Genomic DNA, 121,896 nt, shown 5'->3' with positions numbered 1-121,896 from the left:
TGTAAGTTATCATCAGCACAAAGAGCTGTAAGTTATCATCAGTACAAAAACCTCTAAGTTATCTTCAGTAGTTATTCACATCATGACGAAACACAGCCACAAAAAGGCCACGGAGCTGAACCAACACCTTTTACAGTGTCCAAAAATCCCCACATGATCAAAATGCTGTAGTAACCTTCTCTGCACCTCGTTGCATTTGTACCGTTGCTGTCCAGCAGATGGAGCTCTAACATCAACTACTGATGTCTGTTTAATGGCTTCACCACGTGTTGTCAACTCATTTTCTGTTTTCCGAGTACTTGTACTTTTAATACTTTGAGTATGTATAGCTGATAATACTGATGTACGTCTACAAGTGAAAGGCAGGACTTTTACCTGTAAGTGAATATATTTAATCAGATCTTATTGATCTCTGAGTGGAAATTCACATCACAGCAGAGACATGTAAGGTAAGAAAAACATGACAAAGTATTTGAATGACAATAATTATAAATAAAAGATATAAGAGATGTATCATTACCTGAGAATATTAGTGAATAGTGCATGTCAGGATTGTTTTGTTTGATAAAGTAAAAACTTGCACACACTCTGAATATTCCACTACTTTTTTGCAGCTTAACCGAAGTAGTAAGTAGCAAAACAGAAACCCTAATTGACATTAGAGATTTTTTAAAAAGCATAACTTGAGTCTATTATGAATGTGCTGACTTGTGAGTTTCACAAAACATTTGTGAAAAGTCTTTACACAGCCGACTGAATCTAAATAGCTTTTTCTTATGCACTTATATCTCTGATTTCTCCTGTGAAGAATTTAAGTCTTATTTATGTTTCCCCTCCATCATTTAAAACATCTGAACTTATGAAGTGTGATGTGGATGTGATGAGACACTCCCTCTCCTCCTCCTCTTTCTTCTTTTGTGAACCGTTACTTTCACTCATCGTCTCAGACGGTAACGCAGTTACAGCTTCAACTGGTGAGTAAACTCAACTGAATCAAAATATAAAAAGTGGATTTATGTATTATTGGTGTTCTGTATAGAAACAAAGATGTTTAGGTAATATAACTGTTTGAGGCTGAAAATTCTCATCTGTAAAGTGATTATTGATCATTAGATGTGTTTTCTGTTCGGATCTGATGAGCAGCTCTGACAGGTTGTGTCTCAGTAACCTGACTGACTGAGCCAATCACATGTTAAACTGACAGATACACTGTCAGGACCATAAAAGCAGAAATTATTATAAGATTTTTCTGTAATGATAGAACAACATTGGTCCACAGGGGGAGCCACAGTGATCGGTTGCATTTTAGCCATTTTGAAGCATTTTTCTGTTGTTATAGCGCCACCCAGTTGCCAATTAGAGTTAAATTTCTCCAGTCACCTTGAGGCGTCCTGTTCTACATATCTACCAAGTTTAGTAAAAATCCATATGGCGGTTAGGCCTAGATAAGAAATGAGCTCTCTAGCGCCCCCATTTTGTTTGATGGGGTCAATAATGGAGGGGTCCCCTCAGATTATGTGTGGTCATATGCCTACAAAGTTGCGTGGTGATGGGTGAAACCCTTGAGATGTTATACACCTTTATGTGATGAGCCACGCCCTCCGCAATATTCATTGCCTTATAGAAGCTCAGTTTTAGTAAGTTTTCCAACTTTTGCCAAGAGGGAACTTTAGATATTGGTCCCTAGATTATGTTCACCCAGTTTCATGCAGATCGCTCAAACTTCCTAGGAAGAGATCCATTTGAAGTGTTTTTCAAAAAATTCAAAATGGCAGAAAATCTGTATAAGCGGAAGTTATGGGTTCTTGAGGCAAATGTGTTTCTCATGAGGAGAGGCATCTCTGTGCAAAGTTTCATGTCTGTACGACATACGGGGCATGAGATATGCCCATTCAAAGTCTGACATTTCAATCGGTTGCTATAGCGCCCCCCTTTGGCCAATTGATGTAATATTGCTTCATTGGCATCCTCCCATGACCCTCTACTATGGAGTTAGATTTGTGTCATTAATACCTGTAAATGCACAGAGGGTGATCTCCAAATATTTCTTGATCTGCACACGTTTCATAATTATGTGTGAACAGATCAACAATTTGTGTGTAAATGTGTAATCTGTAAATATAAAACACATTCCACAAATACAAAAAATATCTGTGAATACATTAAATTAATTTGCAAATAAATGAAAAGCATTTGTGAATATCTACAAATCTTTTTTTGTATTTGCGAAATGTGTTTTATATTTACAGATTACACATTTACACACAGATTGTCGATCTGTTCACACACATAATTATGAAACAAATCTATCTCCATAGATTTAAAACTACATACAAATATTGTCTGCACACAACACTTGAATCACGACAGCTTGTTTTACAGCTGACCAGTTTATGTAAAAACTCATATTTGGCCTTTTTAAAATATATATGTGGAAACTCTTGAAACATATTCCTCTGTCTGACAATGATGATATAACAAAATGTAGTTTCTCTGTAACATGTTAACATCATGACAACAGATTATCATCCAAGAGATTAACTGGCACCAATAACTGAATGTTGATGGATCAGTGCTCATCGTCAGTTGACTCTGTTCAGATCAGATTTACAGCTTGTTGTTTTCACCTTAATTTTAAGTGAGCTCAGATTATGTCCTATTCACATGCAAGTATCCCCCCCCCCCCCCACCCCCCATGTATAATTAATTTCTCACACACACACCCCTCCCCCACCCCCACTGTGCTATTCACAACCCTCTTAAGTGGAGATATTTGGAAATTTTCTGAGAGCTAATGGGGTTGTGTACATGATTTTCCATTTCGTAAACAATGTTCTCTATTACTTTGATCTTCCACATGAATCTGAAGTGATTCAGTCGAATAATGCCTACTATTATATCTTAGTTCTGTGGCTCTAACATTAGTTAGATTTATTATACTGAACCTAAAATGATTTGACTCGGCCTGTGAAACACCCAGCGTGTGATAGTGTGCAACTTCCTCCGAAATGGCTGCAGCACCTGCATATTTGCAGGAAACATAAAGTGGGTGCAACCACAAAACTCTGTTTACAGGTCTCTGTGTGGTTGAAACGTGTGTTTCTTGACAACATGTTTCTCACTAACCCAGAGTTCCTGTTTCTACGGTGAGACTGAGACACACTGAAGCTGAAAGCAGAAACAATGTTATATTAAAATGAAGCCCACACACTTTTACTGTAAAGGAGCCAGTTATTATTTTAGTGGCCAAACTTTAAATGACATGTTAACCAGGTGTAACATCACATTTTAAAGGAACAAATGTCTGTTTTTCCACATAACAGGGTTTGTATATTATTATTATTATTATTGTTATTATATCAGAGAACACAAGCATGCTCGTACATGCACACACACTTTGCATATTGTTGACCTGCAACATGTTTTAAAGCAGAACTTTATAATGAAAATGATCTATACATCCTACTACAATTCCTACACAGTAAATTTATGGTCCTACCCAAGTTGCCAAATTTAATCTTGTTAATATCAGGCCCACATTATTAAGATTTTTGCCCTTTGTTAATTTAAATATTTATTGTGGTTGTTTTACCAAAAACTGTTGGAGAGCTGTAACCCAAACCTATCTGAACTAAAACTGTATTCCAGTGTGTTTATTATTTTTTCAGATGATGACTGTGATTTTGACCTGTTACAAAATATGTGGCGACACAGTGCTCTTTGACTTCAGCAGAACTCTTCACAGATCAGAGGACACAGCACAGAAACATTGACACAAGTGAGTACTCACTGTTTGTCCGAGGGTTCTAAAAAACTGATGTTATTTCATAGTCTTTAAAGGTTCAATATATGATCCAATGTAATGTTTATTTATGTGTTTTGATGTTGTTGATGTTTTTTACGACAGTATGTGATTATTAATTCATCATTTGATCTATAAATCAAACTCCTAAATCATATTCATATTAATATACTTTAAGAATTACTGAACCATCAGTGTCGTTGATGTTTTTAATCTGTGCTAACTGATGGCCACTACAGAGCAACATGACAGGGTGAAAGACAGAGCCCTGATATATCGTCACCTTGAAGAGGAGTTGTTTCTAAACTGTTATCAAACAGTTTCTTAATCACACATGGAGCAATGACAACATGATGATTAGGAGTCTTTGTGTCACCTGATGACTGTCAGTCACATAATGTATGCATGACTGAATAGGTGAGCATATCTGTATCTATCTTCACAGTGACGGATGATGTTCCGCCTCTGGGGCGCAGCAACAGCTTCGGATATCTGCCACCTCACAGTGAGTTCAACTGAACTGAGTCAGAACTGATCTGTGATTTCATCTAATCTAAATTTAAAGTGACTCATAGCACAAACTGTGGGATTTAACAAAATGATGAAACATTTAAATTAAAGTTGTAATGCTTAAGATTTTGGGAGACCTGTGGTTACCATGGTAACAGCAAATGCAGTGCAATACGAGTGCTAGAATTCTGGGGACACCAAACAGTGGTTGAGGAGCTACTTTGTACAGTAGAAATACAGCAGAAAGCAGATAGATAAAGATGTCACTGAAAAATCTGCCTTTTTCCATCATGTTACGAGCAACCACCTTCTGGTTTTATGCTTCACATGATCGTCCCGTTTTTCCTGACAATTGTAGGACAAAGTAAGAGTAGCTGGAAGTGGTTATAATGATTTCCAACTCCTTTGAAACATAATTACCTCCAACTTCTCTTGTGATGTTGCAGAGGAGTTGGAGGTGTGCAGCCTGTTGCCTACAGCTCTTCCTCCAGCAGCTCAAAGTGACTTTTTCTCTGTGGCACCTCCACAATAAAAGGCATCCTGTGGCTCATCAGTTGAACACTTTTAATGGAAAGCAACAGCAGTACAATCTTCTGTTTGCATTAGCTGTAACTTGATTGCATGTTCATGTCTTTTTGACATGTTCACAATAAATAAAATCAAATATCATTGTTTCCTTTCACAGTGTCTGAGCTGAGGGTTGTTCTGCTGGGGAACAGCTGGTCTCAGAGGAGTTCAGTGGGGAACGTCATACTGGGAGAGACTAAGTTCAACACTGTGGAAGAACCAGACTGCTGTCTGACAGAAAGAGGACAGATAAAGGACAAAGAAATAGTTCTGATCAACACTCCAGATCTGCTGCATCTCAACATCTCTGAAGACAAACTGTCAGAACATGTAGAAAACTGTGTGAGACTCTCTGATCCTGGACCTCATGTGTTCCTGCTGGTTCTACAGCCTGAAGACTTCACTGAGAAACACAAACTGAGACTCTGCAGAGTCCTGAAACTCTTCAGTGATCAATCATTTGATCATTCATTGATACTGATTTCAACACCCAGAGAGGAGAGTTCAGGTTTCAAAGATGAACCAGACCAGCCCTTAAAAGACATGATCAGAATGTGTAGATACAGATACCTGAAGCAGAAGAACCTTGAACGTCCAGAGCTGTTAACACGATTGGGTCAAACTGCAAAGGAGGAAAATAGAGAGCATGTGAGGAAAGAAACAGGTGGAGAAAGTCAGAGCAGAGAGCCTCTCAGGATGGTGCTGGTTGGGAAGACTGGCAGCGGGAAGAGTTCCAGTGGAAACACCATCTTAGGCAGAGAGGTCTTTGAATCTAAAGCCAGTCAGAAGTCTGTGACCAAGACATGCAAGAAAGCAATAGGAAAGGTTGATGAACGGCCTGTCATTGTGGTCGACACTCTTGGCTTGTTTGACACCAATGAAATGTCCAAAACTGAAGAAAAACAGAAGCGTAATGAAGCTGAAATTCAGGAGGAGCTTTTGGAGTGCATCACCATGTTGACTCCTGGACCTCATGCCATCTTACTGGTGCTGCAGATCGGTCGTCGCTTCACACAAGAGGAAAAAGACTCTGTGAATACCATCCAGAAGATTTTTGGTGAAAATTCAGAAGATTTCATCATGGTTCTGTTCACCAGAGGAGACGATCTGAACAATCAGTCAGTTGAAAGTTACATAGATGACGACTGTGATGACTCTGTCAAAAACCTGATTAAAGAGTGTGGAGGGAGATACCATGTCTTCAATAATAAAGATCAGACAAACAGAGCACAAGTCAGAGAGCTGATGACAAAGATTGACTCCATGGTGAGAGAAAATGGTGGGAACTGCTACATGACAGGGCTAAAGGTTGAGAAAGAGGTTAAGAACCTTTCGAGAGAGATGAAAGAGATGAAAGATGATTTGCAAAGAGAGAGGGCCTTAGCAGAAAAACAGGAGAAAGAAGTGGAAGCACTGAAAAACAAAATAGAAGCACAGGCAGCTATGGGGGAAGAAGTGAAAAACCTCAAGGAGGCAATGGAGAGCTTGAAGAAAGAAAAAAAAGGGGGGAAAAAATGCACCCCCCAGTGACACTGCTGCCATCCTGCCAATCTCTCAATACTTTTTTGTTATATTATTGTAGTATTATACAATTCTGTAACATGATTAGATATCAATATTTATGCTTTGTTTCCCAAACGATAAGAAAAAAAGATCATGTTGACATATTTGATTAGTTGCAGTGATAAAGCTGATGATATGACGTCATCACTGTATAAATTACACGTGTTGCTAACATGCAGCAGGTAAACAAACAAACCCAAAGTGAGAGACGTTTGACAAGCAGAGTACTTTGGGCCGACCAGGGCAGAGGGCACCTTTACACCGTTTTAACATTTCCTTTGAAAACGATTAAGGGGCAAAGTTTCAACCCAAGACTGTTACTAAAGTCTCTCTATCAGAATGTCGTGGGATGAATTTCACAGTGTTTGAATGGTTCCTGCAGAGAGAGTGGCTCCAGTGGAATCTACCCCTGCAGACATTTAATGTTTTGTGTGTTTAAATATCTGTATGAGATTTCTGTGCCTATTCCAATACAAATAAGGTGAATATAATTTCTAGAGACTTTACATCTAGAAAGTCAACAGCAGCATCTCTTAGACACATCATTTTCATTAAGATGATTTCTGTGGTGGAAAATATAGCTGTTCACATTGTTTGTAGTACATAAAAACATGACTGTTATTTGAGGAAGTCGAACTTAAAACACACAGATTGTTTTTATGAATGTGACCAGGGCCTTGATTCCCAAATGCATCTTAATACTGAAATGATCATACAATCCATCCTACAAACCATCTTAAACTCATTAAGTGTTTCCCAAAAGCTGAAGATGTTCTCTGAAATGATGGTTAATAAACAGGAGCTACTGGAACAAACAAAATGAAGAAAGAACCAGCAGTGCTGCAGGTTTTAAATCAGAACCTTTCAGCAGCTTATGGTCAACACTGCAACTCATTAAAATAAAGATAATGTTGCATCAGTGTGTCAGCTGAGCTGTTCCCTCAGTATGTTGCTGTAAACAGTAGGTCATCAGTCTGTGTAGGAATGTTATGACTGATACTGTATTTTCTACTAAAAACAATGAATTCTTAAAAAAAATGTGTTTCATCTGAACTGTACATGTAAAATGTACTGTACATGAACTGTACATGTAATTTAAACATGTCCATAGCAACACCATTATTATTTCTCATCAGAACCTTTTGTATTTTTTTTTTTTTTAGTGTTTATTATTTATTATTTTATTATTTACCTACTATTATTTCAACTAAAGTGTGATGCCTTTAAAACACAGACAGACCTCAGGTGGTTCTAAAGCAACTGCCTTTTTGCCCTCCGTCTAAATATGCGCCATTTTTGCAATACATGTTTTTTTTCTATTTCCTTTAATAATTTTACATTTTAGTTTGTAAGTTTTGCCCATGGTATCAGCTCTCAATTAAAAGTGTGTTGTATGTCCAACAATGGCATTGGAATCGAGCACCTGCCCCTCCGTCTTCAACTTTACTCATGGTAGCTGCACACAAGTCGAGCAGCATCACGTCACCCTCGAGTGCCGTCATGGATAGCCAGATAATGATAGTGTTTGACCTGAGCCTCAGCTTTGTTTGTCTCTGTTGTGAAACTGAATAACTCCTAAAACTCTCAACACAGCCAGGCTAATTTAGGTAACAACCCATCATTAAAGGGACAGTGTGTAGAAATTTCTCCCATCTAACGTTGAAATCGTATATTGCATTCAAACGGATAGCGCACTCTAGCGCCTCACTGTTTTGCATCTACAGTAGCCGCTGTGTTTGTGTGTGTGTGTGTGTGTGTGTGTGTGTATTCATTTATATTTTGATCTTCATCTGGTGATTCAACGCCTGCAGCAGTAGGGAGAGGGAGAGAGAGAAGACAGAGAGGCAGAGGATCGGTATGAGCTAGGCGTGCAGGAGGAGGAGCGCTACATCAGCATCCCTTTTAAAACCTTTCTCCTTCAGCAGCTCTCTCCACCTGGGAAAGCCTACCCCGATATTGACCCTTGTTTTTTTAATTCGCCGCTCACGTTGCCTTTTTGATTCCCTTTTGCGCTTTCTTGGCGATGAGGATTCCATCTCCCATGATGCTGCATTATGCTCAAAGAGTGGGACTGTGTTATGCTGCAGTAGTGCTGGGGTCGTAGCGAAGTGCCTCTTGCTCCTCTCCTTCGGCTTCTCAGTCACGCAGCACTGGCCTGGCTCTCAACATAAACGCCATCCCTCGCTGATGGAGGTGTTTTGAAGATGGCGAAACATTATGGAACCCCCCAGACGGCGTACCCGCACAATGTATGAACAAATCCGAAATTCTCCTTTTAAGAGAATAAGGCAGATTATTGGTGGAGGTAATGATACACCAGTGATGACATGTTTATGAATGCAGACATCGATTTTTGCCAATAAACAACTGAAAATGTTACACAATGTCCCTTTAACAACCAGTAACACAGTGTGGTGTAAAACCACTCCATCTCCCTCCAACTCTCTGTCAGATTCAGGTTCACCAGCTGCCCGGTGTGAGCTAACACACACTGAGAGGCTCTCTGCTAACAACACTGACAGATGCTAAATTGCTTTTCCACTTCAATGTGTCTTTTTAAACCACCACCCACAACCCTGTACAGGCGTCCTTGCTCTTCATAGTACAGTAGTTGCCAGCAGCATTGTGTCATACTGCTACTAAGAGTATCTCATTGTCTGTTGCCAGCGGCCAGATTTGACAGTTAAGTTTGTAGTGGCGGCATGAGAAGTAGCTGCTGCCCAATTCATCACATCACTGTAAAATGTGCCTCAGTACGCTGGTATCTGATGCCAAAATCACTGATAAAGCAGCATTATTTGATGAGTTGGGAGTCAGAACTGGCCAAATAGTTCAGGTAGTGACAGCTCGTAAAAAACAGTTTTTTATTAGCTGTCAGTTCTGACACAGGCTGAAATATTTCTTCAAAACTCGACAGAGCATTTTGTTGTTGTTGTTGTACCAAAACCAGAGTTCCCCAACTGTGACTGAGACACAGTGAAGCTGAAAGCAGGATGTTATATTGAAAGACATTCACACATCTGCTCAACCTACACACTGCACACCTGAGTTAGATAACACATGCTCTTTATTTTATGTATTTATTTTAACAGCTATATTTTCCTTCTTCAGTTTTTCAACAAATACATCACTACACACAGTCACAGTCTCTCCAGAGCTGATGACATAAAATATGCTTTACATCACCTGTTAAATGTGACTACAAACTTATGTAACATTGTTCGGGTATTGAAAAGCAGTCCTACGTTTTGTTGCTTGCTTTTTCTTTATCTGAATTTAGACTTTACATGTACTATTAAAAATTGTGAAGCCATTTATGAATTGTGATTTTTGGTACCTATAAATGTAACTGACTTGAATTTACACTCAGTCTTTGATTTACACCAGTTATGTTTAAATATCATAAAGCAAACGTTTACATAATCAAGTTAAGTGGCCCCTGATTTTAATTGCTAGTCAAAGATATTGTGTTTGTTATTGAAACACCATGAAATAATTGAAATAAAACAGGATTTAACATGATTTAGAGTTGCTTTTTCGAAATAATCTAATCATGTGTTATAGCCTACAATATTTGCTGTCAGTAAATGAATTTCAGTCATAAAACATATTTTAAACTATTGAATTCACTTATTCACTCATCGGTCACGCCTCCTCTTCCTGTTCTTTTGTCAGCTGGTACTTTCACTTTATTCATCTTTACTTCTGGCTGGTGGCTCATCAATGAGCTCAGCTGATGAATAAATCCCGACAAAACTGAACAGAGACACAGCCAGTGGGTCAGAGGAGCTACATTTTCACGTCATTCTGGAAATCGATCGCTGATCATCAGGTGAGTGTCTGTTCAGATCACATCCACAGCTTGTTGTAGCCACAGTAACTTAAGTAACTGAGCTGGAAACTCCTCTGTCCGCTCACACGGTGCGCACCATGGTGAGTCCGCATTCAGTTTGATCACAGCCGGCAGATGCGCCAGATCCATCGCCACATGTGAGCGGCGAGAGTGGCGTATAAGTCAACACGACCACATGGCTCCAACAAACACAAACAAGTCAAGGAAGATGGATAAAACAGCGAACTGATGACTGACATTCAGGCTTACACCACAACTCCTAAAGTCACCATTGTTTTTGTCCTGTAGTCCGACATTTTCGTTTGTCTTGTCAGCAGACAGGTGGTCACTGCAGCTGGCTGACAGACTGCACTTCATTTCGACAGCTTTCCAGGCTCTCGCCGTTACGTGTTAAGTAGTGCACTGGCGTACTGAAATGGAGCGGACGAACACGTCAAACATGCAGAAATACACCAGACACACCGACCTCTCGGACAGCTACTGTCACGTGCAAATCGTTAAGTTATAATTTAATGAAAATAAAAATTAACAGTAATAAAAATATCAGACTGAAAGAAAAAACGATGGGTTTGTTTCCCCAGTTCACAGAGGGGGCTGTAACCACGTGTTTAGGCTATATTACTGCGGAAATAGGAAATGACCTTAGTTTTGTCTTCCTTATATTTGTTAGGACTGTTTGGCTTTCTGTTGTTTTATAGCCCTCTGTCACATTTCTGCTTTTGCTTTGTCTGTCAAAGCACTTTGGAAACTCTGTTTTTAAAGGTGCAGTAGGCCCATGGGTGCAGATCCCGGGGGGTAATTCAGTAATTTTGATTGAAACTTCCTCAAGAAAAGGAAAGTGTGCCCATAAAAGATTTAAAAACGTAATCGGATTCTGTTTGTAAGTATTTATTGTGCTCTTGTACTAACACTAGCATTTCTGGCTCTGTAAAAAAACATGATCAGTTAGTTTAACCAAGCTCAGTTTGGGGCTCATGTTCTGATAATCATCCATATCCACTGATGTATACAGTAGTCCCATATACTGGGAGAAAGGAAGGATGATGAGGAGAACTGGGAATCTGTGAGAGGGGAGAGATGAGAACGTGAGTGGACGTAACATGCCTGAGACCCTGAAACTAGAAGTAGCATTAACTAACAGTGAAGCAGTGAAAAGGAGGGTGATGGCTGGCTCCATGTACTGTTGGCTGTTTAAGAGAAATAAACAGTAAAGGTAAACATATGATTCTCTGTGTAGTGCTTTTTGAATGACTTGGTGATGGTGATGACCCTCTATGAAATCGTGAAATATGCTGGCAGTCTCAAGCGCTCTGTGGGCATGATTTGCACGCGTGCAATAAAAAAAAAAACTGATTGTGCCCCCTAAACTTGACATCAGATCTGCACCCATGAATAAAATCATAATAACAATTACAATAATAACAATAGTAAGAATTGTTATTATTAGTAGTAGTAGTATCAGTATTATTGGTTCAGTTGACTGTTAAACTTGGAAAATGCTGACCTAGAATTCCGTTTCAAGTTTAAACCCATGTGACTGAGACACACTGAAGCTGAAAGCAGGACTGTTTTGTTTTTTTTTAATTACACATCATTCAAACCAGAGTTAAATTAATAATTACTACTATTATTAAGATATTTCTCATTTATTTGTAATATATTCTTTATGGTTCTTACTCTAGATGTTAGTCAAATATAGATACAAATGCTGTAAAGTAAGAATGATCTCAAAAATATAAAGTTTAGTTTTTTTTGTTTTTTTTATCGACTCACAAAATGCAAATTGAGCAAACAGAAGAAAAACCTAAATTGCATCAGTATCTGGTGTGACGACCCTTTGCCTTCAAAATGGCATCAGTTCTTCTAGGAACACTTACACACAGTTTTGTGAAGGAACTTGGCAGGTAGGCTGTTCCAAACATCTTGGAGAACTAACCACAGATCTTCTGTGGATGTAGGCTGCCTCAAATAATTCTGTCCCCTCATGTTATCCTAGGCAGACTTCATGATGTTGAGATCAGGGCTTTCTGGGGGCCATACTATCACTTCCAGGACTTCTTGTTTCTCTTTATGCTGAGGATATTTCCTGAAGACATTGACTGTATGTTTGGGGTCATTGTCCTCTTACAGAATAAATTTGGAGCCAGTCAGGTGCCTCCCTGATGGTACTGCATGATGGATAAGTATGTGCCTGTATTTCTCAGCCCCGAGGACACCATTAATCCTGACCAAACCCCCAACACCATTTGCAGTAATGCAGCCCCAGACTTGCATGGAACCTCCAGCATGCTTCACTGTTGCCTCCAGACTGACATTATTATGACGCTCTCCAGACTTTCAGTGCACAAACTGCCTTCTGCTACAGCCAAATGTTTCACTGCACCTCTGCTCCTGGGTGTTTGTGCATAGTTGAGTCGCTTGGCATTGTATCCACATCGGAAGTTTTGCTTTTTGGTCACAGTTCTTCCATGAAGACCACTGGCACTGCTGGACATCCTCCAACTTCGAAAGGAAGTAAGCATAGTGTGTCTTTCATCTACTGCACAAAGTTTCCTCGGCTGACCGCTGCGTCACTGCTCCTCAACATTGTCTGTTTCTTTGTGCTTTTTCAAAAGAGCTTGAACAGCACATGTTGAAACCCCAGTCTGCTTTGAAATCTTTGCCTGGGAGAGACCTTGCTGATGCAGTATAACTACGTTGTGTCTTGTTACTGTGCTCAGTTTTGTCATGGTGTATGACCTGTGACAAATGCAAAAATTGCTGGAACCTTATTATTTCTGTTTGTCCAGATATTTTCCAGTGAGTTTTTCCTCAGTGCTCACCCTGCAAATCAAGTCGTTTTTTTTTAACTCTTGGGTCATCACTATGTGCATCAGCTGTAACGCTGCTGCCTCATATTTTGGCAGTCAGAGGTTAAACTACAGTTAAAATACAGCTGCATCACTAAACTACAATAGTCAGGCAGAACTCATAAAAATCACATTAAACTAGTCCATAGCCATTGGTAGCTTTGTCACCTTCTACCTATGCCAGTCCTCAATGCCTATGTGCAGTTTCACATAGATTGACCACGTCAGTGAGTAGAAAAACGTGGGACAGACAGAATGACTGACTGACAGAATGACACACTGACAGTTTCCGTGATTATGTACAGCATACCATACCATGACTTAGTCATAGCAAACATTAGAAACAACACCAACATTGGTCCACAGGGGGAGCCACAGCGATCGGTCGCATTTTAGCCATTTTGAAGCATTTTTCTGTTGTTATAGCGCCACCCAGTTGCCAATTAGAGTTCAATTTCTCCAGTCACCTTGAGGCGTCCTGTTCTACATATCTACCAAGTTTAGTAAAAATCCATATGGTGGTTAGGCCTAGATAAGAAATGAGCTCTCTAGCGCCCCCATTTTGTTTGATGGGGTCAATAATGGAGGGGTCCCCTCAGATTATGTGTGGTCATATGCCTACAAAGTTGCGTGGTGATGGGTGAAACCCTTGAGATGTTATACACCTTTATGTGATGAGCCACGCCCTCCGCAATATTCATTGCCTTATAGAAGCTCAGTTTTAGTAAGTTTTCCAACTTTTGCCAAGAGGGAACTTTAGATATTGGTCCCTAGATTATGTTCACCCAGTTTCATGCAGATCGCTCAAACTTCCTAGTGTGGCAAGTGGAGGGTGGAAAAGATTTGTTGCCAGACAACGCCACCTGGGGAATTGAACCCCCGGAAATAGTTAATTTTAACAATGTTAAAGGTCACACAAGGTCCGAAATTACCACAGGGCAAGAGACGGTTTATAGAAAATATACCACAAATTTTATTTCAACAACAATCAATGAAATCTATAGGTTAACATCAGCTGTTGCACGCAATAACTGCACAAAAAGCAAACAAATAATTACCTGTCCAACAGAAAGACAGCAACCTCTGCATCACTTTTCAGGCCCTTCAGCTCCCTCAGTTGTCTCCACCGTTCAAAAGCTGCACCGATGTTGATGTCTGGTTTGTCCTCTCGCTTTATCTAAAGCCTTTTTCGTCACAGCCTTTTCTGCCTCTGACTTTCTCTTCTCAGCCTGTTTAGTGGGGCGAGCTGTTACAAGTAACACTGGAAGTGGTGCTTTTGGCTGCATTTTCTCTGCCATTGTGCAGCAAACTCCTGCTAACTCTGTATTTCTGCTGAGGAGTGTGCTGAATAATTCCGGCAACGGTGACACGTGATGAGTGCACGCAGGGAGGAGGGAGGGAGGGACGGAGGGGGGCTTGGGCAGGACCAGAGCGATATATAAGGATGAGACATGAAGGCATCTGATTGGTTCTTTCCACTCGCACCGAGAGGCAGGGATTGGTCAGAGTTTTTACAGGCCTGCAGCTGCCACACAGGTCGGATTTTTTTCGTTCCTTTTTCTGAACACATAATGTATTGACTACTCTCAGGATGGAAGGACCATTTCACCCAGTATAACAAGAAGTGTTTCTGAACAGGATTACCAACTATAGCTTTAATGAGACTGTGTATTTCATTTGATAATAATGTTTGAAATCTAGAAAGTGATTTCAATCATCTTTTTTTCAATAAATGTTGATTTGCTTAACTTTGCAATGCTCTGCAGTTTATTGGGTCACACTAACTTGGAAAACAGAAAACAATCGTGTACTGACCTGGGACAGTTCCAAAATGGCAATGCTGGATAGGCGATATGTTTTAATGATTGTTTCCTCATTCATTCCAAAAATGTTCACACGAGGGTGAAAAATGTGTTCTCTGTGTCTTCTTTCATCGTTTCGATGTCTCCTTCTTGTAACAATAACCGCAGCCATGTGTGCGCACTGTTAGTAAATCAGTTTGTACATTTTTTTGCGTGTGCAATGAGTTTTCACACGTTTTTATACATGCAAACCTTTAGTAGATACGGCCCTAAGAGTAACACTGTTCTCGGTATTCTCAATTGATATTTTCATATTTGTTTTATACACATGGTAAAATTGATTCTCAGGTATTAAGAAGTGCCGTGGTGTAAATGTGTGGTTGATTGATTGTGAGGAGAGTGTATTAATGTAGTCTGATTAGTGATGGAATATTATAGTTTGAGATTGGGGGCTAGGACTAGACAAGCATGTTGCTTCTTCCTACTCCTTTTAGGACATGAAATGTTAAAGCTATATGTAAGAAATCTGAAGCAAATAGTCATAAAATCCTCCTAATATGTCACAGAGACCAAGGACGCGGTGACGCTGCCCTGCCACGGCAGCCGCCTATGGGCAAACAAATCAGTCTCCAGCGTGCCTCTGTCCAGCAACCTCGAATCTGTAGGGGAGGGGGGGCGGACACGACTCGTGGCAGTATTTTGAATTTGAGTGCAGTAACCGTTTGGCCACATTCTTACATACAGCGCCTTTAATGTATGTTTCTCATTGTAAGTCTGTTCATGATTTCTTGTTTGTCTCTGTTTTGTAGGTTTTTTTCCTACAATACATTCTATTTTTTTTAAATGTTCAAAATAAATAAATAAAATTAAATCAATACCTTATCTTTTTGTTATGTTACAGTATCTGCATTCAGAATCGTGCTGCTGGGGAAGACACAGGACTCTGACGACACTTTGCATCTTCATGCTGCAGGGTCAAGGATTTCATTTCCAAATCATTCCCAGATAAGCATTGTGCTTAATGTTTGCATGTGGAGAGCAGAGACGTAAACTATTAACACAAGTGAAACCTCCAGAAGTCTGCAGTCTGCCAGAGAACACAGTGAGAAGAGAGGTGAAGAGCTGTGTGACTCTTTGTCCTCCTGAACCAAATGTTCTGCTGCTGGAGGTGAAGCCTTCTGATTCACTGAGAACAGACAAACTGAAGTTTGATCAGTCAAGATACCTTTAAACACTCAGTCAGAGCAGCTTTAAACCTGGTCCTGTGTGGGAGGAGAGGAGCAGGGAAGACTTCAGCAGCCAAGGCCATTTTAGGTCACACAGAGCTTCATTCAGTCTCCAGCTCATCAGAGTGTGTTAAAGAGGTGAGAAGAACCTCAGGAGGGAGTGATGGCGGCATCATCCGGTCATATCTCTGATGGCATTCAGACAAGAGAGCCTCTCAGAATAATGGTGATTGGAAAGACCGGCAGTGGGAAGAGTGCGACTGCAAATACTATTCTGAATAAAGAATGTTTTACATCCAAAGCCAGTCAGACATCAATCACCAAGTGTTGCCAAATAGCAAGAGGAGAGATTGATGGACGGCCCATTGTTGTGGTCGACACCCCCGGCATGTTTGACACAACTTTGACTAATGATGAAATTAAACAGGAGCTTTTGAATTTAATCAGCATGTTGTCTCCTGGACCTCACGTGTTCTTACTGGTGCTGCAGATCGGCCGCTTCACACAAGAGGAAGAAGAGGCTGTAAAATTGATCAAGATGATTTTTGGTGAAAACTCAGGTAATTTCATCATGGTTCTGTTCACCAGAGGAGACGATCTGAACAATCAGTCAGTTGAAAGTTACATAGAAGAAGACTGTGTTGACTTTGTCAAACACCTGATTAAAGAGTGTGGAGGGAGATACCATGTCTTCAATAATAAAGATCAGAAGAACCGAACACAAGTCAGAGAGCTGATGACAAAGATTGAGACCATGGTGAGAAAAAATAAAGGCTGCTGCTACATGGAAAAGGAACTGATAGAAAAACTGTTTCAGAAAGAGAAGGAGGAACTTCAAAGACAACATGAGCAAGAAATTGAAGAGCTGAACAAAAAAATAAATGCACAGACTTCTGAACTGAATCAGGAGAGAGAGAAGAAAGAAGAAATGGAGAGAAAAATTGAGAGCTTGAGGAAAAAACAGAAAAGTAAAAGAAAATGTACCATCCTATAATAATGCTGGCGGCTGCCTGCACTCTCTTGGCCAACATTTAACCAGGTTTCTAACCAGCTTTTTACATGAACATTTGTGAACAACAGGAAGACTTTAAACAGGAGATGTTTATCCACAACACTCAGAGACCCATCATTACATGCAAAATAACTCAACTCACATAAGAAGCCTCTGAAGTCTGGATCAGCCAGGAAACAGATGAACAGTTAAATTCAGACACATTTACACTGTAAGGGAAAAACTCTGAATTAATGAAGAGTTCCCAAAGTGTCTTTGGGACCACTACACATTTACACTGTGAACAAGGTTAATATATATTGTTTTTGATATGTGTCATAAATCTGACCATGTTTCTTTCACACTGTCACTGTCACACTGAAAAGGTTAAAATGTCTTGTGAACCTTTACAGATGTTTTTTTGTCATGTTGTACATTCGTCCTTTCAGCTACTGGAATGCATCAGACTCTCAACGACACACAGTGTCTTTCTTTAAAAGAATAAAACAGGTTGGTTCAAGTTAGTGTGACTGACTTTGACAGTGACAAAAGAGTAGTGATAAAATGTAGTAGTGTCACTGTCATTGTAATAGCATGTGTTTAAAGTAATGTCAGAACAACCATTTAAAAAAACAATATGATGTAAAATATGTGTAGAGATGACAAAGGAACAAGTTGGTTAAAGGAAAGTTTTTGAAAATGTGACATGACAAAAAAAAACGTTTTCATGTGTGGATCAAAGTTTTATGTTTGCTCTGTAATAATAGATTTTTTTAAATTTATTTATTTATTTTTACCATAGTTGGAATATGTCTTTATGGACCTGCTTGTTAGAATCAGTTTGCTGAGGTTCTTTATTGCTATTATTATTTTATGTCTTTTGTTTTTAACCCCACGGTTGTTCCTGTAAATAAACTCAGTCACAATAAAACTAAACTAAAAGTGATTCTTGTACTGTAGTTGATTATTTTTGTTTTTCCATGTTATACTAAAAGATTGTTCTTTTTACTGTATTACATTCAGCTGACAGCTGTACACTCACTCTGCTTATTAAATTTCACACACAGAACAGAATGAAGAACAAATAAAATCTGATATTTTGCTGTTTAACTTCCCAATGGTAGATAAAGTAATTCAAATTTACATATTTATGGGGCTTCACAGTAATGCAATGGTGATGAAAACCAGACCTAATAATTATATTATAACTCTGACAGGTATGGGGATATTATGCTGCATGATAGGTACTTTTACTTAATGACTGTGAGATTTTTCAGATAATATTTACATACCTGTTCACCAGTAAAGTTTTGCATTCAGGACTTTAATTTGTAACTCAGCATATCCACATGATGTGAACAGTTATTCCAGCCCTGACACAGGTCCACAATAAATGTTTTCTTGGCCGCTAAGGACATATTATCATATATACATGCTTCAAAATGTTTTCCAAACAAAAATTAGCTCAGCTTTATCCGTCTTTAACAGTTCTTAAGATAAGATAAGATAAGATAAGATAAGATAACCTTTATTGTCCCAAATGGGAAGTTTGTTTTGGGCACATATTGGGATGTAGCTGCATGGCAGATACAACCATCATGTACAATGAAGACACATAGACGACCATGTAGTGCAGCAAGAATACAGATTGGAATAACATGATTGTACAATCAGGACTACTGGGTGAAACAGATACATCAACTGTGTCATAGCAGGTAGGGCTAAAAGAATAAAAGCTCCTTAAGGTTGCACTAGCCCAGGAGATAATTATGAAAAGTGCAAATGAAACTGAAGCATGAGTAAAAATGTACCAAAGTGTGCAACAGGTCAATAGTCACAATAGCAGCCCTGCTCTGCCAGGGAGACTCTGCAGGGCCAGCAGATGAAGAGAGTGGCATGACCACAAGAACACTACAGACATACAGTATTTTCTGTGAGGGGGAGTCAGAGGTGTCGGGGGTGAAGGATGTCTGTGCTCTGAACACCTGCACGTGTCCAAAACAGGTGTGGAGACAGAATGCGCCCTGTCAAACCTGCAGCCCCCCATCTGACCTGCACAGGTGTGATAATGATCTATTTAGGGACCTATCAATTGTGGCTCATGATTAATGTGATTGAAAGCCTTAGAGGCATCTATAAAGCTCATAAACATTGTGGAGTTCTGACGATTGTATTAGCGTAAACTTTCCTTTAAAGCAAAAATATACAAATAAATAAAACATCACAACAAACCACAGCCTCCAAAACATCACTGATCTCAATCAGTAACACTGACACAGTCCAACACATGACACATGTTTCAAGTTGTTGGATTTAATTCACCTGAATTTAAAGTCTGTGTCACATTATGATCACATTAATGATCTGTGAGTTAACAACTGGTTTATTTTACTAACACGTTGTGTTGTCCTGTTGTGTGTCCAGCAGGTGGAGCTCTAACACTGACACAAGTGAACTCTGTGTAAACGAGCCTGTGTCAGTAAAGGTTAGGAAAAAAATTAAAAAGTCAAGAGGCGTTTTTCTTTTTCTGAGAGGGAAATGTTTTTCTTCATGTTGCTTATTAAAGCACGTTAACGATTATAAAGTCATTATAAATATTTTGGAGAAGTTGTGATTATACAGAAACACATCTGAATATGTTGTAAAACTTTTTTCCTACAAGTTGTGAGAGATAGTTTTATTTTACTTTCAGTTTCATCGTGGGCAGTGATGGCGCAGAAACAATCAGCTGGTGAGTAAACTCTATCAAACTAAACACACACACATAAATTAACTCTGTGAATGATGCTGATGGAGACACGTGTTGTTATATGAGCAGGAGTGTGTAGAGAGGTGACAGTGATCGCTGAGGGTTGTCAGGTGGGCTCAGGTGATGAGTGGGCCGCTCACAACCTGGAAGACACCGCGGGAACAACATGATCAAAACATTGAATAAATATCCGTCACATTAAACCTGTGTTAGTTTGACAGTAATGTGCAGCCTGGCAGCAGCTGTTTGGGATCCGCGTGATAAAACTGTTAAACACCGGAAATAAATGACGTGTGTGTGTGTGTGTGGGTGTGTGTGGGTGTGTGTGTGTGTGCACGTAGCTCTTGTCACTTTATGAGTTTATAGATCTGTTAAAATGAAAGATCCGTCAGTTTTTACTGTAAAGTCATCTGTTCATCTGCAGAGAGGAGGAGGAGGAAATAAAACCGTACTGACGACGTCTATGAGGATCTGTTAGGCCTACTCATGACTGCTGCTGCTGCTGCTGCTGCTCTCAGTGATACTTTTTATTTTAACAATCTTTACTGAACTCAAACAAACACAAAAACAGGGCCATCTCAAATTAACTTAAAATATCAAGTAATGAAAACAGTTTAAGAGCTCTCACGTCTTCAGCAAGTTTCAGTGACTTCCTGTAGAGTTTTAACTCTGTCAGTGGTTCACACTGGGTGGAGTCTGAAAGTATGTATGAATGAAACACTTCCCCAGTGTAAGACCAAACTGAGCGTCTCCCTGTCAAAGGTCAGGACACAGCTGAGTGTCTCTGGACTGTGGCCCTCACTGCACATCACTCCAGAAGGACTGCACAGCTTCACATGAAAGTAGTCTTGTGTCGCTCGCGAACGAATCGTTCAAAATAACAAATCTGTTGAGTGAGCATACTGAACTGAATCACTTCTGGAACTGATTCGTTCATTTCTCAGTTCAGTTGAGCTCAGCAGCGAAGCGTGCAGGCCGGGAGTGGAACTGCCGATTCAGTCCGTACGAAAGATGAATCACTCGTGAGTTGTGAAGCAGCCAGGGTGCGGGGAGGGACTGCCTACCGCGTGACGAATCACTCGGTGAACGAATCACTCGATGAACGACCCCGATCCCTGAGTGATTCAAATCATTTCTTTTCAGCGATACACTTTCATGGGGACCGTTTTCTCCAAGCTAGCGGCTAATGTAGCCAGGAGTCAAGCCACATGAACACAATCACACACCTCCCCGCTGTTTTAACAGACTTAGTTTCCAGATAAACAAACTTAAAACGTTAGGCTGGCCAGTGATGAGACTCACCAGTGCAGCAACAGAGAGAGACTGAGTCGGACTACGCAGCACACAGTCAGGGCTCCTCCCGCCAAACACTGAATGATTCAGCGAACAAATCTTTTGAATGAATCTTTTTAATGAACTGATTCTAGTGATTCAGTAACATGTAAAGAACTGTTTTGCCCATCACAACATGAGAGAGACACATGTGCTAAACTTTTTAATTTCCCTCTCACAAAATGCACACTCACATGCACACACTGGTCTGTAATACACTCACATGCACTGAGAGATGTCAGTGAGGGGGGGCTGCCCACATGACGTGATTTTGCTGAGTAGGACGCAGTGTTTCTCAGAGTCAAGGATCCTTCCTTGGTAGGATGAGTCCTTCCGAGGAACTTCCACTTAGCACTCCATCTCTGCTGTGAATGATTAATGTAAAAACTTTTATGTTTTATCACATGGAGTTATTTTAAAAACCTCGTTATTCGGCAGTGAACACATTAGAAAGGTTCCTGTCAGTATTTTTTTTCACTTGTATGATTAAAACTTGTGGAGACATTAATCCAAATAAAAGACGTATTTATCTAATTCCTGCCGAGCGGCGCTGGCAAAGAGGCCCCGCCTTCACTTCCAGCAAATCGTGTGCAAAGCATTGTGGGGATTTTATACCTGCTGATCATGCATCTTTGGAATTTCTCTGAAAGAAGGACTCAGTCCTTCATGAAACTCACAAGGATCCTTGACATTGGAACAGTCCTTCGGCGAGTCTTTGACGTAGGTTCCTTGAAATTCGGCCATTTGAGGATCCTTCCTCGACTCTGAGAAACACCCATGATCCAGGATCAACATGCTGTATGGTTCCAGGACCAACATTGAAATCAACCAATGACAGCCCTCTGACATTACCAGTGTGTGTATGTTCACAGATCTTAAAAAAGAAGAAACTACCAGCACACTGCATGTTCATTCCTAATTCTTCTTTTTATTCTAATACTGATAAATAAGTCCTCTGGGAATCATCTGACTGCTGCAGCACTCAGGGACTGTGCATATAGGGTTAAACTGTGTGACGTGTCATCAGAGATCTGTCTGTGTATTATACAAGTGTGCTCACACTCACTCCTTCACTTGAAGAAGACCATCTGGCTTAAATGTTCTCAATCATGTTCATATGTAATTTTTAAAAAACCCAAAAGAGCGTGGAATTAACAAGCAGCTTGTGTGTGTGTGTGTGATTTTAGTGTTTCAGAGCCAATAATTCAATCACTTAAAACGATTTTATTGATATGCATTAAGGATGCACGATATTGATCATCAAGTCTCTTCTGTAGTGGAGTTAACGTCATGCATACTCTCATCATGACGGCCCACCAGCAGATGGAGACTTTTCAGAGTATGTAAGATACATTCATTGTGCAATATAAGAAAAAGCATGTTTGCCAATTCTTCTAGTTCATTTCGCAGCCGGCGTGCCAATGTCATCGTGCATCCCTAATGTGCATGTATCTCTTGATCTCCTGCAGGAAAAGGTTGCACTGCTGCCTGTATCTGTCAGAGTTATGGCTGTGGTCACACAGACGCAGGTGTCTGTTTTGTTAATATTTGTGATGGCTTTATTCAGACATGACATAACAGTGGTGGCTGATGTTAAGCATCCAGATCCTTAAGTTTGTCCTGAATAATAACTGTATTGTCTAAACTGTCCCCCCAACATGGTGCCTTGTCCTGTCATTTGACTTGCAACAAAATACTAATCAGGATGCCAATAAAATTATCACAAGTTGAGGATTGTCTGATGTCCCTCCCTGTTGTTTAAAGACGAGCTGAAGGTGCAGTCCTGAGGGGGGGTCACCTCTGTTACGCTTTATGATACTCTGAAAACCCCAGAACACCTCCTCGCCAGGTTAACGACGACAGCTTAGAGACTAGATCGTAATACGTTATCATTTAGCCTTGTTTTATTTAACGTGTCAGTATTTTGTCATCTTAGCCCGGCGTGATTGGATTGAACAGCTGCTGAAGTCTGTGAAGGTTTCATTTTTGGTGTTTCAGACGCTGGATGTTTGTCAGAGTGATGACAGTTGTAAAACTGCTGCTTTAAAATGAAGGAACGAATGAATGATAGCTGACATGCACATTTTCAAAAGCCTTAAACACATCAGAGAAATAATGTACATGTGATAAATACCTTACAGACAGGCTCTACGCTGCGTACCACAAATATGTAAATACACAAACGCTGGGACAAACACATCAACATGGAATACAGCTGTGCTTTGAGGAAGTCAAGTCTCAGTTCATGTTGCAGCCTGATAACATTTAAAGTCTGCGACATATTTGTGTCCAGGATTGTGCAGCAAAAACTGGTACTGGACCTTAAAGTTCAAACAACTTCAGACTTCAGTCATCCTTGTCATACAGTAACATGGTGCTCACTGAGACGAGCACAAAAAGAGAAGCAGCTTCAGGTTTTGAGGGTTTCCTGAACTCCGTCTTTTTTTTAACCATGTTGTTCTTTTGTGTTGAAGGGGTTTAAAACCGAGTGTTGGGCTCCAGCTGAGCTTCTTCAGGTGTTTCCAGCACAGTGACAGCATGGCAGCTGCCACAGCATTTGGTAAGTTAAAAGATTTAAAGCAGAAATATGCATTAACTCATTTGTTCAGAGGTGCTGTGTGTTTTGTTTACCTGAAAGACACTGGATCCTGCTGCAGTGTCCCAGTCTCCCTCTGAGCAGACATAATGTTTCTCCTCATTTCTCGGCTGTAAGACCAAATCTATGTAAATGGTACAGTATACATACAGTATACACTATAATGAATCTATCTTAACTGTATATACAGATAGTTCCAGTCTGAACCGGTTCAAATGGCCTGTTTGTCGCTTTACTTATTCAGATCACCCCAGTAGTGGAAGAAATATTCATATGTCTACTTTAAGTAAAGGTAGCAACACTTCTCTGTGGCACGTAAAGTACAAAAGTATTAACAGCAAAATGTAGTTAACGTATTAAAGTAAAAGTACTTCAGAGTATTATTATAGGTATCATATCATTGCAATATTAATCCTGATGTTTCGACACATAAGCAGCAGTTTTTTTGTTACATTTGGTGCAGGTACATTTTAACAATTTTATACACGTGATCTATCCTGTTTTATTGGTAAAATCTTAATCTGTAAAGTAACTCCTGCTGTCAGCAGCAGAAAGTACAATATTTCCCTCATGAGTAGAAAAAGTAGCATCATATTTAAATACTCAAGTAAAAGTGACCTTAGAAATTGTACCTAAGACTTGAGTGCTATATATAGGTAAATGGACTATAGCAGCGGCCTGCTGTTCAGAAATAACAAACCACTGAATGCCGTAATTGACCAATCAGAATAAAGTATTACATAAAGCCATGTATAAAGCACACACACACACACACACACACACACACACATATATGTCATGACTTTGATTTGATAAACAAAATATACTTTGTCTTCAAATTGAAAATAATTTGAATCTCAATATTTATTGCCAGTGTCCGTCATTTTTCTACTGTCAGCACCATAAAGGAATCTGAAACGATAAGCTGACTGAAGTTTGGTTTTCTGAAAAGTTATTTTTCTGTTTTCTTACAGAGGGAAACAAGGGGAGGCCTCTGAGCCACAGCAGCAGCTGTCCGATTCTTCCCCCCTCCAGTGAGTTCAACCGATCTGACTCTGTTTAGGTGTTTTGTGAGTTATTCCTCAGCTAGCTGGATCATGACCAAGACTTTGAAGCTGTAAAATTAAATCATTTTCAGATACAAATGACTCCTGTCATTATCGACACCAATTGAATTAAGATTTCCACGATAAATTCCACCCAGGCTGTGACTTCCAGTAAGTGCAAAATGGCAGTGCGTAATTTGAGACAACACTCCCCTGTTGAAATTAGTGCACCACACAAGAATTATACAGTGTACATAGTGTACTACACTGAAGTGTACTAACAGAAATATGCGAGTTGAGACACACTCTATGTCATCAGAAATCATGAACGTGGCGTTCATTTGTGTGGGTTATCTTGCTGAACAAAACATGTAAGTATCATAAATGTTTGTTTAGCACAGACTTTATTTTATAATACAAAATTCAATGGAAATGTCCCATTGGCTTTTTGAGGAGGGAACCAGGGCGACGCTATCTTCCAAGACATCATCTCTGCAGCACTCTTTGGTTTTGTCAGCACTGAGCTGCAGGAAATTATCTGCCATCAATTTTTAATAGAATTCAGGCAGTTATTTAAAATCGTTTAAAACAGTTCTGCTTCATTTTGAGGCTTAAGTTGAATATAATCTACAAAGCTATAGCAGGAGATACCTTGAAAGTGTCTTAATATCTGCGCAAGGGGAAGTGTAAACAATGCAGACAGAAAAGGACCAAGGACAGAACCTTGGGGCACACCACAAGACAGAGTTTCAGATAAAGAGGCATAGTGCCAACAGTGGATCCTACCAGAGAGGTAGAAAGGTAATTACTACAGGAATGACTCAGAGATACCCACCGACTGCTTGAGTCTGTCAGTTAGGATACTATGAAAGTGTCAAAAGCTGCACTGAAATGCAAGAGTACCAAAACAGAAAGCTCTTCTGGGTCACCATGCATGAAGATCTCTCATGAAACTCTGAAGAGAGCTGCTTCTAACGAGTGGGACAGACAGAAGCAGGACTGATATTTGTCAAAGTATTGCTGTCGAATACAGTTGGAAGCTGCTTAGCAATCACTTTCAAGACTTTGGCTATTGCTGGACCAAGCAGCTTGGAGATAGGCCTGAAATTTAAGGGTAGAAACTTTTTTTTACAACAGAGCTCAAAGGTGAGTCCAAGTTTGGGATGACAAACAGCTTTTCTACAGGTCCACCTGTTTGAGTTGTTCCATCACAGTGCTGTTAGATTGGTCTGAAATCAAGTCAAGCTCAGGTTTCTAATTCAGTGTTTTTCTTTTCAGTGTCTGAGCTGAGGGTTGTTCTGCTGGGGAACAGCTGGTCTCAGAGGAGTTCAGTGGGGAACTTCATACTGGGAGAGACTAAGTTCAACACTGAAGAAGAACCAGACTGCTGTCTGACAGAAAGAGGACAGATAAAGGACAAAGAAATAGTTCTGATCAACACTCCAGATCTGCTGCATCTCAACATCTCTGAAGACAAACTGTCAGAACATGTAGAAAACTGTGTGAGACTCTCTGATCCTGGACCTCATGTGTTCCTGCTGGTTCTACAGCCTGAAGACTTCACTGAGGAACACAAACTGAGACTCTGCAGAGTCCTGAAATGCTTCAGTGATCAATCATTTGATCATTCATTGATACTGATATCAACACCCAGAGAGGAGAGCTCAGGTTTCAAAGATGAACCAGACCAGCCCTTAAAAGACATGATCAGTATGTGTAGATACAGATACCTGAAGCAGAAGAACCTTGAACGTCCAGAGCTGTTAACACGATTGGGTCAAACTGCAAAGGAGAACAATGGCGAGCATGTGAGCTGTGATGTGTTTGAGGACGAGGATGCAGGTCTGATAATGACACCAAGATCTACTCACATCAGAGCAGCATTAAACCTGGTCCTGTGTGGGAGGAGAGGAGCAGGGAAGACTTCAGCAGCCAAGGCCATTTTAGGTCAGACAGAGCTTCATTCAGTCTCCAGCTCATCAGAGTGTGTTAAACATCAGGGAGAGGTGTGTGGACGTTGGGTTTCCCTGGTGGAGCTGCCTGCCTTGTATGGAAAACCTCAGGAGGCAGTGATGGAGGAATCATTCAGGTGTATCTCCCTCTGTGATCCTGAGGGCGTCCATGCCTTCATCCTGGTCCTACCTGTGCGTCCCCTCACTGATGAAGACAAGGGAGAGTTAGAGACCATCAGGGACACATTCAGCTCTCGAGTCAATGACTTCACCTTGATCCTGTTCACTGTGGAGTCAGATCCTACAGCGTCAGCTTTTGTTAACTTTCTAAAGCAAAACGGAGACATCCAGGAGCTCTGTCAGAGCTGTGGAGGAAGATATGTTGTTCTCAACATCAAGGACCAGCAGCAGATCCCAGAGCTGTTGGATGCTGTGGAAAAGTTGATGTCTGAAGGATCCACATGCTTCACAAAGGACACGTTCACCAAGGCTCAGATGGAGAATGTTTCAAGACTTAAAGCTGAACTGCAGGATGTGAAACAGAGAAGTGCGATGGGAGGTGATGATGAAACTCAGAGCAGAGAGTGTCTCAGGATGGTGCTGATTGGAAAGACTGGCAGTGGAAAGAGTTCAACAGCAAATACTATTTTGGGCAAAAAGCATTTCAAACCCAGAATCCCCCCGAAGCCAGCAAACAAGTCTTGTCAGAAAGCTTCAGGAGAGATTGATGGACGACCTGCTGTTGTGGTCGTCACCCCCGGCCTGTTCAGTACAACTGATGTTGAATTTCAACAAGAGATTAAAAAATGCATCAGCATGTTGTCTCCTGGACCTCACGTGTTCCTACTGGTGCTGCAGCTTGGGAACATTACACAAGAGGAAAAAGACTCTGTGGAACTGATCAAGAAATATTTCGGCAAGAAATCGGAAGATTTCATCATTGTTATTTTCACAAGAGGAGATGATCTGGAAGATACATCATTTGAGAGTTACATTGAACATTGTGATGACTTTGTAAAAAAACTCCTAAATGACTGTGGAGGAAGATACCAGGTCTTCAATAACAAAGATGACACAAACCGCACACAAGTCAGAGAGCTGATGACCAACATCGAGACCATTGTGAAAGAAAATGGCGGCTGCTACAACACTGAGATGTTTGAGGACACAGAGGACTCCATTCAAACACAAGTGGAGAGGATTTTGAAAGAGAAGGAAGAAGAGATGACGAGAAAGAACAAAGATCTCCAGAGAAAACATGAGGAAGATTTGAAATCACTCAAAAGGAAAAACGAAGAACAGCGTCGAGAAATTGACCTGAGAACAAAACAGCTGAAGGACAAAGACGAAAGCATCAACAAGGAGCGTGAGGAGAGGAAGAGAGAACGGGAGGAAGAGGAAAGGAGACGGAAAAAACAAGAAGAAACTCAGCGACAGGATTGGAGAAGAAAACTGGAAACTTCTGAGAAAATTGTGCAGTCAGAAAGAGAGCAAAGGGAAAATGCCGAGAGGAAGCTGGAGCAGTTTAGAAAAGAGATGAAGAGAGATCGAGACGCCTGGGACAAGGAAAGAAAGGACACCTGGGAACGAATACGTCAGGAGGATAAACAGAACCTGGAGGAGGAGAAAACAGGCTTCAGAAAGCTCCAAGATGAGTACCACCGTAAGAGAAGAACATGGACATACTCTGTAGTTGGACTGCTGCTGTTACTGTTATTTTGTTTATGTTATATATATATGAGTTAGGCGCACACACACACACACACACACACACACACACACACACTACTGACAGTGCAGAGACAAGAGAACATACAGAAAGAGTAACTAATAAACAGAGTGGTGAAGTGTGTAGAAATGGGAACTACCCACCACACTACAAAACATATATCATGGCTCCTAGAGTCAGTTTCCTGTGACAGTGATATTAATTAGGACACATACTAACTAAAAATAACTGTTGCCGTTTAAACAGACACTTTAAATACTGACTGTTGACCAGTAAGCCACTTATTTGCTGGGAGAATAGAAGAAGAAGAAGATCTGTGACCTGTTTTATAAGGTGCGTGTGTCTGCGTGTTTAGCCGAACTTAGTAGAAAGACTGGAAGCTCAAACGAGTCAGAAAACACTACCAAACTGTGTTTTGCATGAACTGATCAGATTTTGGTGGTCATAGGTCAAAGGTCAAGGTCACTTTGACCTTGTCTGTCTCCTTCTCCCGAACATGATATCTCAGTGTGTTCCCTCAACACAGTGAGGGAATTTCTCCAATTTGGCACAAATGTCCACTTGGACTGGAGAGCAGAATCCTGCACGGGTCCAATTTTCAAGATCCGCCCCGCCCCGACCCAGGGACGTACAAAACCGCACCTGAACCGCAAACCCACGCATCAGGCCAATTACTACCACAACCCAGTCCGACCCGTTGAAACACGACCTGCAGCCCGACCCGTAACCCGGATTTAAAGTAATCATGTTGGGTCATATTGGCTGAATATTGAACAGCATATCGCCACAGTTAAGGTGCCAGTAAGTAAACAACGACCTGAATGAAGCAGCTCTCACAATAAAAACCTGACTTCAGCTCCATCATCAACCCTCTGTGTTCTTCTCCCATACGAGTGTAAAAGCACTCGTTTGTTACGTTTAATGCTTTTAAACTTTTAATCTGTTAATGTGTAATAACAGACTTACTTTCTGTCCAGAGCGACATTCAGCAGTTACGAGTGCTTCTTCAAGGATGAAGTTCCCAGTTTGCGGCTATCGTAAGACAACACTTTCCTGCACTTTTTACAAGCAGCGAACCCATCGACTTGATTATTTTCTTCATCTGTGATAACACCAAAATGCTCCCAGACTTTTGATTTAGCTCTTGAGGATGAATTGTCGGCTAATTTGTACTCTCTGCTCTGTAACTTTGCTCTCACGTCCTCTGCCATTGTTGTTTTGCTGACCCGGAAATGATTGCGTGAAAAATGACCCGGAAATGTCACGGTGCAAGCTGCAGTCACAGCCTTACAACCAGCTTACAACTTATGTTTTTATTTTATTTTATTTATTATTATTTTATAGTAATTTTGATGTGTTTATCTAAAACCCGCGATCCGACCTGCATGTTATTTTTTCCACCCGGGAAACAAAATTTTTTTTTTTAAACACCACCCACAAATCGGGTACCCGACCCAGTGCAGGACTCTGCTGGAGAGTGAACTGATTAGATTTTGGTGGTCAAAGGTAAAGGTTGCTGTAACCTTGCATCCATCTCATTTTTGTGAACATGATATCTCAAGACCAATTCAAGGCAGTTTCTTCTTTGGCACAAATGTTCACTTGGACTAAACAGTGGTCAAAGTCACTGTGGCCTTGTTTGTCTTATTCTCATGAATGTGATATCTCAGGAACACCTACAGGGAATTTCTTTAAATTTGACACAAATGTCCACTTGGACTGAAGAATAAAGAATTAATACAGGGTGGTAATTCAAGTTTTAGCTACTGAGCTACCAAGTTAGTCACAGTTCATCCAAGTGTAAGGTGGATTCGTTTTGAGTTACAAAGCTGAGTGTAGCCAAATACCCCAGTGAGAAGATGGGACTTGTTATGTAGCAGCTTTTGTAGGTCAGTAAATATTTCAAATATTGATACTAACTGCTGTTTTATTTTCCATTTCTGCGATGTAGAGAAGCTCCTTCAAATTACAACCATGTAATTCGGTTGTACAAGCAGGCTATTACGATCCATGTTTATTTTTATCGTAGTACTAATGACAGGAGCAAGGAAAGAAGTCAGTTGAGGTCGGGGTGGGTGGATAGGTCAAACATAGACAAGGCTTTGACCCAGAAGGTGCTGTTTGTGTTCTGAGTGAAATCACCCGGTGTGTCCCCGAGAGTTGTTTCAACTACGTAACGTTGTATGCCAGGTTTGTCATGTGACAGATGTTGTTGACAGATGTTTGAAACAAACCATGATCTTGTTTTCAAAACCTAACCACCTAGTTTTAGTGCAACGTTTCACAATGATAACCATGTGTTTAAAACTGCGACAGTTAATGGCCGTACATCACGGGTTCTGTCGCTTGGGTATGAGGACATGTTGATCTCCAGCCACCAGTGGGGGCGCTAATTTCGGAAACCATTTAGCACAGTCACCTAATATCCAGAGGGTTCTGGGTTAAAACTTGCTGGCCAGCTGGAGCCTCTCTGTGCAGAGTTCACATGTTCTCCCTGTGTCAGTGTGGGTTTCCTCCAGGTGCTCCAGCTTCCTCCCACAGTCCAAAGACATGCAGGTTAATTGGTGACTCTAAATTGTCCGTAGGTGTGAATGAGTTTTAATACAGAGTAGGACCAAATAATCTATGTGGTCATTAAGGTTGTAGGACTTGTGAGCAATGTCACATATGCATAAAAATAACAGTTAACAGCTTCTGCTTGCTTCCAGTCTTTGTGCTAAGCTAGCTAACATATTACTAAAATACTCCAGCACTGAACACGATGGAATTAAACTCGATCCTCTGATCTAACAATGAACACATTTCACAACGCCAGAGAAATCTTTTGAGTGAGTGAGATGATCAGATCTAGACGTTTGGATAAACCATTGTGTTTAATGAGATTTATTGTTAATATTATTATTTATGAACTGTAATACATCTTCGAGTGTTCCTTTAAAACACCTTAACTTACAAATTCATCATCATTTGGAGAGGTTTGTTTCTTCTATGCTTTATTTCATTTTATTTTTTATTTTATTTTGTTTTTTAAGTATAACATGCTTGTTTTTCTGGCTTCCTTCATAAAGTTGGATCCTGTGGAGGAGTTTGGTTTCAGAGAACTATAGTCTAACCTCAAACTCATTTTTGGTTCACTGTGTTAGCTATGAATTTGTAAATATGCTTAAGTGTGCAGGCTGTATCAGCTGTTTGAGTTCAGAGTATCAGTATCAGAACGCACCTCGTTAGTACTAAACTAAATGTATGTTTATAGCTAAAACTAAAAGAGTAGATTTCTATTGAAAGATTTAAGAGTGGAAATGAATATGTGAAATGTGAGCACGTGTATGTAAAATATCAATACATCAGACTAGGGCAAGCTCACCTCAGCTTTGTAACATAGCTTTCTATTCTGTGTAGGTAAAGATTTATTCTCACTTAATTAAAAACATAATTTACCACAATTTTAAGGTATTTTCAGCAAGATTTGTTTTTTTTAAAAACTGTTACCTTTAGCCTGTATCTTGAAATAACACTTGTCCTTAAATGTTTTGTACGGCACAAGAAAAATATTTAATGCAAACATAACAGAAATTAACATTAATGTCAATAAAATATAGCGGATAATAAAAATGTAATGAGTGATCAAAGCAGCACTTTGGTTGTGTCCTGGCTTCCTAATGGAAAGTGAGGCGGCACAGAGTTCACTAAATGAATGCGTCAGGGTCACGGGGTCACGGGGTCACAGAGTAAGTTCATCATTATGTTGACTTATCTTCCATTTTGATTTGAGTCTATAACCGTTCCCAAGGAGACACTTCCTTCTCCTGACCACCATTTATTTTGCTGAGCATACATTCTTCAGATGCCGTTTCCACCATAACATTAACCCATTCTTTCAGTTCTGGGGCCTTTGCTTTCTTCCAGTGTCTTACAATAACTCAACAGACTGTTATTAGACCGAATGTGACCGATCCAAATAAACATCCAAATGAAAATCTACTGAATTTATGTATTTTTATATTAGTAATGTGATAGACAATATTCATTTATGATAACCTCACACAACACATTAAAACCTAAAATTACGTCAGGCAGGCTTTAAGAACTTTCTGGTAGATTTCAGTGGAAACTTTGAATCAGAAATTTGATTTAATGATGAATAATGACAACAAACTGTGGGACACATTAAAATGGAAATTAATTAATAATTAAATTAATGCTAACTGAATACACGAATGTCCCACACATGCACGAGGAGGCGAGGAGACAGTGATGACATTTGAAGTTTTACAAGCAGCATCTATATTTCTGAAATCTGGCGAATGTCTGTGGGTACAGATTCCACATGGGCCTGATTATGATGCTTTATGGAACTATTCCTGTTCTAGATGTTGACCTTTGACCCCTAAGAAGTAAAAAAAAAATGTGACGAATGTGTGTTTGACTTTATTTTTCTGTTATTCATTAGTTACGAGGCTGCTGACCTCCCATCACTTACATTGACTTGTGTCACTATGTTGTAACGACAGATCACATCTGACACCTTTACAGTTAAGAAAAAAAGGTTAGAGGTTTAATGTGTACAATTAATTATAAATCTTGACTACATCAAATAAATTTTCATTTTCAAACAGTCCTTGTGAAAAGAACATATTTGAGGCCAATAGAGACTCAGAGAGCTGTTGTCCTGTGAAAATAACTAAATGAAATGTTGTCCCTTATCTCAGCAATTAGCTGCGGTCTGATTGTCCCTGAAGCAGCTGCAGAATGTAGACAGTCTGGACTGGCAGCAGGTTCTCACTGATGTTTCTGTATACTGGGCTCACACTGTGCAGCTTTACATGACAAAAGGTGAGTTTCACTCAAACAAATGCAAAACATTGTGATGGTGATGATGAAGAGGAGGATAAAGACCTGGACAGACCAGTTAGCTGAGGGCGAAGGCTTGAAAGGCTCTTGTCCCAAAATGTCCTTTTTTTCACCAAAGAGCAACTTCTTTATTATTCTATGAATATATTATTAAATATATATAGTATCAAATATATATTATTATAGGGCCTGTATCCAGTGCCTGAACTCAAAACGTTTCCAGTTAATACTCTGCCCCCTGCTGTTAAACCGTAGTATTAAAGAAGCAATGTTATGGAAGATTTTAAAACCCTTTCATGTATGAATTATTAGGACCTTAGTCAAGTTTTTTTTCTTAAGTGTTTTATTCCTCTTTAGGCATGAAAAAATAAAGGAAGTTAATTTTTTTAAACATGCATTTTTCAAGGAGTTTTTCACATCAGCATGCGTTAAAGTTTTAAACTAAAAGAATATAGACCAATCAAAAAATTATATATTTTATGTGAAACTATAAAAATATGTTTTAATACTGTTCAATGCCATGCAAAGATGTTAAACTTTGCTCCTGACTCACAACAGTATTACTCTGTAGATATTACTTGATTTTTCCAGATTTTATTTACATGCCTCCTGTTACAGAAGTATTGCCAAGATATTCTTGAGCTGCACAACATTTCGTGCGTGCCTGTGGATATTCTCATTTATCCAGGTCATAGTTATCTCAAGGCAATTGAATCGACTTAGTTTTGTCTTAGAAGACGTTTCACCTCTTATCCAAGAGGCTTCATCAGTTCATACTTGTCAGACTAGGCTGGAACTAGTCTGACAAACTGGTGTGGAAAAACCCAGGTATTTAACCTCTGAGGAGGTCTTCACAAGGCCAATGATGTCATTGGTTCGTTAGTGCTCCAATGGTGTGTCAACGACGGTTGTTGAAACTCCTGCTGCAAAGGTGGACGTTGGAGACGTTAGAGTCACATGAGGCCATTTGTTAACGACCATTGTTTTTAGAGTTTAAGCTGTTAAATCTCCTGGATATAACTCAGTAGAGTGCATGAAAAAAGTCTTAGATCTTTTCTGGAAACCTGTGAAAAATGGGAGCAATAACAAGTGTTGCCATTAAATTTTTGTTCAGTGAATGTATCAAGAACCTAGAATGGTTTAATAAAGTTTCAGGTGAATGCTCTGCCCCCTGCTGTTCAACCTTAGTATTAAAGAACTTCGTCTTACATGCAATGTTAAGTCCACTTTACTAGAGTATGAGGCAGGTGCTATTCAGGTGTATAAAATCCCCCATTAAACCACAATGATTTTATTTACCATTTATTTACAAGTTAATCACAAGTATTTTCTTTAGCTATCGTGTCTAAATTACAATCAGCCAACTGTTCATAGAGAAGTGGAGGATGTAGCCTGTAGTGTCTTTGGAGGACAGCGTGTCCATTTTGACTTTGCTTTGACAAATGAAGTGTGACACCTACCAATGCTTTGCTCATTCTCTTGTCGAGGTCATGACCGAGAGGCTCCTGGCGTGCACGTGTGCATAGTGGCCTCTGGTGAGACGACTGGTGCGAAAGAAGATCAGCACTTCTGTGGAGCAGCAGCTACACCGGCAGGGAAGGTTAGCTCTGAACATCCTCGAGTCATGTATCCGGAGGTTACTCTTAAGATGTTTACACATATAGTCCTTTTTAAACAAACCAAACTCAGTCCTCTTAAAGTGGACTAAAAAGTGGACCAACTGAAAAGGGGCTCAGTTCTTTTTGTTCACACTGTAGCCTATATATATTTTGTAGTTTATATTTTTTACTTTGACGTGTCCCTGCAGTGTGGTTATGAAGCCCCTCGCTTTCAGAGTAAGTTAAAATTGGAGTAAAACCTCAGTGTCAAGTCAAAGTCAAGTCAAGTCAAAGTTTATTTATAAAGCACATTTAAAAAACAACCTCAGTTGACCAAAGTGCTTTACAGTTACTGAGATACAATATAAATAATCAAGAACAAATATAGTAATATATAAAACAGTAAAAATAAATCAATTTAGAACAAAGTTAGAATAAAAGAGAGAGTGAGAAAGAAAGAGCTGAGAATACTCGCCTATCATGGATTGAACGCCAAGGAGAAAAGATGGGTTTTCAGCAGAGTTTTAAAGTGCTCAACAGACTGTGCAGCTCTAACCTGGAAAGGTAGGCTGTTCCACAGTTTTGGGGCCGCCACTGAGAAGGCTCGGTCCCCACGGGTAGAGAACCTGGACCGAGATACTTCCAGGAGCAACTGGTTTGACGACCTAAGTGCCCTGGTAGTGGTGTGAGGCTGAACAAGCTCTGATAAATAAGATGGTACCAAACAATTTAAACATTTAAAAACAATTAATAAAACTTTGAACTGGATCCTAAAATTAACGGGCAGCCAGTGCAAAGATGCAAGGACAGGACTAATGTGATCACGCTTTTTCTTTCCAGTCAGCAGGCGGGCGGTTGCATTTTGGAGTATCTGTATACGGCGCAGTGCTGACTGGTCAAGACCAACAAACGAAGAATAGTCTGACCGTGATGTAACAAAGGAATGGATAACTCTCAAAATCATCTCTGGGGAGACATGTCTTTACTGTTGCTAATATTCTCAACTGAAAAAAGCTTGTTTTGACTATAGAGCTTATTTGTTTGTCAAATCTAAAATCACTGTCTAAAATAAAACCAAGGTTCCTTGCAAAAGGATGACAGTGGGACTTAAGGGTCCCAATGGCACTGTCATAACCATACAAGAGGTTTTGTTGGCCAAATAAATTTATCTCAGTTTTATTTTTGTTCAAGGAGAGACAGTTTTCTTCTGTCCAGGACTGGATGTCATTGAGGCAGTCTAATAAAACCTGGACAGAGGCTTGATCGTTTGTTTTTAACGGCAGATAGATTTGTACATCGTCTGCAAAGCAATGAAACGAGACATTGTGCTTTTTAAAAATAGATCCCAAAGGTAGGATGTATATTAAAAAAAGGAGAGGACCCAAAATGGAACCCTGAGGCACCCCACAGCTCAGGGGGGAAGTGACCGAAGAATACTGGCCCAGCTGGACAGAAAAGCTTCTATCTGAGAGGTAGGATCAAAACCACTTCACAACAGTACCCCTAATGCCCACACAAGTATTTAAGCGTGACAGGAGAATATTGTGATCGACTGTATCAAAAAGCAGCTGTCAGATCCAGAAGGACCAGGACTGCGGAGTTACCAGAGTCAACTGTTAAAAGGTCATTTAAAGTTCTTAAAAGCGCCATTTCTGTGTTATGGCGTAGCTTAAAACCAGACTGGACCTTCTCAGAAATGCCATTTAGATCAATAAAAGACTGCAGCTGTTCATATACCACTTTCTCCAAGACCGTAGACAGAAAAGGAAGCTTGGAGATGGGCCTAAAGTTGGATATGACTGTGGGGTCAAGATTGTGTTTTTTGATGAGAGGATGGACCACAGCATGTTTAAATGCAGCTGGACCACAGCCAGTCAACAAATTTGAATTTAACAGATCCATAACACAGGGCCCAATGATATGGAAAACGTCCCTAAAAAGACGAGGTAGGATGCTGTCAAGAGGACAGTAGGAAGGTCTGAGGTGCTGAACAATATCAGTTAAGCCTTAGAGACTGAGACTGAGTGTTTCTGTGCTGAAGACTGTTGCTGTTTGATGTATTCTACATTCCACATCTGGAGGCGTGCAGTATCTTATGTGAACTAAACTACTCCTCATCCTACGTCCAAGCGTGACAAGCAGATGTGGTTTTGTCTGTTGTTCAAAGCGTCCCAGTGCAACAGCATGTGATCTGGAGGACTAAATACAACAGCAAAGAGCAAAGTGAACCTGGAGCACTTCGTGTTCACTTCAGCGAGAGCAGAGTTCTCGTGTTCACATATGTACCAAAAATGCTGAGTCACTGCTCTGAGATCGTTTAGACGGCTGAAAAGGACCAAGTGTGAAAACATCCTAAATTTTCTGTGTATAGGTGTAGAGTACTGGGAACTGGTGTACGGCTTTCTGGTTGCCATTTTGAAAACGTATGCCTTTTTGCCCCTTTGACACATTGTTGTCTGTTGACTTGTCAGTCTTTATGAAAAAAAAAAAGAAAACCTACCCAAGTTTACTTACACTGCCCAAAATCAAATCACAAGTTTACCTCAGAGGTCTTTAAAGTCTATAAAATATGTTGAAACATTCCCACTGTCTGTGATTATGTGCTTTGATGTAAAGCAGCTGTAGAGATAAGGAAAAAACATTTTCTGAAACACAACACCTCAAAGAGATTTTATATATTTGGAAACTCAAGCAGCAAATGACGACATGAGAGACACTGTAAACATCAAATGTTGGCACTTTATTGATAAGTAAACACTCCTGTGGAGTATTGATACAGCTCGACTCTTACAGAGTCCAATCAACAGAACAGATGAGGAGAAAAGCCAAATATTGATGCACTGGATTGTTGAAGAGGTAGACAGACACAGGTAGAAAAAGATGTTCAGTGATAATACTGTTTGTTTTCTTTGACCATCAGTAGTTAATCACCAGAAGGAGAGAAAGCTGTGAGCAGAGTCAGAGGAACGTGTGTTTGGAGGAGGTTCAGAGAGTTGCTGTGGATCTGCCGAGCTGAGACATTTAAATCTAAACAGTCGCTCGATTCATCTTGTGTGTTGTTCATCTTTTAGTCTGTTCATGCAAAATAAACCAGAGACTGTTCTAGTTGGATGGATCAGCTGGGGCAGAGGAGCAGCTTTCTAGAAGCACTTGCGGTGGACGATGGAGGGGCCGGATTCATCATACTCCTGCTTGCTGATCCACATCTGTTGGAAGGTGGAGAGGGAGGCCAGGATGGAGCCACCGATCCAGACGGAGTACTTCCTCTCTGGGGGAGCGATGATCTGGAGGTGAGGAGAAAAACAGGTAAGACAGGAAGCAGTGATGCTCAACATGAACAGCAAAAACATTTCATTCATTTCAGTTTTATCACTGTTATTTAACAGTCATCAAACGTGCATCACGTCTCCAGCTGACTGTACCGAAGATTATCATGAAAGTTAAGAGCATTTACACTGCAGCAAAGTCCGGGTTCCGATATGTCCCCAAAAGTAAAGTGCACAGCATGCAGACTGGCAAAAAAACTGTTTGACTTAAGCCAACCTCCGACTTGAGGGGTCTCCAACTGATGACTCGAATCTCTTTCAGGGGGCAGCCGTAGATTTAAGTCATCCTTCATTAACCTGCATGAAAAAGATAACTACCTTGATTTTCATGGTGGGTGGGGCGAGGGCGGTGATCTCCTTCTGCATGCGGTCAGCGATGCCGGGGTACATGGTGGTGCCACCAGACAGCACAGTGTTGGCGTACAGGTCCTTTCGGATGTCCACGTCACACTTCATGATGCTGTTGAAGGTCGTCTCATGGATGCCAGCGGACTCCATACCTGAACACACAGACAGAATTATAGAGAAAGCAACATCAAAGCGAGGAGGCATGACCAGAATGCATTCTGATATTATCCCTTTTAGATACCCGTCAAAACAATGATACAGGGTGGAGTTTCCACAGCCCCAGTGTTTGTCTAGAGATACAGTCAGTGTTAACACTCATTACCCACCAAGGAATGAAGGCTGGAAGAGCGCCTCAGGGCAGCGGAACCTCTCGTTGCCGATGGTGATGACCTGTCCGTCAGGAAGCTCGTAGCTCTTCTCCAGAGAGGAAGAGGAAGCTGCCGTTTGCATCTCCTGCTCAAAGTCCAGAGCCACGTAGCAAAGCTTCTCCTTGATGTCACGCACAATCTCACGCTCGGCTGGAGTTCAAGAGTGGAAATATTTGAGTTACAAAATGGACTAAAACAAGATTGAAGGTTATAATTCTGGCCTGTACCAGTTTAGGAGTAAAAATCGTACCAGTGGTGGTGAAGCTGTAGCCTCTCTCAGTGAGGATCTTCATCAGATAGTCAGTCAAATCTCTGCCAGCCAGATCCAGACGGAGGATGGCGTGAGGCAGAGCGTATCCCTCATAGATGGGCACAGTGTGGCTGACACCATCACCAGAGTCCATCACAATACCTGGAAGACAAAAAAATACCAGATTACAAAAGGAAAAACGCTTTTCTGATGTCATTCTGATCAGCAGACGTCATGGCTTAACACCATAAATGACCAGCTCAGTGGCTTAGTGGTAGAGTGTCCTCTAGTGTCACCACATGATTCCCAAGCGTGGCACCGCTGCTGCTCACCGCTCCCTCAGGGGATGGGTCAAATGCAGAGAACAAATTTCACACAACTTTAACCAAAATGTGTTTCAACCGCAGTTCCTCTACTGGCCACTGGAGGGTGCACCAGGAGAACAGACAGCTGAATGAATACCCCAACATTTCAGCAGGAACTCTCAAATTCAATGCTGCAAGATGTTTCAGACATGTTTGAGTTCCCACCTGTGGTACGACCGGAGGCGTACAGTGACAGGACGGCCTGGATGGCCACATACATGGCAGGAGTGTTGAAGGTCTCGAACATGATCTGGACCAATGAGAAAAAACAGGTGTCACTGTGGAAGCCCAGACAACTGGAGACCAAACATAAACCCTGTAGCTTGTTCTCCAGTATGAGTTTCAGAATATGTTGAGAGTCTCAGCTGATTGTGAACAAAGCGTGAACACACCTGTGTCATCTTCTCCCTGTTGGCCTTGGGGTTGAGTGGAGCCTCAGTCAGCAGGACTGGATGCTCCTCAGGTGCAACACGGAGCTCGTTGTAGAAGGTGTGATGCCAGATCTGCAGGACAGGACAGCTCGTTAGTTTGACAGTAATGGCAGTAGCTTTAGGACTGGTAGTCAAATACATGAAGAACAATCCAAGTCTGGCTGGTGGCAGCTTTTTACTTTGGGATATTTTCTGTGGTGCAAGGTACAGTTTTGAGGTGCACAACTGAGGTGCTTTTACTCGATTGTACTTCTACTCTAGTACACCATGTAAACATCTTGACCTTCTCCATGTCGTCCCAGTTGGTGACGATGCCGTGCTCGATGGGGTACTTCAGGGTCAGGATGCCTCTCTTGCTCTGGGCCTCGTCTCCCACGTAGCTGTCCTTCTGTCCCATTCCCACCATCACACCCTGCACACACACAGTCACACCTTTACAGTCACTTGTTGCATCTTGTTTACCTGGTTGCTAGATTTTATAAGTGATGCGAAATAAAAGGCGTTCATGCTGGTGTTGGTACCTGGTGTCTGGGGCGACCGACGATGGAGGGGAAGACAGCACGGGGGGCATCGTCTCCAGCGAAACCGGCTTTGCACATGCCGGAGCCGTTGTCAACAACGAGGGCAGAGATGTCGTCTTCCATGTCTGAAACATTTTGATGAATAAACTTACCGTTAATTTTTCTCCCAACACCTTAAACAGATTCACACTTCTGTTTTTGTTATCTTTTGTTTCTGTGATGTTCGCTGTTCTGGTTAAACAACTGTTGTTTGCCAGTGTTTTCATTAAAGCTCCCATTTGGGAAATCATGCAAGAGTTTAGATTTCAGGGTCAGTGATGCTTCAGTTCTAACACAGATTCAAAACTAATTTATTTATTAAAATGTAGTTTTATAAAACTGGGTTTGGGAACAAAGACCACGCCTCGGACATATGCCATGTCAGCCCAAAAGTATTTGAGCGCACCTGATCCATTCTTTTTCTCCAACACTCACACCCCACCTGCCAAATCCCTTTTTGCTTGTTACATCTTTTCCTCTCCTCCTTTCCACACACAGGAACCAGAGGATCTCTATCTGAAGCTGAGTTTACAAAGAGACACCTGCTCCACTCAGTCTCAACTCTCCGGTTCCCTCCTGCGTTCCTGCCTTTGACCGACACATCTGTCATCGCTGACATCCACGACCCAAAGAGCCACCCTTCATCCATCGACCCTCATCCTTTCAGCCTTCATCTGACCCTCAACCCGTCATTCCTCAACCGTCATCGTACATCCTATCACCCCCTCATCCCTTGATCCTCACCCCTTCATCCTTTCCTCCAAACCCTTAATCCATCATATGAAATTAACCATTCCAAATCTTTATCTTATCGGCTCTTGGTTAATGAAATGTTATTTTTGTAAACTGCCCACTGAATAAAGTGAAAGATTTATGCGTTATTTGAAATAATAATTTCTGAAACTGTAAATAAGTATAAAATTTAACTCAAGAAAATGTGTCAGAAATAAGCAATGAGGTTATTAAATATTTTACTGACAGCTCACTGACTTTTTCAGAATTAATCCACTGTATAAAATCAGGAGTGCACGTTAGCGATGAGACACCTTCAGGTGATGAGTCTTGCACAACTACTTTATCACTTTAATGTGGATGGACTCTGCAGGTTTCTTGATGGAATTTCCCTCGGAGACTAAACTGAAACTATTCTAAATTTCCTGCAGCCCTCAGTGGAATGACAGATGTATGTCGGGTGTGGCGCTTCAAGTCGTCCAACCTGATGAGCTTAACTCTCTGACCCTTTTAGCCCCATAGCTGCAGGACCTTTGAAAACAAGTTGAGGGAGATCAGAAACGTATCCTGTTGAGCAAACTCCAGACTCTGCAGCCTCTCTGTGACGCAACACTTAAACTGCAGCTACATTTTACTACAGCACCCACTCAATTAATACAGTTCTTCTAATTCAGGGGGGTTTATTTTGTGGACTGGAGATGCAGAAAGGAGCAGCCCTTCCCTCAGGACATTCACACACAACTGACACATCTGCTCATTCCCTGAAACAGTTACACAACTCAAAATAAAAAAAATATTAACAAGCCCAGGAGGTCTGATTAGTGTCTTTAGCAGCTCTTTAGTGAACATAAAAAGCTTTAATAACAACAGTACTATGGAAGGATTTGCAGCATTTTAACAGAAAGTGTTTAAAACAAAAGAAAAGCATCGTTAAAACAATTTCATTAAGATCGTTTCCTTCTATATATTTGTGTTATTCATCAGCCCTGATCTCTGCTACTGTCTCCTGTTAACATTGCTGATTTATTTCATTCTCAGTGTCTCCACAGTTCCTGCCTTGAGACATGGTTGTAATTTATTAGAATTTGCCTTTTAAACTGCAGGTTCAGCTGGTGGGAGATGATGACTGACAGCCAACATGGTTGTTTTTTTAAACGCTGATCTCTTTCACATTACAGTGAACTCTTTCAGGGAGCTGCACCGATGTATGTGCTGATGTTTTAAATGTTTCAATCCAGAAAAAGATTCAGACAGTTCGCGTAAAACAATGACAGAATATGTTCTGTGCGTGAAGTCAGGCTGTTTCTCTTCATTTCAAAGGGCTGAAAACTGATCTGATATTCGCGGATAAATCAAACTGAAACATCCCATCATCACCTGTCTGTCACACGCCTGCAGTTATTCAGTGTTGGTGAGTCTGACCGATGAATGATCTAATAGAGCTGCACAACATCTGAGATATTTCCCATCAGAGCGCTGGGTCTTACCTGTGCAGGTGAGTGTCGGGTGTGTCTGTCAGGGAAGTCTCGTGGATGTGTCTCTGCCCCAGCTGTGCTCCGTGAATGCGGCAGCGCGAGCTAAACCGCAGTGGCTTTATCCACGCTCGCGGGACTCGACGCGATGTCCATAAAAGGTAACTTTCCTTCAGCTGGCGCTCTCATTGGTCCAGGTGAGCAGGATTCTTTAGGTTCTCCCAACCTGTGTCGTGATTGGCTGGAGCAGGCATCTGTCACGGTGGTGGGGGCACGCGAGATAATAACCATTTTCAAACAACAGCAGAAAAAAACCCTCAAGGTTTTTACTGAGAAATGTCCCCTGAGCCAGAGAGCTGTGATTGGCCTGTCAGACCGGAAAGGTGAGTTAGATATTTGAAGCATCTCTGTGCAGGTGAAGACACAAACCACGCCGCTCACAAACCAAAACGCTTCAACCACATTTAAAGTTCTTAAAATACAGATACTTCCTGCTGGTTAAAGAGAAAGCTGGCAGAACATGTTGAAGCACAAAGAGAGTTGTTGGTCTGCAGAGAGCTCCGTCTGCATGTCTGATTCTGTTGCATCACCTGTTTGAATCATGCTGAGGATTCCTGCTCTGCTGTGTGGATGCTGAGGAGGATTCTGTTCACACTCAGGGTCAAACTGACTCTGAGAAGGTGGAGGTTACAGATGGTGTCAGAATGGATACAACATGTCACATATGCCACTTGTAATTACACAAACTACACTAACCCCTAAAACTCAGTTTAAGGTTGAAGTGGAGTCACTGCAGCTCTCCTCTCCTCTCCTCTCATATTAAACCACCAGAAACTGATTTGGTTGCTTATTTCCACCAACCCCCGACAGGGCTGGCCTTTAAAGCCAGTTTGACACAGAGGCCAAACTGTGGAGGCATGGGAGGTGTCTGTTTTTGCATACCTTCATAACTTTCTCACATTTAACGGGTGTTTACAGTATCTGGAGGAATTTGACTGTATTTGTATTTCAAAGAAGTAAAAGCTGAGCTGCTGATTATAGAACTTATTGTAGCATGCATGGAATTGTCTAACCCACAATGCTCTGTGGCTAATATCCAATTAACCATACTTACACAAGTCTTGATGGGTTTAAATACTCATAGGAAATCAGTGGCAGTTTGCTGGAGGACCTGATGACACTTGTTGCCACAGCGCGTAGCGACACATCAGTGGGCTGAACGGAGAGGATGTGTGAATGAAATCATGTGGCTAATAAACTGTTAAAGTTTTTAGAAGAAGTCATCTCAAGATTTAAATTATATGTGGCAACATTCATTGGCAGATTATGAGACAATGGGCCCCTGGGCATGGACATTCAAAGGGCCCCACCACCCCATGGGAGCAAGACACAAAGAATTTGTGGTGGTTTTGCGTTTGTTTGTTGTCGTTGTGCATCTTTTAAGATAAGATAAGATAAGATAAGATAAGATACACCTTTATTGATCCCACAACCGAGAAATTCCAGTGTTACAGAAGTCAAGGAGAAAGAGTCAGATTAAAATTTCAAAATTTAAACTTAAAAAACTTGTGGTTGTTTTGTGACTCTTTGTGGTTGTTTTGTGTCTCTTTGTGGTTGTTTTGTGTCTCTCTCTGGTTGTTTTGTGTCTCTTTGTGGTTGTTTTGTGTCTCTTGGTAGTTGTTTTGTGTGTCTTTGTGGTTGTTTTGTGTCTCTGTGGTTGTTTTGTGTCTCTCTGTGGTTGTTTTGTGTTTCTCTGTGGTTATTTTGTGTCTCTTTGTGGTTGTTTTGTGTCTCTTTGTGGTTGTTTGTGTCTCTCTGTGGTTATTTTGTGTCTCTTGGTAGTTGTTTTGTGTCTCTTTGTGGTTGTTTTGTGTCTCTTTGTGGTTGTTTTGTGTCTCTCTGTGGTTATTTTGTGTCTGTGGTTGTTTGGTGCCTCTTGGTAGTTGTTTTGTGCCTCTTTGTGGTTGTTTTGTGTCTCTTTATGGTTGTTTGTGTCTCTCTGTGGTTGTTTTGTGTCTCTTTGTGGTTGTTTTGTGCCTCTTTGTGGTTGTTTTGTGTCTCTTTGTGGTTGTTTTGTGTCTCTTTGTGGTTGTTTTGTGTCTCTTGGTGGTTGTTTGTGTCTCTGTGGTTATTTTGTGTCTCTTTGTGGTTGTTTTGTGTGTCCTTGTGGTTGTTTTGTGTCTCTTTGTGGTTGTTTGTGTCTCTCTGTGGTTATTTTGTGTCTCCTTGTGGTTGTTTTGTGTCTCTTTGTGGTTGTTTGTGTCTCTCTGTGGTTATTTTGTGTCTCTTTGTAGTTGTTTTGTGTCTCTTTGTGGTTGTTTTGTGTGTCCTTGTGGTTGTTTTGTGTCTCTTTGTGGTTGTTTGTGTCTCTCTGTGGTTATTTTGTGTCTCCTTGTGGTTGTTTTGTATCTCTTTGTGGTTGTTTGTGTCTCTCTGTGGTTATTTTGTGTCTCTTTGTAGTTGTTTTGTGTCTCTTTGTAGTGATGTTGTTTCTCATTCTGGTTATGTTGTATATCTTTGTTGTATATACTCTGTTGTATATACTTTGTTGTATATAACTTTTATGTGTCTTTTTAATAGTATTGTGTCTCTTTGTAATGGTTTTGCTTGTTTTTGTAGTTATTTAGTGTCTCCTCCTTTGCATGTCTGTGTGGTGACAATGACAAAATTCTAACTATTAGAGGCAAAATTCATGACCTCCTGCCCTCAGATGGTAGGCCTACCTATCTAACCTCAAACACAGCTGTAGAATCTAATATAATTTTAGATTGCTTCTCCCCAATTTCTCTTCAAGAATTGACCGCAGTGATTTCTTCATCTAAATCATCAACGTGTCTCTTAGACCCCATCCCAACTAGGCTACTTAAGGAGATCTTTCCTTTAGTTAACACTCATATATTAGATATGATCAATATATCCCTATTAACAGGCTATGTACCACAGTCTTTTAAGGTAGCTGTAATTAAACCTCTCCTAAAAAAGCCCACCCTGGATCCAGAGGTGTTAGCCAACTATAGACCAATATCTAATCTTCCCTTTATGTCAAAGATCCTTGAGAAAGTAGTCGCAGACCAGCTGTGTGATTTTCTCCAGGATAATAATTTATTTGAGGAATTTCAGTCAGGATTTAGAGTGCATCATAGCACTGAGACAGCTCTAGTTAAAATTACAAATGACCTTCTGATTGCTTCACACAAAGGACTCGTCTCTGTTCTTGTTTTATTAGATCTTAGTGCGGCGTTTGACACAATTGACCATCAAATTCTACTGCAGAGACTGGATCACTTAATTGGCCTAAAAGGTTCAGCACTAAGCTGGTTTAAATCTTATTTATCTGATCGTTTTCAATTTGTTGACGTTCGTAATGAATCATCCTTACGTACCAAAGTTTGTTTTGGAGTTCCGCAAGGTTCTGTGCTCGGACCAATCCTATTTACTGTATATATGCTTCCTTTAGGTAACATCATTAGAAATCACTCTATAAATTTCCATTGTTATGCGGATGATACACAGTTGTATTTATCGATGAAGCCAGAAGAAAGTAATCAATTAACTAAACTCCATAACTGCCTTAAAGACATAAAAAATTGGATGAGCACCAATTTCCTGATGTTAAATTCAGACAAAACTGAAGTTATTGTTCTTGGCCCCAAACAACTCAGAGACTCTTTATCTGATGACATAGTTTCTCCAGATGGCATTGCTCTGGCCTCTAACATTACTGTAAGAAACCTCGGAGTAATATTTGATCAAGATTTGTCTTTTAATTCTCATTTAAAGCAAACCTCACGGACTGCATTTTTTCATCTGCGTAATATTGCGAAAATTAGGCCTATCCTGACCCGAAAAAATGCAGAAAAATTGGTCCATGCTTTTGTTACCTCAAGGCTGGATTACTGTAACTCTCTATTATCAGGTAGCTCTAGTAAGTCCTTAAAAACTCTCCAGCTAATTCAGAATGCAGCAGCACGTGTACTAACAGGAACTAAGAAACGAGATCATATTTCTCCTGTTTTAGCTTCTCTGCACTGGCTCCCTGTAAAATCCAGAATTGAATTTAAAATCCTACTGTTAACTTATAAAGCTCTAAATGGTCAAGCTCCGTCATATCTTAGAGAGCTCATAGTGCCATATTATCCCACCAGAACACTGCGCTCTGAGAACGCAGGGTTACTCGTGGTCCCTAAAGTCTCCAAAAGTAGATCAGGAGCCAGAGCCTTCAGCTATCAGGCTCCTCTCCTGTGGAATCATCTTCCTGTTACGGTCCGGGAGGCAGACACCGTCTCCACATTTAAGACTAGACTTAAGACTTTCCTCTTTGATAAAGCTTATAGTTAGGGCTGGCTCAGGCTTGCCCTGTACCAGCCCCTAGTTAGGCTGACTTAGGCCTAGTCTGCCGGAGGACCCCCTATAATACACCGGGCTCCCTCTCTCTCTCTCTCTGTCTCTCTCTCTCTGTCTCATTGTGTCATACGGATTACTGTTAATTTATTATGCTGATCTGTTCTGTACGACATCTATTGCACGTCTGTCCGTCCTGGAAGAGGGATCCCTCCTCAGTTGCTCTTCCTGAGGTTTCTACCGTTTTTTTTCCCCCGTTAAAGGGGTTTTTTTTGGGGAGTTTTTCCTTATCCGCTGTGAGGGTCTTAAGGACAGAGGGATGTCGTATGCTGTAAAGCCCTGTGAGGCAAATTGTGATTTGTGATATTGGGCTTTATAAATAAAATTGAATTGAATTGAATTGGTCTTTCTGTGGTCATTTTGACTCATGTCATGGTCTGTACATGTTTATTTGAGTAACAGTAGTAAGAGAAGGTCAGGGACAAGCCCCTGGCAATTTGGGCCACTGGGCCTGGTTGGCCCATTCAGTAATCCATCCATGGCAACACTCAAAAATTTTTTGCTTGTCCTGTATTATTATCCATCTTTCTCAGCTCAGTTGCCTGTTTTATCAGTAGAGACTGACCTCTGGTGGTGCATGATTAGTTCCCCTTTAAAGGTTCAATATAACGACCTCCTCCACTGTTGCCTCATTTGGTGTTGTTTGAAACGTTTGACTCCACCCTCTAGTGCCATCTTTTGGCTGTATCTACAGTAGCATGCAAGAGTTTGGGCACCCTTGGTCAAAATTTTGTTGACTGTGAATAGTTCAGTGAGTAGAAGATGAACTGATCTCCAAAAGGCATGAAGTTAAAGATGAAACACGCTTTTCAACATTTTAACTAGATCAGTGTATTATTTTTGTTTTGTACAGTTTGAGGGTAAAAAACAGGAAAGGAGCAAAAGTTTGGGCACCCCAAGACATTTGAGCTCTCAGACAACTTTTACTGGGGTCTCAGACCTTAATTAGCTTGTTAGGGCTCTGGCTTGTTCACAGTCATCATTAGGAAAGGCCAGGTGAAATTTCAAAGCTTCATAAATACTCTGACTCCTGAAACCTTGTCCCAACAAGCAGCAGCCATGGGCTCCTCTAAACAGCTGCCTAGCACTCTGAAAAATTAAAATAACTGATGCCCACAAAGCAGAAGAAGACTTGAAGAAGATAGCAATGTGTGTTCAGGTAGCTGCTTCCTCAGTTTGTAATGTCATTGAGAAATGTCAGTTAATAGGAACTGTGAAGTTGAGGTCTGGAAGACCAAGAAAACTTTCAGAGAGAGCTGCTCATAGGATTAATAGAAAGCCAGATCAAAACCTCTGTTTGACTGCAAAAGACCTGCAGGAAGATTTCTCAGACTCTGGAGTGGTGGTGCACTGTTCTACTGTGCAGACACACCTGGACAAATATGAGCTTCATGGAAGAGTCATCAGAAGAAAACCTTTCCTGTGTCCTCATCAGAAAATTCAGCATCAGAAGTTTGCAATGAACATCGAAACAAACTTGATGCTTTTTGGAAACAGGTCCTGTGGACTAATGAAGGTAAAACAGAACTTTTTGGACACAATGAGCAAAGGTATGTTTGGAGAAAAAAGGTATACCTGTCCTGTTAATACCTGTTAATATGTATAAGAGTGAAGCATTAAAATGATGACATGAGAGACGCTGTAAACATCAAATGTTTGCACTTTATTGATAAGTAAACACTCCTGTGGAGTATTGATACAGCTCGACTCTTACAGAGTCCAATCAACAGAACAGATGAGGAGAAAAGCCAAATATTGATGCACTGGATTGTTGAAGAGGTAGACAGACACAGGTAGAAAAAGATGTTCAGTGATAATACTGTTTGTTTTCTTTGACCATCAGTAGTTAATCACCAGAAGGAGAGAAAGCTGTGAGCAGAGTCAGAGGAACGTGTGTTTGGAGGAGGTTCAGAGAGTTGCTGTGGATCTGCCGAGCTGAGACATTTAAATCTAAACAGTCTCTCTTTGTGATTTCTCATCTTTTAGTCTGTTCACGCAAGATAAGAGACTGCTGAAGCTGGATGGACCAGCTGAAAGGATGTCAACCCTCCCAGCTGGGGCAGAGGAGGAGGAGGAGGAGGAGGAGGAGGAGGAGGAGCTTTCTAGAAGCACTTGCGGTGGACGATGGAGGGGCCGGACTCGTCATACTCCTGCTTGCTGATCCACATCTGCTGGAAGGTGGAGAGGGAGGCCAGGATGGAGCCGCCGATCCAGACGGAGTACTTCCTCTCTGGGGGAGCGATGATCTGGAGGTGGGGAGAAAAACAGGTAAGACAGGAAGCAGTGATGCTCAACATGAAAATTAATAATCAGGTTTGTCCACTGGGGGGCAGTAGAGCCTTCAAAGACCAAGTCAGGGGTTATACAGCACCTTGAGTTAAGACCTGCAGGAGACGGAAGGACTTGTACTCTTTCTCTACTGGAGCCTTTGCTGACATGATTTAAGTCATCCTTCATTAACCTGCATGAAAAAGATAACTACCTTGATTTTCATGGTGGCTGGGGCGAGGGAGGTGATCTCCTTCTGCATGCGGTCAGCGATGCCGGGGTACATGGTGGTGCCACCAGACAGCACAGTGTTGGCATACAGGTCCTTTCGGATGTCCACGTCGCACTTCATGATGCTGTTGTAGGTCGTCTCATGGATGCCAACAGACTCCATACCTGTAGACACCGTAGAACAATAGTTTTAGTGTTCAATTCAACATTAATGTTGATTTCTAGTTCATACAAGTCCAAAAACAGCTCTGAAGCAACAAACAACTGTGATGACACCCTGATGGCAGCAGAGATCATTCACTTACTGGGAAGAACTCAGAAACTCTGGATAAAATCATTAAAAGAGCAACTAATCCAAAAATTTGAGTCTTCAGGCCGAGACAACATTTAAAAGATTCACATTCAAATCAAGAGAGATTTGGCTGCTGTTCGATGGGACCTTTTGAATCTTGATGTTGACTGTATACAAATAGTTCACTGAATTTGCTCCAATAAGGAAAAGTAAATTAAAACTAGGGTTCTGTTTATACGACAATGATTTTAACTGAAAACAGTAAACTTTAGTTACGTTTTGCCCGATCGTTTACACGACAGCTGCGTTTTGGGTGCCTGAAAACTCAACGTTTTGAAAACGGGTTCCAGAGTGCAATTTTTTGGAAACAGCACCGTCTCTGTTGTCATAGAAACTTGCAATATGCAGTTCCTCTGAAAACGGAGACTTTTCGCACATGCTCATTACGCTATCAGTCACTAGGCATGTGCGAGAAAGTCGACCATCACAACAACAGTGGTGGACTCCTGAGCTCTGTCTGTGCTGCTCACCCTGATGAATTTATCAACGCTTCCCCATCGATTTACTGTAGCAACTCCACCTCGTCATCCGTCCAGACAAACGTTCGTGCGGTTGCCATTTTGTTTGTTTGTACATCGCCGCTCCGTAGAAGGAAGCATAAGCGTCACACCGCCAACTACTGGCCTGGCATGTATACTGCAGCGTTTTTGGTCATTTTTGCGGATCCGTGTGCACAGCGATTGTTATCAAAATGTTGTCGTCTACATGTGGAACTTTTTTCAAAATGAAAGTGAGAAATGATTCTGTTTTCAGTGGATCGTTTTCGTGTAAACATGGCCTAGATCATCCAATGGATTGATCAAGAACTCTGGGAAGCAACATCAAAGCGAGGAGGCATGACCAGAATGCATTCTGATATTATCCCTTTTAGATACCCGTCAAAACAATGATACAGGGTGGAGTTTCCACAGCACCAGTGTTTGTCTAGAGATACAGTCGGTGTTAACACTCATTACCCACCAAGGAATGAAGGCTGGAAGAGCGCCTCAGGGCAGCGGAACCTCTCGTTGCCGATGGTGATGACCTGTCCGTCAGGAAGCTCGTAGCTCTTCTCCAGAGCGGAAGAGGAAGCTGCCGTACCCATCTCCTGCTCAAAGTCCAGAGCCACGTAGCTGAGCTTCTCCTTGATGTCACGCACAATCTCACGCTCAGCTGGAGTTCAAGAGTGGAAATATTTGAGTTACAAAATGGACTAAAACAAGATTGAAGGTTATAATTCTGGCCTGTACCAGTTTAGGAGTAAAAATCGTACCAGTGGTGGTGAAGCTGTAGCCTCTCTCAGTGAGGATCTTCATCAGATAGTCAGTCAAATCTCTGCCAGCCAGATCCAGACGGAGGATGGCGTGAGGCAGAGCGTATCCCTCATAGATGGGCACAGTGTGGCTGACACCATCACCAGAGTCCATCACAATACCTGGAAGACAAAAAATACCAGATTACAAAAGGAAAAACGCTTTTCTGATGTCATTCTGATCAGCAGACGTCACGATTCAACACTGAAAGGTGTTCGACTGCAGTTCCTCTAATGGCCACTAGACGATGCACAGACTAGGAGAACAGACAGCTGAATGAATACCCCAACATTTCAGCAGGAACCCTCAAATTCAATGCTGCAAGATGTTTCAGACATGTTTGAGTTCCCACCTGTGGTACGACCGGAGGCGTACAGTGACAGGACGGCCTGGATGGCCACATACATGGCAGGAGTGTTGAAGGTCTCGAACATGATCTGGACCAATGAGAAAAGACAACAGGTGTCACAGTGGAAGCCCAGACAACTGGAGACCAAACATAAACCCTGTAGCTTGTTCTCCAGTATGAGTTTCAGAATATGTTGAGAGTCTCAGCTGATTGTGAACAAAGCGTGAACACACCTGTGTCATCTTCTCCCTGTTGGCCTTGGGGTTGAGTGGAGCCTCAGTCAGCAGGACTGGATGCTCCTCAGGTGCAACACGGAGCTCGTTGTAGAAGGTGTGATGCCAGATCTGCAGGACAGGACAGCTCGTTAGTTTGACAGTAATGGCAGTAGCTTTAGGACTGGTAGTCAAATACATGAAGAACAATTAACTCTTCGCTAAGCCCCGCCCCCCTTAGTTACTGTTTCCACGTCCGTCAAGCTTTCGCTCCTAGGATAAGAAATATGGAGTTTTCAGCGATATCAGTGAGAGATATTCCAAAGGAAATAACATCAAATTTCTGGAAAAACTGTTCGGAGATATCAGAGAGAAGACGACAGAAAGGTTTTCAATGTGTATGTGAGAGCTACATTCACAATATCATCTGCTGGCGGAGTATAAATCACAAGAACATTAAAATAGAGGGGAAAGCTCACCAGTCGCAATGCAAGCATCAGGCACCCGACGTCTTGACACAAAGAATGTTCTTGTACAGCAGGGTAAGTCAATATACGGTTTAAATTTAAGTTAATGTTGAGTTATGTTCCCTCCTTGGTGCGGAGAGCAGAGGGAGAGCAGATAGCACACAAAGCTAGCGTTAGGTAACGTTAACGTTAGTTAACATCTTAACTTGGAATAAAAGTAGGTGTTTTTATTGATCTTTGCTGGATTCAGCTGTTCGTGTGGTCTTCCGCACTGTTTAAGCCATATCTGGCATCTCTCTCCTTGGGTCTTGCGCTTGGGGAAGGAGAAAAATTCAACACCACCTTCGACACTTTTTGGGTATTAGGTGTCGGACTTGCAGGTAGTTACCGTATGCACACTGCTTCGGCATATTAGCTTCTGCTGAAAGCTTGACGGACCTCTCGGTTGCTAACGTAGGATTGGACAGTGACTGTTTAAGGGAGAGGCTTAGTGAAGGGTCAATCCAAGTCTGGCTGGTGGCAGCTTTTTACTTTGGGATATTTTCTGTGGTGCAAGGTACAGTTTTGAGGTGCACAACTGAGGTGCTTTTACTCGATTGTACTTCTACTCTAGTACACCATGTAAACATCTTGACCTTCTCCATGTCGTCCCAGTTGGTGACGATGCCGTGCTCGATGGGGTACTTCAGGGTCAGGATGCCTCTCTTGCTCTGGGCCTCGTCTCCCACGTAGCTGTCCTTCTGTCCCATTCCCACCATCACACCCTGCACACACACAGTCACACCTTTACAGTCACTTGTTGCATCTTGTTTACGTGGTTGCTAGATTTTATAAGTGATGCGAAATAAAAGGCGTTCATGCTGGTGTTGGTACCTGGTGTCTGGGGCGACCGACGATGGAGGGGAAGACAGCACGGGGGGCATCGTCTCCAGCGAAACCGGCTTTGCACATGCCGGAGCCGTTGTCAACAACGAGGGCAGCGATTTCGTCATCCATGTCTGAAACATTTAGATGAATGAACATGCAGTTAACTTCACACATAACACCTTAAATAGATTCATACTTTTATGTTTTATTAGCCTTTGTTTCTGTGATGTACGTTGTGTGCTCCAGCGCCACATAGTGGACACAGAAAGTGCTACAAAATGTGCAACAGGTCCATTCCAGCACCCACACTCAGAACTATCATCTCTCTCTCATGTACAGACTCGACCTTCACTGGAATGAACAGGTGCATCAGCTGGCTTCCAACCAGTACCCCCAAGGTATGTGAAGGTGTGAGGGTCCAATCATTGATGCTTGCTGCTTTAATTTAGCGTTAGTTCTTTACAAGTATAACTTGTATTAGAACAGGAAGTTCAGCACTACTCAGCAACATCACAGTATACTAACGCCCAACAGAGGGCACTCCATCTAGCCTGGTTCCAGACCACAGACCCCGCCCACTCAACTGAGTAGGCTTGCATCTCTGGTCTGGCATACTGCAATGAATTTGCGATTTATCTCGTCCAAACGATGGATGGACCAATGAACACCGGGGGTGGGGGCGGGTCTAGCGATTAGCTAATCAGCGCCACGCTAATGGCGACCGCTGCAGATCCTACAGACCGCATTGACGATGCTATCGAGGTATTTCACCACTACTCGCGTTAATGGAGGACCAAATTAAGGAAGCTGCTAAACTGGATTTAACGGCGATGCAGCTGGGCGTGCAGGACGACGGAGACATTTTAAACGGGCAATGCTCGCTTGTTTTCGGCACACCCGAGGTATGGATACTAATGACGTCAGATTCTGGGTGAGTCATTGATCTCTACTGATTGGTTAGGGAAAAAATCAAATTCCCTCCCCCTTGTAAATTGCCTTCAATGGAGGCAATGTCAGACTGAAGGCTCTGGGAACTTAAGTCTGACACTGTGTCACCACATATAGCAGCCCTAGCACTTTATTAGTGACAGATGGGAACATTCATCCACTGCAATCCTCTTCTTCTGCACTATAGAATATCTTGACAACTTTACTTTTTATTTTAATTATGGACCTCACTCAGAATACCTAAAAACTGAATTTAGGAATTTTTCCTCAAGAACTTTGGAACAGTCAGATTTAAGTATTATTTAGAATAAGAGAGAAAATGAGTCAGAAATAAGCAGTGAGGTTATGTAATCTTTCCCTGACAGCTCATTGGCTCTTTTAAACTCATCCACTGTTACAAAATCAGGAGTGCACGTTAGTGATGCAACACCTTCAGGCGTGAAGGCGTCGTACAACTTCTCAGAAATGATTTGAACACTTTAATATATTATATGTGGAAGCACTCTGCATGTTTGTGTGGTTAACCCTGATGTAATTTCCCTCTGAGACGACACAGAAACCACTCGAACTTTCTGCAGCCCTAACTGGAATGACTGTTGTATGTCAGGCCTGGCACTTTGTCGTCTAACCTGATGTTCTAATCTCGTGACGTTTTTTGTGGCATTGCCTCAGGACATTTCAAAACAAGTTCAGGCAGATCAGAAACCACTCCTGTTAAGCAAACTCAACAGACTCTGTAGCCTTTCTCCTTATGAGGCAACATGTCTTAAATGTCTTTATACTTTAACTGCACCTTTTGTAATTAATAAGTTAATTTTAACTGCAGAGTCCTGTCTGTTATTGAGCGACAATGTGATAAAATTTCTTTAAAGGTTTTATTTTCTCATTCCCTGAAGCAGTTACACAACTAAAATTGAAAATCACTAACAAGCTCCAGAGGTCTGATTAGTGTCTTTTAGCAGCTCTTAACATAAAGTAAAAACTTCATTCATCATTTTTACTAAAGTACGTAAAACGAAGTGTCTTCACAAGAAAAACATCCACAGGCAGCATAATTTCCTTGTACATATTTGTCTTATTCATCCCAGATCTCTGCTGCTGTCTCCTGTTAACATTACTGATTTATTTCATTCTCCAGTGTCTCCACAGTTTCTGAGTTTCATTCATTCATTTCCATAACTGTTTATCCTGGAACGGGCTCGCGAGGGAGCTGAAGGACATCCTAGCTGTCACTGGGTGAGAGGCAGGGTTCACCCAGGACAGGTCACCAGACTATCACAGGGCTGACACATAGAGACAGACAACCATTCACACTCACATTCACACCTACGGACAATTTAGAGTCACCAATTAACCTGCATGTCTTTGGACTGTGGGAGGAAGCTGGAGCACCTGGAGGAAACCCACGCTGACACAGGGAGAACATGTGAACTCTGCACAGAAGGGCCCCAGCAGGTTCGAACATGAGACCCTGCTGTGAGGTGACAGTGCTGATCTCTGCCGCCCCGTTTCTCAAGTTTCTGACTTGAGAAATAAATGGTATGTTATTAGAATTTGCCTTTTAAACTGCAGGTTCAGCTGGTGGGAAACAGTGATTGAGAGCCGACATCCTCATACTTGCAGAGATGTTGTCAGATAGTTTTTAACCCGGACATGCTGATCTCATTCAGATTACAGGTAACTCTTTGAGAGAGCTACACCCGTTGGTGTGCTGATAGTGTCAATGTTTTAATCCAGAAAAATTCAGTAGTTTCTGACAGAAAGTTCAATCTTTACGTAAAACAACAATAAATAACTTTACAGGACATCACATGTTCTGTGCATAAGGTCAGACTGTTTGTCTTCATTTCAAAGGGCTGAAAACTGATCTGCTGATTTAAAGATTTCCAGGATAACTCAAACTCTGGACTGTAACATTTAGTTTTGAGATATTTCACATTCAAACGCTGCTTCTTACCTGGTCAGGTGAGTGTTGGGTGTGTCTGTCAGGAAGTCTTGCAGGAATGTCTCTGCCCCAGTTGTGCGCGGTGAATGCAGCACCACAAGCCAAACCCACACTGGTTTTATTAACGTTTGTGAGATTCCTCACGATGTCCATAAAAGGTAATTGATCTCTCAGGTGGCAGTCTCATTGGTCCAGGTGTGCAGTGGGGCAGACCGGATAAAAACCAGTTTCCAAGGAAGGCAAGAAAGAGGGAAGAAAAACCCCTCAGGCTTTTTGGATTCTACCAGAGCAGCTCTGTAGAGATTTAAGGTGTCTCTGTGGAGGTGAAGAAAGGGCTTCTCACAAACAAAACAATTCCAACTTCTAAATTAAAGCTGCAAGCAGCATTGTTCGGGACCTCGGACTCTCGCTGTCGGCCTCCAGCTCATGTAGACAGTGTGAATTATTTGTAAGAGTCAAAATGTCGATAAAACAAGCAATGTCAATAGAACATAAGGTCATTTTTGGCAATGAACCCATGACTTGGTAGTAGAACTTTGATGGCTTCTGAAAACCAAACTACTGACGACATCAATCAATCAGTCAATTTTATTTATAAAGCCCAATATCACAAATCACAATTTGCCTCACAGGGCTTTACAGCATACGACATCCCTCTGTCCTTATGACCCTCACAGCTGATCAGGAAAAACTCCCTTTAACAAAGGCAAAAAACGGTAGAAACCTCAGGAAGAGCAACTGAGGAGGGATCCCTCTTCCAGGACGACAGACGTGCAATAGATGTCGTACAGAACAGATCAACATAATACATTAAAGGTAATCCGCATGACACAATGAGACAGAGAGAGAGACAGAGATGCAGGACAGACGATAATGTTAATAGCTTACAACAACATTAATGAAAGTAATAATTTCAAATATTATAATTATAATTCTGGCTACTGTGGTACAATATGTTGAAAGTATATATTAATATCTGATAGTATACATGTGTGGCAATAATCATGTTGAGGAACATGATGGATAGGAGGTGATACAGGGCCTTCATTTCTTTTGTCTTTCTGACAAAGACATTTACTCCAATCAGTTTGCCTCTTGGCTAACACTGGATTTGCATTTGCCATTCTTTGAGGATTGACTCCTGATTAAGGCCGAGGGTTTATCCTTTTACCACCTTGATCAAAGCGATACCGCACATTCAGGTATGGGATACAACTAGGTTCGGGTGACCTACACCTAGCCCGATCATTCATCCAGTGCCATTTAAGTCCCGTGTGATCTGTACACCTTCCGGGTAAGTGTACATGAATGAGTCATGTACAGCCCCGCTTACCCTTGGCTCGGCTCCCCCGCGCTGGCACACCCTGTCAATTCAGGTGCGGCTATCTAACTACATCTACTAACTATTTTTAATAGCTAATTGAAGGGGGCTGTTAGACAGCATTTGGGACACTAAGTTAATTTAGACTATCACTATTAGTCAACAACTAGCTGACACTGAGCCCCATGCTGAGTTCCACAGTGATGTCACCATTGTGCCCTGGTTGTGCATTGACATTCACTCTATTACACTAAGCTTTTCTCCACCTACTAAATTGTTCTCTGACAAGAAAACTAATAGGTTTTTTGGAATTTACAACCCCAAAAACTTATGTATAGATCCATCCATAGATCCATCCATAGATATCATTGCAATAATTTTACAGCGGCCATCTTGCACACCATCATTGCTAAAACATGTCATATATCAGTGATGACAAAAACAACACTTACAATAATGAAATGTGAGACCCATAAAGCAGTTTAGACCCAAATGAATTTATTCCATAACAATTACATATATATGTATAGGACATATTGGTACAACACCTGGAAGCCATCTTGAAAAATGGCGGCCATTTTGAATTTTTGAGTGGCCAGCGCCCTTTTTCAAAAGAGTGGACCTAGAAGAGTATTTGTGCCAAATTTCTTGCTTGTGTCACAATTTGAACGATACTTGTGAAATATGCAATTATCTGCTGCACTAAATCTAGACTAGTGCAGGTGGTGTATGAGAACCCCCAGACCCCCTGGCCAATTACATATCTTTCCAAATTTGCTCCTAGTTCGGCCCCCACAGTGTCTGCTTGGAAAAATTCTGGCCTTTAGACAAATCTAGTTGATGGCCCCTGTTCTAGAGTTTTGAGGAACTGGTGATTGGTTTTGGTTGCCATTTTGTTTACTTATATTGCCCAAAATCAAATCACAAATTTACCTCAGAGGTCTCTAGAGTCTGCACAGCATGTTAAATCATCTCCACTGTCTGTGATTATGTGCTGTGATGTAAAGCAGCTGTAGAGATAAGGAAAAAAACATTTTCTGAAACACACAGAACACCTCAAAGAGATTTTATATATGTAGAAACTCAAGCAGCAAATGACGACATGAGAGACGCTGTAAACATCAAATGTTGGCACTTTATTGATAAGTAAACACTCCTGTGGAGTATTGATACAGCTCGACTCTTACAGAGTCCAATCAACAGAACAGATGAGGAGAAAAGCCAAATATTGATGCACTGGATTGTTGAAGAGGTAGACAGACACAGGTAGAAAAAGATGTTCAGTGATAATACTGTTTGTTTTCTTTGACCATCAGTAGTTAATCACCAGAAGGAGAGAAAGCTGTGAGCAGAGTCAGAGGAACGTGTGTTTGGAGGAGGTTCAGAGAGTTGCTGTGGATCTGCCGAGCTGAGACATTTAAATTAAAACAATTCATTTTTTTGTTGTGTTTATCTTTTAGTCTGTTCATGCAAAATAAACCAGAGACTGTTCTAGTTGGATGGATCAGCTGGGGCAGAGGAGCAGCTTTCTAGAAGCACTTGCGGTGGACGATGGAGGGGCCGGACTCGTCATACTCCTGCTTGCTGATCCACATCTGCTGGAAGGTGGAGAGGGAGGCCAGGATGGAGCCGCCGATCCAGACGGAGTACTTCCTCTCTGGGGGAGCGATGATCTGGAGGTGAAAGGAGAAAAACAGGTAAGACAGGAAGCAGTGATGCTCAACATGAACAGCAAAAGCCTGTCATTCAGTGTTTTTGTTTTGAATGTTGAGTTTTATAAAGATGTGACCAGTTTCATCTAAAAATACTGGACATGTTTAAACATAGTACATTGTGTCTATCACTGACACACGACAAACTCAACTTGCTTAGATTGAATGTAATACGGAAACTGGGACACAACCTTTAATGCTGGGGAAGGCAGTTTGTTTTTGGCATCACAGGACAAAAGTCTCCATAATAACATGAGCATATTGTATTGCAAGTGACTGAGAGAAAACTAGAGTTGTGCACCTCCTCTTGGCTCTGTTTTTAGGCTTTATAAAATCTAGCCTGTGATGAGAGATTCTCTCCAAGCACACGTCATTTTAGAGAGTGTGTTGTTCTACAAATGCAAATGCCCTTGGACATTATCTCAGTGAAAGGCTGATTCAATGGCAGAGGATCCTGCAGTGAAAAAATATCAAAAAGAGAGTCTAGAAGAGAGTCTGACAATAAACAAAATAAAACACGAGTCAGTATTGGCAAAGTGCTTGAGATGGAGAAAAGCTGTGAATAGTTAGGCCCTCTGCTAACTGGAGCAAAAGGCTCATAGCTGCGTCAAGTTCACATTTATGTAGCTACAATAGCTAGAGCCTCGAATCACAGTTTGTCATCGTTATCAGCTTTCCTACGGGTTACCCTTTCCAGCATTCGTCCAGGTTACCTTTCAAATAATTGTAAAAGTTAAAGAATTAATACTAGTACTATAAGTAGACAGGAGAGAGTTCTGAAAAGTTTAGCTGATAATGTGACATTAAACTGATTGTTTCTAAATGTTGGTTCTCTGCAGAACATAAATCAGATCCTCTAGAAAACTAATGACCAGGTTTGTCCACTGGGGGGCAGTAGAGCCTTCAAAGACCAAGTCAGGGGTTATACAGCACCTACTCTTTCTCTACTGGAGCCTTTGCTGACATGATTTAAGTCATCCTTCATTAACCTGCATGAAAAATATAACTACCTTGATTTTCATGGTGGCTGGGGCGAGGGAGGTGATCTCCTTCTGCATGCGGTCAGCGATGCCGGGGTACATGGTGGTGCCACCAGACAGCACAGTGTTGGCATACAGGTCCTTTCGGATGTCCACGTCGCACTTCATGATGCTGTTGAAGGTCGTCTCATGGATGCCACAAGACTCCATACCTGAACACACAGACAGAATGATAGTTTAAGTGACCAAAACAGCTCTGAAGCAACAAACAACTGTGATGACACCCTGATGGCAGCAGAGATCATTCACTTACTGGGAACAACTCAGAAACTCTGGATAAAATCATTAAAAGAGCAACTAATCCAAAAATTTGAGTCTTCAGGCCGAGACAACATTTAAAAGATTCACATTCAAATCAAGAGAGATTTGGCTGCTGTTCAATGGGACCCTGACAGCAGCGTTTTGGGTGCCTGAAAATGCAACGTTTTGAAAACGGGTTCCAGAGTGCAATTTTGTGGAAACAGCACCGTCTCTGTTGTCATAGAAACTTGCAATATGCAGTTCCTCTGAAAACAGAGACTTTTCGCACGTGCTCATTACGGTATCAGTCACTAGGCATGTGCGAGAAAGTCGACCATCACAACAACAGTGGTGGACTCCTGAGCTCTGTCTGTGCTGCTCACCCTGATGAATTTATCAACGCTTCCCCATCGATTTACTGGAGCAACTCCACCTCGTCGTCCGTCCAGACAAACGTTCGTGCGGTTGCCATTTTGTTTGTTTGTACATCGCCGCTCCGTAGAAGGAAGCATAAGCGTCACACCGCCAACTACTGGCCTGGCATGTATACTGCAGTGTTTTTGGTCATTTTTGCGGATCCGTGTGCACAGCAATTGTTATCAAAATGTTGTGCCTACATGCAGAACTTTTTTCAAAACGAAAATGAGAAACGATTCTGTTTTCAGTGGATCGTTTTCATGTAAACATGGCCTAGATCATCCAATGGATTGATCAAGAACTCTGGGAAGCAACATCAAAGCGAGGAGGCATGACCAGAATGCATTCTGATATTATCCCTTTTAGAAACCCGTCGAAACTGTGATACAGGGTGGAGTTTCCACAGCACCAGTGTTTGTCTAGAGATACAGTCAGTGTTAACACTCATTACCCACCAAGGAATGAAGGCTGGAAGAGCGCCTCAGGGCAGCGGAACCTCTCGTTGCCGATGGTGATGACCTGTCCGTCAGGAAGCTCGTAGCTCTTCTCCAGAGCGGAAGAGGAAGCTGCCGTACCCATCTCCTGCTCAAAGTCCAGAGCCACGTAGCTGAGCTTCTCCTTGATGTCACGCACAATCTCACGCTCGGCTGGAGTTCAAGAGTGGAAATATTTGAGTTACAAAATGGACTAAAACAAGATCCAGATTATAATTCTGGCCTGTACCAGTTTAGGAGTAAAAATCGTACCAGTGGTGGTGAAGCTGTAGCCTCTCTCAGTGAGGATCTTCATCAGATAGTCAGTCAAATCTCTGCCAGCCAGATCCAGACGGAGGATGGCGTGAGGCAGAGCGTATCCCTCATAGATGGGCACAGTGTGGCTGACACCATCACCAGAGTCCATCACAATACCTGGAAGACAAAAAATACCAGATTACAAAAGGAAAAACGCTTTTCTGATGTCATTCTGATCAGCAGACGTCACGATTCAACACTGAAAGGTGTTCGACTGCAGTTCCTCTAATGGCCACTAGACGATGCACAGACTAGGAGAACAGACAGCTGAATGAATACCCCAACATTTCAGCAGGAACCCTCAAATTCAATGCTGCAAGATGTTTCAGACATGTTTGAGTTCCCACCTGTGGTACGACCGGAGGCGTACAGTGACAGGACGGCCTGGATGGCCACATACATGGCAGGAGTGTTGAAGGTCTCGAACATGATCTGGACCAATGAGAAAAGACAACAGGTGTCACTGTGGAAGCCCAGACAACTGGAGACCAAACATAAACCCTGTAGCTTGTTCTTCAGTATGAGTTTCAGAATATGTTGAGAGTCTCAGCTGATTGTGAACAAAGCGTGAACACACCTGTGTCATCTTCTCCCTGTTGGCCTTGGGGTTGAGTGGAGCCTCAGTCAGCAGGACTGGATGCTCCTCAGGTGCAACACGGAGCTCGTTGTAGAAGGTGTGATGCCAGATCTGCAGGACAGGACAGCTCGTTAGTTTGACAGTAATGGCAGTAGCTTTAGGACTGGTAGTCAAATACATGAAGAACAATCCAAGTCTGGCTGGTGGCAGCTTTTTACTTTGGGATATTTTCTGTGGTGCAAGGTACAGTTTTGAGGTGCACAACTGAGGTGCTTTTACTCGATTGTACTTCTACTCTAGTACACCATGTAAACATCTTGACCTTCTCCATGTCGTCCCAGTTGGTGACGATGCCGTGCTCGATGGGGTACTTCAGGGTCAGGATGCCTCTCTTGCTCTGGGCCTCGTCTCCCACGTAGCTGTCCTTCTGTCCCATTCCCACCATCACACCCTGCACACACACAGTCACACCTTTACAGTCACTTGTTGCATCTTGTTTACCTGGTTGCTAGATTTTATAAGTGATGCGAAATAAAAGGCGTTCATGCTGGTGTTGGTACCTGGTGTCTGGGGCGACCGACGATGGAGGGGAAGACAGCACGGGGGGCATCGTCTCCAGCGAAACCAGCTTTGCACATGCCGGAGCCGTTGTCAACAACGAGGGCAGCGACTTCGTCATCCATGTCTGAAACATTTAGATGAATAAACTTGCCATTAATTTTTCTCTCATAACACCTCTTAAAAACATTAACACTTTTTTGTTTTTAGTAACCTCTGTTTCTGTGATAGTCATTGTAGCAACTCATAATGTAATAAAATCATGAGCTTATAATGTAATAACAGCTTTGTGCATAATGTAATAATGTAATAACCTATTACATTATGAGCCTTACTGGCGGCGCTCATAATGTGATAAAGTGTTGCATTATCATCATTTTTACTTCTGCCATTCCTGCAGGGCTGGAGGGAAATGCTTTCACCTCTGTGTCTGTCTGTCTGTCAGCAGGATGTAATGGCCTGCTGACAGACAGTAATTGCCAACTTGCCGTGCCATATACCTCTGCCCCCAATACGCAGCGGGCCACATAAACAGGAAGAGAAGCCTAATTGTTGAACGCATCATCCCCCATAGGTCAAGTCCATGATAGACTGTAAAGGTCAAAACTGCACACACTGACAACGAGAATGCACTTAAGGGCAGAGGTCTGTGTTTGTGTTTGACTATGATTTGTACATAGGTGGCGCGACAGTAACCAACTCAGAAGCCGGCTGGAGAAGAGGGTGCATTAGGGAAGAAGGAGGGGACTGTAGTTCATGTAGTGTAAAAGAGCATTTCCTTTGTTTACTATTGCTACAATAAATGCAGGACACAATAACTTCTACAATGAAAACACAGTTAAGATTGGTCTTTTCAAATAAGTAAGTGAACACTCTCTCCCTCCATACAACCTAGTGAAGACCTTCCAGTCGAAATGTTGCTGTTATTTTATTGTTTGTCTTAATGCCAATTTAATAAAGACTTTTAATAAGCATTGTTTTCCTACTACTTATGTTAAATACATGATAGCAGCGTAACATATTCATTCAATTTACTTTATTTTAGAACTTGTGCAAGAATGAGAAGAGCGTTTTACAACCATGTAATAACAATGAACCAGCTTAAAAGTTCTTAAAATGTAAACACAACCTGTCAGGACACCCAAGTAAAAACACAAGTCCAAATAAATTTAACTAAACAATATGCATAAATAATACATAACCATAAATTATAGTTGCCAACAAACATCAAGTCCAGGGGGCTCCATTTGTCAGTGAGTGTGCCAGTGTTCGCTCAGATCAAAGCTTAACGAGTGAATGGGATTCTTTTAAAAGAAAAGAAAACTTTACTTCTTCCAATCAATGTCTTTAATATGGACCCATCCAAAGGATATATGTTTAGTCACGATCCAGGCTGTAATCCACCTGACATTTTGGCTGAAGAGCTGCCTGATATTGGACGCAAGGCCACTATTGCATCCAGCCACTGTGTATAACCTACTAATACTTATGCAGCAGTCTAAACCTTCCACCAACTGCTTACCTGCAACAATCAGACAGTGGAAGTGAGCATGGCATTCTCAAAGGCCCAAAATACCCAACACGGGCGCCACCTAGTGGCTGAACTTTATACATCTTACATAGTCTCGCTCACCAGACCTTTCTCAAGAAAAGAAAGGTCTGGCTGCGCCGACTCTCACTTTAAGATTGGAGAAAAAAACGCCCCGGCTTTTTTTTGTTTCTTTCAACCAATCACAATCGTTCTGGGCGGTGCCACAGCAACGGTGCGCTTGCAAAAATATTGCCAGGGGGAAACAGGTTTTGGTGTAACACGCCCACAAAAATATCGCCTACAGCACGCGAACCATGGCAGAAAAATGGCTACATCCCCGCAAGATCAAACACCGCAAAAGTTAGTAAAGGACGTTTGTCGACTATGACAACCAGATGTGGTAGGGCGGGACTTCAGCGGGTGGCTCGTTCCGCCCAATGAGAGGCTGATCTATGCAGCGAACTTCCATCCACTCAGACTACATCTTACATAATAAAATGTGAGAATGCAATTACGATTAAATAATTCTTGGTTTCACTAATTTAGTTTACTAATGCGCTGAAACCAATGCCGTTTGCTTTATTTGCACCTTTAAGATGTACAAATGATGATAATGCAGCAGTTTTCTCACAATATGAGCCATTATTACATTATGAACTTTTATTACATATAAGTTATTACATTATGAGCTGTTATTACATTATGAACTTTTATTACATTTAAGTTATTACATTATGAGCTGTTACTACATTTAAGTTATTACATTATGAGCCGTTATTACATTATGAACTTTTATTACATATAAGTTATTACATTATGAGCTGTTACTACATTTAAGTTATTACATTATGAGCCGTTATTACATTATGAACTTTTATTACATATAAGTTATTACATTATGAGCTGTTACTACATTTAAGTTATTACATTATGAGCCGTTATTACATTATGAACTTTTATTACATATAAGTTATTACATTATGAGCTGTTACTACATTTAAGTTATTACATTATGAGTTGCAACAGTTAAACACATGAAATGTGCCAATATGATGCTTGAGTTTTAACACAGATTCAAAACTCTGCTTTTGTTTAACAAAATGTTATTTTTATAACCAGCTCACTGAATGAAGTGGAAATGTTGAAAATGCTCTAGCAAAGCTATGTGCAGGTCACTTTGTGCCCTTTTCAAGTGTCATAGCTGCTATTTGGTTGTACGGCGCCCTCTGTCGGGCTTCAGGATAAAGTGAACTGCAGAGTTCCTATTCAAATACAACTTTATTATTTGTATTAATTCTTGACCACACTGAAAGAGTTTTTATGGAGAAAAAAAGATTTGAAAGGATTACAAGTGTCTCCTTCACCCTTGATCAGATCCCTGCGGTGGTTGTGAATATCTTACAAACAAAGTTAAGGAATTTCCCCAAGAACTCTGGAACAATTTAATGGTTCTTGAGCCATATTTACAGCTTCCACGCCCAAGATGTCCTGGACCTGTCCTTACATTGCAATGGAGCATGATGAAGAGGTTGTTAGGCTGAAGTGCCACATATTGCCCACCTTGACTGGAAGAATTTAGTGTGGAATATGCCAACCAACAAGGTAGAACACCTTCTTCCCCTGAACAGCATAATGCAGTTGGATATAAGAACATGTGAGACATAGTACCCCTCAGCGTGTTACTGTCAGCAAAGTCATGAGGGCCCTGCCAGGATGACACCCCTCCCCACCCTTGGATTTGAACATTATCCATGTCAGTGATGAGGTCCTTGCAGCGATAAAAGAAACAAACTAATAAACCCCCCCGCGGTACGGTTCATCTACGTGTACGAACATGTATCATGTACGGACATAGAAAAAAAGTTTTACCCTAAACCCAACAGGAAGTCAACAGGACGAGCAGGATTTATGCTTTAACAAACTCCTCCTAGAGATTTAATCCGTTTGATATCAAATGTTGTCTGTACCATGTGAAGACCTTTGACATAAAAAGTTAAGGTTGAGTTTTCATTGAACTGTGTAACTGTGGCGACAGGTCCAATTTCCCTGTCTTGCCATCAAACAGGAAATGGTTTGTAACTCCACTCTACATCGTCCAGTCTGCCTAAAACATCACATATTTGTTAAGAGCCCTGGCCTAAAGACATCTACATTCTAATAAGTAGTTATAACGCCACCAACTGTCAACAGGGAATGACGTCTGATACTTCAATGTGCTGCTCTTAACAAGTCGACCAAATCCACCTTAAATTTTGTCTTGAAAAGCCTCAGGACCTTGATGATGTTTCCTAGTGAAAATTGTGAGTTTTCGTCAAACAATGTTGCTCTGGCATGGCAGCCATTTTGCACATTCTGCCATAAAACAGGAAGTTGTTGTAACTTGAGCAGACATTGTCCAATCCTCTTAAAATTTGTTATGCTCAATAAAAGTCCCAGCCTCATGACATCTAGATGCTGAAATGGAGTGATTGTTACAGCGCCACCTACTGGCAACAGGAAATGACATGACATGACAGATCCACCTAAATATAGTCAGGTAAGCTTTAAGACCTTGATGAGGCAACCCCGTTGCCATGTGAACGCATTATTTGCCCTGAAACAGGAAGTTGTTGTAACTTGAGTGTACAAAAGCCCATATGCCTCAAATTTCACATTTGATAGACTCCAGGCGTGACGACATCAACATGCTAAATAGGTGTCCTAGTCACTGTGCCACGTACTGGCAACAGGAAGTAAGCCTGTCTGACAATAATCATTCGATTTACATGTCATTTAAACAGTGTGGTCTACATCTGCAACATGACACATAACAAATATGTGCTCCAGCGCCACATAGTGGACACAGAAAGTGCTACAAAATGTGCAACAGGTCCATTCCAGCACCCACACTCAGAACTATCATCTCTCTCTTATGTACAGACTCGACCTTCACTGAAATGAACAGGCGCATCAGCTGGCTTCCAACCAGTACCCCCAAGGTATGTGAAGGTGTGAGGGTCCAATCATTGATGCTTGCTGCTTTAATTTAGCGTTAGTTCTTTACAAGTATAACTTGTATTAGAACAGGAAGTTCAGCAGTACTCAGCAACATCACAGTATACTAACGCCCAACAGAGGGCTCTCTATCAATCACCACATATAGCAGCCCTAGCACTTTATTAGTGACAGATGGGGATTCATCCATTGCAATCCTCTTCTTCTGCACTATAGAATATTTTGACAACTCAACTTTTATTTATTAAGGACCACACTCTGTTCCTAAAACTATTAATGGAGAAATTAACATTTCATCCTTGATCAGATGCCTGTTGTGGCTGTAAATACCTAAAAACTGAATTTAAGAATTTTTCCTCAAGAACTTTGGAACAGTAAGATTTAAGTATTATTTAGAAAAACTGCAGGTTCAGCTGGTGGGAAACAGTGATTGAGAGCCGACATCCTCCTACTTGCAGAGATGTTGTCAGATAGTTTTTAACCCGGACATGCTGATCTCATTCAGATTACAGGTAACTCTTTGAGAGAGCTACACCCGTTGGTGTGCTGATAGTGTCAATGTTTTAATCCAGAAAAATTCAGTAGTTTCTGACAGAAAGTTCAATCTTTACGTAAAACAACAATAAATAACTTTACAGGACATCACATGTTCTGTGCATAAGGTCAGACTGTTTGTCTTCATTTCAAAGGGCTGAAAACTGATCTGCTGATTTAAAGATTTCCAGGATAACTCAAACTCTGGACTGTAACATTTAGTTTTGAGATATTTCACATTCAAACGCTGCTTCTTACCTGGTCAGGTGAGTGTTGGGTGTGTCTGTCAGGAAGTCTTGCAGGAATGTCTCTGCCCCAGTTGTGCGCAGTGAATGCAGCACCACAAGCCAAACCCACACTGGTTTTATTAACGTTTGTGGGATTCCTCACGATGTCCATAAAAGGTAATTGATCTCTCAGGTGGCAGTCTCATTGGTCCAGGTGTGCAGTGGGGCAGACCGGATAAAAACCAGTTTCCAAGGAAGGCAAGAAAGAGGGAAGAAAAACCCCTCAGGCTTTTTGGATTCTACCAGAGCAGCTCTGTAGAGATTTAAAGTGTCTCTGTGGAGGTGAAGAAAGGGCTTCTCACAAACAAAACAATTCCAACTTCTAACAAATGAATAATTGTTTATATATAAATACTTCCTGCTGGTTGAAGAGAGAACTCGCAGAAAATATTGAAGTAAAAACTAAAAAGTTTGAAAGGCTTGTTGGTCTGCAGAGAGCGGAGAGAGTCAAAAGGCTGAAGTCCAAGTGAGGTCACAAGTCATTGGTGTTAAAGTCCAAGTCAAGATGCCAGTGTTTTTGAATTTGGCAAGTAGAGTCTAAAGTTGTCAAATTTGTGACTTGAGTCCAAGTCATGTATCGAGTCCACACCTCTGTGTCAAAGTATAACGTGTCATTTCCTGTTGCCAGTAGGTGGTGCCATGACTATAACTCAATTCTGGGATGGAGATGTCCTGAGGCAATCAATGAGGGAATCAAGGATAAGAAGTTTGGAGCAGATCGGATGATGTCTGCTAAGGTTACAACTTCCTGTTTATGGCAAAATGTGTGAAATAGCCACAGTGGCAGACTTGACACTGTACACTGGAGTTAGAAACCATGGCCAAACATGGAAATTTGATGCCTTGCTGCAGCCACACCATTCAGTGAAAACTCAGGTTTTTTACAGCTCTTCAGTTCAGAACTATCCCCGCAGCTAATCCCACTCCCTGGCTGAACGACGACATCCGCTGCCTTCGTCGTAAATGTCGGAGAGCTGAGCGCTTGTGGAAATCAAGCAAGCTTCATGTACATCGTCTTTATTTTAAAGAACTGTTAGCTGAATTCAGTTCTGTTGTTAGAGTAGCCAGAGCCTCTTATTTTAAAAATCTCATCATCTCCAACAAGAGAAATCCCAGGGTCATTTTTGACACTATAAGCAGCATTACTGGTGCGCAACCGCCTGCTCTACCTGTGTCCTTTGATGAGGACTGTAGCAATTTTTTAATGTATTTTGTGAATAAGGTTGCCAGTGTCAAGGCCAGTATAACACCCTCCTCCTCCTCCCTTCCTGATCCTCCCAAACAACAGTCAATTATTGACAATTTCTCACCTGTCTCCTTACAAGACTTAGCAGATCTTGTGTGCACTATGAAGATCTCTTCTAGTCCGCTGGATATCCTGCCCACAACTTTGCTGAAAAATGTTTTCAGCACTATTGGTCCATCTCTGCTCTCCATAATCAATAGCTCACTGGTTTCTGGTCGTGTCCCGTCCCATTTCAAGCAAGCGGTTGTTCAGCCGCTTCTCAAAAAGCCCAATCTGGACCCCGATGTTCTTAGTAACTACCGGCCCATTTCCAAGCTGCCCTTTGTATCTAAGATCCTAGAAAAAGCAGTTGCAAACCAGTTAGTGACAGCGTTGAACAGTTACAATATCTTAGATAAATTTCAGTCCGGTTATCGTCAGTTACATTCCACAGAAACTGCTCTTCTCAGGGTCTCCAATGACATCATGATGGCCTCCGATGTCGGTAAATCCACTATCCTGGTTCTGCTTGATCTCAGTGCAGCCTTTGACAAAGTTGATCACCACATCCTTTTAGACAGGCTGAGGGACAGGGTAGGAATCTCAGGGACCACCCTTCATTGGTTTAAATCCTATCTGTCTGATCGATCCTTTTCTGTGGCTGTTGGCCCTCATAAATCAGAGTTTACCCCCCTTTCTTGCGGGGTGCCCCAGGGTTCAGTGCTTGGGCCTATCCTCTTTACGCTATACATGCTCCCTCTCAGAGATGTCATCAGAAATTTTGAAGGTATCTCATACCATATGTATGCAGATGACCTCCAGTTATATTTTCCTTTTAACCCTGATAGGACTGATGGAATTGACTCACTGTACGATTGTATGAATGTAATTAAGGACTGGATGTCTGCTAACTCCCTTCAGTTGAACGCAGCTAAAACTGAGATTTTAATGATTGCACCTGACGCCTCAGCGTCTAAAGTGGCCAGCTGCTTAGGGTCCCTCAGTGCAAATGTGCGCCCCAAATTGAGAAACCTTGGGGTCACATTTGATCAGGTCATGCTCTTCAATGACCACATCAAAACTGTCACTCGCTCCTGCTTTTTCCACCTCAAAAACATTTCCAAACTCAGATCCATGTTAACTTATTCCGAGCTAGAAATGATCATCCATGCTTTTATTTCCTCACGTCTGGATTACTGTAATTCTCTTTTCACCTGTCTAAATAAAACTTCATTAGAGCGCCTCCAGCTGGTCCAGAACGCTGCCGCCAGGCTTCTGTCCAGATCTCATAAGTTCACTCACATTACTCCAGTCCTGGCATCCCTGCACTGGCTCCCTGTTAATTTCAGGATCCAGCGCTGTTGTTTTTGTGTATTTTGCATTGTTTCTGTTATTGTATTTTTTGTATTTTATCTTGTGAAGCACTTTGTAAGTCCTCTCTGTGACAAGTGCTATATAAATAAATTTACTTACTTACTCTGTTCGTGCTCTTTTATATATACACATTCAGTCAACATCACCATTAGCCTGCTTTACATTCCACTTCCTTAATTCTGTAATTTTCAAGAGTTCTTGTTTTGAACATCTTTTTAAACTGTCCCATATTTCTACTTTATTTGATTTCTTCCTCCTGTCCTTTCCACAAATGCACACCACAAATAGATGCACAGTTTGAAGGTTGTGCGAGCACAACATTGCTTCAGATTAAATTTTCCTCTCAAGTTATAACCCTGACTTCTTTCCCAGAACAGTTTTTGTATTTTGCCAGGAGGTAGATTGTTTCTTGCTTTGTACATTTAACCAGATCCATGAATTTCAATGCATGTGACTTAAAAACAAACTGTTAGTATGTTCCTGATAGCCAACACTGTTTACTATCCTTATGGCTCTTTTTTGTAGTACCTGTGCATAATGATCGTTGGGTGCTAATGTAGGTGACAGCCTTACCTCCACACAGTAATTCAAATAAAGTAATACAAGTGAACAATAGAGTGTGTGTGCAATGCGTTATGATCCAGAGCGAATCTTGTTTTTCCCAGAACTGCAATGCTTCTTGCCAACTTTGCTCGGACATATTTTATATGGAGTTTCCAACAGATTTTGAGGTCTAATATCACACCCATAAGTTTTCATTTACGCTCTGTATTAACATTGTCTATGACAACTTGTACTGTGTGTTCATTTTACAATTACCAAACAAGATAAGTTTGGTTTTGTTCAAATTTAACTATAATTTTTTTGTTTCAAGTTTTTCCACAAACAAAAAAAAACAAAGGTGTTGTCTGCAAATAAAACACATTTTAATATTCCTGATAATTTAGATGTCATTTATATACAGAACAAACAGTTTAGGACTTAGTACTGACAGTTTGTGGAACTCCACACTCAAACCCTGAAAAGTGTAAGGTTAACCAGCTAACACAACTACTGAAGATATAGCCTACTGAATGTATACACATGCTGCTGTTGCTTTTTAATGATTATAACAGCTTGGCAGACTATCGCAAAGGGGCGGGGCTTAGTTGAAGGTCTAAAGATCTTTCCAAGTTTTCTCCCACATTTTAAAACAATCAGGTGCCCACGTAAGTACAGAATTTGGACGTTCGGCCCCCACAGTGTCTGCCTGGAAAAATACTGGCCCTTAGACAAATCCAGTTGATGACTGTCGGTCTAGAGTTTTGGGAGGTCTTTACATTCTGCACAGCATGTTAAAAACTTTCCCACTGTCTGATTATGTGCTTTGATGTAAAGCAGCTGTAGAGATAAGGAAAAAAACATTTTCTGAAACACACAACACCTCAAAGAGATTTTATGTATGTAGAAACTCAAGCAGCAAATGACGACATGAGAGACGCTGTAAACATCAAATGTTTGCACTTTATTGATAAGTAAACACTCCTGTGGAGTATTGATACAGCTCGACTCTTACAGAGTCCAATCAACAGAACAGATGAGGAGAAAAGCCAAATATTGATGCACTGGATTGTTGAAGACGTAGACAGACACAGGTAGAAAAAGATGTTCAGTGATAATACTGTTTGTTTTCTTTGACCATCAGTAGTTAATCACCAGAAGGAGAGAAAGCTGTGAGCAGAGTCAGAGGAACGTGTGTTTGGAGGAGGTTCAGAGAGTTGCTGTGGATCTGCCGAGCTGAGACATTTAAATCTAAACAGTCGCTCGATTCATCTTGTGTGTTGTTCATCTTTTAGTCCGTTCATGCAAAATAAACCAGAGACTGTTCTAGTTGGATGGAACCATTGAAAGCATGTCAACTTTCCAGCTGGGGCAGAGGAGGATGAGGAGCTTTCTAGAAGCACTTGCGGTGGACGATGGAGGGGCCGGACTCGTCATACTCCTGCTTGCTGATCCACATCTGCTGGAAGGTGGAGAGGGAGGCCAGGATGGAGCCGCCGATCCAGACGGAGTACTTCCTCTCTGGGGGAGCGATGATCTGGAGGTGAGGAGAAAAACAGGTAAGCCTGTCATTAAGTATTTTTGAATACTAATTACAGTTTTTAAATGTTGAGTTTTATAAAGATGTGACCAGTTTCATCTAAAGATATTGGACATATTTGAACATGGTACATTGTGTCTATCACTGACACACTACAAACTCAACTTGCTTAGATTGAATGTGGTACAGAAGTTGGGACACAACTTTTAATGCTGGGGAAGGCAGTTTGTTTTTGGCATCATTGGACAAAAATACCATAATTACCTTTGAGCCTACTGCAATTCAAGTGATTGAGAGAAAACTAGAGTTGTGCACCTCCTCTTGGCTCTGTTTTTGGGCTTTAGAAAAATCTAGCCTGTGACGAGAGATTCTCGCCAATCACAGGCCATTTTAAAAAGACAGTGTTGCTATTTGGCTGTTCTACAAATGCAGATTTACTTGCACGTCCCTTCAGTGAAAGCCCGATTCAATGGCAGAAAAGCTGCTTCAGCATTGGCAACGACTGCCTACACTGCAAAGCAACCCCAAAAGGTCTGAAGGCTAAAATAGTCTGACAATGAACAAAATAAAACACGAGTCTGTATCAGCAAAGTGCTTACAATGGAGAAAAATGTTGCTATTAGTTGTGCCCTCTGCTAACCGAAGCAAAAGGCTCATAAATGCGTCAAGTTTACATTTATGTAGCTGAAGTTAGCAAGCATTGGTTATAGCATTGGTTATGGTTAGCATTTGTAGCGTTTGTGCAGATTACCTTTAAGTATTCAAACCGTTTACTGTTTGAAGCATTTGTAAAGGTTACTATTTGCAGCATTCATACAGGTTATTTTTTTAGGCATTCATATTCATACATGTTACCCTTTCAAGCATTTGTACAGGTTACTGTCTGAAACAGAGATTTTTGAAAAGTTTTGCTGATTATGTGACATGAAACTGAATGTTTCTACATGTTTCTCTGGAACATGAATCAGATTCTCTAAAAAAACGAATGACCAGGTTTGTACACTAGGGGGGGCAGTGGAGCATGAAAAAGATAACTACCTTGATTTTCATGGTGGCTGGGGCGAGAGAGGTCATCTCCTTCTGCATGCGGTCAGCGATGCCGGGGTACATGGTGGTGCCACCAGACAGCACAGTGTTGGCGTACAGGTCCTTTCGGATGTCTATGTCGCACTTCATGATGCTGTTGTAGGTCGTCTCATGGATGCCAGTGGACTCCATACCTGAACACACAGACAGAATGATAGTTTAAGTGACCAAAACAGCTCTGAAGCAACAAACAACTGTGATGACACCCTGATGGCAGCAGAGATCATTCACTTACTGGGAACAACTCAGAAACTCTGGATAAAATCATTAAAAGAGCAACTAATCCAAAAATTTGAGTCTTCAGGCCGAGACAACATTTAAAAGATTCACATTCAAATCAAGAGAGATTTGGCTGCTGTTCGATGGGACCCTGACAGCAGCGTTTTGGGTGCCTGAAAATGCAACGTTTTGAAAACGGGTTCCAGAGTGCAATTTTTTGGAAACAGCACCGTCTCTGTTGTCATAGAAACTTGCAATATGCAGTTCCTCTGAAAACAGAGACTTTTCGCACATGCTCATTACGCTATCAGTCACTAGGCATGTGCGAGAAAGTCGACCATCACAACAACAGTGGTGGACTCCTGAGCTCTGTCTGTGCTGCTCACCCTGATGAATTTATCAACGCTTCCCCATCGATTTACTGGAGCAACTCCACCTCGTCGTCCGTCCAGACAAACGTTCGTGCGGTTGCCATTTTGTTTGTTTGTACATCGCCGCTCCGTAGAAGGAAGCATAAGCGTCACACCGCCAACTACTGGCCTGGCATGTATACTGCAGCGTTTTTGGTTATTTTTGCGGATCCGTGTGCACAGCGATTGTTATAAAAATGTTGTGCCTACATGCAGAACTTTTTTCAAAACGAAAATGAGAAACGATTCTGTTTTCAGTGGATCGTTTTCATGTAAACATGGCCTAGATCATCCAATGGATTGATCAAGAACTCTGGGAAGCAACATCAAAGCGAGGAGGCATGACCAGAATGCATTCTGATATTATCCCTTTTAGATACCCGTCAAAACAATGATACAGGGTGGAGTTTCCACAGCACCAGTGTTTGTCTAGAGATACAGTCAGTGTTAACACTCATTACCCACCAAGGAATGAAGGCTGGAAGAGCGCCTCAGGGCAGCGGAACCTCTCGTTGCCGATGGTGATGACCTGTCCGTCAGGAAGCTCATAGCTCTTCTCCAGAGAGGAAGAGGAAGCTGCCGTAGCCATCTCCTGCTCAAAGTCCAGAGCCATGTAGCACAGCTTCTCCTTGATGTCACGCACAATCTCACGCTCAGCTGGAGTTCAAGAGTGGAAATATTTGAGTTACAAAATGGACTAAAACAAGATTGAAGGTTATAATTCTGGCCTGTACCAGTTTAGGAGTAAAAATCGTACCAGTGGTGGTGAAGCTGTAGCCTCTCTCAGTGAGGATCTTCATCAGATAGTCAGTCAAATCTCTGCCAGCCAGATCCAGACGGAGGATGGCGTGAGGCAGAGCGTATCCCTCATAGATGGGCACAGTGTGGCTGACACCATCACCAGAGTCCATCACAATACCTGGAAGACAAAAAATACCAGATTACAAAAGGAAAAACACTTTTCTGATGTCATTCTGATCAGCAGACGTCATGATTCAACACTGAAAGGTGTTCGACTGCAGTTCCTCTAATGGCCACTAGACGATGCACAGACTAGGAGAACAGACAGCTGAATGAATACCCCAACATTTCAGCAGGAACTCTCAAATTCAATGCTGCAAGATGTTTCAGACATGTTTGAGTTCCCACCTGTGGTACGACCGGAGGCGTACAGTGACAGGACGGCCTGGATGGCCACATACATGGCAGGAGTGTTGAAGGTCTCGAACATGATCTGGACCAATGAGAAAAGACAACAGGTGTCACTGTGGAAGCCCAGACAACTGGAGACCAAACAAAAACCCTGTAGCTTGTTCTCCAGTATGAGTTTCAGAATATGTTGAGAGTCTCAGCTGATTGTGAACAAAGCGTGAACACACCTGTGTCATCTTCTCCCTGTTGGCCTTGGGGTTGAGTGGAGCCTCAGTCAGCAGGACTGGATGCTCCTCAGGTGCAACACGGAGCTCGTTGTAGAAGGTGTGATGCCAGATCTGCAGGACAGGACAGCTCGTTAGTTTGACAGTAATGGCAGTAGCTTTAGGACTGGTAGTCAAATACATGAAGAACAATTGACCCTTCGCTAAGCCCCGCCCCCCTTAGTTACTGTTTCCACGTCCGTCAAGCTTTCGCTCCTAGGATAAGAAATATGGAGTTTTCAGCGATATCAGTGAGAGATATTCCAAAGGAAATAACATCAAATTTCTGGAAAAACTGTTCGGAGATATCAGAGAGAAGACGACAGAAAGGTCTTCAATGTGTATGTGAGAGCTACATTCACAATATCATCTGCTGGCGGAGTATAAATCACGAGAACATTAAAATAGAGGGGAAAGCTCACAAGTCGCAATGCAAGCATCAGGCACCCGACGTCTTGACACAAAGAATGTTCTTGTACAGCAGGGTAAGTCAATATACGGTTTAAATTTAAGTTAATGTTGAGTTATGTTCCCTCCTTGGTGCGGAGAGCAGAGGGAGAGCAGCTAGCACACAAAGCTAGCGTTAGATAACGTTAACGTTAGTTAACATCTTAACTTGGAACAAACGTAGGTGTTTTTATTGATCTTTGCTGGATTCAGCTGTTCGTGTGGTCTTCCGCACTGTTTAAGCCATATCTGGCATCTCTCTCCTTGGGTCTTGCGCTTGGGGAAGGAGAAAAATTCAACACCACCTTCGACACTTTTTGGGTATTAGGTGTCGGACTTGCAGGTAGCTACCGTATGCACACTGCTTCGGCATATTAGCTTCTGCTGAAAGCTTGACGGACCTCTCAGTTGCTAACGTAGGATTGGACAGTGACTGTTTAAGGGAGAGGCTTAGTGAAGGGTCAATCCAAGTCTGGCTGGTGGCAGCTTTTTACTTTGGGATATTTTCTGTGGTACAAGGTACAGTTTTGAGGTGCACAACTGAGGTGCTTTTACTCGATTGTACTTCTACTCTAGTACACCATGTAAACATCTTGACCTTCTCCATGTCGTCCCAGTTGGTGACGATGCCGTGCTCGATGGGGTACTTCAGGGTCAGGATGCCTCTCTTGCTCTGGGCCTCGTCTCCCACGTAGCTGTCCTTCTGTCCCATTCCCACCATCACACCCTGCACACACACAGTCACACCTTTACAGTCACTTGTTGCATCTTGTTTACCTGGTTGCTAGATTTTATAAGTGATGCGAAATAAAAGGCGTTCATGCTGGTGTTGGTACCTGGTGTCTGGGGCGACCGACGATGGAGGGGAAGACAGCACGGGGGGCATCGTCTCCAGCGAAACCAGCTTTGCACATGCCGGAGCCGTTGTCAACAACGAGGGCAGCGACTTCGTCATCCATGTCTGAAACATTTAGATGAATAAACTTGCCATTAATTTTTCTCTCATAACACCTCTTAAAAACATTAACACTTTTTTGTTTTTAGTAACCTCTGTTTCTGTGATAGTCATTGTAGCAACTCATAATGTAATAAAATCATGAGCTTATAATGTAATAACAGCTTTGTGCATAATGTAATAGTGTAATAACCTATCACATTATGAGCCTTACTGGCGGCGCTCATAATGTGATAAAGTGTTGCATTATCATCATTTTTACTTCTGCCATTCCTGCAGGGCTGGAGGGAAATGCTTTCACCTCTGTGTCTGTCTGTCTGTCAGCAGGATGTAATGGCCTGCTGACAGACAGTAATGGCCAACTTGCCGTGCCATATACCTCTGCCCCCAATACGCAGCGGGCCACATAAACAGGAAGAGAAGCCTAATTGTTGAACGCATCATCCCCCATAGGTCAAGTCCATGACATACTGTAAAGGTCAAAACTGCACACACTGGAAAACACTAGAAATCACAAACTCTCCGATAGAACCTTGCTTGCTCTCTCCAATTTGGCACAACCCGGATTTTGAAATTAACAAAAGACCTCTCCATTTTAGCACATGGGAGATGAAGGGAGTAACTCATCTCCATCACCTTTTCCAAGACAATATACTTATGACATACACAAACTTATTTCAAACTTTTGAAATAAGAAATGGCAATTTTCTACAATATTTACAATTGATAAAAACAATCAAGAGGAGAATTCCAGCGCCTCAGGACACTTTGCAGCCACCAGAATTTGCCAAACATATTACAAAGCTTTCTCCGAGTAATAAGAAGAACCTTTCTAAGATTTATAAATTACTGTCAAAGACCAGTTCTATACATTTACCAACTTTAAAATGGGAAAAAGAACTGGGTGTATCACCGGACCCTGACTTCTGGACTCAGATATGCAAAAATACATTTAAGATGACAAGACACACTAATATACAACTTATCCAATTTAAAGTACTCCACAGAACACACATCACCCAACAAAAGATGAATAGAATGGGCTTTAGTCAATCTGACACATGCACTCAGTGTACTCAGAACACTGCAGACACCTACTTTCATGCACTCTGGTTATGTTCACCCATCCAGCACTTCTGGTCAACAGTCACTCAAAAACTCTCCTCCATTTTGGACTGCAGGATCCCATTATCTCCCAACCTGTGCTTAATTGGTGACCTGATGACAATTGACCTCCCAAACAGCCACTGCAACTCTCTTCTTGTAGCTCTCGCCATCGCCAAGAAAACAATCCTAGTCAACTGGAAAGATAAACAGACCCTCAACATCAACCATTGGCTGAATCTCCTTGTAGAACATATTTCGCTGGAGAAAATATCTGCTGGCCACAGAAACCAATTAACATACTTTACAGAAAAATGGTCACCATTTATTCACTCACTAAATGTGTCTGTATAGTGCCACTCAGCCTGTGAGCATATGCCACCTGTACATATAAATATTACAACTCAAGAAAGACTGTTGTGTAATATGTAACGTGTTTCTGTTAATGATGTAACCCCTAATCCCTTTATCTCTCTCACCACAATACACCACAGCGGTTCATCAGAACTCAAGGTCTTAAGCATGTGTTAGGTGCACCTTCTTCCCCTTGAATCCGGGCCTGCTCCCTGGCTCTGTGGGGGATTGCGGGGCCGGGCGGTTTCCCCTGGGGGGCGGGTGCGTCTGGACTACTCGCCCTGTGTGCCTGGGGGGGGCGGGGTCTCCTCGTGCTCCCTGGGCCTGGGGCGCGGTCCCCCCTGGGGGGCTGTTTCCGCCCCTGGTGGTGCGGGGTGGGTGGGCTCCTCCTCCCCCCCCCCTTTCGCTCCGCTCCTGCCCTTCCCCCTCCCTCCTCCCTCCCCCCTCTCCCCGTCCCTTCCGTGCTCCTCTCTCCCGGCCTCGTGTGGGCCCGGGGTCCTCCCCTGGGTTGGGGGGCCTGGCGTGGGGGCTGGGTGCTGCCCGCAGGGGGTGTTCTGGTGCTGCACAGTGTGGGCCTGCCCGTTGGTGTGCGGCCGCCGGTAGGGGGCGGGTCGGATGGGCTGGGGGTCCGGCTTGGGGTCTGTGGCGGTCTGGGGGGGTACTGGCGGGGTTGCGGGTTGGTCTGTGCTCCTGCGCGTCGGGGTTCGGGGGGGCTGGGTGGGGCCCGTCGTCCGTGCACCCTGGTGGCGCGCCTTGTCCTTCTGCTGGGGGCCGATTTGCTGCGGGCGGTGTGGCCCAGGTCGGGACCACTGTGGGGGCCCGACGCTGCAGTTGCCAGGGGGGCGGGGTTAGGTGGGGGCCCGTTGGGTTTCCTTGGGGCCCGCCTGGCCCGCTGTCCATGGGCGCTTGGGGCCTCGCGGCGCCGGGGTCTGGTTGGTGCCACCTCCTAGCCCCTCCCATCCATCCCTCCGGCCCTCGGGCCGGGCCTACACTGGCCTGGCCTCCTAAACCACATTTAGTTCACTCACCACACATTACACAGTTTTAATGCACCACATACACTCGCTCTTCGAGGTGCAGACCACTGATGGATTGGGGGGCTTCATAATGGGGCAGGCTATGGGACAGTGATGTCCGGTAGCCCTCCATGCTGCCCCCCAACCCATCCTTATCTGTCCTCCAATTTTAAAGCACCACATACACCTACATCTTGGGGGACAGATGGGAACAGGTTCCAGGGGCCTTATGGCTACACAGGCTGCAGGACAGCAGTGTGCTGTAGCCATCAGCCTTGCCCCCACCTGTCTCCTATGTCCCTCAATTTTAATGCACCACATCACACTTATGGGCACTCACATTCACATTCACGGTGTAGGGTTAATGTTTCTCCATCAGGGATCGGAGAATCATAGTAAGGGGGGGGTGGTGGGTTTACACACACTGTAGATACGCATGGCGTGGCTAGTGGGGCCCGGCCCTCCTGGGCTGAGGGTTGGAGCCAGGGAGCCCATTTACATCATGGTGGTTTGGCTGGGTTCCCGGTGTCTGGGGGGTCCCGTGGCCCTGTGGCGGGTGGGCCGGGTGGCGCCCTGGGGGCTCTGTGGGTTCCTGCTGGGGTTCTGCCTCCTGACCGGCTGTGGTTTATGGGCCCTCTGCTATGGGGTCCCGATGGGGGATTGACTGCTCGTGGCGGTCCGCTCTCTCCTGTGTGTTGGTGGGGGCCCGTCCTGGGGGGTTTGGGCGGGTGGCCCTTCGCGGTCCCCTGGTTCCCGATGCGCCGGGGACATATGCCTTGCAGTATCACCACCTCCTTGCCTCCCTCGTCCGCCTGGGCCTGGGTGGGCTCTCGTTACTGTCCGGTCCGGCGTCTGCTGGTGGCCGGCGCCTGGTGCGGGCCCGTCCGGTGCGGTGCTGGTTCTCTCCCTGGGGGCGGTGCCGGGCCCCCGCGCCTGGCTCCTTGGGTCGGGGGCGGTCCCTGGGTGCGTCCGTGGGTGGGGGCAGGCGGGTGGTCGGGGGTGGGTGGTGGTTGGGGGGGGTGGGAGCGGTCCGCGTCGGGCGGTGGGTGGGCGGGCCCTCCTGCCCCGCCTGTCTGGGGTGTGTCTCTGGCTCTCTGGGGGTGCCGGCCTTCGCCGCCCTGGGTCCTTGGGCCTGCGTGGTGTCCTGCAGCCTAAGCGGCTCCCTGGTCTTGGGGTCTGGGCGCTCCTGCGGTCTTGGGGTGCCATACCGCCCCCCTTCCCCCGCAGGGCTGGCCCTGGACCCTGGTGATGGTTTTCATAAACACACTGGGAGGGTTCAAATACACACATGCATGTTCAATACTTCAGCTCCGTGACGCATCGCAAAGAATCGATGGGATCACTCCAAAGGGGCCCACTTGTTTCTCAAACCTACCACACCGTGCTGGCAACTCTTCTCTGCAATCGGGCTTTCCCCCTCCACCAAGACTCACATTTTTGGTGTTCAGTATAAACTTCTCTTTTGTTTTTGTTTTTCAGAACAGTATAGTAGACATGTATATGTTTATTTTTGATAATCTGCATGGAGCACAACTACCTCAAGGCCACAATACATCAGCTACACTGCCTGTTTCTCCCCTGTTTTTTTTTTCGTTTGTTTGTTTATTTGTTTGTTTTTCCTCCTTCTTCTCCGCATGCACTATCACTATATAACTCAGGACTTAAGCACCTGCCCCCTCCCCCTTGCTTGTTTCCTTACTTTCCCCCTGACACACTTTGGTGTATCACGGCCCTCTCTGACTCATATTAGGAAGTTTTTCCAATAAAGGCTGTTAGGCTAGTCTCCAGGGAGGGTGGGTGACGGTCACAACCACGCATTATGGGTATAAAATACTTGACTGCAAGATTAACAGTGCATCAATCTTCACAAGAAGCTTACACCCTTTAGTGGCGCTAAGCTATGAAGACCAATGCAGACAAATAAAAAAGTAAAAAAAAAAAAAAAAAAAAAAACTGCACACACTGACAACGAGAATGCACTTAAGGGCAGAGGTCTGTGTTTGTGTTTGACTATGATTTGTACATAGGTGGCGCGACAGTAACCAACTCAGAAGCCGGCTGGAGAAGAGGGTGCATTAGGGAAGAAGGAGGGGACTGTAGTTCATGTAGTGTAAAAGAGCATTTCCTTTGTTTACTATTGCTACAATAAATGCAGGACACAATAACTTCTACAATGAAAACACAGTTAAGATTGGTCTTTTCAAATAAGTAAGTGAACACTCTCTCCCTCCATACAACCTAGTGAAGACCTTCCAGTCGAAACGTTGCTGTTATTTTATTGTTTGTCTTAATGCCAATTTAATAAAGACTTTTAATAAGCATTGTTTTCCTACTACTTAGGTTAAATACATGATAGCAGCGTAACATATTCATTCAATTTACTTTATTTTAGAACTTGTGCAAGAATGAGAAGAGCGTTTTACAACCATGTAATAACAATGAACCAGCTTAAAAGTTCTTAAAATGTAAACACAGCCTGTCAGGACACCCAAGTAAAAACACAAGTCCAAATAAATTTAACTAAACAATATGCATAAATAATACATAACCATAAATTATAGTTGCCAACAAACATCAAGTCCAGGGGGCTCCATTTGTCAGTGAGTGTGCCAGTGTTCGCTCAGATCAAAGCTTAACGAGTGAATGGGATTCTTTTAAAAGAAAAGAAAACTTTACTTCTTCCAATCAATGTCTTTAATATGGACCCATCCAAAGGATATATGTTTAGTCACGATCCAGGCTGTAATCCACCTGACATTTTGGCTGAAGAGCTGCCTGATATTGGACGCAAGGCCACTATTGCGTCCAGCCACTGTGTATAACCTACTAATACTTATGCAGCAGTCTAAACCTTCCACCAACTGCTTACCTGCAACAATCAGACAGTGGAAGTGAGCATGGCATTCTCAAAGGCCCAAAATACCCAACACGGGCGCCACCTAGTGGCTGAACTTTATACATCTTACATAGTCTCGCTCACCAGACCTTTCTCAAGAAAAGAAAGGTCTGGCTGCGCCGACTCTCACTTTAAGATTGGAGAAAAAAACGCCCCGGCTTTTTTTATTTCTTTCAACCAATCACAATCGTTCTGGGCGGTGCCACAGCAACGGTGCGCTTGCAAAAATATTGCCGGGGGGGAAACAGGTTTTGGTGTAACACGCCCACAAAAATATCGCCTACAGCACGCGAACCATGGCAGAAAAATGGCTACATCCCCGCAAGATCAAACACCGCAAAAGTTAGTAAAGGACGTTTGTCGACTATGACAACCAGATGTGGTAGGGCGGGACTTCAGCGGGTGGCTCGTTCCGCCCAATGAGAGGCTGATCTATGCAGCGAACTTCCATCCACTCAGACTACATCTTACATAATAAAATGTGAGAATGCAATTACGATTAAATAATTCTTGGTTTCACTAATTTAGTTTACTAATGCGCTGAAACCAATGCCGTTTGCTTTATTTGCACCTTTAAGATGTACAAATGATGATAATGCAGCAGTTTTCTCACAATATGAGCCATTATTACATTATGAACTTTTATTACATATAAGTTATTACATTATGAGCTGTTACTACATTTAAGTTATTACATTATGAGCCGTTATTACATTATGAACTTTTATTACATATAAGTTATTACATTATGAGCCGTTATTACATTATGAACTTTTATTACATTTAAGTTATTACATTATGAGCTGTTACTACATTTAAGTTATTACATTATGAGTTGCAACAGTTAAACACATGAAAAGTGCCAATATGATGCTTGAGTTTTAACACAGATTCAAAACTCTGCTTTTGTTTAACAAAATGTTATTTTTATAACCAGCTCACTGAATGAAGTGGAAATGTTGAAAATGCTCTAGCAAAGCTATGTGCAGGTCACTTTGTGCCCTTTTCAAGTGTCATAGCTGCTATTTGGTTGTACGGCGCCCTCTGTCGGGCTTCAGGATAAAGTGAACTGCAGAGTTCCTATTCAAATACAACTTTATTATTTGTATTAATTCTTGACCACACTGAAAGAGTTTTTATGGAGAAAAAAAGATTTGAAAGGATTACAAGTGTCTCCTTCACCCTTGATCAGATCCCTGCGGTGGTTGTGAATATCTTACAAACAAAGTTAAGGAATTTCCCCAAGAACTCTGGAACAATTTAATGGTTCTTGAGCCATATTTACAGCTTCCACGCCCAAGATGTCCTGGACCTGTCCTTACATTGCAATGGAGCATGATGAAGAGGTTGTTAGGCTGAAGTGCCACATATTGCCCACCTTGACTGGAAGAATTTAGTGTGGAATATGCCAACCAACAAGGTAGAACACCTTCTTCCCCTGAACAGCATAATGCAGTTGGATATAAGAACATGTGAGACATAGTACCCCTCAGCGTGTTACTGTCAGCAAAGTCATGAGGGCCCTGCCAGGATGACACCCCTCCCCACCCTTGGATTTGAACATTATCCATGTCAGTGATGAGGTCCTTGCAGCGATAAAAGAAACAAACTAATAAACCCCCCCGCGGTACGGTTCATCTACGTGTACGAACATGTATCATGTACGGACATAGAAAAAAAGTTTTACCCTAAACCCAACAGGAAGTCAACAGGACGAGCAGGATTTATGCTTTAACAAACTCCTCCTAGAGATTTAATCCGTTTGATATCAAATGTTGTCTGTACCATGTGAAGACCTTTGACATAAAAAGTTAAGGTTGAGTTTTCATTGAACTGTGTAACTGTGGCGACAGGTCCAATTTCCCTGTCTTGCCATCAAACAGGAAATGGTTTGTAACTCCACTCTACATCGTCCAGTCTGCCTAAAACATCACATATTTGTTAAGAGCCCTGGCCTAAAGACATCTACATTCTAATAAGTAGTTATAACGCCACCAACTGTCAACAGGGAATGACGTCTGATACTTCAATGTGCTGCTCTTAACAAGTCGACCAAATCCACCTTAAATTTTGTCTTGAAAAGCCTCAGGACCTTGATGATGTTTCCTAGTGAAAATTGTGAGTTTTCGTCAAACAATGTTGCTCTGGCATGGCAGCCATTTTGCACATTCTGCCATAAAACAGGAAGTTGTTGTAACTTGAGCAGACATTGTCCAATCCTCTTAAAATTTGTTATGCTCTATAAAAGTCCCAGCCTCATGACATCTAGATGCTGAAATGGAGTGATTGTTACAGCGCCACCTACTGGCAACAGGAAATGACATGACATGACAGATCCACCTAAATATAGTCAGGTAAGCCTTAAGACCTTGATGAGGCAACCCCGTTGCCATGTCAACGCATTATTTGCCCTGAAACAGGAAGTTGTTGTAACTTGAGTGTACAAAAGCCCATATGCCTCAAATTTCACATTTGATAGACTCCAGGCGTGACGACATCAACATGCTAAATAGGTGTCCTAGTCACTGTGCCACGTACTGGCAACAGGAAGTAAGCCTGTCTGACAATAATCATTCGATTTACATGTCATTTAAACAGTGTGGTCTACATCTGCAACATGACACATAACAAATATGTGCTCCAGCGCCACATAGTGGACACAGAAAGTGCTACAAAATGTGCAACAGGTCCATTCCAGCACCCACACTCAGAACTATCATCTCTCTCTTATGTACAGACTCGACCTTCACTGAAATGAACAGGCGCATCAGCTGGCTTCCAACCAGTACCCCCAAGGTATGTGAAGGTGTGAGGGTCCAATCATTGATGCTTGCTGCTTTAATTTAGCGTTAGTTCTTTACAAGTATAACTTGTATTAGAACAGGAAGTTCAGCACTACTCAGCAACATCACAGTATACTAACGCCCAACAGAGGGCTCTCTATCAATCACCACATATAGCAGCCCTAGCACTTTATTAGTGACAGATGGGGATTCATCCATTGCAATCCTCTTCTTCTGCACTATAGAATATTTTGACAACTCAACTTTTATTTATTAAGGACCACACTCTGTTCCTAAAACTATTAATGGAGAAATTAACATTTCATCCTTGATCAGATGCCTGTTGTGGCTGTAAATACCTAAAAACTGAATTTAAGAATTTTTCCTCAAGAACTTTGGAACAGTAAGATTTAAGTATTATTTAGAATAAAAGAGAAAATGAGTCAGAAATAAGCGGTGAGGTTGTGTAATCTTTCCCTGACAGCTCATTGGCTCTTTTAAACTCATCCACTGTTACAAAATCAGGAGTGCACGTTAGTGATGCAACACCTTCAGGCGTGAAGGCGTCGTACAACTTCTCAGAAATGATTTGAACACTTTAATATATTATATGTGGAAGCACTCTGCATGTTTCCGTGGTTACTCCTGATGTATTTTCCCTCTGAGACGACACAGAAACCACTCGAACTTTCTGCAGCCCTGACAGTCGTCCAACCTCATACTCTAAACTCGTGTGACGTTTTTAGTGGTATTACGTCAGAACATTTTAAAACAAGTTCAGGCAGATCAGAAACCACCATCAAGTTTCTGACTTGAGAAATAAATGGTATGTTATTAGAATTTGCCTTTTAAACTGCAGGTTCAGCTGGTGGGAAACAGTGATTGAGAGCCAACATCCTCATACTTGCAGAGATGTTGTCAGATAGTTTTTAACCCGGACATGCTGATCTCATTCAGATTACAGGTAACTCTTTGAGAGAGCTACACCCGTTGGTGTGCTGATAGTGTCAATGTTTTAATCCAGAAAAATTCAGTAGTTTCTGACAGAAAGTTCAATCTTTACGTAAAACAACAATAAATAACTTTACAGGACATCACATGTTCTGTGCATAAGGTCAGACTGTTTGTCTTCATTTCAAAGGGCTGAAAACTGATCTGCTGATTTAAAGATTTCCAGGATAACTCAAACTCTGGACTGTAACATTTAGTTTTGAGATATTTCACATTCAAACGCTGCTTCTTACCTGGTCAGGTGAGTGTTGGGTGTGTCTGTCAGGAAGTCTTGCTAGAATGTCTCTGCCCCAGTTGTGCGCGGTGAATGCAGCACCACGAGCCAAACCCACACTGGTTTTATTAACGTTCGCAGGACTCCTCACGATGTCCATAAAAGGTAATTGATCTCTCAGGTGGCAGTCTCACTGGTCCAGGTGTGCAGTGGGGCAGACCGGATAAAAACCAGTTTCCAAGGAAGGCAAGAAAGAGGGAAGAAAAACCCCTCAGGCTTTTTGGATTCTACCAGAGCAGCTCTGTAGAGATTTAAGGTGTCTCTGTGGAGGTGAAGAAAGGGCTTCTCACAAACAAAACAATTCCAACTTCTAACAAATGAATAATTGTTTATATATAAATACTTCCTGCTGGTTGAAGAGAGAACTCGCAGAAAATATTGAAGTAAAAACTAAAAAGTTTGAAAGGCTTGTTGGTCTACAGAGAGCGGAGAGAGTCAAAAGGCTGAAGTCCAAGTGAGGTCACAAGTCATTGGTGTTAAAGTCCAAGTCAAGATGCCAGTGTTTTTGAATTTGGCAAGTAGAGTCTAAAGTTGTCAAATTTGTGACTTGAGTCCAAGTCATGTATCTCGAGTCCACACCTCTGTGTCAAAGTATAACGTGTCATTTCCTGTTGCCAGTAGGTGGTGCCATGACTATAACTCAATTCTGGGATGGAGATGTCCTGAGGCAATCAATGAGGGAATCAAGGATAAGAAGTTTGGAGCAGATCGGATGATGTCTGCTAAGGTTACAACTTCCTGTTTATGGCAAAATGTGTGAAATAGCCACAGTGGCAGACTTGACACTGTACACTGGAGTTAGAAACCATGGCCAAACATGGAAATTTGATGCCTTGCCGCAGCCACACCATTCAGTGAAAACTCAGGTTTTTTACAGCTCTTCAGTTCAGAACTATCCCCGCAGCTAATCCCACTCCCTGGCTGAACGACGAGATCCGCTGCCTTCGTCGTAAATGTCGGAGAGCTGAGCGCTTGTGGAAATCAAGCAAGCTTCATGTACATCGTCTTTATTTTAAAGAACTGTTAGCTGAATTCAATTCTGTTGTTAGGGTAGCCAGAGCCTCTTATTTTAAAAATCTCATCATCTCCAACAAGAGAAATCCCAGGGTCATTTTTGACACTATAAGCAGCATTACTGGTGCGCAACCGCCTGCTCTACCTGTGTCCTCTGATGAGGACTGTAGCAATTTTTTAATGTATTTTGTGAATAAGGTTGCCAGTGTCAAGGCCAGTATAACACCCTCCTCCTCCTCCCTTCCTGATCCTCCCAAACAACAGTCAATTATTGACAATTTCTCACCTGTCTCCTTACAAGACTTAGCAGATCTTGTGTGCACTATGAAGATCTCTTCTAGTCCGCTGGATATCCTGCCCACAACTTTGCTGAAAAATGTTTTCAGCACTATTGGTCCATCTCTGCTCTCCATAATCAATAGCTCACTGGTTTCTGGTCGTGTCCCGTCCCATTTCAAGCAAGCGGTTGTTCAGCCACTTCTCAAAAAGCCCAATCTGGACCCCGATGTTCTTAGTAACTACCGGCCCATTTCCAAGCTGCCCTTTGTATCTAAGATTCTAGAAAAAGCAGTTGCAAACCAGTTAGTGACAGCGTTGAACAGTTACAATATCTTAGATAAATTTCAGTCCGGTTATCGTCAGTTACATTCCACAGAAACTGCTCTTCTCAGGGTCTCCAATGACATCATGATGGCCTCCGATGTCGGTAAATCCACTATCCTGGTTCTGCTTGATCTCAGTGCAGCCTTTGACAAAGTTGATCACCACATCCTTTTAGACAGGCTGAGGGACAGGGTAGGAATCTCAGGGACCACCCTTCATTGGTTTAAGTCCTATCTGTCTGATCGATCCTTTTCTGTGGCTGTTGGCCCTCATAAATCAGAGTTTACCCCCCTTTCTTGCGGGGTGCCCCAAGGTTCAGTGCTTGGGCCTATCTTCTTTACGCTATACATGCTCCCTCTCAGAGATGTCATCAGAAATTTTGAAGGTATCTCATACCATATGTATGCAGATGACCTCCAGTTATATTTTTCTTTTAACCCTGATAGGACCGATGGAACTGACTCACTGTACGATTGTATGAATGTAATTAAGGACTGGATGTCTGCTAACTCCCTTCAGTTGAACGCAGCTAAAACTGAGATTTTAATGATTGCACCTGACGCCTCAGCATCTAAAGTGGCCAGCTGCTTAGGGTCCCTCAGTGCAAATGTGCGCCCCAAATTGAGAAACCTTGGGGTCACATTTGATCAGGCCATGCTCTTCGATGACCACATCAAAACTGTCACTCGCTCCTGCTTTTTCCACCTCAAAAACATTTCCAAACTCAGATCCATGTTAACTTATTCGGAGCTAGAAATGATCATCCATGCTTTTATTTCCTCACGTCTGGATTACTGTAATTCTCTTTTCACCTGTCTAAATAAAACTTCATTAGAGCGCCTCCAGCTGGTCCAGAACGCTGCCGCCAGGCTTCTGTCCAGATCTCATAAGTTGACTCACATCACTCCAGTCCTGGCATCCCTGCACTGGCTCCCTGTTAATTTCAGGATCCAGCACAAGATTCTAACCATCACTTACAGAGCCCTCCATGGTCAAGCACCTGCATACTTGACGGATCCGGTGTCCTTTCACTGTCCTGTCAGGTCACTGCGGTCCGCTGAAGGCCACCTACTTACTGTCCCTCACACAAGATTAAAGACGAAAGGTGATAGAGCCTTTAAGGCTGTTGCACCGAAATGGTGGAATGCACTACCTCATGAGCTGAGAGCGGCCTCTTCCGTGGACATTTTTAAAAAGCAGTTAAAAACACATCTGTTTAGGCTTGCGTTCCATTAATTGTTCATTGTATCATCTCACAGCATGTTAAAAACATTCCCACTGTCTGATTATGTGCTTTGATGTAAAGCAGCTGTAGAGATAAGGAAAAAAACATTTTCTGAAACACACAACACCTCAAAGAGATTTTATATATGTAGAAACTCAAGCAGCAAATGACGACATGAGAGACGCTGTAAACATCAAATGTTGGCACTTTAATGATAAGTAAACACTCCTGTGGAGTATTGATACAGCTCGACTCTTACAGAGTCCAATCAACAGAACAGATGAGGAGAAAAGCCAAATATTGATGCACTGGATTGTTGAAGACGTAGACAGACACAGGTAGAAAAAGATGTTCAGTGATAATACTGTTTGTTTTCTTTGACCATCAGTAGTTAATCACCAGAAGGAGAGAAAGCTGTGAGCAGAGTCAGAGGAACGTGTGTTTGGAGGAGGTTCAGAGAGTTGCTGTGGATCTGCCGAGCTGAGACATTTAAATCTAAACAGTCGCTTGATTCATCTTGTGTGTTGTTCATCTTTTAGTCCGTTCATGCAAAATAAACCAGAGACTGTTCTAGTTGGATGGAACCATTGAAAGCATGTCAACTTTCCAGCTGGGGCAGAGGAGGATGAGGAGCTTTCTAGAAGCACTTGCGGTGGACGATGGAGGGGCCGGATTCATCATACTCCTGCTTGCTGATCCACATCTGCTGGAAGGTGGAGAGGGAGGCCAGGATGGAGCCGCCGATCCAGACGGAGTACTTCCTCTCTGGGGGAGCGATGATCTGGAGGTGAGGAGAAAAACAGGTAAGCCTCTCATTAAGTATTTTTGAATACTAATTACAGTTTTTAAATGTTGAGTTTTATAAAGATGTGACCAGTTTCATCTAAAGATATTGGACATATTTGAACATGGTACATTGTGTCTATCACTGACACACTACAAACTCAACTTGCTTAGATTGAATGTGGTACAGAAGTTGGGACACAACTTTTAATGCTGGGGAAGGCAGTTTGTTTTTGGCATCATTGGACAAAAATACCATAATTACCTTTGAGCCTACTGCAATTCAAGTGATTGAGAGAAAACTAGAGTTGTGCACCTCCTCTTGGCTCTGTTTTTGGGCTTTAGAAAAATCTAGCCTGTGACGAGAGATTCTCGCCAATCACAGGCCATTTTAAAAAGACAGTGTTGCTATTTGGCTGTTCTACAAATGCAGATTTACTTGCACGTCCCTTCAGTGAAAGCCCGATTCAATGGCAGAAAAGCTGCTTCAGCATTGGCAATGACTGCCTACACTGCAAAGCAACCCCAAAAGGTCTGAAGGCTAAAATAGTCTGACAATGAACAAAATAAGACACGAGTCTGTATCAGCAAAGTGCTTACAATGGAGAAAAATGTTGCTATTAGTTGTGCCCTCTGCTAACCGAAGCAAAAGGCTCATAAATGCGTCAGGTTTACATTTATGTAGCTGAAGTTAGCAAGCATTGGTTATAGCATTGGTTATGGTTAGCATTTGTAGCGTTTGTGCAGATTACCTTTAAGTATTCAAACCGTTTACCGTTTGAAGCATTTGTAAAGGTTACTATTTGCAGCATTCATACAGGTTATTTTTTTAGGCATTCATATTCATACATGTTACCCTTTCAAGCATTTGTACAGGTTACTGTCTGAAACAGAGATTTTTGAAAAGTTTTGCTGATTATGTGACATGAAACTGAATGTTTCTACATGTTTCTCTGGAACATGAATCAGATTCTCTAAAAAAACGAATGACCAGGTTTGTACACTAGGGGGGGCAGTGGAGCATGAAAAAGATAACTACCTTGATTTTCATGGTGGCTGGGGCGAGGGAGGTCATCTCCTTCTGCATGCGGTCAGCGATGCCGGGGTACATGGTGGTGCCACCAGACAGCACAGTGTTGGCGTACAGGTCCTTTCGGATGTCCACGTCGCACTTCATGATGCTGTTGAAGGTCGTCTCATGGATGCCAGCGGACTCCATACCTGAACACACAGACAGAATGATAGTTTAAGTGACCAAAACAGCTCTGAAGCAACAAACAACTGTGATGACACCCTGATGGCAGCAGAGATCATTCACTTACTGGGAAGAACTCAGAAATTCTGGATAAAATCATTAAAAGAGCAACTAATCCAAAAATTTGAGTCTTCAGGCCGAGACAACATTTAAAAGATTCACATTCAAATCAAGAGAGATTTGGCTGCTGTTCAATGGGACCCTGACAGCAGCGTTTTGGGTGCCTGAAAATGCAACGTTTTGAAAACGGGTTCCAGAGTGCAATTTTGTGGAAACAGCACCGTCTCTGTTGTCATGTAAACTTGCAATATGCAGTTCCTCTGAAAACAGAGACTTTTCGCACGTGCTCATTACGCTATCAGTCACTAGGCATGTGCGAGAAAGTCGACCATCACAACAACAGTGGTGGACTCCTGAGCTCTGTCTGTGCTGCTCACCCTGATGAATTTATCAACGCTTCCCCATCGATTTACTGGAGCAACTCCACCTCGTCGTCCGTCCAGTCAAACGTTCGTGCGGTTGCCATTTTGTTTGTTTGTACATCGCCGCTCCGTAGAAGGAAGCATAAGCGTCACACCGCCAACTACTGGCCTGGCATGTATACTGCAGCGTTTTTGGTTATTTTTGCGGATCCGTGTGCACAGCGATTGTTATCAAAATGTTGTGCCTACATGCAGAACTTTTTTCAAAACGAAAATGAGAAACGATTCTGTTTTCAGTGGATCGTTTTCATGTAAACATGGCCTAGATCATCCAATGGATTGATCAAGAACTCTGGGAAGCAACATCAAAGCGAGGAGGCATGACCAGAATGCATTCTGATATTATCCCTTTTAGATACCCGTCAAAACAATGATACAGGGTGGAGTTTCCACAGCCCCAGTGTTTGTCTAGAGATACAGTCAGTGTTAACACTCATTACCCACCAAGGAATGAAGGCTGGAAGAGCGCCTCAGGGCAGCGGAACCTCTCGTTGCCGATGGTGATGACCTGTCCGTCAGGAAGCTCGTAGCTCTTCTCCAGAGAGGAAGAGGAAGCTGCCGTAGCCATCTCCTGCTCAAAGTCCAGAGCCATGTAGCACAGCTTCTCCTTGATGTCACGCACAATCTCACGCTCAGCTGGAGTTCAAGAGTGGAAATATTTGAGTTACAAAATGGACTAAAACAAGATTGAAGGTTATAATTCTGGCCTGTACCAGTTTAGGAGTAAAAATCGTACCAGTGGTGGTGAAGCTGTAGCCTCTCTCAGTGAGGATCTTCATCAGATAGTCAGTCAAATCTCTGCCAGCCAGATCCAGACGGAGGATGGCGTGAGGCAGAGCGTATCCCTCATAGATGGGCACAGTGTGGCTGACACCATCACCAGAGTCCATCACAATACCTGGAAGACAAAAAATACCAGATTACAAAAGGAAAAACACTTTTCTGATGTCATTCTGATCAGCAGACGTCACGATTCAACACTGAAAGGTGTTCGACTGCAGTTCCTCTAATGGCCACTAGACGATGCACAGACTAGGAGAACAGACAGCTGAATGAATACCCCAACATTTCAGCAGGAACTCTCAAATTCAATGCTGCAAGATGTTTCAGACATGTTTGAGTTCCCACCTGTGGTACGACCGGAGGCGTACAGTGACAGGACGGCCTGGATGGCCACATACATGGCAGGAGTGTTGAAGGTCTCGAACATGATCTGGACCAATGAGAAAAGACAACAGGTGTCACAGTGGAAGCCCAGACAACTGGAGACCAAACATAAACCCTGTAGCTTGTTCTCCAGTATGAGTTTCAGAATATGTTGAGAGTCTCAGCTGATTGTGAACAAAGCGTGAACACACCTGTGTCATCTTCTCCCTGTTGGCCTTGGGGTTGAGTGGAGCCTCAGTCAGCAGGACTGGATGCTCCTCAGGTGCAACACGGAGCTCGTTGTAGAAGGTGTGATGCCAGATCTGCAGGACAGGACAGCTCGTTAGTTTGACAGTAATGGCGGCAGCTTTAGAACTGGTAGTCAAATACATGAAGAACAATTGACCCTTTGCTAAGCCCCGCCCCCCTTAGTTACTGTTTCCACGTCCGTCAAGCTTTCGCTCCTAGGATAAGAAATATGGAGTTTTCAGCGATATCAGTGAGAGATATTCCAAAGGAAATAACATCAAATTTCTGGAAAAACTGTTCGGAGATATCAGAGAGAAGACGACAGAAAGGTTTTCAATGTGCATGTGAGAGCTACATTCACAATATCATCTGCTGGCGGAGTATAAATCACGAGAACATTAAAATAGAGGGGAAAGCTCACCAGTCGCAATGCAAGCATCAGGCACCCGACGTCTTGACACAAAGAATGTTCTTGTACAGCAGGGTAAGTCAATATACGGTTTAAATTTAAGTTAATGTTGAGTTATGTTCCCTCCTTGGTGCGGAGAGCAGAGGGAGAGCAGCTAGCACACAAAGCTAGCGTTAGGTAACGTTAACGTTAGTTAACATCTTAACTTGGAACAAACGTAGGTGTTTTTATTGATCTTTGCTGGATTCAGCTGTTCGTGTGGTCTTCCGCACTGTTTAAGCCATATCTGGCATCTCTCTCCTTGGGTCTTGCGCTTGGGGAAGGAGAAAAATTCAACACCACCTTCGACACTTTTTGGGTATTAGGTGTCGGACTTGCAGGTAGCTACCGTATGCACACTGCTTCGGCATATTAGCTTCTGCTGAAAGCTTGACGGACCTCTCGGTTGCTAACGTAGGATTGGACAGTGACTGTTTAAGGGAGAGGCTTAGTGAAGGGTCAATCCAAGTCTGGCTGGTGGCAGCTTTTTACTTTGGGATATTTTCTGTGGTGCAAGGTACAGTTTTGAGGTGCACAACTGAGGTGCTTTTACTCGATTGTACTTCTACTCTAGTACACCATGTAAACATCTTGACCTTCTCCATGTCGTCCCAGTTGGTGACGATGCCGTGCTCGATGGGGTACTTCAGGGTCAGGATGCCTCTCTTGCTCTGGGCCTCGTCTCCCACGTAGCTGTCCTTCTGTCCCATTCCCACCATCACACCCTGCACACACACAGTCACACCTTTACAGTCACTTGTTGCATCTTGTTTACCTGGTTGCTAGATTTTATAAGTGATGCGAAATAAAAGGCGTTCATGCTGGTGTTGGTACCTGGTGTCTGGGGCGACCGACGATGGAGGGGAAGACAGCACGGGGGGCATCGTCTCCAGCGAAACCGGCTTTGCACATGCCGGAGCCGTTGTCAACAACGAGGGCAGAGACGTCTTCATCCATGTCTGAAACATTTAGATGAATAAACTTGCCATTAATTTTTCTCTCATAACACCTCTTAAAAACATTAACACTTTTTTGTTTTTAGTAACCTCTGTTTCTGTGATAGTCATTGTAGCAACTCATAATGTAATAAAATCATGAGCGTATAATGTAATAACAGCTTTGTGCATAATGTAATAATATAATAACCTATTACATTATGAGCCTTACTGGCGGCGCTCATAATGTAATAACAGCTCATAATGTGATAAAGTGTTGCATTATCATCATTTTTACTTCTGCCATTCCTGCAGGGCTGGAGGGAAATGCTTTCACCTCTGTGTCTGTCTGTCTGTCAGCAGGATGTAATGGCCTGCTGACAGACAGTAATGGCCAACTTGCCGTGCCATATACCTCTGCCCCCAATACGCAGCGGGCCACATAAACAGGAAGAGAAGCCTAATTGTTGAACGCATCATCCCCCATAGGTCAAGTCCATGATAGACTGTAAAGGTCAAAACTGCACACACTGACAACGAGAATGCACTTAAGGGCAGAGGTCTGTGTTTGTGTTTGACTATGATTTGTACATAGGTGGCGCGACAGTAACCAACTCAGAAGCCGGCTGGAGAAGAGGGTGCATTAGGGAAGAAGGAGGGGACTGTAGTTCATGTAGTGTAAAAGAGCATTTCCTTTGTTTACTATTGCTACAATAAATGCAGGACACAATAACTTCTACAATGAAAACACAGTTAAGATTGGTCTTTTCAAATAAGTAAGTGAACACTCTCTCCCTCCATACAACCTAGTGAAGACCTTCCAGTCGAAATGTTGCTGTTATTTTATTGTTTGTCTTAATGCCAATTTAATAAAGACTTTTAATAAGCATTGTTTTCCTACTACTTAGGTTAAATACATGATAGCAGCGTAACATATTCATTCAATTTACTTTATTTTGGAACTTGTGCAAGAATGAGAAGAGCGTTTTACAACCATGTAATAACAATGAACCAGCTTAAAAGTTCTTAAAATGTAAACACAACCTGTCAGGACACTCAAGTAAAAACACAAGTCCAAATAAATTTAACTAAACAATATGCATAAATAATACATAACCATAAATTATAGTTGCCAACAAACATCAAGTCCAGGGGGCTCCATTTGTCAGTGAGTGTGCCAGTGTTCGCTCAGATCAAAGCTTAACGAGTGAATGGGATTCTTTTAAAAGAAAAGAAAACTTTACTTCTTCCAATCAATGTCTTTAATATGGACCCATCCAAAGGATATATGTTTAGTCACGATCCAGGCTGTAATCCACCTGACATTTTGGCTGAAGAGCTGCCTGATATTGGACGCAAGGCCACTATTGCGTCCAGCCACTGTGTATAACCTACTAATACTTATGCAGCAGTCTAAACCTTCCACCAACTGCTTACCTGCAACAATCAGACAGTGGAAGTGAGCATGGCATTCTCAAAGGCCCAAAATACCCAACACGGGCGCCACCTAGTGGCTGAACTTTATACATCTTACATAGTCTCGCTCACCAGACCTTTCTCAAGAAAAGAAAGGTCTGGCTGCGCCGACTCTCACTTTAAGATTGGAGAAAAAAACGCCCCGGCTTTTTTTTGTTTCTTTCAACCAATCACAATCGTTCTGGGCGGTGCCACAGCAACGGTGCGCTTGCAAAAATATTGCCGGGGGGAAACAGGTTTTGGTGTAACACGCCCACAAAAATATCGACTACAGGACGCGAACCATGGCAGAAAAATGGCTACATCCCCGCAAGATCAAACACCGCAAAAGTTAGTAAAGGACGTTTGTCGACTATGACAACCAGATGTGGTAGGGCGGGACTTCAGCGGGTGGCTCGTTCCGCCCAATGAGAGGCTGATCTATGCAGCGAACTTCCATCCACTCAGACTACATCTTACATAATAAAATGTGAGAATGCAATTACGATTAAATAATTCTTGGTTTCACTAATTTAGTTTACTAATGCGCTGAAACCAATGCCGTTTGCTTTATTTGCACCTTTAAGATGTACAAATGATGATAATGCAGCAGTTTTCTCACAATATGAGCCATTATTACATTATGAACTTTTATTACATATAAGTTATTACATTATGAGCTGTTACTACATTTAAGTTATTACATTATGAGCCGTTATTACATTATGAACTTTTATTACATATAAGTTATTACATTATGAACTTTTATTACATTTAAGTTATTACATTATGAGCTGTTACTACATTTAAGTTATTACATTATGAGCCGTTATTACATTATGAACTTTTATTACATATAAGTTATTACATTATGAGCTGTTACTACATTTAAGTTATTACATTATGAGTTGCAACAGTTAAACACATGAAAAGTGCCAATATGATGCTTGAGTTTTAACACAGATTCAAAACTCTGCTTTTGTTTAACAAAATGTTATTTTTATAACCAGCTCACTGAATGAAGTGGAAATGTTGAAAATGCTCTAGCAAAGCTATGTGCAGGTCACTTTGTGCCCTTTTCAAGTGTCATAGCTGCTATTTGGTTGTACGGCGCCCTCTGTCGGGCTTCAGGATAAAGTGAACTGCAGAGTTCCTATTCAAATACAACTTTATTATTTGTATTAATTCTTGACCACACTGAAAGAGTTTTTATGGAGAAAAAAAGATTTGAAAGGATTACAAGTGTCTCCTTCACCCTTGATCAGATCCCTGCGGTGGTTGTGAATATCTTACAAACAAAGTTAAGGAATTTCCCCAAGAACTCTGGAACAATTTAATGGTTCTTGAGCCATATTTACAGCTTCCACGCCCAAGATGTCCTGGACCTGTCCTTACATTGCAATGGAGCATGATGAAGAGGTTGTTAGGCTGAAGTGCCACATATTGCCCACCTTGACTGGAAGAATTTAGTGTGGAATATGCCAACCAACAAGGTAGAACACCTTCTTCCCCTGAACAGCATAATGCAGTTGGATATAAGAACATGTGAGACATAGTACCCCTCAGCGTGTTACTGTCAGCAAAGTCATGAGGGCCCTGCCAGGATGACACCCCTCCCCACCCTTGGATTTGAACATTATCCATGTCAGTGATGAGGTCCTTGCAGCGATAAAAGAAACAAACTAATAAACCCCCCCGCGGTACGGTTCATCTACGTGTACGAACATGTATCATGTACGGACATAGAAAAAAAGTTTTACCCTAAACCCAACAGGAAGTCAACAGGACGAGCAGGATTTATGCTTTAACAAACTCCTCCTAGAGATTTAATCCGTTTGATATCAAATGTTGTCTGTACCATGTGAAGACCTTTGACATAAAAAGTTAAGGTTGAGTTTTCATTGAACTGTGTAACTGTGGCGACAGGTCCAATTTCCCTGTCTTGCCATCAAACAGGAAATGGTTTGTAACTCCACTCTACATCGTCCAGTCTGCCTAAAACATCACATATTTGTTAAGAGCCCTGGCCTAAAGACATCTACATTCTAATAAGTAGTTATAACGCCACCAACTGTCAACAGGGAATGACGTCTGATACTTCAATGTGCTGCTCTTAACAAGTCGACCAAATCCACCTTAAATTTTGTCTTGAAAAGCCTCAGGACCTTGATGATGTTTCCTAGTGAAAATTGTGAGTTTTCGTCAAACAATGTTGCTCTGGCATGGCAGCCATTTTGCACATTCTGCCATAAAACAGGAAGTTGTTGTAACTTGAGCAGACATTGTCCAATCCTCTTAAAATTTGTTATGCTCTATAAAAGTCCCAGCCTCATGACATCTAGATGCTGAAATGGAGTGATTGTTACAGCGCCACCTACTGGCAACAGGAAATGACATGACATGACAGATCCACCTAAATATAGTCAGGTAAGCCTTAAGACCTTGATGAGGCAACCCCGTTGCCATGTCAACGCATTATTTGCCCTGAAACAGGAAGTTGTTGTAACTTGAGTGTACAAAAGCCAATATGCCTCAAATTTCACATTTGATAGACTCCAGGCGTGACGACATCAACATGCTAAATAGGTGTCCTAGTCACTGTGCCACGTACTGGCAACAGGAAGTAAGCCTGTCTGACAATAATCATTCGATTTACATGTCATTTAAACAGTGTGGTCTACATCTGCAACATGACACATAACAAATATGTGCTCCAGCGCCACATAGTGGACACAGAAAGTGCTACAAAATGTGCAACAGGTCCATTCCAGCACCCACACTCAGAACTATCATCTCTCTCTTATGTACAGACTCGACCTTCACTGAAATGAACAGGCGCATCAGCTGGCTTCCAACCAGTACCCCCAAGGTATGTGAAGGTGTGAGGGTCCAATCATTGATGCTTGCTGCTTTAATTTAGCGTTAGTTCTTTACAAGTATAACTTGTATTAGAACAGGAAGTTCAGCAGTACTCAGCAACAACACAGTATACTAACGCCCAACAGAGGGCTCTCTATCAATCACCACATATAGCAGCCCTAGCACTTTATTAGTGACAGATGGGGATTCATCCATTGCAATCCTCTTCTTCTGCACTATAGAATATTTTGACAACTCAACTTTTATTTATTAAGGACCACACTCTGTTCCTAAAACTATTAATGGAGAAATTAACATTTCATCCTTGATCAGATGCCTGTTGTGGCTGTAAATACCTAAAAACTGAATTTAAGAATTTTTCCTCAAGAACTTTGGAACAGTAAGATTTAAGTATTATTTAGAATAAAAGAGAAAATGAGTCAGAAATAAGCGGTGAGGTTGTGTAATCTTTCCCTGACAGCTCATTGGCTCTTTTAAACTCATCCACTGTTACAAAATCAGGAGTGCACGTTAGTGATGCAACACCTTCAGGCGTGAAGGCGTCGTACAACTTCTCAGAAATGATTTGAACACTTTAATATATTATATGTGGAAGCACTCTGCATGTTTCCATGGTTACTCCTGATGTATTTTCCCTCTGAGACGACACAGAAACCACTCGAACTTTCTGCAGCCCTGACAGTCGTCCAACCTCATACTCTAAACTCGTGTGACGTTTTTAGTGGTATTACGTCAGAACATTTTAAAACAAGTTCAGGCAGATCAGAAACCACCATCAAGTTTCTGACTTGAGAAATAAATGGTATGTTATTAGAATTTGCCTTTTAAACTGCAGGTTCAGCTGGTGGGAAACAGTGATTGAGAGCCAACATCCTCATACTTGCAGAGATGTTGTCAGATAGTTTTTAACCCGGACATGCTGATCTCATTCAGATTACAGGTAACTCTTTGAGAGAGCTACACCCGTTGGTGTGCTGATAGTGTCAATGTTTTAATCCAGAAAAATTCAGTAGTTTCTGACAGAAAGTTCAATCTTTACGTAAAACAACAATAAATAACTTTACAGGACATCACATGTTCTGTGCATAAGGTCAGACTGTTTGTCTTCATTTCAAAGGGCTGAAAACTGATCTGCTGATTTAAAGATTTCCAGGATAACTCAAACTCTGGACTGTAACATTTAGTTTTGAGATATTTCACATTCAAACGCTGCTTCTTACCTGGTCAGGTGAGTGTTGGGTGTGTCTGTCAGGAAGTCTTGCAGGAATGTCTCTGCCCCAGTTGTGCGCGGTGAATGCAGCACCACAAGCCAAACCCACACTGGTTTTATTAACGTTCGCAGGACTCCTCACGATGTCCATAAAAGGTAATTGATCTCTCAGGTGGCAGTCTCACTGGTCCAGGTGTGCAGTGGGGCAGACCGGATAAAAACCAGTTTCCAAGGAAGGCAAGAAAGAGGGAAGAAAAACCCCTCAGGCTTTTTGGATTCTACCAGAGCAGCTCTGTAGAGATTTAAAGTGTCTCTGTGGAGGTGAAGAAAGGGCTTCTCACAAACAAAACAATTCCAACTTCCAACAAATGAATAATTGTTTATATATAAATACTTCCTGCTGGTTGAAGAGAGAACTCGCAGAAAATATTGAAGTAAAAACTAAAAAGTTTGAAAGGCTTGTTGGTCTGCAGAGAGCGGAGAGAGTCAAAAGGCTGAAGTCCAAGTGAGGTCACAAGTCATTGGTGTTAAAGTCCAAGTCAAGATGCCAGTGTTTTTGAATTTGGCAAGTAGAGTCTAAAGTTGTCAAATTTGTGACTTGAGTCCAAGTCATGTATCTCGAGTCCACACCTCTGTGTCAAAGTATAACGTGTCATTTCCTGTTGCCAGTAGGTGGTGCCATGACTATAACTCAATTCTGGGATGGAGATGTCCTGAGGCAATCAATGAGGGAATCAAGGATAAGAAGTTTGGAGCAGATCGGATGATGTCTGCTAAGGTTACAACTTCCTGTTTATGGCAAAATGTGTGAAATAGCCACAGTGGCAGACTTGACACTGTACACTGGAGTTAGAAACCATGGCCAAACATGGAAATTTGATGCCTTGCCGCAGCCACACCATTCAGTGAAAACTCAGGTTTTTTACAGCTCTTCAGTTCAGAACTATCCCCGCAGCTAATCCCACTCCCTGGCTGAACGACGAGATCCGCTGCCTTTGTCGTAAATGTCGGAGAGCTGAGCGCTTGTGGAAATCAAGCAAGCTTCATGTACATCGTCTTTATTTTAAAGAACTGTTAGCTGAATTCAATTCTGTTGTTAGAGTAGCCAGAGCCTCTTATTTTAAAAATCTCATCATCTCCAACAAGAGAAATCCCAGGGTCATTTTTGACACTATAAGCAGCATTACTGGTGCGCAACCGCCTGCTCTACCTGTGTCCTTTGATGAGGACTGTAGCAATTTTTTAATGTATTTTGTGAATAAGGTTGCCAGTGTCAAGGCCAGTATAACACCCTCCTCCTCCTCCCTTCCTGATCTTCCCAAACAACAGTCAATTATTGACAATTTCTCACCTGTCTCCTTACAAGACTTAGCAGATCTTGTGTGCACTATGAAGATCTCTTCTAGTCCGCTGGATATCCTGCCCACAACTTTGCTGAAAAATGTTTTCAGCACTATTGGTCCATCTCTGCTCTCCATAATCAATAGCTCACTGGTTTCTGGTCGTGTCCCGTCCCATTTCAAGCAAGCGGTTGTTCAGCCGCTTCTCAAAAAGCCCAATCTGGACCCCGATGTTCTTAGTAACTACCGGCCCATTTCCAAGCTGCCCTTTGTATCTAAGATTCTAGAAAAAGCAGTTGCAAACCAGTTAGTGACAGCGTTGAACAGTTACAATATCTTAGATAAATTTCAGTCCGGTTATCGTCAGTTACATTCCACAGAAACTGCTCTTCTCAGGGTCTCCAATGACATCATGATGGCCTCCGATGTCGGTAAATCCACTATCCTGGTTCTGCTTGATCTCAGTGCAGCCTTTGACAAAGTTGATCACCACATCCTTTTAGACAGGCTGAGGGACAGGGTAGGAATCTCAGGGACCACCCTTCATTGGTTTAAGTCCTATCTGTCTGATCGATCCTTTTCTGTGGCTGTTGGCCCTCATAAATCAGAGTTTACCCCCCTTTCTTGCGGGGTGCCCCAAGGTTCAGTGCTTGGGCCTATCCTCTTTACGCTATACATGCTCCCTCTCAGAGATGTCATCAGAAATTTTGAAGGTATCTCATACCATATGTATGCAGATGACCTGCAGTTATATTTTTCTTTTAACCCTGATAGGACCGATGGAACTGACTCACTGTACGATTGTATGAATGTAATTAAGGACTGGATGTCTGCTAACTCCCTTCAGTTGAACGCAGCTAAAACTGAGATTTTAATGATTGCACCTGACGCCTCAGCATCTAAAGTGGCCAGCTGCTTAGGGTCCCTCAGTGCAAATGTGCGCCCCAAATTGAGAAACCTTGGGGTCACATTTGATCAGGCCATGCTCTTCGATGACCACATCAAAACTGTCACTCACTCCTGCTTTTTCCACCTCAAAAACATTTCCAAACTCAGATCCATGTTAACTTATTCGGAGCTAGAAATGATCATCCATGCTTTTATTTCCTCACGTCTGGATTACTGTAATTCTCTTTTCACCTGTCTAAATAAAACTTCATTAGAGCGCCTCCAGCTGGTCCAGAACGCTGCCGCCAGGCTTCTGTCCAGATCTCATAAGTTGACTCACATCACTCCAGTCCTGGCATCCCTGCACTGGCTCCCTGTTAATTTCAGGATCCAGCACAAGATTCTAACCATCACTTACAGAGCCCTCCATGGTCAAGCACCTGCATACTTGACGGATCTGGTGTCCTTTCACTGTCCTGTCAGGTCACTGCGGTCCGCTGAAGGCCACCTACTTACTGTCTCTCACACAAGATTAAAGACGAAAGGTGATAGAGCCTTTAAGGCTGTTGCACCGAAATGGTGGAATGCACTACCTCATGAGCTGAGAGCTGCCTCTTCCGTGGACATTTTTAAAAAGCAGTTAAAAACACATCTGTTTAGGCTTGCGTTCCATTAATTGTTCATTGTATCATCTCACAGCATGTTAAAAACATTCCCACTGTCTGTGATTATGTGCTTTGATGTAAAGCAGCTGTAGAGATAAGGAAAAAAACATTTTCTGAAACACACAACACCTCAAAGAGATTTTATATATGTAGAAACTCAAGCAGCAAATGACGACATGAGAGACGCTGTAAACATCAAATGTTTGCACTTTATTGATAAGTAAACACTCCTGTGGAGTATTGATACAGCTCGACTCTTACAGAGTCCAATCAACAGAACAGATGAGGAGAAAAGCCAAATATTGATGCACTGGATTGTTGAAGACGTAGACAGACACAGGTAGAAAAAGATGTTCAGTGATAATACTGTTTGTTTTCTTTGACCATCAGTAGTTAATCACCAGAAGGAGAGAAAGCTGTGAGCAGAGTCAGAGGAACGTGTGTTTGGAGGAGGTTCAGAGAGTTGCTGTGGATCTGCCGAGCTGAGACATTTAAATCTAAACAGTCGCTCGATTCATCTTGTGTGTTGTTCATCTTTTAGTCCGTTCATGCAAAATAAACCAGAGACTGTTCTAGTTGGATGGAACCATTGAAAGCATGTCAACTTTCCAGCTGGGGCAGAGGAGGATGAGGAGCTTTCTAGAAGCACTTGCGGTGGACGATGGAGGGGCCGGATTCGTCATACTCCTGCTTGCTGATCCACATCTGCTGGAAGGTGGAGAGGGAGGCCAGGATGGAGCCGCCGATCCAGACGGAGTACTTCCTCTCTGGGGGAGCGATGATCTGGAGGTGAGGAGAAAAACAGGTAAGCCTCTCATTAAGTATTTTTGAATACTAATTACAGTTTTTAAATGTTGAGTTTTATAAAGATGTGACCAGTTTCATCTAAAGATATTGGACATATTTGAACATGGTACATTGTGTCTATCACTGACACACTACAAACTCAACTTGCTTAGATTGAATGTGGTACAGAAGTTGGGACACAACTTTTAATGCTGGGGAAGGCAGTTTGTTTTTGGCATCATTGGACAAAAATACCATAATTACCTTTGAGCCTACTGCAATTCAAGTGATTGAGAGAAAACTAGAGTTGTGCACCTCCTCTTGGCTCTGTTTTTGGGCTTTAGAAAAATCTAGCCTGTGACGAGAGATTCTCGCCAATCACAGGCCATTTTAAAAAGACAGTGTTGCTATTTGGCTGTTCTACAAATGCAGATTTACTTGCACGTCCCTTCAGTGAAAGCCCGATTCAATGGCAGAAAAGCTGCTTCAGCATTGGCAACGACTGCCTACACTGCAAAGCAACCCCAAAAGGTCTGAAGGCTAAAATAGTCTGACAATGAACAAAATAAAACACGAGTCTGTATCAGCAAAGTGCTTACAATGGAGAAAAATGTTGCTATTAGTTGTGCCCTCTGCTAACCGAAGCAAAAGGCTCATAAATGCGTCAAGTTTACATTTATGTAGCTGAAGTTAGCAAGCATTGGTTATAGCATTGGTTATGGTTAGCATTTGTAGCGTTTGTGCAGATTACCTTTAAGTATTCAAACCGTTTACCGTTTGAAGCATTTGTAAAGGTTACTATTTGCAGCATTCATACAGGTTATTTTTTTAGGCATTCATATTCATACATGTTACCCTTTCAAGCATTTGTACAGGTTACTGTCTGAAACAGAGATTTTCGAAAAGTTTTGCTGATTATGTGACATGAAACTGAATGTTTCTACATGTTTCTCTGGAACATGAATCAGATTCTCTAAAAAAACGAATGACCAGGTTTGTACACTAGGGGGGGCAGTGGAGCATGAAAAATATAACTACCTTGATTTTCATGGTGGCTGGGGCGAGGGAGGTGATCTCCTTCTGCATGCGGTCAGCGATGCCGGGGTACATGGTGGTGCCACCAGACAGCACAGTGTTGGCGTACAGGTCCTTTCGGATGTCCACGTCGCACTTCATGATGCTGTTGTAGGTCGTCTCATGGATGCCACAAGACTCCATACCTGAACACACAGACAGAATGATAGTTTAAGTGACCAAAACAGCTCTGAAGCAACAAACAACTGTGATGACACCCTGATGGCAGCAGAGATCATTGACTTACTGGGAACAACTCAGAAACTCTGGATAAAATCATTAAAAGAGCAACTAATCCAAAAATTTGAGTCTTCAGGCCGAGACAACATTTAAAAGATTCACATTCAAATCAAGAGAGATTTGGCTGCTGTTCGATGGGACCCTGACAGCAGCATTTTGGGTGCCTGAAAATGCAACGTTTTGAAAACGGGTTCCAGAGTGCAATTTTTTGGAAACAGCACCGTCTCTGTTGTCATAGAAACTTGCAATATGCAGTTCCTCTGAAAACAGAGACTTTTCGCACATGCTCATTACGCTATCAGTCACTAGGCATGTGCGAGAAAGTCGACCATCACAACAACAGTGGTGGACTCCTGAGCTCTGTCTGTGCTGCTTACCCTGATGAATTTATCAACGCTTCCCCATCGATTTACTGTAGCAACTCCACCTCGTCGTCCGTCCAGACAAACGTTCGTGCGGTTGCCATTTTGTTTGTTTGTACATCGCCGCTCCGTAGAAGGAAGCATAAGCGTCACACCGCCAACTACTGGCCTGGCATGTATACTGCAGCGTTTTTGGTCATTTTTGCGGATCCGTGTGCACAGCGATTGTTATCAAAATGTTGTGCCTACATGCAGAACTTTTTTCAAAACGAAAATGAGAAACGATTCTGTTTTCAGTGGATCGTTTTCATGTAAACATGGCCTAGATCATCCAATGGATTGATCAAGAACTCTGGGAAGCAACATCAAAGCGAGGAGGCATGACCAGAATGCATTCTGATATTATCCCTTTTAGAAACCCGTCGAAACTGTGATACAGGGTGGAGTTTCCACAGCACCAGTGTTTGTCTAGAGATACAGTCAGTGTTAACACTCATTACCCACCAAGGAATGAAGGCTGGAAGAGCGCCTCAGGGCAGCGGAACCTCTCGTTGCCGATGGTGATGACCTGTCCGTCAGGAAGCTCGTAGCTCTTCTCCAGAGCGGAAGAGGAAGCTGCCGTACCCATCTCCTGCTCAAAGTCCAGAGCCACGTAGCTGAGCTTCTCCTTGATGTCACGCACAATCTCACGCTCAGCTGGAGTTCAAGAGTGGAAATATTTGAGTTACAAAATGGACTAAAACAAGATTGAAGGTTATAATTCTGGCCTGTACCAGTTTAGGAGTAAAAATCGTACCAGTGGTGGTGAAGCTGTAGCCTCTCTCAGTGAGGATCTTCATCAGATAGTCAGTCAAATCTCTGCCAGCCAGATCCAGACGGAGGATGGCGTGAGGCAGAGCGTATCCCTCATAGATGGGCACAGTGTGGCTGACACCATCACCAGAGTCCATCACAATACCTGGAAGACAAAAAATACCAGATTACAAAAGGAAAAACGCTTTTCTGTCATTCTGATCAGCAGACGTCATGATTCAACACTGAAAGGTGTTCGACTGCAGTTCCTCTAATGGCCACTAGACGATGCACAGACTAGGAGAACAGACAGCTGAATGAATACCCCAACATTTCAGCAGGAACTCTCAAATTCAATGCTGCAAGATGTTTCAGACATGTTTGAGTTCCCACCTGTGGTACGACCGGAGGCGTACAGTGACAGGACGGCCTGGATGGCCACATACATGGCAGGAGTGTTGAAGGTCTCGAACATGATCTGGACCAATGAGAAAAGACAACAGGTGTCACAGTGGAAGCCCAGACAACTGGAGACCAAACATAAACCCTGTAGCTTGTTCTCCAGTATGAGTTTCAGAATATGTTGAGAGTCTCAGCTGATTGTGAACAAAGCGTGAACACACCTGTGTCATCTTCTCCCTGTTGGCCTTGGGGTTGAGTGGAGCCTCAGTCAGCAGGACTGGATGCTCCTCAGGTGCAACACGGAGCTCGTTGTAGAAGGTGTGATGCCAGATCTGCAGGACAGGACAGCTCGTTAGTTTGACAGTAATGGCGGCAGCTTTAGAACTGGTAGTCAAATACATGAAGAACAATCCAAGTCTGGCTGGTGGCAGCTTTTTACTTTGGGATATTTTCTGTGGTGCAAGGTACAGTTTTGAGGTGCACAACTGAGGTGCTTTTACTCGATTGTACTTCTACTCTAGTACACCATGTAAACATCTTGACCTTCTCCATGTCGTCCCAGTTGGTGACGATGCCGTGCTCGATGGGGTACTTCAGGGTCAGGATGCCTCTCTTGCTCTGGGCCTCGTCTCCCACGTAGCTGTCCTTCTGTCCCATTCCCACCATCACACCCTGCACACACACAGTCACACCTTTACAGTCACCTGTTACACCTTTGTTTACCTGGTGGCTAGATTTTATAAATCCTGTAACACAGGTGATGTTCATGCTGGTGTTGGTACCTGGTGTCTGGGGCGACCGACGATGGAGGGGAAGACAGCACGGGGGGCATCGTCTCCGGCGAAACCGGCTTTGCACATGCCGGAGCCGTTGTCAACAACGAGGGCAGAGACGTCTTCATCCATGTCTGAAACATTTACATGAATAAACTTGCCTTTATTTTTTCGTACATAACCCAATATAGATTCACACTTTTTATTTTTAGTATCCTCTGTTTCTGTGATATTCATCGTTTTGGTTAAACACTGAAAACTGAATAAAATTATGTAATCTCAGTAAAGCATCAATTTGGCTCATGTAAAAGTTTAGCTGCTATTTGGTCATACAGCGCCGTCTGTTGGGCTGTAGATAAAGTGAATTGCAGAGTTGTGCGGAAGTTCCTTTTCAAATACAACTTTTTTTTATTGTTGTGATTCTTGACCACACTGAGTGTATTTATGGAGAAACAAAGAGCTGAAAGGATTACAAGTGTGGCTGTGAATAACTGAGAAACACATTCAAGAAATTTCCGCAATACCAATTTAATGTTTTTTGGAACCAGATTTGCAGCAAGATGTCCTGCATGATGAATGGATTCTTTGGGTTCAGTGCCATATGTGTTAACTGGAAGAATTCAGTAGGAAATATGCCAACCAACAAGGCAGAACACCTTTTCCCCCTGAACCACCTAACATAGTTGGATATAAGAACATGTGAGACATACTACCCCTCAACAAGTTACTGTCAGCAAAGCCATGAGGGACCTGCCAGGATGACACCCTTGAATTTGAAGGTGACAAGAGCACGAAGGCTCCCATTAACCGAACACACACAAGACAAAAGCAACAGCAACTTTGAGAGAACATACTGCAGCTCACAGAAGTAGTTGGTCAACCATCCTCTTACGGTGCCTCAGCTGCACCAGTGAGAAAGGTTGATACACCAACTCTCCTTTTGGTTTGATTCTGATTCAGAGTCAGATACTTTAAGTGGAAGGGTGAGATGTAAAGGAAGCTAAAGAGAAGTGCAAACTAATCTGGACTGATGTTTGAGCGCTGCTTGGGCGATGATGGACAATATTTTGTGGTGATCCGTCACTGCATGTCACCACTGAAGGGGCTAAAATTGGCGCCTTCACCCAGGCGTTGTGTTTCCATCAATGCTGATCAGAGCCAGAGCTAATAAATACCTGTGACTACTGTAGAGTGATTCAATCAAGGTGTGAATACAAATTATAACTTTTCCCAACATTAAAATGCCAGATGTTGGCAGGTGTTAGCAGGTTTTCTGTGTGGTGGAAAGCGGGCTCATGAGTTTATCAGCCCTCCATCCCCACAGTGGCACCATGGCTGCCCTCACAGCTCAGTACAGTCCACCTGCTGGCCTTGGAGAGAATTGCAGAGCTAATGGATGGAGCCAATATCAAAAGGTCCTGGTGCCTTTTTTTTTCTTTTCTTTTCTTTGCTGCACTACACCTAGGTTTTGTTTCTATGACAACAATATTTTAGCTAGGAAGCTAATGTAATACTACATTAAAGAGTTGACTACACAGTTAACAACAAGCTTACAATGTGTACTGCAGCTTTTCTATAGTTTTGCACAGCTCAGGATAGACAGTAGCTGAAGGAGCAGCAGTGACAACATTTCAACTAAAAGCACTCGGAGCAGCTGGGAAAAAAAAGCTGAAGTGCTCTGAAAAACATGCTGGGCGCGGCACTTTATCTCTAGGCTGGTGCGTTCGGCCAAATGCACCCTCTCTTCATTGGGAACATTTGAAAAAACAGTGCTAGTGCGAAAAATAAAACATGAGGGATGCTTAATGTGGCTCCTTGGTTCTTTTGAGATGGGTGGTGCAGAGTGAGCGTGGTTCAAAGTGAGTCATCGTTCATTTATTCATTTATGTATAAACTGTAAGGATATACTACCATTTGTAGATCGCACTGTGAATTTCTCTGAATGTAAATTCTTAATATTCTCAAACTACCAGGTCACTAGTGGTTATTTAATTAAGCAAAAACCCAGAACAGATGCGGTATGCAGATCTGTACTGCATCGAGCAAATATGAAGACTGAAGCCCCCAGTGAGGAGAGTTGTAATGAGCTACTTAAAAAACACACAATAATCCCAACGTGAACCAAACGTAACTAGAAGATTAAATGCAATTTGATATGTTTAGTTTTTGTAATTGATATTTACTGGTCTTGAATGTTTTCTTATTGTTCTATGAAACAGATCTTTTTATGAATTCTACTTTGTATCTAACGCAATTAACGTGTTGTGATCTTTCGTTGTTCACTTGACATTTACTCGTCCTGATCACATGCTTTATTTATGTTTGTTTAGTTGTGTGTGGACCCCAGAAGGAGAAGCTGCTGCCTCAGTGGCAGCTAATGGGAATCTGAATAAAGAATAAAGTTCAGATGCTGATGGTGCACCATGCTTATTCAGACCAGACGGGTATCATTAAGAATGTATGGCTTTTGCTCTGTCCATTTAAACACAGAGATGGTATTTGATATTTGTTATTCACAAGTATAGCTTGTCAAGATATTCTATGGTGCAGAAGAAGACTACTGCAATAGATGATTGTCCCCATCTATCACTAATGAAGTGTAATGGCTGCCATCTGTGGTCATAGCGTGGCTTCTGTTGGGCTTTAGGGTACTGTGATGTGGCAGACTAGTTTTTACTCTTATAACTTGATTACTTCTTTAAATTATTTCCCACACTTAGTTCCTAAGAGTATTTATGGAGAAATAAACATTTGAAAAGATCACAAGCGTCTCTGTCATCCTTGATCAGATGCCTGTGGTGGCTGTGAATACCTAAAAACTGAATGTAAGAATTTTTCCTCAACAACTCTGGAACAGTACGATTCAAGTATTATTTAGAATAAGAGAGAAAATGAGTCAGAAATAAGCAGTGAGGTTATGTAATCTTTCCCTGACAGCTCATCCACTGTTACAGAATCAGGAGTGCACATTAGTGATGCAACACTTTCAGGCGTGATGAGTTGTACGAAACTCCTCAGTAGTGATTGAAAGACTTTGATATGTGGATGCACTCTGTATGTTTCTGTGGCTGCACAGAGTCTAGTCTAACTGTCTGCACATCTTCCTGCAGCGCTCACTAAAATGACAGTTGTTTGTTTAGGCGTGGCGCAAGTTGTCCAACCTAATGAGCTTAACTTGTGACCTTTTTTAGCACTGTTGCCTCAGGGACATTTTCAGAACAAGTTGAGGCAGAACAGAAACCACTCCTGTTAAGCAAACCCCGCAGATTGTGCAGCCTCTTCATGACACAACATGTCTTTACACTTTAGCTGCACCCTTTATAATGACCTACTGTAAGATGAGACACATTTTACTGCAGTCTGTTACTGAGCAAAAAATTTATAATAAAGTTATGATGATTCATGGGGTTTTATTTTCTTGAGTGTCTGAGACAGGAAGTGTGAGATGCAGAAAGGAGCAGCCCTTCACTCAGGACATTCACACACAGCTGACACATCTGCTCATTCCCTGAAACAGTTACACAACTCAAATTAAAAAATATTAACAAGCCCAGGAGGTCTGATTAGTGTCTTTAGCAGCTCTTTAGTGAACATAAGAACTTTTAGAGAAGAACAATAGAAGGATTTGCAGCATTTAAACAAAAGAAAAGCATCGTTAAAACAATTTCATTAAGATCGTTTCCTTCTATATATTTGTGTTATTCATCAGCCCTGATCTCTGCTGCTGTCTCCTGTTAACATTGCTGATTTATTTCATTCTCAGTGTCTCCACAGTTCCTGCCTTGAGACATGGTTGTAATTTATTAGAATTTGCCTTTTAAACTGCAGGTTCAGCTGGTGGGAGATGATGACTGACAGCCAACATCCTCATACTTGCAGAGATCCAATCAGATTACAGTAACCTCTTTAGGAGAGTGACGCCTGTCATGTGCTGATGCTTTAAATGTTTAATCTAGAATAACTTTGCAGTTTGTTACAGAAAGTTTCATCTTTGCACGAATCGATATTTAGTTAAACAACTTTACATGACATCACATGTTCTGTGCATGACGTCAGATTGTTTCTCTCACTTTCAAAGGGCTGAAAACTGATTTAAAGTTTTCCAGGATAAATCAAACTCTGCACCGCTGAGCTGAGATATTTCCCATCAGAGCGCTGGGTCTTACCTGTGCAGGTGAGTGTCGGGTGTGTCTGTCAGGGAAGTCTCGCGTGTGTCCCCAGCTGTGCTCCGTGAATGCGGCAGCGCGAGCTAAACCGCAGTGGCTTTATCCACGCTCGCGGGACTCGACGCGATGTCCATAAAAGGTAACTTTCCTTCAGCTGGCGCTCTCATTGGTCCAGGTGAGCAGGATTCTTTAGGTTCTCCCAACCTGTGTCGTGATTGGCTGAAGCAGGCATCTGTCACGGTGGTGGGCACGCGGGATAAAAAGTTTCCAAAAGAAAAGAAAAAACCCTCAGCGTCCGTTAGATTGCCCCGGAGCAGCTCTGTGATTGGTCCGTCGGACCGGAAGGAGGGTGAGTAGAGATTGAGAGCGTCTCTGTGCAGGTGAAGGCCGAGCTGCTCACACACCAAAACACTTTACACACATTGAAATGAAACACAAACACCAGCTGCTGGCAGAACATGTTGAAGCACAAAGAGAGTTGTTGGTCTGCAGAGAGCTCCGTCTGCATGTCTGATTCTGTTGCATCACCTGTTTGAATCATGCTGAGGATTCCTGCTCTGCTGTGTGGATGCTGAGGAGGATTCTGTTCACACTCAGGGTCAAACTGACTCTGAGAAGGTGGAGGTTACAGATGGTGTCAGAATGGATACAACATGTCACATATGCCACTTGTAATTACACAAATCCTCCACAAATAAAGAGAACCTTTTAATTTCAGCTGAAAACCTGTGACACTCTCTGTAACATCTTCTTCTAAATCTCTAATTTAAATCTTGTCAGTGTTCCTCAGTCCGTACTCATATTAAACTGTCAATAAGTGACTGTATTTCAGCTCTCCACACCCAGCAGTCACAGATCAAAATGAAGATTCATTAGGAGTCTTTGTGTTTTTGTGTGCACCCATTGGCGGGTTAGGAGAAAAGGGGCCCACCACCTCTCCTACATGGGAGCAAGACACACAGACTCTGTGTGTGGTTGTTCTCCGATGATTTTGTCTTGTTTTTTCCCCCATTTTTGTAGTTATGTTGTTTCTTGCAGTTGCTTCACATTTCTTATGGTCTTTTGTAATCTTTGTAGTCTTTGAGCAAATGTGTCTCTGTGGTGTTTTTGAGTCATATGGAGGTATTTTGTTTCACTGCACTTGGGTTGCATCTGTCTGGTGTTTTTGTAATCGTCTGAGCGATTTCTTCCTTTTTTTTGTCTCTGTAGTTGTTATGCATCATTTTGTGGTTCTGTGTCTCTTGGTATGTATGTATGTATATATATATAAAAATATATAATTTCTTTTGTGGTCTTTTTGTGATTGTTTGAATCCCTTTGAGCTAATTTTGTGTCCAATTGAAGTACTTTTGTTTGACTTCTGACTTTTGACTTCTTTGTTTATTTGGGTGGCATGTTGCCAGTGAGGGCCAGGGTGGCCCCTGACACTTTGGGCCCCTGGGCCTGTGCCTGGTAGGCCTGTTAAGTAATCCATCCATGTGTCCACCTGATGACTGTCAGTCCAGCAATAATGATCATAATCATTTTCCAGCACAAAGACACGAGGCTTCTTCTGTTTTTCCATTCTGACTGAAGCTTTTAACCGCTCTGCAGGATCCACCTGGTTTTATTCTCTTCAGATTTTCTCTTATAATTCTTGTGACACTAGAAAGACAGCTGCTGTTTCTTCCTGGTGTGAAAACTTAAATAACATTTTGAGCATGCTGGTATGTTTTTTACAAAGAATATTTTATTTTTGAGTATTTCATTTCTTTTAAGAATGAAAACTTGTATCTGAGGGCTGCTTAGCGAGGGCCAACGTATTGGGCAAAAAAACCTTTCTTTTAATGTGCATTTTAAAAAATCTGTTAAAAAAGCTGAGGCCAAAACTGGACTTTTTAAAAAAGATTTTATTGTGCCTCTGTGCCGGTGACAGAGCTGGAGACATTGTGTTTATGGGTTGTCTGTCCATCCATCCCATTCTCGTGAATGTGATAGCTCAAGAACTCTTTGATGGGAATGTAAATTGGCACAACCGCCCTCCTGTACTGAAGAACAAACTGTGAAGAATGTAGTGGTTGAAGGTCAAAGGTCAGTGTGACCTTACAAAGCATGTTTTTGGCCGTAACTCAAGAATTCATGCACTAATTATGACAAAACAGGTCAGCTTGACTGTGACATCATCATGTTTTAACGTCATATCTCAGGAACAGCAGGGATGGGCAGTATTTCTATTACTTGTATTTAAAATACGTATTTCAGTTACATTTGAGTAATTTGTATTTGATAGGCTGATAAAAAGCAAATGTAATTTGTAACAAAATACTTTTGAGTGGAGTAATTTACTACTAATAATTTACATACTATTTGTGCATGGGGTAAGTCTGGGGTGGATCTTGCGTTTGGTCATGTGTGTGTTTCAGAGGAGACACCTGCACACTAATGTAACTGTGTCAGAGAGCCACAAAAAGATTCACAGGCTGAGATCAATGTTTATTTCAGACATCTGTGCACTCAAAAAGAAAATCTCTCACTCTTTATCTCTCTCACCCTTTTGTGATGTCTTAAATAAACAAACCATTTTTGCATTGTCTCTCCTCGGCCGTTCTTTCTTGTTTGTTGCCCCAGGTAGGTGCAGTTTCACAGCAGCCCTGAGACTTTGAATAGATAGAACAAATAAAAAAGAAACGACATGTCAAGATGAGATAAAATGCAAATATGATATATGACATTAACTATAGTGCAGAAATTAAATATAGATGATGGAGCTGATGACGTAACATCAGAGGTGCGGTCTGTGTCAGTGTCCTCGTTCAGGATTCAGGAAGTCCAGATCCTGCAGCTGTTTATATATCATGACGTAGCTCAGAGAAAACAGGGACCTGAGTTGAGTTACATGCAGCTGACAGACAGATCTGTGACCTGTTTGGAGACCAAGAGGAAAACAAACGCTCACATTTAGATAAATATGAGTGGCACCAAAGTCTAGTTCCAATAAGAAATTCAAACACAGTCACTGACGTCATTTCCTGTCCTTTCTTCATAGTTTCCGTCTGAGTGAGAACAAGGAAGTTCTGTCTAGAGTTCTTAGTCTAGACCGACCTTTTACCTTAAGAGACCCCTTTTATCTCACTGAGTAAACTGATGACCTCTGACTAAGCGCCATTTTCTGGATATTTCATATTATGTTTAATGCACAGCAATAACAGTACACAATAACTCAAAGTGCACAGTTAACCCAAACAGTGGGGAGTTTTTCCTTCTACACTGTGAGGCTCCAAAGGACAGAGGGATGTCGTATGCTGTAAAGCCTCTGAGGCAAACTGTGACTTGTGATATTGGGCTTTATAAATATATTTTAACTCAATTGAATAACTGCAGAAAGTTTGTGTGAAATGAGAGACTGAGATTCTGATGAATTTCTGACAGGTTATTTCCTGTGGATGTTGATTAAAGATGAGTTTACTGATATTTATACAATTCTTTTTTTGTATTATTATTATTATTATTATTATTATTAATCATACATACTTAAAAGGCGTCTTAAAAAATCAGTTTTCTTCACCCTGACTCTTCTCTATTGTTCTTCAGCTCTGGTTGTGTACAGCTGTCTACATCAGGAGGCTGTGTAGCAGAGAGTGATGGCTCTGTGAACATACCTTGTGTTCAGGTCTTCACCTTGTCCTTATTCAACCCGGTCTCCTAAGAAGTCATCGAAAACTGCCACTTGGTCAATGACTTCCAGCGTCAGACACCGACAAACAAAGTTGTCCTTTCACGTCAGCACAGCACGCAGCCTGTCACAGGTAATGTTTAAGTGCACCTGGCGACGTCAGGGGAAAATGCGGTGGGATAACCGTGAATGTTAAGGGGGTGGAAGTCCAAGGAGAGCAGGCAGGAGGGGTGGAGGATGGGTCCAACAACAAAGTTGAGCCAAACCATGATGTTTTTCTTCTAAACCTGACCATGTGCTTTTGTTGCCCAAACCTCAGTAAACCTAAACACAACAGCAATGAAAGTTTGTTTGTTTTGAATAGAGCCTGTATGAATCTAATGAGCAGACACTGCACACTTCCTGTGAAAACACAAGTGTGATTTGAAAAGACAAAATGCATGTAACGAGCGTAAATTGACACGCCATCCCTGAACATCCAAACTGACACAGGAAGATAACTGGAGCATCATGTTTTGACGTGTAGGTCCACTGATGAAGCTCCAGTGCTTGATGAGCTGAGCTGAGAACATGAATGGAATAAATTCTTTTAGTCTTTTGACTGACAACTTCTTAAGAACTCAGTGTGATTTTAGATTTCTCGTCCTCGGGGGTAAACTCGGCCTCAGTCGTCAGTCTTGGATGTAAACAGTAGTTTTCAGCAGAAATGAAACTGTTGTTGTGTCACTGTGGAATTCAGAGCAGCTGCCTAATTGTCACCTTTTTACGAGCAGCCTCTACTTTATCCACTTCCTCTCAGACATCAGCTAACTGCTCGGTGCAGTCCTTCATCATCCTCCTTTTCTTCATCCTCCGAACCTTTTGTTCTCATGACCCCTAAAAACATTCTCACATTGTTCTGTTTGATTTTTTTTTTTAGAACATTTTTAATATTGTAGTTTTACTACAGCTACTTCTGTCTACTGTCTATTTACAGTAATGGCACTAATACCACACTGTGATAATACTTCGCTACAAGTAAAGCGTCCTACAGACTGAGATGTTAGCAATCTTATAAGTTTAGTGCAGCTACACTGTGAGACACAGATCTGATAATCTTGGGTACGACATCAGGTTTGATGTCTGCAGACTGTACGATGACAGCGCCTACGATGCAACAGCTTCACATACTGAGTGCACAAGGATGCTGCACAGGTTATTACTGCTCCAACTGTGAGGCTCAACATAGAGGGTCAGATTAATGAAATTAATAAAATGTCCGAAAATGTTTATAAAATGTGTGAAAAAAAAAATAATTAAAAAATGTATTAAAGACATGTATTATTAAATTGTCAGAAAAAATCTTAATATTATGTTTGAAAAAATGTTTAAAAATGTTGATATAACGTCAGAATTTTATTATTAAAATGTCAGAAAAATATTAATAAATTGTCTGAAAAAAATGTTAAAAGAAATGTCCAAAAAACATTGATAAAATGATCAAAATATATTATTAAAATGTCCAAAAAAAGTCAATAAAATGTCAGAAAAATGTTATTAAAATGTTAAAAAAAATGTTGATAAAATGTCAGAAAAATATTAATGAATTGTCCGAAAAAATGTTAAAAGACATGTCTGAAAAAAATGTTAATAAAACAAAATGTTAATAAAATGTCTGAAAAAAAATGTTAAAAGAAATGTCCAAAAAACGTTGATAAAATGATCAAAATATATTATTAAAATGTCAGAAAAAATGTTATTAAAATGTTAAAAAAATATTGATAAAATGTCAGAAAAATATTAATGAATTGTCCGAAAAAATGTTAAAAGACATGTCTGAAAAAAATGTTAATAAAACAAAATGTTAATAAAATGTCTGAAAAATATTAATGAATTGTCCAGGAAAAAAATGTTAATAAAATGTCTGAAAAATATTTAGAAATTGTCCAGGAAAAAAAATGTTAATAAAATGTCTGAAAAATATTAATAAATTGTCCAGGAAAAAAATGTTAATAAAATATCTGAAAAATATTAATAAATTGTCCAGGAAAAAAATGTTGATAAAATGTCTGAAAAATATTTAGAAATTGTCCAGGAAAAAAATGTTAATAAAATGTCTGAAAAATATTAATAAATTGTCCAGGAAAAAAATGTTAAGAAAATGTCTGAAAAATATTTAGAAATTGTATGAAAAAATGGTTTGAAAATGGCTACTAAATGTTGATAAAATGTCAGAAATATATTATTAAAATGTTCGAGAAGTATTTGAAAAAACTGTCCGTTGCGATTTATATGTCTCCGCTATGTCTCATGAAATTCTTTTAGTTTTATATTTCTCGTGTCTTTTCAAGCATGTGAAGACATAGTTTCTGCAGTAGAGCAGGGTGTGCACGGAAATACAGGACAAACTGTGTCCAGTATTGAATCAGTAAGGGACGGTACATTTTATCTTTCAATGTGGGACGATCATGTATTGACGATCACCACCATGCTACTGAAGAATGGAGTTAAGTTAGTGATGTCGCTGCTTGTAGTGACGCTACTGTGCAACACTGATCACTGGGGGGTCATCGGGCCCCTGATAGATTCATCAGGCCCCTGATCTAACTGTTGCCTCCTTCGTTCTTCGCCCTCCTTCTTGCCTTCAACTTTTTGTCTGTGTGCTGGTCACGTCTTTCTTATATTTTAACCTCTCTATCGAGCTGGTTCCCACAGTCAAACCTGGAGAAGTCGTAGAATTTCACAAGCACATTTTCCAGGCCTGGAGGAGTCACTGGATTAGTAAAAATCATTTAAAGTTCTGGAAAAGTCTTGGAATTTCGTTCTGTGTAATGAAATTGTTACAGTAATATTTGGTGGATAACCCTCCACGTAATGTAACATAACGGCAGATTTATTTTCTGTAGCTCTAATATGCATAGATACATTTTGTTCATCATCAAGTACGTGTCTTCATTTCCTCCCTGCGTTCTGTCTCCTTCATGTTTGTCAGCTCACTGAAGTTATTTCAGAATAGAGTTTGGATCTGATATGTTTAAAAAAGAAAATGTTGGGCAGGTGGGGCTACAAAAACATGTTTTATTATGGGTTCTTGAAAAGTGGTGAAATGTATGGGAACCCTGAGCTGACCTATTTTCCCTCCTTTAGTTTTTTCTTTTCTTCCTCCCTCTCTCCTGCTGTCATATGTTCTCCCTTCTTCTTTTCTTTGACCTCATCTTCCTGCTCAATAATGATCTACTCATCTCCTCAGTGTGGTTTAGTTGTATGATAGGTGATATATTTTCACAGTGCAGTACGGGGCCATTACCATCCAGCTGTGCTTTATAATGTAACAAAGTCAGCTGCAGCTTTACGTTGCAGAGGCGTTCCTGTTATTGTGTCCACACCCTGAACCTGCTCAGACATGAACACACACTCCTCTTCCACTGAATTCTGCAGACAGGAACCTCAAAATCTTTTTCCTTATTTAACTTCCAACTCAGCCAAGCATAGCGCAGGATTCCAGGGTGTTACCTGAGTCGACTTTACAGTTATCTGTAGGGGTGGTCCTCGCCAGGTGTGACCACGCCCCCTGGGTATCAGACTGAAGCTTCTCCCCATCTTGTCCTTGTAAGGACTTAACTTCAGCATAAATTCCACCAAATGACACACCTGCTGCTGCACAGGAAGCTCGATTCACTGAGGACCTGCTGAACTTTGCGGATCAGGAGAGTTTATCCTTCCATTCAACATTTACCTGAAGGACGCAGGAAGCAGAGACGTTTTGAGGCTCTGTCGGACGTTGAACGTGTCAAAATGTGCGCAGTCTTTTAGTTATATAAAAGTATATAAGATTAAAACACTGCTCATAAGTGACCTAAAGTAACTCTGGAGGCCATGAATATTTCAACGTTTGAATTTGAACTTAGTTTTGCTGTAGATTCTTGTTTTGCACTTTGAGAACTGAAAGTCTGAGTTGAACTTGTATATGAGTATTTTGTCAAACACATGCTGCTGTCGCTGCTGCTGCTGCTGCTGCTGCTGCTGCTGTCGCTGTCCTTATATGGACTGAACTGCCGCTGAAACTCCACCACATGACACACCTGCTGCTGCAGAGACGTCCGGCTGTACTTCAGTCCTACAGACAACTTAAACATTTCCATGACTTTTACCTGAAGGATTCATGGACAGGAGCTCTTCTTAGGTTCTGATTTTACTCATAAAATATGTTGATAAAAACGATGCATCACCCACACCTTTATTTCCATTAGGTAAGGAAAACTTTGTCAACATCTGTCTTATCTAATGAGATTTAAGTTTTTGGTCTGTTTATCTCACTTCAGACATTTTTTTTTTTGCAGCAGCAAAATGTATCTAGTGGACTCAAAAAAACAAAAAAAACCCCTCAAGTTTAATTTGTAATATTGATCATTTTTATAACAAAAATTTGATACTTGGCGTCTGTGTGACGATTCATTATTGCCACACTAAAATATCGTGATACTCCAGTCTATCGATTTTTTTCCCCACAGTTCGGCAACTTCATCTTATTCAGACTGCTGCTGTTAGGATCCTGACAAACACTAAGAAACATGGGGCGCCCACCAGCTCACCTGGTAGAGCAGGTACCCCATGTACAAAGGCTGTGTCCTCGCAGCAGCAGCTGCAGGTTTGATTTCAACTCACAGCCCTTTGCTGCATGTCACCCCAGTTCTAAAATCCTTACACTGGTTTCCTGTCACTCAGAGAACTGATTTCAAAGTCCTGCTGCTTGTGTATAAATCACTCTGTGGCTCAGCCCCCAAATTTATCCCTGACATGCTTGTGACATATGAACCTTCCAGGACCCTGAGGACATCTGAGGCCGGCCTACTGACCGTCCCAAGAGTCAGAACTAAACATGTTGGAGCAGCACAAACCTGGAATAACCTCCCACATGTTGTTAGACAGCCCTGAGCACTTTAAATAAAAGCTAGAAACATTCCCGTTTTATGCTGCCTGCTGCTCTTTATAATGACAGCAACCTTATCTTTAAACTGGATTTAAATCATTTTAAATAATCCTTTTTATCTTTGAGCCTCTTCTTCTGAACTTTTGCTGTTATTAATAGTGATTCTTTTTTAAAAAATGTAAATAATTTAATAATTACTTTTACGTTTTACATCTTTTCTTGTTGTTCATCTATGCAGAGCCTTGTATGCCTTAGCCTACACGGTTATGAGTGTTTGTACTTGTGTGTCACTCTGCAGTTACACCTCCAAAACATGAGTGGGCGGTGGTGTTTCTGTGAAGTGTTGTGAAGTTTAGTTGATTCAAAACACACATTAATCACACGTTAAACATATGTTAAACACTATTTTTTAAGGGGCGTCGGTGGCTTAGTGGTAGAGCAGGCGCCCCATGTACAAGGCTGTTGCTGCAGCGGCCCGGGTTCGACTCCAGCCTGTGGCCCTTTGCTGCATGTCACTCCCTCTCTCTCTCCCTTTCACACTTCACTATCCTATCAATTAAAGGCAAAAAATACATGTTAAACACACAGTAAACACACATTAAACACATGTTAAATACATTAAACACACGTTAAACACACAAGGTGGGTTTCCATCCAAATGTATCGCAAATTTGAAGCGAATTTTGTGAAAATGCGCAAAAGAAAATGTGAATTTATGCACGTTTCCATTCATTATTGTTTTGTAAGTATTGGGAGTCAACAGGTTGAGCAGAAGGTGGCACTTCTCATGAAAAATGAAAATGCAAAAGAACACCCGTAGAAGAAGAAGAGGGCGCCATGAGATGACGTCATAGAGAGCGTCTCATGTCCACAACTGATGTAAACAATTACCGGCACATCCATGACTGGAGTAATTACCTCTCTCTAAGTTCACACAGGTGTGTGTGTGAAGTAGAAGTACGATTCGATAGCCTATGTCATTCTTTATTCGCTAAATCTGTTTATATTGCCAAAAGTCGCATTTTCCTAATATCGATACACTGACTTTTCCACCCCCTCCAAGCATAAAAACTTTATTGCGATATTTCGGCCTTTTTTCAAATTTCTGGCGTTTCCATTCAAGTTTTTTTCCGCAATTGTTGAAAATGCGAATAAAAATAGCTGGATGGAAACCCACCTACAGTAAACACATGTTAAATACATTAAACACATGTTAAACACACGTTAAACACACATTAAACATGGCTTCATAGCAACAGTGTCAAACACAAATCAGCTTCACTATAACTCGCAGCATTCACAGACAAACAC

At 42.0% G+C, this 121,896-nt stretch overlaps 8 protein-coding genes across 9 annotated transcripts; 2 read left to right on the top strand and 6 right to left on the bottom strand.

Annotated features, from left to right (window-relative positions):
* Window positions 1-844: 844 nt before the first annotated feature.
* On the top strand, window positions 845-32,982 carry LOC117252561 (uncharacterized). Its single transcript, XM_078171060.1, has 9 exons — window positions 845-974; window positions 3,731-3,778; window positions 4,248-4,307; window positions 4,998-6,405; window positions 19,591-19,648; window positions 19,839-19,894; window positions 23,719-23,804; window positions 24,815-24,874; window positions 26,165-32,982. The coding sequence occupies exons 1-9, from the start codon at window positions 860-862 to the stop codon at window positions 28,582-28,584; spliced, it is 4,311 nt and encodes a 1,436-aa protein (XP_078027186.1). The 5' UTR covers window positions 845-859; the 3' UTR covers window positions 28,585-32,982.
* Window positions 6,418-18,109, top strand: LOC144464319 (GTPase IMAP family member 7-like). The gene is made up of 2 exons (XM_078171049.1): window positions 6,418-10,274; window positions 15,848-18,109. Exon 2 carries the CDS (start codon window positions 16,336-16,338, stop codon window positions 17,164-17,166), a length of 831 nt encoding a protein of 276 aa, XP_078027175.1. The 5' UTR covers window positions 6,418-10,274; window positions 15,848-16,335; the 3' UTR covers window positions 17,167-18,109.
* Window positions 32,983-37,735: 4,753 nt separating the features above from the next.
* On the bottom strand, window positions 37,736-43,029 carry LOC117252691 (actin, cytoplasmic 1-like). Its single transcript, XM_078171042.1, has 9 exons — window positions 42,884-43,029; window positions 40,626-40,750; window positions 40,388-40,516; window positions 40,066-40,176; window positions 39,839-39,923; window positions 39,309-39,470; window positions 39,017-39,208; window positions 38,661-38,842; window positions 37,736-38,300 (listed from the first exon to the last, which is right to left on the bottom strand). The coding sequence occupies exons 2-9, from the start codon at window positions 40,746-40,748 to the stop codon at window positions 38,157-38,159; spliced, it is 1,128 nt and encodes a 375-aa protein (XP_078027168.1). The 5' UTR covers window positions 40,749-40,750; window positions 42,884-43,029; the 3' UTR covers window positions 37,736-38,156.
* Window positions 43,030-48,911: 5,882 nt separating this feature from the next.
* On the bottom strand, window positions 48,912-56,347 carry LOC144464317 (actin, cytoplasmic 1-like). Its single transcript, XM_078171046.1, has 9 exons — window positions 56,213-56,347; window positions 53,314-53,438; window positions 53,076-53,204; window positions 51,995-52,105; window positions 51,765-51,849; window positions 51,373-51,534; window positions 51,081-51,272; window positions 49,752-49,933; window positions 48,912-49,515 (listed from the first exon to the last, which is right to left on the bottom strand). Exons 2-9 carry the CDS (start codon window positions 53,434-53,436, stop codon window positions 49,372-49,374), a joined length of 1,128 nt encoding a protein of 375 aa, XP_078027172.1. The 5' UTR covers window positions 53,437-53,438; window positions 56,213-56,347; the 3' UTR covers window positions 48,912-49,371.
* A 2,289-nt stretch (window positions 56,348-58,636) lies between these two features.
* Window positions 58,637-68,280, bottom strand: LOC144464316 (actin, cytoplasmic 1-like). The gene is made up of 9 exons (XM_078171045.1): window positions 68,174-68,280; window positions 62,859-62,983; window positions 62,621-62,749; window positions 62,299-62,409; window positions 62,069-62,153; window positions 61,677-61,838; window positions 61,386-61,577; window positions 60,244-60,425; window positions 58,637-59,194 (listed from the first exon to the last, which is right to left on the bottom strand). Exons 2-9 carry the CDS (start codon window positions 62,979-62,981, stop codon window positions 59,051-59,053), a joined length of 1,128 nt encoding a protein of 375 aa, XP_078027171.1. The 5' UTR covers window positions 62,982-62,983; window positions 68,174-68,280; the 3' UTR covers window positions 58,637-59,050.
* Window positions 68,281-72,284: 4,004 nt separating this feature from the next.
* Window positions 72,285-86,966, bottom strand: LOC144464320 (actin, cytoplasmic 1-like). The gene is made up of 9 exons (XM_078171051.1): window positions 86,811-86,966; window positions 77,295-77,419; window positions 77,057-77,185; window positions 75,976-76,086; window positions 75,746-75,830; window positions 75,354-75,515; window positions 75,062-75,253; window positions 73,920-74,101; window positions 72,285-72,878 (listed from the first exon to the last, which is right to left on the bottom strand). The coding sequence occupies exons 2-9, from the start codon at window positions 77,415-77,417 to the stop codon at window positions 72,735-72,737; spliced, it is 1,128 nt and encodes a 375-aa protein (XP_078027177.1). The 5' UTR covers window positions 77,418-77,419; window positions 86,811-86,966; the 3' UTR covers window positions 72,285-72,734.
* A 2,914-nt stretch (window positions 86,967-89,880) lies between these two features.
* On the bottom strand, window positions 89,881-112,099 carry LOC144464318 (actin, cytoplasmic 1-like). Of its 2 annotated transcripts, none has more exons than XM_078171048.1 (9): window positions 112,025-112,099; window positions 94,891-95,015; window positions 94,653-94,781; window positions 93,572-93,682; window positions 93,342-93,426; window positions 92,950-93,111; window positions 92,658-92,849; window positions 91,516-91,697; window positions 89,881-90,474 (listed from the first exon to the last, which is right to left on the bottom strand). In XM_078171048.1, exons 2-9 carry the CDS (start codon window positions 95,011-95,013, stop codon window positions 90,331-90,333), a joined length of 1,128 nt encoding a protein of 375 aa, XP_078027174.1. In that variant the 5' UTR covers window positions 95,014-95,015; window positions 112,025-112,099; the 3' UTR covers window positions 89,881-90,330. The 2 variants fall into 2 exon arrangements, with proteins under 2 accessions (XP_078027174.1, XP_078027173.1); XM_078171047.1 differs by lacking the exon at window positions 112,025-112,099 and adding an exon at window positions 100,547-100,704.
* Window positions 103,619-112,163, bottom strand: LOC117252693 (actin, cytoplasmic 1-like). Its single transcript, XM_078171044.1, has 9 exons — window positions 112,025-112,163; window positions 107,868-107,992; window positions 107,629-107,757; window positions 107,307-107,417; window positions 107,077-107,161; window positions 106,688-106,849; window positions 106,396-106,587; window positions 105,254-105,435; window positions 103,619-104,212 (listed from the first exon to the last, which is right to left on the bottom strand). The coding sequence occupies exons 2-9, from the start codon at window positions 107,988-107,990 to the stop codon at window positions 104,069-104,071; spliced, it is 1,128 nt and encodes a 375-aa protein (XP_078027170.1). The 5' UTR covers window positions 107,991-107,992; window positions 112,025-112,163; the 3' UTR covers window positions 103,619-104,068.
* Between the last annotated feature and the right edge of the window lie 9,733 nt (window positions 112,164-121,896).

This window comes from Epinephelus lanceolatus, chromosome 9 (assembly GCF_041903045.1).
Source record: "Epinephelus lanceolatus isolate andai-2023 chromosome 9, ASM4190304v1, whole genome shotgun sequence".
In the NCBI taxonomy this organism is placed as follows: domain Eukaryota; kingdom Metazoa; phylum Chordata; class Actinopteri; order Perciformes; family Serranidae; genus Epinephelus; species Epinephelus lanceolatus.
Note: the sequence above shows the minus strand (reverse complement) of the source record. Positions and strands in the feature narration are given on the sequence as shown.

What these genes read in the sequence shown, in the direction of transcription:
- LOC117252561 (XM_078171060.1), top strand. Translation starts at nt 860, where the DNA reads ATGAAGTGTGATGTGGATGTGATGAGACACTCCCTCTCCTCCTCCTCT. An exon ending in GCACAGAAACATTGACACAA is followed by an intron (nt 3,779 to 4,247) that starts GTGAGTACTCAC and finishes CTATCTTCACAG; the next exon opens with TGACGGATGATGTTCCGCCT. An exon ending in ACGAGCCTGTGTCAGTAAAG is followed by an intron (nt 19,649 to 19,838) that starts GTTAGGAAAAAA and finishes TGTGAGAGATAG; the next exon opens with TTTTATTTTACTTTCAGTTT.
- LOC144464319 (XM_078171049.1), top strand. Translation starts at nt 16,336, where the DNA reads ATGGCGGCATCATCCGGTCATATCTCTGATGGCATTCAGACAAGAGAG.
- LOC117252691 (XM_078171042.1), bottom strand. Translation starts at nt 40,748, where the DNA reads ATGGAAGACGACATCTCTGCCCTCGTTGTTGACAACGGCTCCGGCATG. An exon ending in CGCCTCCGGTCGTACCACAG is followed by an intron (nt 39,471 to 39,838) that starts GTGGGAACTCAA and finishes TTTGTCTTCCAG; the next exon opens with GTATTGTGATGGACTCTGGT. An exon ending in CACCCACCATGAAAATCAAG is followed by an intron (nt 38,301 to 38,660) that starts GTAGTTATCTTT and finishes CCTCACCTCCAG; the next exon opens with ATCATCGCTCCCCCAGAGAG.
- LOC144464317 (XM_078171046.1), bottom strand. Translation starts at nt 53,436, where the DNA reads ATGGATGACGAAATCGCTGCCCTCGTTGTTGACAACGGCTCCGGCATG. An exon ending in ACTGGGACGACATGGAGAAG is followed by an intron (nt 52,106 to 53,075) that starts GTCAAGATGTTT and finishes CCTGTCCTGCAG; the next exon opens with ATCTGGCATCACACCTTCTA. An exon ending in ACAGGGAGAAGATGACACAG is followed by an intron (nt 51,850 to 51,994) that starts GTGTGTTCACGC and finishes TCATTGGTCCAG; the next exon opens with ATCATGTTCGAGACCTTCAA.
- LOC144464316 (XM_078171045.1), bottom strand. Translation starts at nt 62,981, where the DNA reads ATGGATGACGAAGTCGCTGCCCTCGTTGTTGACAACGGCTCCGGCATG. An exon ending in TCGGTCGCCCCAGACACCAG is followed by an intron (nt 62,750 to 62,858) that starts GTACCAACACCA and finishes GTGTGTGTGCAG; the next exon opens with GGTGTGATGGTGGGAATGGG. An exon ending in CTTCCAGCCTTCATTCCTTG is followed by an intron (nt 60,426 to 61,385) that starts GTGGGTAATGAG and finishes CTGTGTGTTCAG; the next exon opens with GTATGGAGTCTTGTGGCATC.
- LOC144464320 (XM_078171051.1), bottom strand. Translation starts at nt 77,417, where the DNA reads ATGGATGACGAAGTCGCTGCCCTCGTTGTTGACAACGGCTCCGGCATG. An exon ending in TCGGTCGCCCCAGACACCAG is followed by an intron (nt 77,186 to 77,294) that starts GTACCAACACCA and finishes GTGTGTGTGCAG; the next exon opens with GGTGTGATGGTGGGAATGGG. An exon ending in ACTGGGACGACATGGAGAAG is followed by an intron (nt 76,087 to 77,056) that starts GTCAAGATGTTT and finishes CCTGTCCTGCAG; the next exon opens with ATCTGGCATCACACCTTCTA.
- LOC144464318 (XM_078171048.1), bottom strand. Translation starts at nt 95,013, where the DNA reads ATGGATGAAGACGTCTCTGCCCTCGTTGTTGACAACGGCTCCGGCATG. An exon ending in TCGGTCGCCCCAGACACCAG is followed by an intron (nt 94,782 to 94,890) that starts GTACCAACACCA and finishes GTGTGTGTGCAG; the next exon opens with GGTGTGATGGTGGGAATGGG. An exon ending in ACTGGGACGACATGGAGAAG is followed by an intron (nt 93,683 to 94,652) that starts GTCAAGATGTTT and finishes CCTGTCCTGCAG; the next exon opens with ATCTGGCATCACACCTTCTA.
- LOC117252693 (XM_078171044.1), bottom strand. Translation starts at nt 107,990, where the DNA reads ATGGATGAAGACGTCTCTGCCCTCGTTGTTGACAACGGCTCCGGCATG. An exon ending in ACAGGGAGAAGATGACACAG is followed by an intron (nt 107,162 to 107,306) that starts GTGTGTTCACGC and finishes TCATTGGTCCAG; the next exon opens with ATCATGTTCGAGACCTTCAA. An exon ending in CAGCCACCATGAAAATCAAG is followed by an intron (nt 104,213 to 105,253) that starts GTAGTTATATTT and finishes CCTCACCTCCAG; the next exon opens with ATCATCGCTCCCCCAGAGAG.